We start from the raw sequence: 144,179 nt of genomic DNA on the forward strand, positions 1-144,179 counted from the left end.
TGCCCGGGCCGTTTTTGGTTGCGTTTCCACTTGGCGTAGTTCCGGCTAGCGGGTACTTTTTCACAGTTTTCTGGCTCTCCAAAATCGAGGTTCTTTCCGGGCCAACAACCGGGCTGAGTATGCTAAACTAGTGAGAGAATCGCTGGCAACTACAACAAAATGAACATATTTTACCGTGATTTAATTGTAATACACGTTTCAAAATGATGCCGAAGTAACAACATACTGATACCGGTTAGTAAAAACCATGAATTAATGCTTTGACAAGTCTGCAGACAAGACGGTAGGCGAAAAACCTTTTAAAATGCGTGTTTTCTGAATGGAGATCGGCTAAGCTAACGCAGTATATGACCGTCCACACTCACAACAACAGCCTATACAGACATAAATAAACCAGCGACTGTATTCGCCATGACACAGGCAGTCTGTGGTTTATACTTGTTTAACTTTTGTCTAGTTTCTGAACAGATATGAGGAGCTGTGAGCTCTGAGGGCTAACAGCTAACGGCTGATGTTGGTTTTGTGTTTCGCATTGAAGATGACGTCACGGCTCCGCCTACACTGCGTTACTATAGATACTACCCCAGTTCCTAAACTGTAATGGAAACGCAGCATAAAGTGAGCCTGGCCTAACAAGGCCTAACAAGGCCTAGCCATACCCAGGCATGCAAACTCATCAGGTATGAAAAAGGTGACAAGGATCCGAGCCCCCCGACCCCACGGAATATCGGCTTTAAAATGAGGAATAACAGAGGATTTTAGCAGTCAGAACAACTAAAGCAGCAGTGTTAATAATAACAGAAACGCCAAAGAGTCACATCTAATAGAAATATATAAAAGCATTTATTTTAATTGTGTAGCAGTCAGTTTATAATTTTGGCAGCACTGTTGAGCATTTTGAAATGTATTTTCATGCCTCTGTGCAAGGCTTAGTCTTTCTATCTTTATAGCCACTGGTGTAAAGTAACTAAGTTCATAAACTCAAGTCCTATACTTGGGTACAATTTTGAGATACTTGTACTTTATTTAAGTATTTCAATGTTTTGCTACTTTGTTCTTCTTCTCCTCTACAGTTCAGAGGTAAATGGTGTACTTTGACTCCACCACATGTATATAATACCTTTAGTTATTTACAGATGTGGATGAATGATGTGAAATATAATCAAGTGTTAAATCAGACTTTAGTTCCACCTGGAGTAAATTCACAAGCTACCCTGCAGTATACAAAGTCGTTCAAACTAGCTGCACCTTTACCAGCTTTGAGAACACTTTAATGATCAATCGTTATAAAACATATCATATATATTATTCTGAAATGGACCAATCTGCACAATCACTACTTTTACTGTCGCTACTTTCACTATATTTTGATGCTAATACTTTTATACTTTTACTTGAGGAACATTTTGAATGCAGGACTTTTACTGTAACAGTATTCCAATTCCAGGATTGTTCCTACACTCTGGTACTTCTACTTTTACTCAAACCTGAGTACTTCTACTTTTACTCAAGTACAAGACCTGAGTACTTCTACTTTTACTCAAGTACAAGATCTGAGTACTTCTACTTTTACTGTCGCTACTTTCACTATATTTTGATGATAATACTTTTGTACTTTTATTTGAGGAACATTTTGATTGCAGGATTGTTCCTACACTCTGGTACTTCTACTTTTACTCAAGTACAAGATCTGAGTACTTCTACTTTTACTCAAGTACAAGACCTGAGTACTTCTACTTTTACTCAAGTACAAGATCTGAGTACTTCTACTTTTACTCTAGTACAAGATCTGAGTACTTCTACTTTTAATCAAGTACAAGATCTGAGTACTTCTACTTTTACTCTAGTACAATATCTGAGTACTTCTACTTTTAATCAAGTACAAGATCTGAGTGCTTCTACTTTTACTCAAGTACAAGATCTGAGTACTTCTACTATTACTCAAGTACAAGATCTATACTTATACCACCGTTTATAGCCTATGAAAAAAACTATTAGAAAACGAAGGCTAAAGCTAACGTTAGCAGATAGTGACAATGTATGCTAGTTAGCTAGCTCAACGATAATATTGCGACAGAAAAACCTTTCAGTGCACATCACACTCCGCTCCGACAGGGAGCTCTGCTCTGAACACCTGAACGGCCCGTTCTAACAGCTGTTCACCAGCGGTCCAGTCTGTGCCACAGTGACTCCGGACCACACAGTTAATATTAACGAACGCACCCGTAGGTAATGTAGCTAATGAAGCTAGACCATCATCGCGGAGCAGCAGAGCCTTATTATACATCCATGAGCAGAGCCGACAGGCAGGAAGACTCGAGCACACAGCTTGCGCTTCATTATAATATATAAAAAAAGAACACCATGCGTGTCATGATGGCAGATAACAGCTCGCGGCCGCAGATTACTCCGGGTCCCAGACCCCCCCATACCCCAAAAATATTTTTATTGCAGATCTACATGAATCACACAAATGACCTATTTTGGATTCAAAACTGCGAATTTCGCCGAAAGGTGACAAGTTTGCATCCCTGCATACCATACTAAGCCGGGCGAGGCCCTGCAGTGGAAAAGCACCATTAATGTACTTCAGTCAGACAACTCACGTGTTTCTTTAATATGTTTATTATAGCAGCATATAGTTTGAGTTTAGCGTCTAGGCTCGGGCCTCATCACTCCACAGATTTACAAAGAACATTGAGTGATGATTAGATAACTATCCCCCAAACCTACAGGTGGAAGCTGGGGTGGAGCTGGGGTGGTGGTGGGTCAGGCAAGCAGCAGCAACATGAAACACAGCAGCAGGAACATGAACATGAACGCAGCAATAGCAAGTGAACACAGCAGTGGCAGCAGCAGCATAGCGAGGCAGAGGCAGGAAGACCTGGCAGCTTAAATAGAGCGGCATGTTTAGGAGAATGTGTTTGGTTGGTTGTAAGAGGGACGAGGTGCGTCACGTGTTAATGTATCATTGGTGCTCAAGTTGACTGCCTGAACTAGCTCGCAGGCTTCGCCCCATTTGTCATTTAGGATATTTACTACAATTCAATGAGAAATATTTAATTGTTTGCGTTTCTGAATTTGTTCAACAGCTTTAGTTACTAACTGCTTTAAAACGTATGTAATGATTTGCGGGTTGTTTTACATCCCAATAATTATTGAATTGTTTTACATGTATTACTTTAAGTACAATTGTGTTATCATACCTAGTTTTAGTAAGTAAGTAGCATTTTCAATGCAGGACTTGGATTTGTATCAAAGACATTTTACGGTGTTGTATTATTACTTGAATTTAAGTATTTAAGTAAAAGACCTGAACACTTATTCAACCTCTACTAATTTGTTGTTATCTTTCATATTATTATTACTATTTATTTGTATTATTGTGCTACCTAATAAATAGGACAAATTGCATAACAATGTACACCTAGAAGATTGGCTTCGAGGTGAACAGACGGAGACCTATTATTTTCCTGTTTCTGTATTTTACAATACATACTGTATATATTTTGTCACTTCTTTTCAGGGGAACTTTGCATTGAACTTCTGTTTTGGCTGCTACTGTAGTTGCATCATGTACATTATTACATATATCCCTTTGCTGGAAACTGTCGTAAAGAACAGTGGGACCTTTCCCAGCGCGTTGTTTCCTTTAACCACAAATATGCGTCATGGTGTGATGTGTGTAGGCTCTGTTCTCTCAGTCTGACTGCGTTGTATTTTCTGCAGCCACATCATGATTATTCTCACACCTCATAAAAAACATTTTAGTCCTGAGGGTGTAGGTGTTAGGGTGTAGGTGTGTGTAGGGTGTAGGTGTGTGTCAACAATTCTGAGTTACTATTACGAGAAGGGGAAGCACATGTTTTTTTCTTACATGTTTAATGCCACATACTTCAGGAACTTTAAAGGCCTCTCTGACCCTGGAGTACATATGTTGAGCCCGACTGGTTTATAAGAGTATCTGCTACTTGTTAATGTTTATTGCATGTTGTTTTAAGGAAGAGTTTGACATTTCTGATCAAACAAACAAGATATAATGTTATAATTAGCGAGCGGTGTTGGTGGGCATATTTTCTTCCTGTTTCCACTCTTATAAGCTAAGCTAACCAGAGGCATGACATCAGTCTCTAACTGTATTTTCCATGTCAAACTATTCCTTTACAAAACCACATCAGCAATGTTGCATGTTACAGGCTGATAACTCTAAATATTATACATTACTGCTGATGATTTTCCATACATGCTGTAGACTATTTTTGAATGCATTTTTCCAACTTGTAAGGCACGCATGTACTTTTCCATTCAGCATTCAACATTACTGTAGTTTCAGTGCAGTTTGCTTTGAGAAGTCCTTACAATAATTACAAAAAATTACACAGACAGATATGCTGATAGAAATCATGGAAGTCTTAAAAGTATTTTATGAGTAAGAAAAGACACACTCAATTTGTTTGAAATCTACAGCATGCAATGAATGGGCCGTAGGAATATAAAGTATACATTGTTTATAGTTACGGAGAAATACAGTCCTTTATGTGTGCGAGGATGTCCTGTATAAACTGCTTTTATGAAATATGTAGAGGCAGCTGTCGAGAAAGTCCCCACCCTGCATCGTTCCTGTGCTAGCTTATTTCTTCTCAGATATTTGGGGGATAAAAATGAACATGTGTGTTGTAATTTTCTACTGCTTGCCAATCCAATTCAATCTTATTCAAAATGTGTAATATATGTGTTCCCTTCTACAAGCACTTATCGGGCAGTTCCTCAAGAACAACGATGTGCCGGCAGTCCAGCGAGCATGCAGGTAAATGCAGGACTTCTATAAAGGGATATATTGTGTGTGTGTGTGTGTGTGTGTGTGTGTGTGTGTGTGTGTGTGTGTGTGTGTGTGTGTGTGTGTGTGTGTGTGTGTGTGTGTGTGTGTGTGTGTGTGTGTGTGTGTGTGTGTGTGTGTGTGTGTCTGTCTCTGGGCGTCTAGTCGTCACTCTCGAAGGTGTGCATGTATGTTTTGAGGCTCAGGGTGCTGGTGAGGGTGAGGTTTGTGGAGCGGTACAGGTCCAGGCCCGTCAGGATCTCCACGTCTCGGACCCGGGCCGTGTGGAGCTGCAGGAGCTCCTCCACCCACTGAGACTCTTCTTCTGCACTCTGCAGAAACACACAGGAAGTGGTTAATCACTGGGCACACAATAATTTCTGGTTGGCAGTTATAATGTAGCAATGAACGCTGACATAAAGGATGGAGTAAAGGGTTGAAGATATCGAGTAGTAGATGGACATTTTATCAATAGAATGTTAAAGAGGACATATTTGCTCATTTTCAATTTCATATTTACATTCCGTGTCTCCACTGTGACATGTCTCCATGCTTTAAAGGAGAGGTGTCATGGCCATTTCCACTGATCATAATTCCATTGTTGAGGTATACTAAAATAGCATTTTTCCAAACTCACATTGGTTTCTCATACAGCATCTCTGTAAACTACGTGTATTCACTGAATTTCACTCTCTGCCTTTAACGGCTCGTTGTAGCTCCCAAAGCTCCAGCCCCCACCCTCCCTGTGAGCACAGTGTGCTCTGATTGGTCGGGACGTTGTGAATCGCGCTGAGCTCTGTGGAGGTGTTGTTTCCTTGTTTAGGATACATAGCGAAACACAGCCAAACTCATCCTGACCACACACAAGCTCACAGCCGAAGTAAAAACAATAAGTGTGGCTTGATATTGAGTAAGAAAAAGGTTGATAAACGCTGTGAGAATGGGTCTGCAGAGAGAATTTCGCCGCGATCCCAACTGTCTGTTATCAGCCTGCAGCCAGGGAGGAGAAATCAGCTGAGCTGCCTGCTCCCTGCACACAGATGTGTGTGTGAGGAAGTCCGTGGATTGGTCAATTTGGACCGATCAGCGGGGGCTTAACATAACGGCTCCACGGATTGGTCCATTTCGTTCCGGGTACGGCTTGACATCATGCCGTCCCGGAAGAATCAAATGGACAATGACGTATCTCCAACGAGGCGTTTTGGGGAGGTTCTGTGTTAGAGTTTTACTCGCTACAGGGTGTACTTTGAGGGTTTTGACTCTGCACACCGTTTACATGCATAAAAACCTTCATAACACACAAGGGGACGGGTAATAACCGGAAAAGCATGACACCTCTCCTTTAATGTTCAAAAAGCTCTTTATTTTCAATAATAAGCAGCACCTCTTTTCACCCTCTGTCTGAAACCAGAGCCCAGTCTGCTCTGATTGGTTAGCTGGCCCACTCTGTTGTGATTGGTCAACCTCTTGGAGATTTCCCACCCTTTAGTCTATCACATACAATGTATTAGCCAATAGAATTGCGGATGTTAAATAGTGTTGTCCCTTTATTGCATCAGTAAACAAAGGAGACAATGCTTTTCAAGCGGGGGGCGTAGTTTTAAACCTATATAAAACTACTTCAGGAAAGAGATAACCCCAAAAAGCATGATAGGGCCTCTTTAAGTATAAAAGAAAATATGCACACACGTTTACAGATTCCAGAGGACCATTCTGAAATGACTGGTACTAAATGGAGAAGGAGGAGAATGAGATGGAGAAACATTTTTCCTAGGCGCAGCCCTGTTATGACTGCTTGGCTTTTTTTCAGCGGTGTGTCTTCGTCAACAAATGATCCAGCTTAGTGGTGGGTGTGTCTCCTTAGTTTCGGAAATTGCTCTTTAGATCTCCCCTCCAGAGGTTTCTCCCATAAATACCTGCTACTGCCTAAATAGATTCCCATAATGGGTAGGGTTTCCCGGTTTGCCCAACGTAAATATTAAGTACACCCCGCAGGTTTTGCAGTGATGAGTATGTTATGTGATACTAACCTTAAGAGAACAGGTTCTGCTAAGTGAAGACAGCAGCTCTGCAGACTCACTTAATATAATTAAATGTTATGTTACCAGCATCACCCTGTATTCAGAACTTTGGGATTTTAACCTTTGCAGACCATTTATGCACAAAAAAACCTAATGAACAGACTACAGGAGAGGGAAACCTCAAAAATTCAAATGAACACCATTTAATTTATTCTCTTAAAATATACCAAACTATAAATAGGAAACAAAACATTTAAAGTTGTGCACCTTCGCTTCATGAATCAAGTTTAATGTGTTTATTTATGAGCTGAGGAGGACTTATTCTGATCCTAGCTGAATATTAAGTCTAGACAATGAATGTAAAAATCACAAATGTACATTTCAATTGGTTCTCATTAAGACTGAGGAGGATGAGAAGGAGACATTTTTTACTAGATGCAGTCCTGTTACGAGTACGACTAAAGTAGATGACCAAAATATGACTTCAAATAATGCAGGGGGGTTTGTTTGTTACTGGCAATGATGCTTCAGATAACAACAACAAATGATTAGCTAAGTAGCGGGTTTGTCTCTGTAGTTTCCGATTGCTCTTTAGGTCTCCTCTCCTTCTCTCTCTTATACCTGCGTCCAGGTCAGGGTTTCCCGGTTTGCCAAAGTAAATACTAAATACAGTTCCCTTAATTGCAATACCCTGCGGCCATGGCAGGAAGAAGTGTGTTATGGGGAGAGACAGAACAGGTTGTGCTAACTGACAGCAGCTCTGCAGCTCTGCATGTCTACACACGACTCACACACTGTTATCAAATCTTATGTAACCCGCATAAGCCTGTATTCAAAACTAGAGGTGAACATCTTGAAAAGCTGCTGCAAACAACATACAGTATGTAATATAAATATGCCCAGAACCCAACATTTTTTTTTTATTTATCTACACATTTGATTAAATGTGTAAGACATTTAGTGATATATTATTCAACCAAATTATCTTAAAGTATACCTACTTTGCAATTCTTAACATTTCAGACCGTTTCGGGCCTTAATCAGCAACAGAAAGCTTCTGATTTTGTTATTTTGTCCAATATCCATGTCAAACTACTGATTTCAACATCAAGACTTTTCTTTCACATCCAAAATAATTTGGTGGCCATTTTCACATACAGAAAAAACAAAGATTAGTCAAAGCCAGTGACGCCATGACATTGAACTAAGGTGTCATTCTCTAACTGTAGTGGCAAGGGAAATTGTTTAATGCATGTTGTATATTATGATGAAACGAAATATGTGTATTAACCTGGGATTACAGTTGATCATTTCCACTCTTATGCACGGTTTGAGGGTGTGGGTCTGTCATCGCCTCATCTGCTTACTCACCTGTGACGGCCAACCCAGAGGCTTTTAAGTGGGTGTGTCACCGGGAGGCGGGGGGTGGTTTTCACGGGAGTAGGAAGTGTGTGTGGCGTGTGCTGGTATTTAACAGTTTATTCAATATTCCTCAGCGTGTATAAATATGTGGAAAATACAAAAGGGGAATTAAGTGAAACATAAGAGTGGATATTGCATCGGCCCACCTGTACTCTACAACACGGGGTGAGATCGTTTCCTTTGTGCAACGCCGACGATCCTGTTTTTCTCAATTAACTATAGTGGCCTGGATTAGGCTCTATAGACAATTTCGGTTTATCGCCGAGCAGACATTTTCTTGAGTTTTGTTTATGTTGTTGCTTGGCTGAGAAACTAATAATATAATGAATAACGCATAAAACCCGTCTTTGTTGATTTGTGAATGTGTGGGTTGAAATAGACAGTAGAAAAATACATTCTCGTTGGGAATCCTTGTGGAAGGAGTAGCTTTTCCATTTATTATTTCTATTTTTCCTTTGTAATAATATTTCATGTCAAGAACCCCTTGTGCGTTTAATTAACACAGCTATTTTTAATAGTTGATCGTTACAAGCCTATGCCTTGAAACATTTTTCATAGGCATAGGATGATGTTTATGATGAATGTTTGTTAGCATGCTGACATTTGGCAATTAGCGCTAAAACAAGTACAGCTGAGGCCAATGACAATGTCCCTAGTTTTGCCAGTATTGATGATCCTTTGGAAATAAACCACAGTGTTGGATAAACTGACACTTTCACCATATTGTGGTTCTAGAAAACGTAGGGTTAGGGTTTGGATGTGAATTGCAATACCCTGCGGCCAAGGCCTACGTCGCAAACCAATTTGATGTGGTGGCAATAACTTTTATCACTGCTTTGAAAAAGGAGGCGTGTCCCGTTATGCCATATGTTCCTGCTGTGTTTTCCCCTTTAGTCTACTCCTAATAACACAAGTGCACAAAACAGTTATTTACAGTATGCACCTTACCCTCAGGCAATCTAGAATTGAGAGCTGTTTCTGTTCAGAGTGAGTAATACGTCCAGCTGTTGATCCACTCATCATTGAAATTCCCAGGTAAAACATTCAAAATTAGCATTTGATACTTTGGACAACACCATGCTAACTTTTTTCTTTAATTCAGGCTTAATGCTTAGCCAAGCTATCTGACTACTGGCTGTACCTTCGTATTAAATGGATAGACAACATTTTCTCCTCTAACTCTCTACCAGAAAGCCAATAGGCATATTTCCTAAAAGTGAACATGTATTTGCAATTATAAAATGAATAGTGTTAAATTGCAATTGAGTCATGCTTTGTATGACACATTATTGTGACAGCAGTGAAAAAAAAAAAGAAGAAAGACCTCAACCAACTTGATCATGACAACCAGTAAATAATGACAAACTGTTTTTTTAGGGGTATTGGACGTTTTCTTTTTCCGTGCTATTTCAGCAAGGACATGGCATTGTACAGAAATAATATTAAATACATTATCTATATATATTGCATCTGTATCTGTAAAGGGAAAAGTAATTTATATTTTTAATCTCACAAGGACAGATACAGGAAAACATTCCTTCCAACAGCAATAACACTTTCACCTCTTCTTGCAGAGAACTCACAGCTGCATAGTTTCTCTTATGTGAACTGGACTTATAACTTCACAATGTACATTTTGCATTTATATTTCATTTAATATGCAATTCTTGCACACTAAATGTAGATAATACTCTACTTGTATATTGTGTTAGCTGTAATTTAGCCCTTCAATAGAGTTTTATTTCATATTTTCACTCTTTTAGTTCAGTTTTATCTTCTACTTTGAGATGTTTATAGTGTATAATGGTTTATTTTCTACTCTTTTTTTTATTACTAATTGTGTGCCATACTATGTTTAACATGCTGAAACATTTCCCAATCTGGGATCAATAAAGTATATCTTATCTCCTAAATGTTATGAGCGATTGCACATATGATTATTGGAACTGGTCCGGAGTGACACTACTCAAGAGCTAAATGATTGTTTAACTAATCAGCATAAAATGACTCGACGTATTCCTGATAGTTTGTTCAGTTCACACAGTAGTTAGAGCAATAGGTCATGGTCTTAGTGAGCAATAACCAGTCACAGGGTCAATAACATGGAATGACAGCAAGATTAGCTTTGGGTAGGTTAAAGGTCAGTGTGTTATAATACTATCGTTAGAACATTTCAGCATTTCCTCATAGTTTACAGTTCTCTGGTACTCTACACCTCTTCTTGGTTGTGGTTGTGAGTGCAGGCAACAATGTAACTGTAAACCAGCAGCAAATGTGTTGCATTTGGCTGCACACGTAGACATTTTTAGCTTATCGGCTTTCCTGTGAAAGGAAACAAAGGCTTGATTATATTAAACTACACCAACGTTTTACTTCCCATCATCTGCAGCTGCAGTTGTGGTGATTAAGGAGGAATCTCCACAGTTCCAAGCAGGTCTTCTCACACAATTGTTTATGTGAAACATTACTATTCCATTGAAGGTTCCCAGGAACCTTAAACAAAGGATCCTATAAGCAAAACACTTAGGAACTGCAACATGTTGTAGGTAGAAGTCAACTTTATGGAAGGCAGTATTTCTCATGGTTATGCATGTGCTTTTTCACGTAGTTGTCACTTAATGTTTGTGTATTCATTAATTTAAGAATGCATTTAATGTTGTAAGAATATATAAGGTTCAATAATGACTCTTCTATTCTATATTTCTCTTATTGACAAAAAGACCCAAACTAACATCAAAAATATAAACTAAAACATTTTGTTAGTGAGCCTGATATATATTTTCACTCTGTGCCATTGTTGTCCAAAAACTGCTCAAATCTCATCAATGAGCCACACTGTACTTCATCACAATGAACGCATGCTGTCTTTTATTTGGACTTGTCCCATTTACACCGTTGATAAAAGTCCCCAACAAATGCACAATTTTCTCCTGTTTAAATTACATTTTTACAAAATATAGAGAATATCTGCTTTCGGGAAACTACTGATTTCTATTTTATAAAAGATGTTGCATGCTTTCATGTTTTATATGAACAGCAGAAAGCTGTCTTTTTGTGGGGTTTGTGACAATTAAAAGTAAAGAATAATCAAACATCATCGTTTAACGTGCTATGTGCAGGATACTTTTTTTATTTTTTATAATTTCACTTGTTTAACAATTTTTTTTACCTAATAATATGAGAGTTAATATATTTGACAAAAACACTATGGTCAAACATTCACAGATAAATGTAAAGGAGATGGTTCTGTCCCTGACACATTATGTCAAGCAGGAACAACAGCAGGAACAATTCAATAAACCTCCTAATAAACAGCTTCTGAGACATCGTAAAGGGCCAATTAGACCAGATGAATAATGTCTGAAGCACCTGATGCACATATTCCTACTCTCCCTTCAATTAAAAAGGGTTTCCTGTTCAGCATTTTTGGAAACAAAAGATATTTCAATTATTAATATTCCTTCCAGTATCTCCAGTGTAATGTTGTAGTGCTGAGTTTGTGGTCAAGGCAAAGTGCAGTAAATTATTTCTTATATATAATACAAGAAGTAAACATGCACGGAACATTTCACAGCAGCAAATTACTTCTTTGGAAACAATTGAAAGCCCATGTCCCCCCCGTGGAAACTTGACCTGATTTCCCAGGATGACAAGCTGAGACTGAGTGCAGTGAAAGCACCAAGCCTTCTGCTGACCACTGGGCCGTAACCACATAACTCATACTACATCAAACCCTCTCAAGGAGTTGTGCAAAGAAAAGGAAAGGAGTGTTTAAAAACATTAACAGCAGCAAGCACCTGCTGTGTGTCTCCATGGTCATGGCATGGTTTGTTTCAGGCATGGTTGTGTTGTTGGTTGAAAGAAACCAACGTTGGTCTTTATAGATAAGACCTCCTACTTCAAAGGTTGTATTTTGCTATAACAATGTTGTGCTGATTGTATAGCTCTGTTCTGGAAAGTTGGTAAATGGCTGTTAGGATCATGAATGTAGGAAGAATGATTAACATCATTGGAGGCGGGGCCCCTTTTATTCCTATGAATGTTGCTGTGGCTACTTCTACAGTTTTCACATTTAAACCTTGGTTTCAAAGCCTGGCACGGTTTCTGGTGAATAAACCACCTACACAAATAGTCTGGTAGACCAAGCTGCACACGTATCTTGAACAGTAATTTGCTTCACGTTCTCTCTAGAGCAGGGGTGTCAAACTCAATTTCATCGCGGGCCACATTCGCATAAAGGTTGCACTCAAAGGGCCGGTTGTAACTATATAAATATATAATATATATATATAAAATAATGTATTATAAGATAAGATAAGATAAGACAGTACTTTATTGATCCCAAATTGGGAAATGATATTACATTATTGCCTCTGAATTGGATTATTATCGGATAGGATAATAACTTAGTAATTAACTACGTCTGAAAGCAGAAGTCCAGGGCAAATAATTGCAAGTCTCTTCAGTCCGCATGTCACAAAACGAGATGCATTGTGGGACATGTAGTTTATGGGCAACCTGCTTCTGTAAAGTGGCATGTAACCGTATAATAAACGTATTATATTCTTTGCAAGCTCTTGCGGGGCCACATAAAATGAAGTCGCGGGCCGGATTTGGCCCCCGGGCCTTGAGTTTGAGACCCCTGCTCTAGAGTAAATGCACGTTGGTTCAGATAGTTAGCTTTTTAATGAATACTTAACACAAAGTAGAGCTAAGGCTGATGGGAGTGCCATTAGTTGCAGGAATGTGGTCATAAACCAAAGTATAAGAAACCTTTATTTAGATCTGATGGTGCTCTACATTAAAAGGTCAGTTTAACACCAAAGTTAGGACAATACATCCAGAGGTTAAAGGTGGGGTAGGTCATTTCGGAGAAACCAGCTCGAGTGCGCTAGAATTGGAAAATACACCTACACCGGAGAAAATCTGCCACTACCTTACAGAGCCCCTCCTCCAACACACACGAACGCGCACATGACCAATGAGGGCACGAGATAAGTTTGTGCACAGATGGAAGGCCATCCAGTTATTTTAGCCGGGCCGGCTAAAATGATTGGTCGTACTTTTTACAGTATTACGGCTTCCACAGATGACATTTTTTTATGGATCTTTTGTCAAAGCACTTAAGATATTCATTGCTATCGGGATATTAAGAGCATTCCATGGAATATAACAAAAAGTGTATCTCGAGCCGGTTTCTCAAACTTACCTACCCCACCTTTAACATTAAAATATGTACCAAATGCCATAGTACCGTTTTAGATAATCGCGCTATTTTAAGAAATAACAAAAATGACACTCTGCTAGTAGCAGATTAAAAGTCATCATCTGGGAACCATGAATGGGTGTGCAAATGTTAAAGGTGATCCACAGTGGTGGGTTGTAATTTAGTCAAGTACTGTTCTTCTATACTTCTACTGCACTACATCTCAGAGGCAAATGTTGTACTTTTTACTGCACTGCATTGCATTTATCGGTTACTTTTTTAGATTACAAGTCCTACCCCCGTTCCTGTTTGGTTCAAACCTTGTATTCTTTAGATGATTTTTTGTGTTACATTTAAGTGTTCCTTTATGTGTTCTTGAGCTAAATCAGGGGTGTCCAAACTACGGCCCGGGGGCCAAATGCGGCCTGCGGACCATTTTGGCCATTCGGCCCTTAGCAGATTCAAAATGTATAATGACTTTAGTATAATAAACTTCTACTTTTCTTATATTGTACTTCTTAAATATATATGATCCAATATATTACACAGTATTCATGTGTTAATAGGCCCAATTTTCAAATAAATTCAGTCAATTAAAGTTGAAAACATGTCCTAACAAATCTAAGTTGATAAGAAAAAAGCCCAATAACATAACAAGCTTGAAATAGACCCCTCCTATTTCCTCTTGTGATAAGCAATCTGAGGCTTCTGTTTTAAGGAATGAGCTGCTAACACAATAAATAAACCCTATGGAGAGCTGGGATGTAGGCTCTTTTTTTCCTTAAAGCATTTTAAAGTATCAAGAATAATTTACCTACATTTGATTGATTTCGCTGACTTGTAACTCAACTTCTGAGGCAAAATACCTCTAGGGAGCGGCCCAGACCTTCGTATATTTTTCTGCATGTGGCCCTCAGTGAAAAACGTTTGGACACCCCTGAGCTAAATAAAGTGTCTAAAATATTCTTGAATCAGATAAAAAATGCCTCTTCACAAAACTGAAAAACTCACAAATTACTTCTTAGAGACACATGGTTCTCACTGTATAGCTACAAAGCTACAAACATACCTATTTACTGCAATATTTGTCAGGAATATTCCGTCAAGACCAATGTGCTGACAAAACAAACTGACCTAAAGCTAAAATCTGTACTATTTTGTGCTATTACAATTCCTGGATTCGATTATAGCTAAACGTTTCCAAAATGACATATACTGGAAAACCACACAGTCGCACTCTCTGTCTTTTACATACGTAATGAGCCTGTGACTGCAGCTGCTGGAATCTCATGTTTCACTGTAATGACGTTAGTTCCATTGAGAAAAAGATCATCTGTTATTGTAGAATAAAAAACAGGAAATGTAAAAACATAGACTTTAGGCCTGAAGGAAGTCTGCAGTCGGGAATCGGAATTAATTTGCATACTAAAATGATCCGAATGAAACTGGTCCTTATGACAGCAACTATTCAGTGATTCAATACTCTGGAAATGTTAGTTAAAATGTCACATGAACAATTTGACCAAGGTCAAAAAGACAAAGGGGAAAAATACGTTTTTCATTATAATTGTAACTTGCCAGCACGAAATTGCAACAAGAAATGAATTACTTTTTATTTCTCTCAGTTCTTTTAAATGTATTTACATTTCCAGAACTGCATTATTTTTCCATGGATGGTGAAAGGAAGTAATACATTTAGGGTTATAATCTCGGAAATATTATTACTGTAATTGAGTATTTCAACTACTACTATGTAACAGAAAACTTCCATGTCACGTTTTTTGTTTTGGTAATTCCCTTCAATGGGATTATCTGCTCGGTCACTGTGACCTATGACTGCATGATACCACACAGTGTTACCGGCAAAGAGCAGCAAACAAAAGATCAGAGAAAACAGTGACTTCTTCACAAAAGTGTTTTTCCAAAAAGATCAACAGCCACCCACACACAGGGACTGTCACAACACATTGGCACGCTAACCTGGATGGAAAAAAACATTGGGCGTTAAAAGCTGGAAGGAAAAGCACTGCTTTTTACAAGCAGTGCCCTGTCATGCTATTCATCCGGGTGAGACACACTATTTGTCAGGAGTGTTTGCGACTGTGACGGATATGTCCAGCTGTTACATAAGTACCGTCAACAAGTGTTATAATATTGCTTCCGTTGCTTGAGTGGACAACTGTGACATCCAGCAATTAAAGTTAAGATGATAGTCTGACTGTTTAACTACAAAGCATTCGAAGGAGAATTAAAAACAAAAATATTCCTCACGTTTTATGTTCAGTTTACATGTGGATAAATAAAACAAGTTTAAAAGTAATAGTAGTAACATATATATAATAATAAATGTATTATTTTATATTTTTAATACTTCATTTCCATCCCTTTTAATATGATTATTATGCATTTTAATTAATACATTTATTTTTCTTTGATGAAGTAAATTCATAAAAAAGCAAAAAAAAAGATAATTATTTTTTATATTTCTCATGTCGTTACGTATGCTTTTTTTTAATAATAAATATTATTACTTAAATGTTGTATTTCTTCCACTTAAAAACGTTCAGATTTAAGGCAACATATTCATGTATGGTTCTTTGTTTTGTTTTGTTTTATTTATACTGCCTGTTAAGAAATTAGTTTGTACAGTATAAAAAGTCTCTAGTCAGATTCAGATTTAACTTCCTACTTGAACTTATAAATCAACAACTTTTCTGTGACTTGTGTACGCCTGATAATGTTTTTAATCTTTGTTCCCAATGACGCATGATTACTGTGTAAAGGGTATGAACCACAACACACAAGATGACATTAAGTTAACATTTTAAACCCGTACAACAAGTATTCAAGCGCTGGGAAAAATAACATGACTTTATGCCATTGCCAAATATCCCTGAGAAGCAGAGGTGGGAAGTTATAATGTACTTAGTAGATTTTTCAGGTATCTTCACTTTACTTAAGTATTTATTTTTCTGAAGACTTTATACTTTTACTCCCTACATTTTAATACTAATATCTGTACTTTATACTTCTTACATTTTCAAAATAGGCTCGTGACTTTAGTTTTAATGCATGTGAGGTGAATTATCAATTATTTTTATTTTTGCATCATTGCGGGCCATCCCCAACATCAAGACTGATTTAAAACTAAATGGATGTGACAATAACACGTAGAGAAGACGAGCCATGGTGTGCAGTTCATGCACGACAGACGAAAACAACGTAAAAGACGTATGACGAAACAGCTAGGCAGAGACGTTAAGGGAGAAGGGTCTAACGACATAATGTCCATGAGTAACGCAGGTACAGTTAGCGACAGGACTGAAAATGAAGATAACATCAACGGAGGCGATTCATCAGACCATCAGCAAGACATCCCGCATCCATGGCCTTACTTAAGGGAGATGTTTGAAGTTGTGGGCGCAAAAAATGATTCGTGGCGAATGCACTACAGTATAATCATTTTAGTTTGATTTGTTTATTAAGGCAACAGGACGGTGGCGCTACGGCTATTGGGCCAACTCCACCAATCAGGAGGAGACAGCCACGGCCATTGCCGTTCGAAAGCGCTGGAGACGCTGTAGTATATATGCCAGGCCTGTAAGTGGCGCTGTAGTCTGCCACAAAAGCAGCGAAGAAGACTTGGTTACCATGGTTACCCTTCTGTTTATTCTCCGCTGTGGCTTTCTTTCTCCCTCCCCGAGGCAAGCGTTTGCTCCTGCTGCTTTAATTCAATGCAATCCCTCCCCGTCGAGGCAAGCACTGTAATTCTCTCCGGTTAGTCCACCAGCAGATGACAAACACCCACCTCTCCGCCTCTTCCAAGGAACGAGGGGACCGTGCGGCAGAGTTCAGTTTCAGTTTCTTTCGCCGGTCAAGATGTCCGTTAAAGTTTAAATCTTCCGGACAAAATTAGAAAAGTGCCGGTCAAAGGTCTTCTTTGTTATTTATTGAGCTTTAAAACAAATGAATAACGACTCTATATAATAAAACACGGAGGACGGAGATCTCTTTTTCTCCCCCTCTTCTGACAGCCCAGCAGCTGATCAGAGCACGTCTCCCCTCTCCTGCAGGGGGGCGTGGTCAGCAGAATCAGACCCGTAGACAGCAAACAGCACATAGAGCGAAATGAGGCATGGCTAAAATGCATGATCTGTTTGGTATTTTGAAAACAGAAACGTATAAATATTAGGGCTGTCAAGTTAACGCGTTAATAAATAAATAAATAAACGCCACTAATTATTTTAACGCGATTAACGCATGTGTATTTTTTGTCCTCGGCCGCCCCGTAGTTTCAGAGCGCATCGAGTTTAAAATACCATCTACAAGCTGATGCTGACAGCCCCGCTCCTGCCGCCCGCTTGTGGCAGACCACACTTCCACGCTCACCGGCAGGCCCGGACTGGCCATCGGGAGGACCGGGAGGGTGTGTGTATGTGTGGCGCGACTCGCGAGTGAGGCACACCTTACGTGTTGTTGTTGTTAGCATCTGGTGCTAGCTAGCTGCGCTAACGGATATAAGGAGCTGTTTCAATGAAAACAGAGGAGCGACATTTCGCCGACAACTGCGCCGAGCACTTGACTTTATGCAGGTAGCCAGACAGTGGGACATTGTACGAAAAGTCAGCACACTCAGCACGGATAGTGCGCGCAACATGATTGCAGCGTCCAGACAGCTCCCGTTCAAGCATATATGCCTTGAGCTGCACATAGCTCCAACGATCCATCACAGTACACACACACACACACACACACACACACACACACACACACACACACACACACACACACACACACACACACACACACACACACACACACACACACACACACACACACACACACACACACACACACACACACACAGTATTGTATGAGAGAGGTTCTAGGTTGAATTGAGGCGAATATTTGTAATATTCAGAGGTTGTTGTGTTTAATATTCATGAGAATATTTGTCATTGTTCAAATGATAATAAACAAACATATAAAGCATATTTGTCCACTCATATGTTGATAAGAGTATTAAAAACTTGAAAAATATCCCTCTAAGGTACATTTAGAACAGAAAAAAATATATTTTAATCGACTGACAGCCCTAATAAATATACCTTATATCGGTATGGCCCTACAATATATCATTTAAATATAGCATGATAGGTTTCCTTTAAGTAAAGAGAGTTTGTACTTTTGCCACCTTTGCTGAGAAGACAGGTGGGGACAAAATAAAAATGTTTAGGGTTTAAATCAACTCACACTATGACTTCAATTAATCAGCAGTTGCACAATATTACAAGTTTTCAATACCATTTACTTTTCATTACATGTGTACAGTGGCGACTGGTCATTAGGGGCAGGTGGGGCACAGCCCCACCTAGTGTCAGCAGAAAGTATTACAAATAATGATTACAAAAATGCAAAAAAAAAAATATATAAAATATATTTTAAGATCATGTTTAATCATCTGATTCGTCTGTACATTGCTGTTTTAGTCTGTGTTCTTCTAATTAGTGTGTCTACAGTCACAGTGTGTGCCTATTGAGCTGTTTAGAGCCATGTGGGACAAAACCTGATTATGCCCCTTCCTCTCGCTGTGAAGTGAACGTGACTGTAAAAACTACACTGCGCATGCTCAGAGTATTTTGTAATGTAATGTGTGTGGCAAAAAAATAATGACCAGAGGGGCACGGAGCTACCATCCCCACCATACGTCATCTCAAATCATTCAGAGCTGATTGGCTGTAAGTACGTGTGCCGCGAAAAGTGTGGTGTGTGAAGAGGAGACAAGAGAGCTGCAGTGGCGCGTCCTAAAACCAGGAAGTAAGCACAAAAAAGCAATGAGATTTCTCCAGAGGATTTTAGAAAATAGCTCGAAATAAGATCTGTGGGAAACGTACCTGTTAGATAAATGCACGTTTTGAATAGCCGGATAACATCCACATGTCTACCCTACTTTTATAATTTTTTTATCACAAATCTATGGATTAGATTTATGATAGACTTTTGAAACTACAAGAAGATAAGGAGGACTTTTACAAAAAAGTAATAGAAATGTTTGTCCAGAAGGATAGGCAAATGGACTTCATCTTCAAGTCAAGGTAAGACCGCCATTTTATTGAAAATGGGATCTTACTAAGAGAGAACAATTCAATATTTAAATGATAAAATTACATTTTTTGGGTATCCTTTTGTTGAACTGTCTGTTTAAAATTAATCGAAGCATCAGACAAAAAAAGCTTTTGAAAATAATATTATATTTTGGTTTAGGTCAAAATATAATATTTGTAAACCTGAAGAGTCAGTGCCAGTGCCTCACCAGCCATGAACCTCACTGCACGTCACTGCAGAAGCTTATATATAGACATCTAAGTTTTTTGTGCCCCACCACTTTTGTACATATAAAAACGCCACTGCATGTGTATCTTAATCTGGTTATATTGAAGCTCAGACCTATATAGTAAATACAGTCTATAGTGGAGGCGTCTTTCATGCGTTTGTTAATTGTGTTTGACATTTTTTTGTGTGTGCACAGTAGTCTTAAGATGATGAATATGTTGTGGTTTAAGATGCAAATAAAGGGGCTAACAAACGTTCTAAAGTTTAAATCATTTCTACGAGTATCACACTGTATCAGCATGTGTTTTTGCTAAGAAGATTTCATGTTTTTTTTTCTGCTGGAAGGGAACTCCTTGACTGATGTAACACCCCACTCTTGTGAAAACAGTTAATCCATTAATGTTTTTTCACTTCTTGGAAAGTCATTGATTGTCTTTCCTAAACACAGCGTTCCCTACAGAGCACATACAACAAAATTATTCTTGCAATGAATAGTAGGAAGTTTACTCTGTATGTCCCTCAGAGGGATCTGACTTCAGAGCATCCATCAGAGCTGGCCAGCCTCTTGGATCCACATGCACGTCTCAGACACATTTCAAAGATTACAAAGCTTCCAGCTCAGAGGAACACCACAGGAAGTTGTCAAGAAGGTCATGGTTATCTGGACTTTTCAGGAAGATTAATGGACAAATATGTATTTTCCCCTGAAGAGGACAAAGCCTTCAAACAACCCGGAGTAAAATGTTTCACTGACTTCCTATGACACAGCACAAAACTTGACCTTCCTGATACTGCATACTTTTGGTAGAATTCCCTGTTATATCTCTCACAGGCTCCGCCCTCTACTGGACTCTATGGGTACTACCTTAGCATGCAAGCATTCACCTACTGAGACTTCTATAGACGTAGCCGGCCCCGGGGCAGGTCTACCTCAATGCGAGTATCACAGCTTCATAGCTGGGGCCCCGCAGCTGAGGGCTTGTCCCCTAACACAGTGTTATGGGGAATGGAAACTCAGCTGTGTGTTAACAAAGTGGATGGACAGGATGCTGAAACAGGGTTATTCACTCCAGTTTTGCAGCATCCCACCTCCATTCAAAGGCATGCAAGAGGTAAATTAGATTCAGATTAGATTCAGGCCCTGGTGCAAAAACAGGCGGTGTCTGTTGTGCACCCTCAGTACAGAGAAAAGGGTCTTTATTCCATGTACTTCCTGGTTCTCAGGAAGACAGGGGAATTCAGACCTATTCTAGATTTGCGCAGCCTGAATCGGCATATTGCCTGCAGAAAATTCTGCATGTTAACTATAAAACAGTTACTGGGGCTAGTGCAACCGGGCTATTGGTTCACCACCATCGACCTGAAAGACGCGTACTTTCATGTGGAAATTGCTCCAGAGCACAGAAAGTATCTGCGTTTTGCCTTCCAGGGGATAGCCTACGAGTACAACAGATTTAGGGATAGGGAGTAGACCGTTCGGCTACTCCCTATCCCCACGCACGTTCAGCAAATGTGTGGCCACTGCGCTCCAGCCGCTGCGCGTCCATGGCATGAGAGTTTTCTTTTACCTGGACGACCTCATAGTCATGGCCAGGTCCAGGGAACAGGCAATGTTTTGCACAGCCCAATTTATCCTACACCTAACCAAGTTGGGCTTTGCGATCAATTGGAAACGCATCTAGAACAGGATGGGGAGGGACCTGCCTGAAGAGGGCTATAGGTGGGTGCTGGTCTCTAACAGAAACACGGCACAGTAACCTCCTAGAGCTACGGGCAGTAGTGTTGGTCTTCCAGCATTTCAAGCCCCTAATTCAGGGGAGACATGTACTGGTCAGGAGCGACAACAGCACCACAGTGGCTTATATCAACAGGCAGGGCAGAGTCCGCTCCGCCGCCTTGTTGGCCACAGCGGAGAGGCTGTGGTTATGGGCTTCAGAGGTGGTGTTATCTCTGAGAGACCTCCACATCCCGGGAATGGAGAAGAGGGGGGCCGACCTCATGTCGAGGGGCGGCCCCCTGCCAGGCGAGTGGGTGCTTCACCCGGAGGTGATGAAGCAGGTCTGGGCCCAGTTCGGGAGAGCAGAGGTGGATCTGTTCGCCAACCGGCGCAACAGCCACTGTGCCCTGTGGTTCTCCATGGCCCTGAGCGACGACCCGCCCTTGGGGGTGGACGCGTTCGCACATGAGCCATGGCCAAGAAAGCTTTCCACCGCTGCGTCTCATTCTCCCTCTCCTGGGGAGAGTGAGGCGAGAACGTCTGTCAGTCATCCTAGTAGCTCCGGATCGCGTCGGGGAGCCGTGGTACTCAGAGATGACACAGATGAAGGTGGGCCAGCCCTGGGCGATCCCCCAGTTCTAGGGGGCGATGTCTCGAGAGGCAGGTGCAATCGGGGCGTTACCCACTCTGGGCCGTCCTCTTCAGGCTTGGCTCCTGAGAGGGACAGGCTGAGACAGGGTGGATTGTCTGACAGCGTTATTCAGTCTATCCAGGCAGCTAGAGCAGGATCCACCACAGCCTGTGACAGGCCAAAGTGGCTGGGATTCCAGCAATGGTGTGAGGAGCGGAGAATAGAGCCCCTATCTTGTGAGTTAGGCTCTATTGTATCCTACTCTCTGGTGGACAGAGGGCTTGCTCATTCCACAGTGAAAGTGTATGCAGCAGCCATCTCGTCCTGCCATGAGGGATTTGACGGCAGGTCAGCCTTTTGTCAGCCACTGATGTCGCGGTTTTTCCAGGGGGTCAGGAAGCTGCGCCCAGTAGTGCACGCCTCCGCCCCGCAGTGGGACCTGCCGCTGGTGCTCGAGGCTCTGGTCTCAGAACCATTTGAGCCTCTGGAGCTCTCCTCCCTGTAAGCACTGTCGTGGAAGACAGCGTTGCTACTTGCCTTAACGTCAGCCAAGAAAGTGTCCGAGTTAACCGCTCTGTCGGTGCACCCGAGTTGCTTGTTGATCCGGGGTGACCAGAGTGGGCCGAACCCCTCCTTTGTGCCCAAGAGCCTAAGGAGTGCGTTCAGGTCGAGGGCTATTCAGTTAGGGGGCTTTATGGCGCGTTTCCACTTCACGGCCTCGCTCGGCCCCGCTCGGTATGGCTGGGCCTCGTTAGGACTGGCTCACTTTATGGCACATTTCCATTACAGTTTAGGAACTGGGGCAGTATCTATAGTAACGCAGTGTAGGCGGAGCCGTGACGTGATCTTCAGAGGACCCCAGAAAAACAACACAGCCGTTAGCTGTTAGCACTCAGAGCTCACAGCTCCTCATATATGTTCAGAAACTAGACAAAAGTTAAACAAGTACAAACCACAGACTGCCTGTGTCATGGTGAATACAGTCGCTGCTTTATTTATGTCTGTATAGGCCGTTGTTGTGAGTGTGGACGGTCGGAGCATATACTGCGTTAGCTTAGCCAATCTCCATTTAGAAAACAAGCATTTTAAAAGGTTTTTCGCCTGCCGTCTGTCTGCAGACTTGTCAAAGCATTAATTCATGGTTTTCACTAACCGGTATCAGTATGTTGTTACTTCGGCATCATTTTGAAACGTGTATTACAATTAAATCACGGTCAAATATGTCCATCTTGTTTTAGTTGTAGCCTCCTTGCCAGCGACGCTCTCTCTAGTTTAGCATACTCAGCCCGACTCAGCCTCGTTGTCTCTGGCCCTGGACCCACGATTTTATGAGGCCAGAAAAACTGTGAATTAGGACCCGCCGGCCGGTACTAGGCCAAGTGGAAACGCAACCAAAGATGGGCCGCTGACGTCACAGCCCTCTTAAACCGGGCTGCGGGCTGTAGTGGAAACGCGCCATTAGTCTTCCGCCCTATAGTGGGGCCAGGGAAGCTAAACTGCACATCCTCTGCCCGGTGCGTGCGCTGTCCAAGAATCGCCTGGCAGGCTGGCTCTGCGAGTGCATTGCACATGCCTACGGAGAGGCGGGGAGAGCCTGTCCCGCGGGTGTCTGTGCACACTCTACACGGGCTGTAGCTGTGTCAACAGCCTTATTCAACGGTGTGAGTGTGGAGGACATATGCACGGCGGCGTCTTGGTCAACGCCAGGCCCCTTCATAAAGTTTTATCTCTTGAACATGTCTGGCTCTTTCTCCTCGTCTATGCTTGCTGGGGCAACACAGGACTGGTGAGGAGGGGGGGGGGGCTGTGGGTCAGTGGGCATCTGACCCCCTCCCCGGGCATAATGGGCTTACGTTTTTTCCTGGAGGGTCCCGGGGGACGTGGTGCGCACTGGGCCCTTACGGGGCTGGAGGGCTCTCCTCGCCTGCCTGGAGGCAGAAGGGGAGAGCCCTCCACACTATAGTCCATGCAGACTCTGCACTGGGTCAGTGTCTGGGTGTGGGGGACAAGGGGCACTTGCGCTCTCCCCGTGCTCCTTAGGGACTCGGGAGAGGTGGTGCACAGTGAGCCCATACGGGGCAGGGGACTCTCTCCGTCTGCCTATGGGCGGACGGGGGGAGCACTCAGCACTGTTTTCCGAGCACACTTTTCGCGAGGTAAGCACGTCAGAGTGTGCTCTGTCAGCCGCAGCCCAAACTTCTCCACGGTTACACCCGAGGTAGAGGAGAGTGAGGTGCAGCGGCTGCTAACCAGAAAGCCAGTCAGGGGCAGTGAGGTGGAACGGTGTTGTTGGACGACAGCGCGTGTATACCTGTGAGAGATATAACGAGGGGTTACGTATGGTAACCCTTGTTATATAAGCACAGGCGGAGCCCTCTACTCGGGGCACTGTCTGTCCTATACCGCTCGCTGAAGAGAGGTGTAGGATGACAGTCAGGAGGCAAGGCCTCCTTTTATACGGTGAGATGCGCGCGCATTCAGCTAGGCCCGCCCCGGGGCCGGCTAAGTCTATAGACGTCTCAGTAGGTGAATGCTTGCATGATAAGGTAGTACCCATAGAGTCCAGTAGAGGGCTCCGCCTGTGCTTATATAACAAGAGTTACCATACGTAACCCCTCGTTATGATCTGAGATTACAGTATAAAGGCATGCTTTTTCAGAAGTGCCCGTCACATGGTGAATAAACCTTCCCCCCCCCCACAGGCTAATACATTTTTAAGGCTCTTGATACAAACATGTTTGTGAGTTTTATGCCTAATCTTTAATTATTCATATTTATTTGTATTCTTTTCTTAATCCTATCAGATTTGAGCCGACTGGTTAATCAAAGTACTGAATATAGTATTGAATGATCAGTTTGTGGTTAGCTCAGACTGTAGGGACATGCAACATTCGTTAGGTACCCTGTGATATAATTAGAGGGAAATGTCAACATACATCCAGTTAGGCTGGTTTGAGGAAACCTCGTTAACGAAACCGAATCTGGCTAATCAAGGTTTCTATTTGGCTGAGTGGGTGGTCCACGTACTCCTGATAGAAAGTATATCCCAATGAGTCATGTTTTGAATCCTGTGTTTACGTGCTACATGTCACAGCCTGTTGAAGCACGGATGTTTTGGCAGCAGTGAGGATATTCCTCGTTCTCATGACAACAGAATAAAGGGAAGCTCATGTAAATAATGAGAGCTGAATGTGTTCAGGCCCGCTTGTGACACAGAAACCATACTATGACATTCTGTACAAGAAAATGTTTAGTTTGAACAAAAAACGGGTTGCAAATGTTGTTTCCAATGTTTAAAAGTCTAGTACGTCCTTTGAAAAAATAACCAAATTAGTATATTATATGTCATCTTCCAAAAAGAAACATGAATTGTTGTTTTTGTATTCTGAAAGTATGTAACACACAAACAGGAGGCATCATTCTTTCTGTCTCTGTCTCAGAAAGAAAGTGAGTATGAATATTGTCACAATTTCCAAAAGCAAGTTGAGAGTGAAATTGAAAAGAAAGTGATAACAAAAGAAAAACAAAAGATACAGGATTCTTTCAACAGCAAGTATTAAACAAAACTGAAATTGAAAGTGAGTAGGTCAGAATTATTCAGGGGAATGTTAACTATTTAATATTGGACATAAACCCTTTTACTTTCTTCTACCAAACCAGTTTTAAGACGTCTAGACATATTTTCACCTGCAAATTACCTCAACCATGCTGTCTGGGAAATAAACCTCAAGCCATAATTGACTTGTAATATTAGAGGATGTTCTATCCACAGATTGCAGATTAAAGACCTGTCTGGGTTATTTAAGGTTCCAGGAGGACATCTGAAATGTATACTCTTGATGTAGTCTACTTTACTGTGTAATCTGAGAACACACACCCATTATACTGTAAGCACCACTTTGGAATCTCTGATGCCCCTTTCACACCGGCGCTTTTCCAGCTCCTGCTGGGAGCTAGAGCCTGAAAAGCGCCGGTTTTTCCTGTTCACACCGCAGCGGCGGCGCGTCATAGCTCCGGAATGCGGTTCACTTCCAGCTCCAAAAAGTTGTCGGTCCAGAGGCAAGAGCTTTGGAGCTATGACGCGGCGTCGCTTACGTCTCTTACGTCGAGGCGTGCAGGAAACCTTACTTTGACCATCCGTTCGCTGTTATTGATCATTGTGGAGAGCAGGCAGACGTTTGGTTTGTTATTATAGCAGCTATCGGATGGAATTAATACATGGGCTGTACAGGTTGTCATGTCCGACTATCACAAGTAGAATCATAATGAAAAATACGCCGGTAAAAAGTGCCTGGAGAAAACGGCTTAGCAAGTAGTCCGTTTAGCTTCGGTTGCTATGCTAACATCACCCATGTTATACCAGAGAAACTTTCATAACAGCGTTGTGATGCCAAACAGCGTCAATTCAGACTGACACCAAACAGCGTCAATTCAGACTGACACACATTCACTTAAGGGGAACTGGGGATATGTATCAGCTGCTTGTGTGACAGTCAGACAGTGAATACTTTAGAGCCGTGTGAGCTAACCCGGAGCTAACGGGAGAATACACTCCCGTTGAAGAGCAGCCAGCACTGCAGCGGTCGGTAAATGCTGAAACACATTAATAAACAATGAACCACGGCACTCTGGAGAAAAGTATAAGGTTGGAGAAGTCGTTATTTAATTTAATCTGGCTTCGTATGATTAAAAGCAACACGATCGTCGACCCGACGCAGTCCCCCCCCCCGTTGTTGTGGGAGAAAATCTCTCGGCAGCTCTGGGCAGTGTGAACAGAGCGGGAGCTGAAAAGGGAAACGGGAGCTGAACCAGAAAAGCTCTCGCTAGGAGCTAGAAAGGGAAAAGCGCTGGTGTGAAAGCCGCATCAGTGAGCTTTTACTGCTGTACTCAGCATTTTAGAGATGGTCTAAACACATCACTATAAACATTATGTATCTCTCAGAGCAAGGTTGGGTAGCTTAAATATAAACGTTTTCCATTGCAACTTCCTGTAAGGCCAGGAGAACCTTTCATTTCCTGCACCGTTTCCTTTCTCTTTCAGTCAAAGGAAATTGAGGCTGACAAGCATGGCCCAAAACATTTCCATTAGGAGAAACAATGCAAATGTAAGGTTAATAAAGTTGTCCAAACATAACCATAACTGTGGCAGGACAGAACATGTTCACTCTGATTAACACTCTGAATAACACCATTTGTGCAGTGGTTTTATCAAAAGTGATTTACTAGTCACTGACAAACAATGTTGTCCTATAAAGGAGCCATCAGAAAACACTTATATTTGTTGATTTGCAAGACAATAACAAACCAATTCTGTTGTTTGGGTTGGAAGTACAAAAGTTGACCTCCATATTGATAGGTCACAGAAACGTGGATATTTGCAAGTAGCTGAACAAATCAGAAAGTGGCATGACTCATTCACAGCAGGCTCTTACTTTTCTATAAACAGGTTTATGGCAGGACAGAAGGCACAAGACAAATTCAGAGAAGAGCCTGGACTTCTCCAGAACTGCACAGTTTATACATTTAAAAAAGGATTTTGTTTTTATAAAGATGTACTGCAAGTTATGCAAAACAGCTTGATGGTTTGCTGCAGCCATGGGTTTAAAAACACTTCTATGGACCGTTTCCCAGAATGGTTCATGAGTAATACGAGGACAGAGTCACATTCCACTTTCTCTTTTTGGCAAAGTAAAAGATCATTCAGAGATTTATTGACTTCGTAGAAAAGACTTCTCCCCTAAAAAGGAAACTAAAATATCTGTGTTGAAGTTAAGCTGGGCTAGACCAAAGGAAGTTCCACTTAGTTTTACCGTCAGAAACGTGACATGATGAACAACAACATGTTCATGTTATGCAGGATGTAATCATTAAATGTCAGTTTTGACTTTAAAAAACAAAAGACAACATTTTATTAATAATAAGGTATCAAGGAAAATAAATGTAATCAAATTAATGAAATAAAGCTGCATTTCTTAATTTGTTGGCTACTTAGGGGCAGCACAGCACACTGCAAATACAACAGGGACATTTTCTGTTCATGCAGTTGACATGGCTAACATGTTAACAAACACTTCAAACCAAACGTTACCAATTTGTATTGTTATTTTAATGATTATTATTCAATTTGTTTTATATTGTTTCAATCATTTATTTAATTTATTACAAATATAGTTTTAAATGTTGTCTTTATTTTATTAATTTTTCCCTATGTCTTCATTTGTTTTCCTGAAATGGTAATTTGTTGTGAACTTTTGGATCATTATTATTGTATACCTTTTTCCTTGTGTTCCTTGAATTGTTATTTTGTGTTTATATGCTTCATGTCTGCAAAAAAAGGTTTTAAACGTTCGTCCTGCAAAGGTTGTCAGAAAAAAAATGTTGTGTGTAAAATTAAACATTTGTGCTGAAATATTATTTCAGGTGAACTGATATTGTGCAGGGCAAAGATTTTTACGAGCTGTAAAAAGGAAAAAAAAAAAAAAAAATTCACAAAGACTATAAGTGACTCAACAGTGTTCCAGTATGTTGGCCATTAAGGTTCAGATTATTTATCCTCAAACATTTACAATGTGAAAGCTTTTCTGTTTTCTACCTCTATATAGAGTGGTGCAGTGACGACTCCTAAAACCCGGAAGTGAGTTAGCATTTTTCCACTACCGGTTCCCTCGTCTCAGAGTCAATGAGATTTCTCCATAGGATTTAGGAAAATAGCTGGAAATAAGGTCTGTGGTTGACACAAATTTAAGAGACGGATCACGTTTTGTTCTACGACATTAAATACATCAGCAGTGACCCCACTGGTGATTTTTGAAGAGTTTACGTTGGTTGTTAACAAGTGGCTGAATAGGACTACAGAAGTTGTGGAGGGCGTTGTACGTCATTACACCGAACACGTAAACACTCCCGCTAAGTTTGTTTTCCCTGTTCTGCTTGAAAGCAAGTACCTGCGCTCTTGCAAACTGTTCAAACAAACGCTTCAACTTGTACAATTTTGAATCTGTATTTTTTAATATCGATCTTAAGTTGGCGTGACGTTGAACCCTGCTGTAGTTCGTTTATAGCATAACATTAGCATTTTGCTTCTGGCGATTAGATTTATGATTCGAAAATTATAAAAGTAGGGTAGACATGTGGATATTATCCGGCTGAACAAAACGTGCATTTATCAAACAGGTTCGTTTTCCACAGATCTTATTTCGAGCTATTTTCCAAAATCCTATGGAGAAATCCCATTGCTTTTTTTGTCGTGGGAACCCATGCGCAGCTTATTTCCGGGTACATACGTCATCCCTGCATTTTAGTCTTTCTTAAAATGTAGCAACAGCTGACTGTCCACTGTGTACATATATGCTGCCTACAGTATAAACATGCATGGTACATGTATGACACAAACACTCCAACAGAGGCTACTGCAAATTTAAACTGGGAGTCAGCAAGTTTTGTTTACTGTGAAAAGCCAAGAGGATCTCTGCTCCCCTGTAAGAAAAGAAAAAAACATCTTCATTGTTGAGTTGTAGTTTGATCAGATATGAGTCAGTGTTGGTAAGAATTACCACATATGTTCAAATATGAAAAGACACGTTTCCATTCCTTGTTTTGTTTTGGCTACGTGAGAGATCTCCAACTTATGACACCTATGACTCAGTAGCTGACAATGCTCTCTGTCAATAACAGTCATGTTTCAGTCACAACTGCGTCTGCAGTTTAAACCGATGTTCAAATGTTTATGCAGACCATGTACACATACTCCTTATCAGTCATAATAACAGGAAATGTGGGAATGGGAAAATTCATGCAAATCCTAAGATACAAATAATTCCGGCTAGTCCTTAAAAAGTCAATTTAGAATGTTTCAAATAGTTTCAAACTCCAGCTTTTATTTGGTTAGTGCTCAACAAAAATGTCAAGTAAAATGTCAAAGAATAATGTTCCATTGCCCACACCACCGGCTCCAGTTGGGCACTACCCCCTTTCCCTGCATCCTCCAACCTGTCCTGGGATGGTACCTCCTCCTGTTAGAAATGTAAACCACAAAATGTCCCAAGTGCTCCGAGTTCTCAGATCGGTAGCACTGCTAACTGAGCTAACAGCTAACTAGGTAACTAGCTGTTAGCTTTATTTTAGCAACAAGAAAAGTTTTCTGACCATCAAAAGACTGTGTAAATCAGTTGGGGCAGAGGTGCTGGAGGACAAAGAGGAAAAAACCTGAGAACTTTTAAAATATAATATGATCATCAAAACAAACTAAGAGCTGCAAAGCCTTACGCACAGTTCCAGGTATACGAGCTGCTCATCAAAGTTACACAGTGCAGGAAAGGCTCAGAGTGGGACTGGCAGAAACACCACCGTCCCTATTAGTCAGCCTCAGAACTGTTTTATGGCTGTTAATGAAAGGTCAAATGGTGCGAAATGGCCTTCCTGCGTGTATGCCTTACACACATTTTCCAAAATCTGAAGCTGTATTTAATCTGCAGGAATTCCCATATCTCCCTCTGCCCTTGACCTTCTGCTGCTTATCTGCCCCCCTTCCACCTAAGCACCCATCTGTAGGCTGTGGTGATAGTTATCTTATCATCACTCCACTAATCTTTAGCAGTGAATTAACTGCGTAATTACTGCTTGCGTCACATTGAATTTTCACAGTGTCACTGGGAATATTTATCTGAGAAAGACCCCCATTTCACCATAAGTCAGAGCTTCAGAGCAACAGAGATCAGTGATGTTGAAAACATTTGCAGGGGAGTGACTAGGCCAAACTCAAACTATGCTGCTGTTAATAAATATTCAAACAGGATTTGTCTGACTGAAATAACCCTAATTCAGCTACCAGATAACTGACTGTAAACTGCATAGTGGTCTTGAATTGATTTCTTAAAGCTTTAAATGTAACTCATACAAGAACAGTGGTAAGGTTTCCTCTAATCTTTAGTTTTCAGTAGTGACAATGAATTGGAAATATTCCTCTGAGAAAGACCCGCATTTCACCAGAGGTTCACTGTAATACTTGTTTCATATATGAAACAATTGAATTATTATTACACTTGCATTACTGTCAGAGCAGGATTGTACTGCAGTTGGTTGCCCTGGAGACCTTAAAGTAAACCTTAAAATATCTGCTTTGACTGGCTGAAGGACAATACCCAAAAAGTATTACGTTTACTGTACTTAAAGAGGTTCACCGTTGTCAAGTCCCTCTTACTAGTGAGAGGAGCATGTTGATATCCATTACTGTGTGCAACAACATACGATGCCTTCCTGATGAACTTCAGGACCATAAATCAGTTATCAAGAGATTCTTGATTATGTTTGTGATCATTTACTAATAGATGAAAGGGTCAATTTGTACTTAGACACAGTAATTGAGTAAGTTTATCAGTTACTTTCCTAAAATGACAGAGATCAAACTCACTATGTTTTTGATCTCTGACTGATGTGAACTGACTTGATGCAGCTGCAGTGGGACAGCGCTGCCCCCTGTTGGGTTTTACTCACATTGCAGGCCTCAGTGTTGTCCTGTCGGTGGGGCAGCAGGAAGGACAAGGCCCTCAGATCTCTGTCACACTCCTCCACCGTCTGGTTCAGCTCCTGGCAGCTGGTCACCACCATGTAGAAGTGGGTGGGGACGGGCAGGGCCTCGGCCGAGACCCTGGACAGAAGAGAGAGTTACACTAATGTACAGCGGCCTGGTGTTTTGTATCTGTTTGTTTGCTTCTTTGTTGATTGGGGAAAGAGAAAAGTGATTTGATTTGATTCACTTTTATTTTGTATTTTGTATCATCCATGCATGTGAAAGTGCATTTTCAACAAAATCAATAATAAACCTTTCAGCCTAATTGTAACTTTATGATGTCTTTCTCATACAGTTGAAGTAGAACATTAAAGGGCCTGTCAGTGTGATACTGGTCAGTTCTTACTCTCTGATCTTCTCCGTGGTGTCTCGCAGGCCGTCGTAATCATTATCAAATATGGGTCCAGCTAGAACGTTGATGCCGTTGTTTTCCTCTGCGTAGCGCCTCAGCAGCGTGCCCTGCAGGTAGCTCCACATTCCTGCAGATAGAAGAAAAAAGGATTAGGTGCTAAAACACAAAGCATATATTATCTTATGATAAGTCTCCTTCCTAAACTCATCAACCCGTTTCACTTCTGATGTAAAGATATCAGGATCAGGAGTGCTGCATGTTAACTGGAGTTTGAACGTAAATGCATGCAGGATGCACTGCAGAGGAGGGGCTTTCAGATCACATCTGGATGTCCTCTGGCTCACATTGTGATCAAATCTCAGCTGCTGTGGGTATATATGGGAATAAAGATACAGAAACATCACATTTGACATTCTCTGAACATTCATTGTTGTTGTTCAGCTCAACATGATGATATATTTTCAGTTTAAAGGTGCTAATGTTTATTTTATTTTATTTAACATTAAATCAATCGGTTAATTTTCACTGTTATTACAGTATATCAAATCCTAATGTTGTGTCAACGGTTTTTAACCTTTAAAACTTGCGGGAAAAAATATCATCTGCATCATCTGTAAAATATAATCAAGTGTTAAATCAGACTTTAGTTCCACCTGGAGTAAATTCACAAGCTACCCTGCAGTATACAAAGTCATTCAAACTAGCTGCACCTTTACCAGCTTTGAGAACACTTTCATGATCAATCATTATAAAACATATCATATATATTATTCTGAAATGGGACGAACTTTACGACCTTTTATGAGCTAGAAATAGAAATGTGTTAATAAACTTTAAAAGACATAAGTGAGACATATCTTTGGTCCTTTAAGGGGATTTTAACTTTCATAATCTAATTTAGGAAACAAAACATATTCTGTATCCTGCAAGACTATGTTCCTTGTTCAACTCAGCACTGTCCGCACACTGATCCTGATGTCATCAATCTACATACAATATGTTCCAGCATTAATAAAGCAAAACTATAAATCCCCCAGACACGCACTGTGTTCCCAGCACTGACGACAATGAGGATTATGTGTATCTGCATGAGACAGCGATTCAGAGAGGGTGTGTTTGTCCTGATAAGTCCTGTCTCTCTGCAGAAACAATGGGTGTCAGGCGGTGCTCGCTCAGACCTGACATCACCACACTCATGTCTCTTTGTCTCATCACACTGGGCGTCGCTGATTTACAGGAAAAGAGAATGCACTCATTAAACTGGTCATCACACACAGCTGAACGATGAGGCACTAACTCTTAATATTGGACAGAAGCACTGCAGATCATACTTTTTTAAAGACTGTTAAAGGTTGTAGCTTGTAGTAACAGACAAACTCACTGATTATAGTATAGCACATGTTGAATTCAACAAGAAACTCACTGATTATAGTATAGCACATGTTGAATTCAACAAGAAACTCACTGATATTTGTGGATGTATGGCTCTTAACTCACAGTTACTCATTTAAGTAAGGGGTTAGTTTTATTGTTTGATGTTCCTGATATTTGACCACTACCAGGTCGTATCTGCAGCGATAAATATCATGTTAATCAGTCTCACATTATGTCAATCCAAATCTGAATATTTGATTTGGCTCGTTGAGGTTTTGTGAACTTTTGCTGGGTCAAAAAGAGTTTTCTTCGATGTATGAAACAGTTACAGTGCTTTTTATGTATGCCCTAATAACGCCCCAGTGCTCCAAGTTTAACCTTGTTGATATATATACTTTTTAAGGGTGTGACTCACTCTTGAATGCAGGGTACATGGGGACCATGTTGGTGATGAGCGAAGCGTCATATCTGGACTCTGGAGAAGATGCCAGCTCTGTGAACAAAATCCCAAAACACTCTTAATACGTGGAAAACAAATACTTTCATAATGCAAACATTAACTCATTGGTTACTCAACGTAACAACACCAGACTGACCACTAGAAGCTCCACACGTGGCGACCTATCAGTCCCATTCAGGAAGAGTACTTTTGGTCAGTCATCATTCTCGGTCACAGCAATACAAAACTGGAACTCTCTACCCACTCAAATCAAAGACATACATACACATAGCACCTTCACAGCTCACTTAAAAACATGGTTCACTGAGAAGTACACCTGCACACACTAGTCTGTGTTGAGTATGGCGTGAGTGTTACATGTTGTGTTACATGTTGTGTTACATGTTGTGATCATGGATGTTGCCCCTCGTTTCTTTTATGTGATTGTGATGTGCTATATGTGACATGTACTGTATGTACCGGTAGTAACGTGTTTTGTTTATTGTTCTCTTTTATCCTCTCTTATCCTTTCGCCTGTATCTACTTGTCTTTCATCCTTTTTATTTTATTTTATATTTTTTTATAACTAATGCTGTTGATATATTGTGATTTTAAGGGTGTCTATTACAGCTGGAAATTAGCCATGTCGGCTAAAGCTGCTCCATTTACTGTTTTTGTGACAGTTCATCGATGGGGACTGTCCACGACACTATAAACAAATAAACTAAACTAAACTAAATTACAGAGAGGCTGTGAACATTAAAGCATCAGAGCTGAATCACTCTGGTACATTTTATTTTTGCTCTGCTATAGTCTCATGACAACATTTTCAAAATGTAATTTACAATTGTCAGTATAAACATTGCATCACATTATAAAAGAATAACAGTAGCTGTTAGTATTTCATAATCAACATATATAATTGAATGCCATAAATAATCTAAAGAAAGGTGTAGCATTGATTGAGTGAGTGCGCAAGGCTTAAGGGGACAGTATAGATTTGTTGTGTGTGTAGGTCTTATCTTCTATTCTTGCATACTACTGGACTCATCAGCCTATGTGTGTGCTCCTCTCCTGCAGGTTTACCTGGAGGGTAGAGGGATCCGTAGGTGAGCTGGTTGTTCTGGCTGTAGGCGGTGCAGCTCTGACTGTGATCAGCTGACACTCTGGGGTCCACTCGGATACACTGAGCCCCAGCAGAGACCACCGGGATGGGAGTCATGTCCTCCTGACAGACAAAAAATGGGAAAGTAAGAGAAAGGAATGTGACAAATATATCTTACCTATTTGGTTTTCATACATTTTGGTGTAGCTCTGCTGTTGCTCTTGTTTAAATCTGCCAGTGTAACCAGAGTAGATCAACACATATCATATCATAATGCAATCTGTAACACTGAATTGTAAAAAAGCAAACATACTAGTGAAGAGCAAACATACTGACATAAAGTTCCTGTTCCTTGTGTGTTTTCTTGTGTACAATGTAGGAGCAATTTCCTTAGTTTATTTTGTATTTGGATCATGAGACTGTGTGGTTTGTGTTTGTAAATGTACTGTATTTATTTATGCCTTCAGGTGGGTTTTTTGCGATTTAAGGAGAAGTGCTGCAGTCTAGCTGCGTGGGTCTGTGAGATGCAAATGTATAAATAAAACGTTATTTTATTTTTTCATCGATTTTGACGGAATTAGCACATCCTTTTATTTTTCAAATCGCATCGGGACCTTCCTTTTGTCTTTAAACAAGCGTCTATTCATCTCAATCAATCCAAGGGTGATACATAAAAAGGGAATAAAGAAACAATTTCATATTATGGTCTACAGCTAACACTTTCAATACAAACGTTTTAATCCACAAGCGGAAATTCAGTTTGTTGTCATACAGTTACTGTTGAAATACACACATATGAGGCCCAAAATAAACACACATGCATTGATGAGGCATTTCGTGTTATAGTCACGAAATGAATTTAATCTATTGATTCGTGTTCACCAACACGATGTTCCCCTTTTTTACGATTTTAAAAGCAATGTATTTCTATTGGTAGTATGTTTCGTGCCTGCACCACGTCTTTTTGTCCGGTCGGGTCTTGGAATACCAGAAGCTGTGTGGTTCATAAAAATATTTTCTTACTCAATATCTTACCCTAAGCCTAACCCTTTTATTTTAAATTGTATAATGTCTGAGTTTTTTTGCCGCCCGCGAGGAAAAGAAATGGCTCAGAGCCTCAGAATACTGACATCTGTATTTTGTCATCTTTTTTTCCTTCTAATTTGTTTTGAAACATACTACCAAATACATTGCTTCTAAAATCGTTCTGTGTCAGAATACTTTAATCTGTATCTGTTTTTCCTTCTAATTTGTTATTATTTACATTGCTTTTAAAATCGTTCTGTGTGACACGAAAAAAATGGCGAAACTGTGTTGGTGAACACGAATCAATAGATTAATTTCGTGACTATAACACGAAATGCAGTGAGACTGTGTTGGATGAGACCCAAATTGAATTCCCAAACTGATACCTCGGCAGTCCCCTGGAGGAGAATTAGTAAGTCTCTAGCTACTAGAACACATTTGTGGGTAATTCTAGCTACTTTTATTTTGTTCCTTGAAGGGACTTGAACCATGACCATCAGGGTTCCTAAGCCAGGCCCCTGCAGACTGAGCTACTGCCTGTGTGTCTCACATGTGAGCAGCTGCAGCTTGTTAACCTGCAGCATGTTCCTGTAAACATGTGACAAACATGTGTGTTCAGGGTCACGGACAGAGTCCGTGTGTTTCTGATGTTTTTGCACACCTTTTTGTTTATGTTTGCATGTTCTTGCACCTCCGTCGTGTTCTGCCCCTACACACACGCTGCCTCTCACTATAAACAACAACAACATGTAACCTGTCATTAACATGGCGTGCGTCACATTTTTACAGCCTGACACCTGGTTTAAGTACAGGAGTCAGGAGCACAAAGAGGTAAAGAAAACACATCTGCAATAACAGAGCTTTCTGGGATTTTTGAACTAAATGCCGTTGCTCCAAGATGCATTTTAGTATTTATTTGACTTCTGATGCACCAGCTTCTTAAGACTTGAAACACACAGATTGATAACCTATCCAAGCCTTTTAGGGCTATAATCATGACATCAAGCTACTGCAAACACTAGTGTATGGCAGCCTGACCAACTTCGTTTTTGAAGAAAACTAAACCCAGAAAATAAACTGTATGTAAGCCCAGGGGATCCCGTTTGTGTTTTTGAAGCCTAATAACACAAAAAAAGTGTGAAAGATATTTAGTTTAATAGAGCTTTTAATGGTTGTGCTTACAGTAGGATAAAACTCCAGGGAATGGTTAGTCAATGTGACGTCAACCTCAGTAAAAACACAAGTGTGTGTGTGTGTGTGTGTGTGTGTGTGTGTGTGTGTGTGTGTGTGTGTGTGTGTGTGTGTGTGTGTGTGTGTGTGTGTGTGTGTGGTGTGTGTGCGTGTGTGTGTGTGTGTGTGTGTGTGTGTGTGTGTGTGTGTGTGTGTGTGTGTGTGTGTGTGTGTGTGTGTGTGTACCTGTCGTGGCAGTGTGTATGCTGTCCACAGAGGCATGGCCAGCTCCTTGCTGTAGCCGCTGATGAACTCCACATGATGGAGCAGACTGTACTGAGTTTCAAACATGATGGCCGGACGACCAAACGGGAGGTGAGTACTGTCTGTAAACAGAGGAGGAACAGTCAGAGAGGACCAAAAGACTCAAAGGAAATAAATTATAATCCAGTGTTTTAGATGATCATATCCCTAATATATGCACTAATCCCCAGGCCTTTACATAAAATGCTGACTGTGATATAAGGAAATGATGCTTCAGTTTTGCAGTGAATACTCAGTGCCTCAGAACTGAAATACAACGTATATAAATAATAATAATAATAATAATAATAACTTGGATTTATTTAGCAAGAAACCCAAGGACGCTTTACAATAGGACGAGGGGCCGTGGGGGGGGGGACAAAAAGGAAAAATATTACAGTAGGTTATAGTGTGGAGAAGGTTACTTTTTCAATGTAACAGGTTACATATTTGGAGTTATCCCTTTCAATACAATGAGTAAAGTATCTCTTAACCACTATCAAGTCATTTTGACAAAACTGATTACCATCAAACTCTTTGTTGGAAGGTTTTGCAGTACAACCTGATTTATTATTGGGTTGTTAGAGCAACAATATGAATGTCAAATTCTCAGTTTAAGCAGAAAATTATATCGTGAGATGCAGTTTGATTAATGACTAGTTTAAATACTTTGTTTTTCTCATAATAGTACCTAGTTACTCCCCAAAACCGATTACATTTCGTACAATTATAATTAAAATTTAAAAAATCGTAAATGTCTGTGGGACTAATAAAGGTATTCTGATTCCTAGAATGTAATACATACTTGACAAAGGGGGGTACTTGCATATTTAGTGGCCTTGCTACTACCAAACTTGGAATAACATTTTCCTGATACTGCTGATCAGTGGTCTGTTCTCCAATAAATGTTATTAATTTAGCCTAATATATAAAATTACAAATTAGCCTTAAAATCTGTGAAGAAATCTCACTCCCCAAACAAAACCTTAAGGATGAGAAGATGGAGTGCTTATTGCAACACTACTGTATGAACACCTATTGATATCTGCAAAGAGAGTGAAGTGTGAGGAAACCTACTGTAACTGTACATCCCATCAGGGGCAGGACTGAAGGCTTCAATCGTCTCCTCCACCTTATTCTGGGACAGAAAAACATAGACAAAAATATGTCAGCTTGTTTTGATGCTTTTGTGCCCTTTAACAGAATAAATATTGATTCATACAGTACAGTTTGAATTGTTTTGTTGGTGTTGTTTCACAGTTTAACATAGAGCTGAAAGTCAGGAATTATTTTAGTGACCTCATCATCACAGCTGCAGCCCAGGTCGTGGGTCGCGACGGTGTCAGGGTCAGCTGGAGACGGGAGGGTCACTTCCTCCGGCATGCTGGGCTCGAACGGAGGATCTTTCAGCATGTCGTTCAGGCTGCCGTACGTCCCGTTGTTAGGGGCCGGCTTCAAGCCTAACAAATCTGAGACAGAGACAGACAGAGAGATGAACAGACGGACAAACAGAAATGTATTTGCGTATCCCATTCTGGGATCAAAGTTTACAGTTTGTTGTAAAACTATTTAGGAGCTCTCTCAGCACATCACACAAGAAATCATGGCCAGTTTAATAGTTTTATTATGGCCTCAAGAGCATCGATGCCGATATTGCATAAAAGGCAAAAACAATATTCTCACCACACATGACGTTGTATAATTCTATATTGTCAAACTCTGGCACTTTTTTCTGGAACTTGAAGCTTGGTCCATGACCCATGAATATGGTCTGTGTGAAGGAGAAAAATACATGTACGTATTAAATACTGAAGAAGAATCAGTCGTAAATATTCATTAAATGAATACATGACAATAGTTCTGAGACTTCAATAAAGAAATATCAGAGCGTAGATCTCAAAAAGACTATCAGTAACCTCAGAGGTATATTATTATATACAATTACAATACATATTATAGTGCAGTATGTAATACAGGAGAGAATAAGAGGTGTACTCAGTACCCTCATGCTGGTTATCTTGTTGTCAAAGCCGTGGTCACCAAAGAAACCGCATCGTGTCCTCAATTTTTCTGGCATTTTCCTGAACCAGAAACATAAATATCATGATTTTTCAACAAAGAAAGCTATTCTTTCTTCAGATGTTGACCTGAGAACAACTGCAAAACATTCAATTCTGCCAATGTTTAACTTAATTTATCCAAAGATCTCAGGAAGTTTCCATTTACCCCAGAAAAATATCCCACTACCCTCAATTTTAAATATGGAAAAGATGTTGGGGTCTTGTGTCTTCACTGATTGAAGTGACACTTGATTTCTTACAAAATAAAAACAAAAAAAACAAAGGAATAGGGTTTAACCATGTAAACTACAATACTTAATGTATGGTAAATAACTACAAAATGTTTTCCCCTTCCTGATACTGTATGCTTATGGTGTTTATACAGTGTGAGATATAAATCCTGATTCCTGGTATAGTCCTGACTCAGAATCAATAGAGTAATGATTTGTTGGTAATTAATCATGACATTTAGCAGAAGTCAGTTAGTGAGTCAGGTTACTTGGCTATGTGCCACTTCCTCTCCATCAGCAGGTGGACGTCCTCGATCCTGCGGTTGTTAGCGTAGTGAAGCCTCTTGGGTAAATGTTGCTTTAGGTACGGCTTGAAGTGCTGCGTCGGCATTTTACACTGAAACAACAAATATAGAAAGGTGAGCGACCTCTCTGTGTGGACAGTTTGAGAAACCACATGAAACATGGTTTGGTTGATGTTAGTGTTGTTGTGGTACTTACAGTGAGGTTTGCAACCACTACCTTTGGGTCATCTGGAGAAGAAAATAGTGTCAACATGAAGACTCTTTACATTTGATGTTTAATGTTGTGTAGAAACTAGTCACTCTTCTTACATGTGGAGGATTTGGGGTCTCGGGGTCGTATTCTGCCCAGAGAGCCGGGGATCAGCTGGATCTCGTCTATGTTGAGTGGGTAGCTGCTGAGGAACTCTGTGCGGTCGCAGTGAGCCTCCTCCATACCTGACAGGCAGGGAAATAGCAATAATCTGTTATTATCAAAGGGTTGTGTTCACCTAAACTTAAATAAAATGTAAAACTGTTTTTTTAGCTCCTTTTCTCTGCTAACATTAATTCATTCGATTTAATGTACCAATATTTTTGGTTTATCTGCCTATGAAAGGTGTGCTGCCTGTTGAAAATACACCCGAGCTGGGACTTGCATGAATTGAAAACGGCAATGAGGCTTTCCAGAAATGTTGTGTCATACTCTGATCTGCAGGCCTCACAGTCAACAGTTGTCAAAGGGACTATTTCTTTGGTAGAACGAGGAAAAGTAGAGAGTTCCAGTAAAAATCATTCTTTGAACTCTTTTGTATTAGATAAACAACGTTCAGAACCATCTTTTTTCTATGATTATTATAACGGTATTAAAAATAGGGAAGGACCCTGAAAGCAATCTCTCTTTTAGAAGGACACCCTGATTACAATAGATATAAAACCAATAGAAGCGCACAGAAAAGTAACATACAACAACAAATGATAAACAGACCAAGGACGTCCAAATAAGAGACATTCATTTATTGAATCGAATCACAGTCACACTGCTCTATGTCAAGAGGGATTATAAAATAATAGTTTATCCAATTGTAAAAGCTTCTGCAGACAGCTGCACAATCTCAGTATAAACATGGAGATATTTTGAAGACCAACTTATCTTGGGACCTAGAGCAGTATGAATTTTATCTCTGGATAAAAGACAAGCAATATATTAGTGAAATGCTGTGTAAATAATTGGAATGCAGTCTTCTTGTAGACTGCCACCTAACTTTCTCATGTAAATAAATCTCACATTCACACATGTTTTTAAAACTGGTCTTACCGTGGTCTCCTACGACGATGACGTTGACACAGCGATGCAGGTTCATCTGCTTCAGGCCGTTCATCAGCTGACCGATGATGCTATCGATCTCCCTGAGAGGGTTATCCAGCTGTAGATAGGATTGAAAAAAGAAAAAGCTGAGATATATTCACACTTGGATCAGCCTCACTGTCAGGTGTCACACTCACCTCACTGCTGAGTGGCCCCAGGCGGTGTCCGAAGGTATCGGGCTGCTCTGAGTGCACGGCAAACACGTACGGCCTGAAGAAACACAGCAGAGACAATATGTTTTTACATTTTTAAAGGGGAGATAGAGGGAATGAAGCATGAAGGGTCCCCAGGCCGGATTCGAACCTGCATCCTCCGCAGCAGGGACACAGTAAGGGGCTGCCAGCTCTACTAGTTGGCTATAAAGGGGCTTTATACGGTCCATTTTGTCCTGATTTTACCTTAAAAATGTGAGGGTGTGAGGGTGTTCTGAGGTCAACATGAAGAGTAAACATGATAAAGCCTCTGCTGAGTTTGCTGTTCCTGGCAGTTGAGCATCTCTCCTGAACTCACACTGAACTGAGACCACTCTCACCACACTATAAAAACCCAGCAGTGTTCACTGACCCAGCAGCTTCTCAGCACTAAAAACAACCTTTATCTCCAAGATACTCTTACCAACTCACCAAGACATTTTAACAGTCAAATAAAACTAAAACTAAACTACAACCAGCAGTCAAAATTATATTCTGAAATTCTGTACTGCTGCATTCAATTGTTTGTTAGCTTGGCTAATTTGGACATTTCAACATTAATCCTAATATTTCCATCTGATTTTGTCATTTACTGAAAGTCACAGCAAGGGTTACTATACACATTTGAAAAATAGATGACAACTTTCTATCTATAAGTACATTCATGTGTGGTTCAATATCATGATTGAAGTCCTTAAGAGTAAAGATCCGGACTGTACCTCTCATCATCAGGCAAATGCAGCCAGCTCAGGATGGTCAAAATCCTTCTCTCCAGAGGAATCACCCTGGAAACACAACATGATGAATGATGGTGGGGAGTCAAAGAAAGAAGAAATAATAAACACTGACCGTTTATTTACAGTTAATACATCTTGAATTAATGTATTTATATATACACATTTGTAAAAAGACCCTCCTCTCTTCATAAACAAAAATGGAAAAAGTGGAGCTGATCTGTGTTAAAAAATGACACTTGAATGAAACTTGTTGTGAGCAGTAAATAAGCCTAATTAATATCCTTAACATTCAAGTATAAAATACATTTTGGTCTTTCGGTTTTCTGTCACGTTGCATTCAAAATAAAATGTCATTTTTGCTCAGTGCGTCAACAAGCTGCTGTTTGAGTCGTCAATGGCTTCTGTTGTGACTGAGAGTGGGGGGGTATTGTCATGTGTCCGTGTGTGTTTGGTTCCTTTGTCCGTCATTCTCAGGATGTTGCCCCTCATGATCATTATGTCACTAATATGTAAATGTTTTTTTATACAAATCTGTCTGTGCACTCATTTAGGTAACAATAGAACAGGGAGACATACTATGTACTGTATACTTAAAATGATACTTTGTAAATTCAACTTTTAGAATATTTAGTTGACCAAACACTGGTCTTAAAAAATATTCCAGTACTAACTTAAGTACCAAGGCCAGAAGAATGTAGCTGCTTTCACTCCTTGTTTCTCTGCTGTGATCCAGATCTGTAAAACAGAACATACGGAGGTTATCAGAAATGAAATGTCCCTTAAGTTAAAAATACCACACTACAATGCTTCACTTTTGAAATCATATTGTTGTGTCTCAATTCCATAGTTAGCTTATTGTGTACAGTAGATGCTATACTGTATAATTACTGTTGTAGTATACTTTCTTGTCCAATTACTTTACAATAAAGCCAATGTCTTTGTTGCTTTCCACTTAAAGGAAATTATGCATTACAGCATTAATTATACCTCAGTGGTGAAATGTAAGAAAGTACATTTATCTAAGTACTGTAAAAGAAAAAAGTGTACTTTTTATGCTGCACCTTTAATTACCTTACAGATTACTTTTACTCCATGTCCAATGAAAACCTATACTGTATATCTTCAAATGTGGTAGTTTTAATGTTTCTGATAAACCGAAGAATGGTGATTTTTCTGAGCTAAAATTAGCACAATTTAAAACATATTTTAAGTATGGTATTTGTACTTTTACTTAAGCAAAGTTTGAATATATTTATTAAGTAGAACTTAAACATTTGGACAAATACAGGCATGGTTTCAAGTTGTGTTTAGCATAGGTAGCTTAGCACAACAACTTGGGGGAACCTGTTAGCTTATCAGTGGTTGTCAACTGGTGTGACAACCGTTTCGAGTGGGTCGCAGATGTGTGAGTGAAGAAAAAGGGGAAAAAAGTCAAACTTTTATTTTGAAGGCCGGATTTTCTAACACTGTGCATGCAGTAGGCGTTGGACTGGAAGTACCGGAGACCATAAACGTCTCTCTTTACTCAGTGCACGTAACACCAAAGCCAAGTCCCACTGAGGCGCCAGTGTGCGTGACACAGGTCTGAGTCTCCGTACTCCTCACAGAAAACGGTTTGTTAGAGGGTGACTAAACACCGTTCTGACACCGAAACCTACGTGGCAAGACGAGATAGCAGCAGCATATGTTTTGATCGTGCTGAAAAGCCAATTCCTGTCCGACAACAGCTGGAGGAACGACAGCACATGAGGCAGGGGACACGTAATGGGGTCCAGGCTTTTCTCTACACACCAACGCTGGAACGCTGTCCACTTGGCTGCAAGACGCTCTGGTAGACGCAGCCCTGGCTCCCTGGATGGTACGTAACATCTTGAGAGAGGCCAAGCCTCTCTAATGGCGCATTTCCATTGCAGGGCCTCGCTCGGCTTAGTACGGTATAGCAGGGTTGCCAACTCTCACGCATCTGGCGTGTGACACACACTTTCACTCTCAATCTTTCCACCTGTCCTGGTTCTGCTGTTGCGGAGGCCTGCTCCCACCTGTCGTGTGCTGCGGTGTCGTGTGCTGCTTGCTGAGGAGACCTTTCACCCCGGGGATACCACGGAGGGACCGGAGCGCTTCCACACTGCTGCTTTCGCCTGTCCTTTGCTGCTGTGCTGATTTGCCCCAGGAACATCGCGGATACTGTGTGCTGGTCTGGGAAAATGGCCCATATCGTGATTCTGCTGTGCCTGTTAACTGTTTTGGACTATGAGAAGATCTCTAGTCATTCTGAGAAGTCTACTGGATTCAGGTCTGTTCTGCCACCCGCAGTGGGCATCCCCTGCAAAGGGTCGGATGTGTTACACAAACAATTACCGGTTGCCTTGTCACAGACAATATGCTCGACAAAATATGTTTGTCTTTTTTGTTTGCCTGCGATGATGGTTCTTCAGGACTGCATCTTAAGCTCAAATCACACTCTCGCAGACTTTTCCGGTGATTCTAAAGTAGATGACAATGTGTGTGTGTCGATTAAGAGGAAAAGATGCCTGGTTTTGTTGTTGTTATTACTGTCAGGAAATGTTCAACCTAACCCTGGTCCGCCCAGTAGTAGTAGTCAGATCGCTACTCCTGCTGATTTTAAAGCTAGGTCTGGGTTGGGTTTCATCCACTTGAATGTGCGCAGTCTGTTAGGTAAACTAGATTTTGTCCGCATTTGGGCAAGCTCGACTGACGCTGACGTCATTGTGTTATCAGAAACATGGCTAAATAAATCTATTTTGGCCTCTGACATATCCTTAAATGGTTATAATGTGTCTCGTACCGACCGGCCTAATAAAGGTGGTGGCGTTGCCATTTATGTTAAGAATAAGTTCAGTGTAACCACATTAGTTTCCAAATCTATCCGTAAGCAATTCAAAGTTTTAGCCTTAAATATAGAAGTGGCAAAGGGTCAACAGGTCATGGTGGTGGGCTGTTACAGACCCCCCTCAGCTGGCAAGGACTCCTTGTCTTCACTAGCAAATCTTTTAATGCAACTAGACTACAAGGAAGTAGTGCTACTGGGTGATTTGAACTGGGACTGGTTAACTGTAGTATCAGAGGATTTTAAAAACCTTTGTATCTCTTTAAATGTTACTCAGATTGTTGACAGTCCTACTCGCCCTAACATTAAGTCCCCTAATAAATCCTCCCTAATTGATCTCATTCTAACTAATGTTCTCTATAAATACTCATCTGTGGCAGTATTTGCGAATGATGTGAGTGACCACTGTGTTGTAGACACAATTAGGGACACTAAGGTCCAAAAGGTTAAACCTCGTATTATTATTAAGAGAGACATAAAACATTTTGTGGAGCAGGGTTTTGTACATGATCTGTTTGATTTTGATTGGGGAAAAATTGATCTGTGTGCTGATGTAGAAACTGCATGGTCTTATTTTTATCTTGGTTTTATGGAGATCATTGATAGACATGCACCCCTACGTAAATTTAGAGTAAAGGGACGAGACAATCCTTGGTTTTCTGCTGAACTGTCCAGTCTCCTGCATGAGAGAAACAAGGCCTGGGCAAAGGCTAGGAAATCAGGCTCAGAGGTAGAATGGCTACGTTTTAGGCAGCTAAGGAATAGCTTCACTTCACATGTCAAAAGTGCTAAGTCGAAGTACTATTTGTCAGTTACTACAGAAAACCTAAATAATCCTAGGACATTTTGGAAAGCCATAAAATCGATATCCACCGGTGGTATCCGAAATGAGCTACCTCCGTGCCTTACCACAGCATCTGGCACTATATCGGACAGGGCTACTATGTTAAATTGTTTTAATGAGCATTTTGTGTCCTGTGGCTCTCTGTTTGATTCTGTCACTAACTCTGCTTCTGTGAACACCACAGTCTGTGACTCTGAACAATGTGGTCTGGAAAACCCTTTCAGTTTTAATCCTTTTACTGTTAATGTTGTTCATGAAGCATTATCTAAGTTAGATCCTAAGAAACCGGCCGGCCCGGACAACGTAGAACCTTTCTTTTTAAAGATAGCTGCAGATTTTATTGCTCCACCTCTCACTTCTCTTTTTAACCTCTCCCTCAGCACAAATGCAATTCCAAAACTGTGGAAGTCAGCGTATGTCTTGCCTTTGCTAAAAGGAGGGGAGGCAACTATTTTAAATAACTATAGGCCAATCTCTAAATTGTCAGTTCTGGCTAAGGTTCTTGAACGCCGAGTGAGTGAACAGGTAAAGGAGTTTTTATGTAAAAATAATATCCTGTCTAAACATCAGTCAGGCTTCAGAAAGAAACATAGCACCATCACTGCCACAATGAAAGTGGTGAATGACATTACGAGTATTTTAGATAATAAGCAGAGTTGTGCAGCTCTATTTATTGACCTTTCCAAAGCGTTTGACACCGTCGATCATCGCATCTTAAAGCAGAGGCTACTCAGTATTGGCATATCCAGTCATGCAGTGGGGTGGTTTCTGAACTACCTCTCTGAAAGGTCCCAATGTGTTCATTTTGATGGGCTGTCTTCTGAGTGGTTAAACATTACTAATGGTGTTCCTCAAGGTTCTGTTTTAGGTCCACTTTTATTCTCCATATATATCAACAGTTTAGGTGAAAATGTGCATGAAGCTACTTTACATTTTTATGCGGATGATACCGTGATGTACTGTGCACGTCCCTCCATTAAGGAGGCGGTTGTTAAATTACAGGCTGTTTTTAACATTATTCAGACTCAGCTCTCTGAACTAAAGCTTCTTTTAAATGTTGATAAAACCAAGGTAATGCTTTTTTCAAAAGCTAAAAAGACACCAGAGCCTGTTTTAGATATTGTTACTATGCAAGGACAAGTACTAGAAGTGGTTGCCTGTTATAAATACCTTGGTATCTGGCTTGATGATTGTCTTACCTTTAAACTTCATGTCAATAACCTGCTTAAAAAGCTGAGGGTTAGACTAGGTTTCTTTTTCAGAAACAAGTCCTGTTTCTCACTTGAGGCCAGGAAAAGGCTAGTCACTGTGACCTTTTGACCTGTGCTGGACTATGGTGATTTGTTGTATATGAATGCACCTGCCCATTGCCTGAACAAGTTAGATGCCGCCTATCACAGCGCACTGAGATTTGTCACAAATTGTAAAGCACTCACACATCACTGTACCCTGTATGCCAAGGCAGGTTTGCCATCACTTACTGTACGGAGGCTCACTCATTGGTACACATTTATTTATAAAGGTTTGTTGGGTAAACTCCCGTATTATATCTGCTCTCTGATAACACAGAGAGTTGCAAGCAGCTATTGTCTGAGATCGCATGATGTAGTATTGTTAGATGTGCCAAGAGCAAGGACTGTCTTAGGTAAGACAGCTTTTATGTGCGCAGCTCCACTTGCTTGGAACAATCTTCAGCAAGAATTGAAACTGAGCAATCTCATTCCTCTGCATGTTTTTAAAGCTAGGCTAAATGAAATGCTCGTTGATACTATGGGTACTTGTAAATGTCTATAACTATGTAAATGTATCCTGTAAATATAATGTATGATGTCCTTTATTGTTTTATGTTTCATGTGGAACCTATATGCTGCAGGTCTCCCTTGAAAAAGAGATCTATGATCTCAATGGGACCATCTGGTTAAATAAAGGTTTGAAATTAAATTAAATTAAATTAAATCTCACGCTCTCACGCTGCCCAAACTATTCTCACGCCAAAAACAAGATGAACCGGCGATCGTTTTTGGTTGGTTATTTACAATGTTGAGTTGACAGCTGCTCAAGCTGTCGATCTGCTCCCTCCCCGCCCCCACCACTCTTAACAACGTTAACAGACAGCAGAGCAGTGGGAGCCGGTTGGTCAATCCCCGACCCGTATTGCGCATGCGCAGATCTAAGATCCAGTAGAAATGATAAAAAGTAAAAGTCTGCTGCTTATTGTTCTACTAGGCCAAAATAGAGTCAAAGAGTATATGAGAGTGAGAGTGCGTTCATTAATATATTTGGCAGTTTGGAGTAAGTCTGTAGATTTGTTTGTGTCTGTGTGTTTCATGTATAGGCCTCTCACGATAATTCATTTTGTTGGATACATTTTCCCGGAAATTATTGCGATAAACGATAATATTGTCGGCACCGTTGTATGACCATTTTAGACCACTGACATAATGATAATATAAAATAATAATTCAAGTACATCCTTTCAAACTGCTAGTCACATCCTCATGTAAATGGCAATTTATCGAGGTCAGAAAAGTTATCGAGTTCATTTTTATTTATCGTACGATAAGTCAATTAATTGCTTATCGCGACAGGCACACAATAAAACAGTGGAAACAAACATGTGTTTGACTTTCATTAGTGAATGAAACTTTGTGCCCTTTATAGTCTGTGTCCAATATTGTGTATTTGTATATATTGTATATATATCATACATATATGCTAAGGTCCCGCTACTGACACGATAACAGTCATTTAGTGCGCATATGTGTAATTAAACCCATGATATCAAAATCTCACTCCAGCCAGGTACCCAAAGTTGGCAACCCTGCGGTATAGCCTTGTTAGGCCTTGTTAGGACTGGCTCACTTTATGCTGCGTTTCCATTACAGTTTAGTAGCTGGGGCAGTAACTATAGTAACGCAGTGTAGGCGGAGCCGTGACGTCATCTTCAATGAGAACCACAGAAAAACAACATCAGCCATTAGCTTTTAGCACTCAGAGCTCACAGCTCCTCATATCTGTTCAGAAACTAGACAAAAGTTAAACAAGTACAAACCACAGACTGCCTGTGTCATGGCGAATACAGTCGCTGGTTTATTTATGTCTGTATAGGCCGTTGTTGTGAGTGTGGACGGTCGGAGCATAAACTGCGTTAGCTTAGCCGATCTCCATTTAGAAAACACGCATTTTAAAAGGTTTTTCGCCTGCCGTCTGTCTGCAGACTTGTCAAAGCATTAATTCATGGTTTTTACTAACCGGTATCAGTATGTTGTTACTTCGGCATCATTTTGAAACGTGTATTACAATTAAATCACGGTCAAATATGTTCATCTTGTTGTAGTTGTAGCCCCCTTGCCAGCGATTCTCTCTCTAGTTTAGCATACTCAGCCCGACTCAGCATGGTTGTTGGCCCGCTAAGAACCTCGATTTTATGGGGCCAGAAAAACTGTGAAATAGTACCCGCTAGCCGGTACTACGCCAAGTGGAAACGCAACCAAAAACGAACCCACAGCTCCGCGCTGTAGTGGAAATGCACCATAATTGTTCCCGTTCCGGGGCCGTGCCCACAGTGCTGGCCTATCACTGGGTGGCTGCTGATCGCTCCCTCCGCCTGGGAGAGAACGTCCCCACGCCACGGAATTTCCCACGGCTATCAGGACCGCAGGAACTGGTGGAAAAAACGTATAACAGCACCCTGGGCCACGGCCGATGTGTGAACGCGTCTACCCCCAGAGGGGGGTGATCCTGCGCTCTGCAAGCCCATCTGTTCACTTCGCCAGGGGATATACATTGCTCTGATGGAGAGCAACGTGTGTGCGCGCCCAGAACAGCAGCCATCTGGCTGCGTTCAGAAGCTGCGCAGATCGTACTCCTCCCTGGCGATTGAGGTAGGCTGCCGTGGCCCTGTTGTCTGTGCGAATCAACACATGTTGATTGTACAGCAACGGGGCGAAGTGCTGGAATACTTTCCAAAACGGAGAGCAGCTCCAGCACATTTACTTCTGACGCACAGGGTCGATGCACAGGCAAATGAACCACCTCTGGAGTCTCCTACTGTGGAGGAGACCCAGGGGCATCACCACGTGACCAGCTGACGTCATGCTGAGCAGCTGCATCACGGAGAGGGCTGTCACCACGCTGCGGGGTGTGACACACCGGAGGAGAGCTGTCAGTTTCTCCACTCCACAGGACCTTCCTTGCAGATTCCGGTATAGCCCCCTGCTGCAGCCAGAGGTACCGCTGAATCTGCGTCGCCCACGCCGCAATCCTTGCACCCTGCTGTGCACACAGGGTGAGTGCCGTGCTGGCAGCCTTGCCTATCTCCTCCGAAGCCTCGGAGGGCATGGAGGGCTGCTCTGATAGTCTCACTATGGAGTGAGACAGCAGAGCGATGTTGTTCGCCACTGCAGACACCTGGAAGGCACACTGGTGCATCCGGTCAGTCTGGCGGACGACAAACTGGTCCCCGGGGGAGGACAGCAAGGGACGCCGTCCGGCGACCGTGCTGGCCTGCTTCACCCCGAAAAAAGCCGTCAGGTTCGGCTCCAGGGGAGGCGCGGTCGGAAAACCAACATCCATCAAGCCCTCCACTTTAGTGAGGGGGACGAATGAGGACACCGGGTCACTCCTGACGGTCTGTACCAGGGAGAAACAGAGCTCTCCTGAGCCGGGGGAACGAGGAGACCTCTCCAGGCGGCTGACTTTTCGATGATCTCCGGCAGTTCCTGCAGGATCCCGCCTATCGACGGCAGAGCCGTGATGGCAGAAAGAGGGACCGCGGGTCACGCAGCTGGGCCAGGCCGGCACCGGGCTCCATCTCTGTCTCCTCCGTCCGGGGGAGAAACGGGATGGGGGAACCACACGGTGATCCGTGGATGGAGGCGGGGTAGGAGTCGTCCGACTCCTGCCCAGCACTCGGATCCAGGAACTCAAGGGATTGGTCCATGGAGTAGGACTCCTGGACTCCCAATCCTCCTCCTCGGCCGCAGTAGCGAGAGCGTCCGCTCTTCGCTGTCTGTCGGCCAGAGGGAGACGGGCAAAATGAGCACATGACCATCGTGAGTGCCGGTCATAACTCATTATGAACCCCGTCTGGCATGAGGAGCAAACTCTAACACAACCCTGTGTACTCATGTTTAAGGATATTTTTCGAGGTGGCTCTTAAAAGAGCCTTTACTCTTTAGTGTCTCTACAGTGCTTCAGTACCGGGGTGCTGAAGAAAAGAGGGAGCAGATTGTCGGGCCTCCTTCCTATTTATACTGGAAGTGAGTCCGAAGTGAGTCCCTCAGCCATCAGCAGAGCTTTGACTCGCTGTTCCGGCCCAACACCGTCACCATGACGCTGTGATGTTAGACACTAAAGAAGGAGAACTAAACATTGCAGACTGTCAGACCCACTGCAGTAGAATAAGAAGTTTTCTTTTGGAACTCTGGTGCTGGAAATATTATTGATTTTGACCAGAAGGATTGCCAAAATCAACACAAAAACATACTAATTTTAACCAAAACTATGATAATATATTTCCTAGACCAAATAGTGCTTAATCCTAATTTTCAGTGCTGCGCTGGTACGCAGGGGACTACCCAATAGCGATAGCCTTAGAGGGCGCTTATAGAGGAAGCCTACACAAAATTGAACTGAGCCTCCGTCTGTGCGAACCATGCTGCCGCGGACGTCTCCCAAAACTCCGGCAGTTTGAGAAAAACTGCGTTATTTGCAGGGGTGCACATAACTGGTACGCAGGTACGCATGCGCTGCAACAATCTGAAATGTGTACCGTTACTTGTGTCACAAAGCGCATTTGCGTACCGACGTACCTGCGCTAAAACAGCTGATCACAATGTTCACACGTTCTGCGGTCACGAAGCTCTGTACTCCACTACCACCCCCCCCCCCCCCCCGTTGACAATCGCGAAGCACTGTACTCCACTACCACCGCCCCCCCCCTTCCCCCCCCCCCCCCCCCCCCGTTGACAATCGCGAAGTGCTGTACTCCACTACCCCCCCCCATTGACAATTGCGAAGCGCTGGACTCCACTACCACCACCCCCCCCCGTTGACAATCGCCAGAAGTTGGAGTACCAAACACTGACTCCAGGTCCTGAGTACCTCACTGAGAAAGTTGTGTGCACCCCTGGTTATTTGCCATGTTCGGTTCAGTCTCGGATACTTCCACAAGACTTATGTCGGGGTCACCAATGTAGTGCCGAGAGACGTGAGTCAGAGGTGGTGTGTCAAAGGACAAAGCTAGTCTTTTATTCCACATGAAAACAGCATGTAAACAAACTCAAGCCCGGGAAAACTGACCGGCCAAAACAGGAAGTCCTGTTAACTAAAATGTCCGTGCGGAACAATACCCCCACCCATAGTTCCGTCGGTGAATTATGTAAACCCACCACACAGGCCTATTATTAGCATAGCAGTTTTGAGATGCTATTTGTACCCAGCTTCTCAGTCAAAAAATATCTCCAATTCATAGTTAACTGATTCTGAATCAATATGTACATTTTAAGTGATTTAGCGCTTTAGGGTTTGTTAATTTAACATAATTTTTAAGCTGTTTGAATTAGTGAACTTTTACAAAGCTATGCTGGCAGCTTTCCGATTATTACGGGCACTATGCTAAACTGGTCTAAACTGTGTACTTAAAGCAGATATCAATGTGATATTAGTCTTTCTATGAGTCAATAAAGGTTGTGAGAAACAAAGTCTTAGTGTACATTCTTCCTTAACAATTTTTTTGTTAGCCGCCCTGATTATAACCCATGATAAGCGGTTAACTAGAGTGTACTCACAGGCTGTCCGCCCCACCAGCGGTGGTTCAGTTTCTCCCTGGAGCGCAGGCTGAAGGTGGCATTAAACACTGGATCATGCATGGTGTTTCCCACAATGCCATGAGACTCCGGGTACAGACCCTACAAACAGATAACACATAGTACTTATTTTAATGTTAAATATCAGTCTTGCATCAGCATCATATGCTTTGCTGTTGGACCTTTTGAACAGGGCTACTATTGTTGAACGACATAACCAGTGGTTACTTACTGTGGCTAGGGTGTATAAATTTGGGAAGGTCTTTGTTGGGTAGACCGGTCGCATGTAGGGTGCTGACGTACCACACGCACCTAAAAGGACAAATGTCATTTTTTCAAATATAAACTTTCTAAAACATATACAAGCAAATCAAAATGGTCCATTAAATAATAAGTACAGTAGGATAAAGCTATATACTGTCATGCAGGGTCCAGATTTGTCTTCGAAACATCTGAGGTCGATTGTCCTTGTGGCCTAGACCTTGCAGACATCAGTATCAGAGTTTACTGTATTTTGTACACAATCAGTTGTGGTTTTATCAGGCTGGGGAGACAGAGGATTATTCTGATGCTGGGTGACTCAAAGCCAATGGTAGAGGCAGACACCAAGGGGGAGTTTAGGTAGATAAACTAGGGCGTTTTCTTCATCTGTTCATGGAATCCTCACGTGGTAGTGGGCATATGGGGAGGAGGCTCTAATGTCCCTCGTGTTTCAAACTTTCTTCAAGAAGGGGCTAATGTGGTTTTCTTTCAAGATTTCTGATATGTTGTGGTCTAGTTGTTCCTCTGATTCCTCTTGTCTCCTGTTCTTGACAAAAGGAACAGATCGGTGACGTAGGACGCAAAATAGATTGGAGGTAAGTTGTTGAGGGACATAGTTGACCTGCTTTGAATGATATCAGCCCCTTACATGACCTTTATCATTGGTTATCAGCTTTCCAGATAGGTGATAGAAGGGACCCAAATTAGCCATTTCTGCCACCTTTGACCTTAAGTTGGTGATACAGCAAGAGGTGAAGAGCTCTGAGACCTTGAGCAACAACACTTCCCTCAGCCATCAGCAGAGCTTTGACTCGCTGTTCTGGCCCAACACCGTCACCATGACGCTGTGACGTTAGACACTAAAGAAGGAGAACTAAACGTTGCAGACTGTCAGACCCACTGCAGTAGAATAAGAAGTTTTCTTTTGGAACTCTGGTGCTGGAAATATTATTGATTTTGACCAGAAGGAATGCCAAAATCAACACAAAAACATACTAATTTTAACCAAAACTATGATAATATATTTCCTAGACCAAATAGTGCTTAATCCTAATTTGTTTCTGAAATGCGTTGTTATGAGGTCAAAGTGATTTCTCATATTTTATTCTTTGAGATTGGCTAAGCAAAAGGGTTATTGGGGAAAATACTATAGCAGTGCAAACCTCATCCTACTTGTTCCAGGGTAAAGGATTTAGGCTTTGTGTCAAGAGAGTTCCAGACAAGAAGAATAAGCCTACTTGAGATTGATTTCCAGAAAGAGAGCCCTCCTGTTTCTTATAAATTGGTACTTTAAAAAAACATTATTTTTCCATTATGCTGAGAGGCGTGTGGCGCAGTGGATAGAGCCTTGGTGCCTTGGTGTTGGGACCAGGGGGTCACAGGTTCAAACCCCACTGCAGTCAGCATGTCGTTGTGTCCCTGAGACACTTCACCCCAAATTGCTCCTGTGGGGATTGCCCACAGTATTGAGTATGTAAGTCGCTTTGGATAAAAGCGTCTAACAAGTGACATGTAATGTCATGTATTGTTTTGAGCGGTAAAGTGGTATTATTCCAACACAACTGTATAACATAGACAAGAGTTTTTTAGTCACACAGCTCATGTGTTGGATTCAGAAAACGATATTATGAGACAAAGTCAAGAGTACGTACTGAGTTTATGTATGTTGGGGGTGACAGAGTTGCCCTTCTTCAGGTAGGATGCTCTGAACCCGTCGACAGACAGCATGATGAGGGGAGGTCGGATGAAGCTATACACAAGAAGGATGCAAAGATAAAATTCACCATTGGCAATATCTGTATTTTGGATGTAATTAAGGTTATTATTCTTTACTTTTCATTAAAGAACTCCTATCATGCTATTTCTAGTCATATATTATGGGTTTCAGATATATAAAAATATATATAAATAACATGTCTGTGATGTATTTTGCTCAGAATATCAAACAGATCACCCTCTCTAGCCATGCCTCATATCCCTCTAGTCAGGGGCGGACTGGGACTAAAAATCATCCCGGGCATCTCGACCGGCCCTCATCGGTACCAGTAGTAAGTTGTCAACAGTATGGGGCTCAAATGCTTTTTTTACAAAACAGCTTGGGTAAGAGTCAAGCCAATGGCCAAGAAACAAGTGATTACGTTCTTTTTGACTTACTTGTATCTTTAAGGATAAGGATGGTGGTACTCTATATTCTTCGTAATATCAACAAGTCCATGAAAAGATCAAAAGCAACAATTTCTTACACTTTCTGTGCCACTTAGTCCATTTGTATTTATAAAATTGAAACAGCTAAAAACAGTTTCTTTAAAAAAGAAAAAGGATCAGTCATTTCCTCAAGTAGTTTATTTTCCTGCTTTTTTACTCATACTCTCTCCAGTACAGCTTAGCTCTGAGTGTTAGCGATGCTTGCTAATGTAAACAAAGACCATATTACGTCCAAAACACGTTGCGCATGGTTTCTGATACAGCAATGTTTCTGATAGGGCTGTGGGTGTAAAGCCAGTCCACACTTCCGATATTACATGGCTAATCTGGATTAGCTCTGATGTACTCCCCGTAATGTGGGTACGGAGGAAAAGAGAGAGGGTTTTGTTCTCTGACACTTTGTGAGTTCCCTGACACTCCGAGGACACATGTTTATGTATAAAAGAGATCAAAAAGTACATTTTGCATGATAGGAGACCTATAAATCAAATTGGATAAATGATACTAAAGGTCTGATGTGTCTAATATGGACTTGTTAAAAATAACAGTTTTCTTAAGACTTCAATTAAACACACATTCTTGAGTTTAATTGTTGAGTTTGACGTCAGTTCAGACTCACCCCGCAGGACATTCTGCCGTGTTGATCTCCTCACAGTCTCCGTGCACCCATGTTGCCTCACCTCACATGGAAACAACAGCTCAGAGTAATTACCTAATTTAAATCCCATTCATTCTCAATTAGTTGTACAATGTTTTATAGACACAAATCATGATAAGTACCTGTGCAGAGTGACTTATAGTTGGAGCAGCAGTCTCCTCTCTCCAGGCAGTCCTGTGAGCAGTGGCAGGCGTGCTCGTCATTCCTCTCCTCCCCGCAGCGATCCTGCATGCACTCGAAACCTCCCGCTGAGACACATATGACAAACATCAACAATGAATACACTGTGAATTACATCTCAGGCAGCATGTCTGTAGCAGTTTTACAATTACAAGAGAAGCAGACGTAATTTGAAACAAGAAGGGACTGTAGAATTCATTTGGAGAGATGTTAAGTATTTTTGTCTTGGATAATGTCCCACTGTTGTTTGCTTAATGTTTTCAAGATGAAGCCACAGTTACACTCTCTTCCCCAGCCAAGGTCTAAATTAGCATCAGATGCAAATTGACATTTTGGCAACTTCAGGACAGTTGCCCTTTGTTCATGTTTAATCAGCTACAGCAGAAAGCACGTATCATGTTATGTGCATAGAGTTTTCTTAGGACTGGAGGTACTGTAGTACTGCTGTGTAGTATTCCAAACAAATGTAGTAATTGTATCACTTTACTTCCACTACTGTTTACTGTCACAGATAATATGAGGAATAACAGCATCGATAAATGTGTACTCTAAATGGGACCATAATTTAAAAAGACTAAGAACTCATGTTTGAGACTATAAAGTCAGGATGAAGTTAACTTTCCTAGGATAATTCAAACGAGAAATACATTTTTACATTTTCTCATAGACTTCTATAAAACCAGATTTTTATTTTACAACCAGCGGAGTGGCTCCCTGCTGGATATTTGGAAGAACGCAGGTTTTGGGACAAATATTTAGTCTTTGACTGGACTCGAGTCGACCCATTGCCGTTCAATGGAAGACTTACGGAATCCTATGATCAGCAACCTAACAGATCTGCCCTTTATCAAATGTTAAGCTTGGTTTATGTTGTCGTTTTGCCACCTGCCATTATTTTCAAATAGTATGGTAATTGACGAAGGTTTTCAAAGAATCTCTGTTATGTGACAATCCGTTTTTTAATGTCACCTTTAAGTATCAGCTCATCTCACTTGATACTAATGCTGAGGAGTTAAAAGAATACCAGGTGCTATCCACAACTTTTTTCTGGTAAACCAAAAAAATAGTATATCCAGTTGCAACGCAGTGAAAACATAACTTAATAATCCTAAAAAACCATGCAAGCGACCTACTGCACCAAATGGATTGATTTGCTTGAGAAAAAAGTCCCTTAACTAATAAACTACTTTTACCTGATTGAATAACTTCTGCCAAAAACTACTTGAGGAAATGACTGATCCTTTTTTGTTTTAAAGAAACTGTGTTTTTAGCTGTTTCAATTTTATAAATACAAATGGACTAAGTGGCACAGAAAGTGTAAGAAATTGTTGCATTTGATATTTTCATGGACTTGTTGATATTACGAAAAATATATAGTACCACCATCCTTATCCTTAAAGATACAAGTAAGTCAAACAAAACGTAATCACTTGTTTCTTGGCCATTGGCTTGACTCTTACCCAAGCTGTTTTGTGATATCATGCTAGTGATATCAAGCATCCATGTCGGAGGATAACATGTTAACAGATGTGAAACCAGAAGAAGCGATTGTGACATCAGGCTGACCTGTTTTGAGGCACTGCTCGTCGAAGTCGGAGCAGCAGCTGATGTAGGTTTTACACAGATTGTCACATCTGCATCCTGGAGGTTCGGCTTCGTCCAGCTCAAAGCACCTCCCCTTGCAGGAGCCCGCTGAGCTGACCCACTCTGAGATGACTGGAGAGAAGAGAGGGGCATGGTTACACACAACTGCTGCAAACAAACTCTATTTGTCTGCGTAACATAAATCTGTTTTACTCAAGATTGTACATAAACCTTACTTGACAAAAATACGTTGGCATCTTACATTCATGTATGTACAGTACACAGAGTATTCATGCAGGGTAAAGGCCATTAAATCTAAACAGCTCATAAAGCAAATAACTACCAGCTGTTTTTCGAAACACTCTGCAGGCAGCCTTTGGTTCCAGTTCACTTCAATGCACAATGGACCAACAGAGAGCTCAATAATATTGTTTTTGTTCTCTCAAAATGTCAGTATAGTGGCTGATTCACATCAGATCATTTTTATTTCACACTCGTGTTTGCTTAGTTGTAGTGTCCTGGATTATGTATTGTTTTTCATCAATTTAGCTATGGTATTCTGTAGCACACTTTATATGCTAAGATTAAAATAAAATGCTCGGTCCCTGTTTGCAAGTATCACATGAATGGAATGGAATATTTGGAATATACAGTATATTTCAAAGTGTACTTATACTGAATGTTAGGTACACTAACTTTTCAAGACTACAACACGTAAACAACCATGACCATGTTGGGGATCTCCAACATATATGACCAGTTTTATTTCACTAAGTAGACATTTGTTTGAAATGTATCATAACAGCACATTGGGTGCTGTTCTCACCTTTAGTGTGGGTGGGTGGGTTGTCTCCCTCTGAAGGTCTACTGGCTTGAAAAACATAAGCTCTGCTGACATCAGTACTCCACAGACAGAACACAACCACTACCTGCAGAAAAAAACACAGACCACACATTAGAAAAACGAACAATAATTGATGATTTATTCACTCCAATGAGCACAAATGTTAGCATCTGAATACAATACATTTAGAAGGGCGCTATGCTTTTAGGGTCTTCCCTTTCCTGTAGTGTGTAATATAGGTTTTTGTGCATGTAAATGGTCTGTAAAGGCTAAAATCCCTGTGTTCCCTCAAGGGGGAGTTTCTCTCGCACACACCCCCCTTGTGAGTGAAATGCCTCCATTAGACTTCTTTGTTTACTTCTGTAACATAATGACATAACTATGCAACACTCACGCTTCTATTCACTAGCGCTCCAATACATGTTACGTGACAGACTGAGGGTCGTGACATCTCTTAGCAATTGATCGATCACAACAGAGCCAGCCAGCTAACCAATCAGAGCAGACTGGGCATGTCACAGTTGAGGCACTAAACATAAATGTGAACCTACAGTCACATACGGTGGTTATCACAGGTAATGAAAATTGCATCCCCACCCGCTCAAACATACACACATAAATTGAGTCCCAAATTATTTCTTCTAATTAGCTTTTTGTCAGAAAAGAACATTGGGCTCACAAATAACCCTTTTCCACCAAAAAATGTTTCAGTGTAGTTCCATGACGGGTCTAGTTTGGTTAGCAATTGGTTCAACTTGTTGCAACAGCGTGAATATCCCTCACAACAACACCAACGGCATAAAAGTTTGAAGCTGCTCATGTTGCCAATGAACTTACGAAGCTAGACTGAATTGCAAGCAACATTTCTCCAACTTTATACGTTTCTCCAGAGTGAATGGCTAATGCTATGCCACAATAGTTCAGCAAAATTTGCAGACTGCCGAAGTTGTACGTCGCTCAGGAAAACAACTTCGCAATCAGGTACTGGCTCCAGACCGACCCTTGAACCGCAGCAGTGGAAAAGCTGGTTTTTGGTTGACAACTAAATAACAAGTATAGTGGGCGAAAGTAAATTATTACTTAATTGTTGTGGGTTTCATAAGAACATTTTATAAATAATGTTTGAAGGTTTTCTCATAAATAAATATAAAATAGATATTATAGAGGAAATTATGACTTGTTTACTAGCTCTAAGCAACTTTGTATACATAACTCATGCCAAGATGGTATTTTTATAAAAGCAAAAGTTGAAACCTAAACATTTTCTTTTGTAATCATTTAAATCGGTTGTATACATGAAAATATCCTATAGATGATATTTATAAAGAAAATAATTATAAAAAAATGGTAAAAGTACATTTCAAACTGAGTATGCAAAGGTTGAAATTAATTATCTTGGATGAGGGGCCTGTTTTAGGAAGTGTTGTCGTCCTGTCCTGATAATGTCTTTGAAGTACATTTTTTTTGGGAGTTCAAACCCAGAGTTGGTTCAATTCGCAACAATAATAATGGAAAGTAGGAAATATTCACATTTAGGTAACCTGTGGGTGTGATGATAAAATGTTTCTTTGAAAGATTGTTTCATTATGAATCTCTTATTCATCAAAGCTCTAACATTGAGTATGACTGTTACGTGCCGCAGTTGGTGCTTGTGTGTGTGTGCTTTTGTGTGTGTCTCTCTCTCTCCCTGATTGTCTCCAGGTGCAGCCTCTCCCCCAGGTGCTCCCAATCCCCAATCAGGGCCTCCTTAAAGGACCTGAGGAAGGCTGCAGTGGCCTCTCTCCTTCTCCTCTGGCTGCATGGGTGCAGCACGGCGTCTTCGTCTCTGTGTGGGACCTGTGTTTTATCATTTACTACGATATGTGTTCCAGCATATATTGGTACCATAGTTTACTTTGCAAGTTGGCTGGTGAGCCCGTTTTCTGTTTGTCTATCATTGGTTGATTAAACCTCATTTTGTGGCTTCAGAGATCAGTTTCCTCTCTTTTCTCGTGCCTGGTTGTTTCTGTGTTTTGTTACTCCCCTTCGTACCCCTAGATTTGGAGGGAACGTAACAAATGGGGGCTCGTCCGATCTTTGAGACAGAGTGAGTATTTGATTGTTTGTTGTTTAGTGTTGATATTGTGTTTGGTGGTGAGCAGTAGTGTGTGTGTGTATATAAGTGTAGCATTGGCTGTGAACAGCTTCCTCAGTTTAGACAGGGGAGTGTCTAGCTGGGCTGAATCAGTCCTTCCTTCAGGCACTCATTTATTATTTTGCCTTTTTTATTTTCGGGGTAATCCTGGGTGGGGATTTAGTCCCTGTTGGGGGCAGGCGTTTCAGGGTTTCGGCCGCTGATGTTTGCCTTTAAAGTCGCCTCGAGCCCGGCATGCTCCAGACGATAGGTAGGTAAGTTGTGGTAGGCAGGATCTGGGGAAGCTTGTTATTTGGAAGAGTCGATGTTTGTGTAGCCTCAGATATTTTGCCTGTTGAGTGAGGTGATTTAAGTGGGAGTGTTGAAAATTAGTTTGTGTGTTTTAGTATGGCCTCCCTTGTGTTGGGTGAGTCCTCTCATACTGGTTCTAAATTAGATGCCAGGTTGAAAGTGAGGTTAGCTCGTCTCCAGTGGGAGAAGGAGGAGCGTGAGCGAGATTTTCAGAGGGAGCTGGAGATCAGAAAGTTAGATGCAGACACAGCTTTCAGGATGCGTCAGCTAGAGCTGCAGACAGGTTCAGTTGGTACCTCTTTGGGTACACAACCATTGTCAGGTTCTACTACTGCTTTTGATGTTGGTAGCAACATTCAGCTGGTCCCTGTCTTTCGTGAGTCAGAAGTGGAGACCTTCTTTGGTGCATTTGAGCGCATTGCTGCTGCTCTGCGCTGGCCAGAAGATGTGTGGGCCATACTTGTACAGTGCAAGGCTCAGGAGGCTTGCTCTTTTCTTTCTGTCGAGGATTGTATGGTGTATGACAATGTGAAAGGTGCTGTTCTCAGGGCATATGAGCTTGTGCCTGAGGCCTACAGGCAGCGTTTCCGCAGCCTGAAGAAAACTTCTGGCCAGACTTATGTGGACTTCGCGAGGGAGAAGAAAATCCTCTTTGACAGGTGGTGTAGAGCTTGTAAAGCGGATGACATTACCTTAATGTGTGAACTAATGATGCTGGAGGAATTTAAAAACTGTGTACCAGAGCGTACTGTAGTTCATTTAAATGAGCAAAAAGTATCTACCCTTCAGCAGGCTGCCACTCTAGCAGATGAGTTTGCATTTACACATAAAAGCGTATTTTCTCAGCGTGATCCCCCTCATCAAGAGCGTGATCCCCTCAGCGAGATTCTTACCATAGAGCTCGTGACACATACGTCCCCCGTGCCAGTTTTCCAGTATCAGGTCCCAAGCTAGAACGTAACAATGACACACTTATGTTCTTTTCTCTGGGAGGTATCTTTCTTTAGAAGATAAAGAAGATGACGCCGTTTGAGAGAAGGCAAGAGCCCACAGAAATATGTTTTTGGTTACAGCACAGATTTAAACTGAAATGATACAGATGTTTGCTGGTTGTTCACTTAAGAAACTGTGAAGGAGCCTGAGTTCATTGAACCTCATGGTCTGCAACAAGCCTCTTCTGCCTCATGACAATTAATTGGATGTGTAAAGGCAATAGCCGTTTAGCCGTATGGATTAGTGAAAGCCACAGCTGAACTGCTGTCATAAAGGAGTGTTTTAAAGATGTTGAGCGAATTAAGATGCTTTAACACAGAGTGGCAGAACTTCAGTGTTAGTATTATTAGATCTCAGTGCTGCATTTGACACTGTTGACCACAACATATTACTAGACCGACTAGAAAACTGGGTGGGACTTTCGGCAACAGTTCTAAATTGGTTTGAATCCTACTTAAAGGACAGAAAAAACGTTGTTTCTATTGGTAAATACACATCTGAGTTGACAAATATGACGTGGGGTTCCTCAAGGCTCCATCTTGGGGCCTCTTCTCTTTAACATCTACATGCTACAACTGGGTCAGATAATGAAAAACAACAAAAGAAGTTATCATAAATATACAGATGGCACACATATTTACATAATCCTTTCACCAGGAGACTATGCTCCAATTCAAACACTGAGTAAGTGCATTGAACGCATCTAGGTGTAGTCATGGACTCTGACCTGAATTTCAACAGTCACATTAAAACAATTACTAAGTCTGCATACTATCACCTTAAGAATATATAGAGGACTAATGTCACAGCAGGATTTGGAAAAACTTGTCCATACTTTTATCTTCAGTAAACTCGACTACTGTAATGGTGTCGTCACAGGTCTCACTAAAAAATCTATTAGAAAGCTGCAGCTAATTCAGAACGCCGCTGCTCGAGTCCTCACTGACACTAAGAAAGTGGATCACATCACTCCTGTTCTGAAGTCTTTACACTGGCTTCCTGCCTGTCAAATAATGTATTTCAAAATACTGCTGCTGGTTTATAAAGCATTGAATGGTTTAGGCCCAAAATACTGTGAGGAAGCGCACACACTTCCTCACTAACATTTTGACTTAACAATTTGTTTGTTAAGAAAGGTAGTACATGTTTCTTCAGAGTTGTCTTTATTTCAGTTAATGTTATAAAAACAGTTTACATAGAAAAACTAGTAAAGTGCATCTAAATTAATTTGTCAGTCTATAAAACACACAATCACAAAGTAATCACCATTTCCTTTGTTCAGACCTGGAAGCCATTTTGTGTCACTGCTCAAAGGGGGAGCATGCCTCCAAAGTACTCCTTATATGTGCTGTATGAGTAGGCGGAGTCTTGGACGTGATTGGTCAGGAAATGTGTGATTTTATGAGTGTCAATTAGGTTAAAAACTATCCGTTTTAAGCAGAACTTGTTGTTTTTGAAGGTACAATGTTTATGTTGATGCAATTATGAATTTACTTAAGCCTTTAGGATTGTATTAAATATAGACCACAGTGTTTAATTTTGTATTTAACCCTTCACTCCGCTTTCAGAACAATGACCTGATTGGCCAGGTTGGATTGGGAAGGCGGGCAGTCTCCTATAAATGTGGTTGGGAAGAGAGGGGAAAGGGGATTTGGTGTTTGTTCCTTGCTGGTGAACGCAGCACCAGGCATGCAGTTTTTGTTTCTGTGGAATAATGTGGAAGGCTAAGAATAAAAAGCCTGTCTATTTTTTTGCAAGAAAACCCTCTCTCCACGTATCGTTCTTTCACCTGCACCTCACTTTGTAACAATTGGTGGCAGTGGTGGGATACTCTGAGCTCTTGCAGGGACGCTTCATACTGCTGCCGTTTTGCATGGCTGCTCTCCACTTCCTGCTTCATGGACTCTTCATACTGCTGCCGTTTTGCATGGCTGCTCTCCACTTCCTGCTTCATGGACTCTTCATACTGCTGCTGTTTTGCATGGCTGCTCTCGACTTCCTGCTTCATGGACTCTTCATACTGCAGCTGTTTTGCATGGCTGCTCTCCACTTCCTGCTTCATGGACTCTTCATACTGCTGCCGTTTTGCATGGCTGCTCTCCACTTCCTGCTTCATGGACGCTTCATACTGCAGCTTTAATGGCTTCATAAGACTCGGACTCTTCCTCATCCATTCCAGCATAGGCCTCAAGAGCTCTTCCTGTCAACAAGGTTACTACTCTGGGTGCCCACTCAAATGGCTGCCACCCCATGTTCTGGCAGTCCGTTCAAACCGAACAAAAAAACGTTCTGGGTCTTCACCTTCTTTGAACTCAGGTATTCTTGGCTCACTTGCATAGGGCCTTGCTGTCCGGATTGGTGGATCATTATCCTGCAGAGGCTGGATAGGCCAATCTGATAAGGAGACAGGCCTGCTAGTTTGAAGTGGATTGAATTTTCCATGTGGCCCAGCTTTTAGCAGGTGTGTTGAGGTTTCAGCTTGTAGCCTTGGATTATCAGGACGTATTGAATAGGGATACTGTTGAACAGGGTGCTCATAGTGTACTTCTGAGTCCCGCATTGACTTTGAAACCATGTCACCTCTTAATTGTTTAATCTGTTCAAAAAGTATTGTCTCAGTCTGCTTAGACCTGTGCACAAACTCTAATTTCTTCCATGAAGCTTACTGTAGAGAGTTCCCCACCTCCAGTATGGGCTGTAAACACTTTGGGGCGAACCACCGGCTCTTCCTCATCTTCTTCACTTTCAGTTGCCCCGGCTCCCTCAAGTGGTGCCTCTTCTTCGATTGTCCCTTGTCTTTTTTCTACCTCCATGTCTGGCAAGGCTGTGGCCCTTGTCTGATGACCTTTTCCACGTACACCTTTCATTTAGTCAGTCTGTCCTCAAAGACTCCTCACAGGCGTTTAAAAATCCCACCACTCCTGAGAGACTGGAGCCTCAATCCTATAGTGCTTGTTCCTAAGAAAAACACCACTGAACCTCGGTTCTGCTCGGACATGAGGAAGCTGAACAGCATTTCCTGTTTTGATTCATACCCTATGCCACGGATTGACGAGCTACTGGAGAAGATGGGGAAAGCTAAGTAAATCACAGCTTTAGACTTCTGTAAAGGTTACTGGCAAGTGCCTCTTGAACCAGCCTGCAAAGAGTATACAGCTTTTCAGATTCCAGGAATGGGTTTGTTTCACTACACTGTACTACCCTTTGGTCTTCATGGAGCGCCTGCAACCTTTCAAAGGTTAATGGACCTTGTTCTTAATGATTGCACCAGGTTTGCAGCAGCCTACCTAGATGATGTGGTAATCTACAGTGAATCCTGGGAAGAACATCTGCAGTATCTTAAAGCTGTGTTGGGCAAGATACAGGAAGCCGGGCTAACCCTGAATGCCAACAAGTGTTCCTGGGCTCAAGAGGAGGTAAAATACCTTGGATACCTGGTTGGACGTGGGCAAATACGACCACAAGTTGAGAAGATAAAGGCCATACAGGTAATACCCAGACCCCAGACAAAGAAGCAAGTGAGGTCCTTTTTAGGCCTGGTGGGGTGGTACAGAAGGTTTGTTCCCCACTTTGCTACATTAGCTGCCCCACTTACTGATCTAACAAAAAAATCTCCCACAAAAGTTGTGTGGAATGATGAGTGTGAAAATGCCTTCCAGGCATTAAAGAGGCAGATCTGTCAAGCTCCTGTGTTGCAGAGCCCGGACTTCACAAAACAATTTATTGTGCAAGTTGATGCCTCTGGTGTTGGACTAGGAGCAGTGCTAGCCCAAGGAGAGCCTGGCGAAGAGAAGCCTATACTGTTCCTGAGTAAGAAGTTGTTTGACCGGGAAAAAAAATACTCTACCGTGGAGAAAGAGGGACTGGCTATAAAGTGGGCTATAGATTAATTGAAGTATTACCTTCTTGGAAGAGAGTTTGTGTTGCAGACAGACCACAGACCGTTGAAGTGGATGCAATCTAAGCAGCATCGATTCTACGTTGGTGCCTAGCCCTCCAGCCATACCAGTTCACCATACAGTATTGTCCCGGTAAGAATAACCTAATAGCTGACGATCTTTCTCGTTTGCCTGACCTGTGCAAGCCAGAGGGGGAGGAGGTGTGAAATGTGAGGATGCGCACACACTCCCTCACTAACATTTTGGCTTAACAATTTGTAGAGAACCGCCAATCGGGTCAATTTGACCCAGAGCTGTTTTTTATTGTGTGTAACTTTTTTTCAATAAAATATTAAAGTCTTCCAGTCCGTGACTTTTCCTGAAAGTGTGTTATATAGCACCCTATGTTGTTAAAAATTGTCAATATGAAGTCAGATTGAAGAAATCGCCAAAAAAATTGCCATTTATACCTATTTCCGCTCAGCGGGTCATATTGACCCCACCCCTTTTCATATAAACATGACGTGTTGCTATAGCAACGCCTTTTGTCTACTGCGGTTCCTTATAGATTGAGAGATAGATGGATAGATATATTGATAGATAGTTATAGAGAGAGAGACCTAGAGACAGTCTGTAGTGAAGGAGTGCGCTCCCGCTCACGGGAGACTGCTCGCGCTGCGCTCCGCAGCAAACAGCTGTGGGGCGAGTTGAAAGTACGTTATGCTGGCCGCGGTGTCTAAATAATGCTTCCGGGCCAGCGGGCCATTTATAATGTCGAGCCCTAAGAGTCCACAGATTATATTGGTATACGTTTCATCCCTGTGCGATCAAAACTCACTATTCAATAAAATAACATTTTACCTTAAATCAATGCATTCTAATAGCGGGTCAATTTGACCCAGGTGGCGGTTTTAGGTATAAAAAATCTCTGGCGGTTCTAGTGTTAAGAAAGGTAGTACATGTTTCTTCAGAGTTGTCTATATTTCAGTTAAAGTTATAAAAACAGTTTACATAGAAAAACTAGTAAAGTGCATCTAAATTAATTTGTCAGTCTGTAAAACACACAATCACAAAGTAATCACCATTTCCTTTGTTCAGACCTGGAAGCCATTTTGTGTCATTGCTCAAAGGGGGAGCACGCCTCCAAAGTACTCCTTATATGTGTCGTATGAGTAGGCGGAGTCTTGGACGTGATTGGTCAGGAAATGTGTGATTTTATGAGTGTCAATTAGGTTAAAAACTATCCGTTTTAAGCAGAACTTGTTGTTTTTGAAGGTACAATGTTTATGTTGATGCAATTATGAATTTACTTAAGCCTTTAGGATTGTATTAAATGTAGACCACAGTGTTTAATTTTGTATTTAACCCTTCACTCCGCTTTCAGAACCATGACCTGATTGGCCAGGTTGGATTGGGAAGGCGGGCAGTCTCCTATAAATGTGGTTGGGAAGAGAGGGGAAAGGGGATTTGGTGTTTGTTCCTTGCTGGTGAACGCAGCACCAGGCATGCAGTTTTTGTTTCTGTGGAATAATGTGGAAGGCTAAGAATAAAAAGCCTGTCTATTTTTTGCAAGAAAACCCTCTCTCCACGTATCGTTCTTTCACCTGCACCTCACTTTTTAACAAATATATTTCTGACCTACTGCTAAATTATGAACCATCCAGATCTCTCAGGTCTTCAGGGACTGGTCAGCTTTCTGTCCCCTGAGTCAGAACTAAACATGGAGAAGTTCAGTTATATGCTCCAAATATCTGGAACAAACTACCAGAAACCTGCAGGTCCGTTGCAATTCTTAGAACTTGTATTATTATTCATGTACCATGTGTTATTCATGTTTTATTATCTTTGCTTTTTAATGACAGTTTTTAAATGCAATTTTATATTGTGTTTCCGCTGCACTATTTCTTAATGCTCTTAATTTTTTTCATTATCTTAAAGCACTTTGAATTGCCTTTAGTTGAAAGGTGCTATTGTAGTGATCACTGATTCATACACTGGGGTTACATAATTCAATCCAGGAACTACAGGTTGGGGGTATTGTTTCCGCACGTACAGATATGTTGACGGTACCTCCGGGGTACCTACTGTGTGTTGTCCCTTACACTTTCTCTTGTCATCTCAGCCTGCGACCCGACATGTCGATTTCTGCTCCTCAATAAACTGAGATTTGCACCTTCGATGCACCGCCTCCGTCTCCCTTCTCTTCTGGACCCCGTCTCGCCTCTTCCCTCGCCTCGGCGGTTTCGAACGTCACCCGTGCCTTCATCGGCCTGCGGGTGGCGCGCTTCGGGACCCTGCCTGGCCTCTCCTCTAACCGCGGCTCACGGTTCGCCTCAACGGCGCCCCGTCTGGCCTCTCCCCTGTCCACGTCTCCCTCCTCCCGGGGACACGGCTCCTTCCTCCCGAGGACTTCGTGCCCGCCGCCGCTGTGCCTTCGCCTGCGGCCGGGCAGCGCTCCTCCCTGCTGGGGACCTCCGGGTGTTTCACGCCTGTCCCCACGACGCGACCCTGCTTTCTGCGGCCCGCCCCCCACCCTCCGGTGGGGATGCCCTCGCCCTCGTTGGGGCCCCTACCCTCTCCTGCGGCCCCCTGACGACGGCCCGTTCCGGCCCGCCCTCCACCCTCCGGTGGGGATGCCCTCGCCCTCGTTGGGGCCCCTACCCTCTTCTGCGGCCCCCTGACGACGGCTCGCCCCCGCCCTCCGGTGGGGATGCCCTCGCCCTCGTTGGGGCCCCTACCCTCTCCTGCGGCCCCCTTCCGACAGCCCGTTCCATGGCCCGGCCCTCGCCGGCGGCCCCGCCCTCCTCGGCCCCTGTAGTGCTTCCTCCCGGACGCGAGGATTGTGTCCATGGTTGAATTCTGGGGGGGCTTGTGTAGTGATCACTGATTCATACACTGGGGTTACATAATTCAATCCAGGAACTACAGGTTGGGGGTATTGTTTCCGCACGGACAGATATGTTGACGGTACCTCCGGGGTACCTACTGTGTGTTGTCCCTTACACTTTCTCTTGTCATCTCAGCCTGCGACCCGACATCATGTCGATTTCTGCTCCTCAATAAACTGAGATTTGCACCTTCGATGCACCGCCTCCGTCTCCCTTCTCTCGGCACTACACTATATAAATAAAATGGCATGCCTTGCCTTGCCTTGCTTGTTAATAACGTTTTCCAATATTAAACAATGATAGCAACATGTACTTTGGGAAGCGTTTGAATCTGTAATGCCTTTTTCCTAACGGCCTAACCCTAATTAACATGGTTCGATTGTATTGGAGAGATAAGACGTTTCTGGAATACGGACCAAGAACCACTGATTTCAGCAGCCAGTGCATCCATATCCAAAAGCATTGATTCCCAACTTAGGGGTGCAGTTTTTTCTACACAAAACCATGTCACACATTTTCTCTGAAAATATCCAACCTTTGTTGCAAAATACTTCACCTTTAAGTCCTCTAAATAATTCAAATTGGATCATATTGTCTCATAAAAATATGGCTTAAGACTATTTGGCCCTCCAAAGTCCTCATGTTACTACTGAGATTGGCTCATGCTAAGCTCCACTCAAGCAGAACCATCTACAGCAAAGTGCATGTTCTTTCATTGAACAAATGTTGTCCCTTACGTATACGTCCTTGGCCTAGTTGTATCATTTGTTGATGTATGTAACTCTTGTGTGCTTCTTTTGTTTCATATGTACTTTGATCAAGTTCTTGTGAAAGGTCCTTGCTCTCAAAGTCTTCCTGTAATAATAATGATAGTACTAAACCTGTGACAAGGGGCCTTACAAAGACCAAAAATACTTTGTTTTAAAAGGACACAAGCTGATGTGGTATTGTGTATTCAACTTGGGACACAGAATCTAAAGTGAGCACATGCACAGAGAGGTCTGAAACAGTGCTTCAGTTTCACCCTGGCCTCAGTATAACTGCGATCCTATGATCCCTTCCCATTGTAAAGTTAAGAATACAACAAAAGCGGCAATAATCTTAGTTTTTACAAAAGAGTGTTAATTGGCACTAAAATACCTAAGATTGTTATTATTAATAGAGATGTGTCATTAACATATTTAACAGACTAACCTAGTGAATTGACTGACTTTCCCGCAGGTCTAAATTATAGAAGATGATGGTAATGATGACATTCATATCAGTGCAGTAACATTAATCTACAGCTCTGCCACCCCCAGGTAAATAAGGGTTAAGGCCCTAAGTGCAATGTAAAGGTACTTATACTTTCCTTGAGTATTTTTCTCTTCATGAGTTTGTTAGAACACTTAAACAATTTTCTAATATGTTTGCTGATATATAATTTAGATTTTTTTTATTATAAATACTTATTTCTACTTAATTAACATTTCCAATGCAGGACTTTTAACACAGTACTTTAACAGTGTGATATTTGTTCTTTACTTAAGTAAAGGATCTGGATAGGTCTTCCATCACTGCTAGAAAATGAGCAGTTCCTGTCAAAACATCATAACGATCATCATCCTCATCATCATCCCACATCTTCAGCAGCTCCATAACTTAAGCATACGTTTTGTACTTTCCAGTCTCTTCAGGTAAAGCCTGAATCCAAAGCTTGCATTGATGTGAGGCAAAGTTCAGCTCAGTCACTCACAGGTCGATACATCAGTTCTGCATGGAGCATGAGCTTTCTGTAGCTTTGTTCACGGGGGGATCTGTAAACTCTTCAGCAGTCTAAATGAAAGCTAAAACACAGCGACATGAAATAAAACGACAGAACCGCCACAGTCTTACCGTACCAAATTTTCCAATAGCATGTTCCAAACAGTAATTCCACTTTTGGCATCCCCCTGAAAGAAAAAAAGCTCCGAAATAGTGTCCAACGACCGGTAGAAGCTCCTCTGCACGCCTCTGCAGATCGATGGAGCAGAGCGCAGGGGTCCAACTCTCCTCTCTATCGAGGAGCGAGGCGGTCGCGCTCGAGAGCGAGCGCGAGAGGAGGAGAGCGAGTCTCGCTTCTCTCTCTCTCTCTCTCTCTGAGCGCTACTATCTCATCTCTCTCTCTCTCTCTCTCTCTCTCTCTCTCTCACACACACACACACAAACACACACACTGTTTGCCTTCGCTTTGCCTCTCTCGGTCCTGGGCCAATAAGCATGAAGTAATGGTGACAGCTGCGCTCTGGTACAAGAGTGCGTCGGGTCGGGGTGACGCTCCGGAGTCCAACACAGTCAGCAGCAGAGACCGATCCCCCAGGGAGAGGGAGGGTCTCCATGGAGGAGAGGGGCTGCAGGGTCCAGTCCGGGCTCAAAGGAATATGGAAGAAACTTTGACGAAACTCCAGATATTTCTATATATCTGATCCATTAATCCCTAGTGTGGTGGTTCATGCTGCAACTGTATAGGCTATGCAGAGTAATACTTTACCACTATAAACAGTAAAGACTGACCTGTGAGAAAGTTTGGAGACAGGCAGGAGTAAAATGCAATAAAGATCTACCAGAAACTACAATCTGAACACAACATGTCACCAATTCAAGGACAAAGAACTATATGCTTACTGAAGAGATGTTCTGCGTTTCCTACTGTCTTCACAGAAACACACAGTGATACATTGCATAAAGGAAAACCCATTTTACACAAAGTGTTGGACACTAGCTATGTTTCCGTTTAATTTAAGTTTGGTGATGAGTTAGTTTGTAGCAATTTGTTTTAAGTTAGCTGTATAAGCAGAGGGGGGAGAAGTACTCAGATCTTGTACTTAAGTACTGTAAACGTAAGTACCTGCAATCAAAATGCTACTCGGTATTGGCATCTAAACGTACTTAAAGTACCAAAGATGCAGATTTGTCCATTTCAGAACAATATATATGTGTTATAATGATTGATCATGAAAGTGTTATCAAAGCTGGTAAAGGTGCAGCTAGTTTGAATGACTTTATACTGCAGGGTAGCTTGTGAATTTACTCCAGGTGGAACTAAAGGATGATTTAAGAGTTGATAATATTTCACATCATTGATCCAAATCTGTAAAGTAACTAAAGGTATTACATTAATTCATGTCGAGAAAAAGTACACCATTTACCTTTACATTACCTGAATTGTATAAGAGACGAAGATAAAAGTAGCAAAAATTGTACTAAAGTATAGAACTTGAGCAAATCTACTTAGTGACTTTACTCCACTGTTTAAAGGCTACTCTTTAAGAATGTCTGCCAGTGAACAGAACAGGACATTTAAAGCCAAAAAAAAGAAACAGTTAAGCCATCCAACCAATTCACGAGAGATAATGGATAATTCATGAATTGGTTCATCAGCTATAGTATTCTCTTTGATCCATGCTGTCCAGAAACACACAACTTAATTTAATAAGAGTATTCCAATGCAAAGGAATATGCAAGAAGACAGCAAATGTCGAAGCAGATGTTTTGACCTGTGATTTCAATGTTTGCTCTGCTGTTTTCAGCGAAGATGCTTCCATCTTTACATCATGTATATCAACTATTTTCCAACAAGAGAGAAATTAGGGAAAGCCAAACTGACAAGACACTTAATGTAATAGATGTAAATGTTGGTCATAAGGCTTGCGCATTAGCTTGCCATTGTCAGTAGTCTGTGTATTGTGTATGTGCAAACTGATTATAGTTTAAGTCATGTCTTAATGTATTTTATTCTTTATGATGTATGTATGATGGACGAAATCCAAAACAAATGTTTTGGACAATAAAGTATATCGTATCAGATTGCGTCGTATTGTGATGTATCGTATTGTATGTTTTAATAATCTTTGTTACTCTCAATGATTTAAACAATTAACGATTGAGCAGAGGGGTCAGAGGTCAGGGGCAGCAGGTCAATGTTAAGTCTCATCGCGAGGATACATCGAGCCTCAGTTCTTTTGTTTAATGAAAGCAACTGCTACACATGCTACAAGTAAGCTGGACCATGAGCACTGTGCGTTCTGCTTGTCATTTGACATGCTTATAAATGCAAATGGGTCTTCCCAACAATGAGAAATCTGTTGTACTGTAGACCAAGGTGAAGTACTAAGGACACAGACTGATGACTTGTGTTATGAGCCGCATTGTGTCAGCCAGGCCTCAGATCTCTAAATACCCTTAGTTCTTCCTAGGAAGTGATATAAAACCTGAGATACCTGAGGCCTGCAGTGAGCTAACAGTGAGCGGAGCTGTGAGACAGAGAAGTGAACACCTCAGTGTTTTCCTCTCTTTCAAAAGGACAAAGCTGCCTGGCTGTGCAGAGAGCTCTCCTGCTGAAATCTGTCACTGCACTCCCGCTCTGCAGGAGATAAATACCTGCGAGATCTCTGTGCGAGGCAGCTATCAGCCTCCGTAAGATGTTTGTCTGCTCTGTGAGTTCGGATGAATACTGCAGAAAGACAGCTTATTTTCACAGGGCCGCTATCAAAACACATGAGGGCTTTTGGAAGGCTGCACTCTGCCGGGAACATGTTGTTCGTGGGGGGTGAACAAATCTGCCTGCTTTGAAAGTGATCTGTACATCCATCACCTCAGGGTAAACGTCCTACAAAGACCACACATAAACAGTCACAAACGCACACACACAACCACACACGCACAGGAAAGGGCTTACAAAGATATTCAAAGATATGAGCACAAACGATAAAGACTCACTCAGAGTTGTTTCTGAGTGGTTGTGAACCGTGTGTGTGGGGATGAAATAGTAGACACACACCTGCCCCTGGCACAGATTACCCAAAGCCTGTGATTGGCCGATGTGGCCCCCTTCACCCGAGGCCATGCTTAGCTGATCCTGCAGTGTTCAGCTCTAGTTTCAGTGCACCTGGACTCGGCCTCCATGCGGGTCAGACATCAGCAGGATGTAGACAGGTACGGTCCGGCGGGCATTCAAAAACACACACACTCTTTTGAACATCTGTCACATATGTTTTTTTGTTCTGTCGATTTTACTCAAATCTACATTTCCAGTTTAATTTTGTATTGGTATTTAAAGGTTCTTCATCTGCATTAAGATCCTTTCATTTTATTTGAAGAAACTTTGAAGAATGGCCTTTTAATGTGTCACTTAAAATAAATCCTACATAAATTAGGATAAATTATATTATAGGTAATTGAGCTGATGTTTTTATCCACATTTTAATAATATAGACATATCTTTGGGAATAATTTGGGGTTTTCTAATCTTGCCCAAGGACACATGTTGACTGCAGGGCATGGGGATCAAACCACTGAACCTCCGATTGGTAGAGGGCCATTTTTGTATGATAATTTCCTTTTTTTATTGTTTGCATCTTTAAAAGGAATCATTGTATTCCTTGTCCAGCTCCTTACAGGTGCAGGATGTCACATGTGTGGCTTTGTTTACACCCATCATGGTGTCTATCATGGTGATGTAATGTGATCCTGCATCAAAGCACTGAGGAGATCCAGGCTTCAGTGCCCGAGGATGAGCTTACCCAGACATTAAGCTGATGATGGCCTCAGTCACCTCCAGACCACACTGACATTACAGACGCTCTGTTTAGGTAAAAAAGTTAAAGTTGCGAAAAGGAGACTTCTTTTTTTGTGTGCATACAAACAATTAATTGTATTGGTTTCAAGTATAATCTTTCCCCAGTGTGTTTGCACTCTTTTCAAAACTAATTTTGCAATTAAACTCTCCAGGGTATGTCCCAATGCGATGTATGGCAAAATGCACTCTATGAGTAGCGGATAGTGCACACAAAATGTGTGGAACACTGGACGCTTCTCACCAAGCCCCCAGGAAGTGCGCCGGACAATGAAACAACAAGGTTTCCCTACGACTTTCACAAAATAGCGGGGGTTTTTCTTCTTTTAGCTGAATGAAATAGCCACTATGAACACTTCAATAGCCCTACATATTATTAGGTCCCAAAAGTCATAAAATGCACTAAAGGATGAATCAAGAGTCCTTTTTTCCTTCCCATTTATGACTGAGGCGAGAGCTGTTGTTACATGGTGGATTGGCTTAGCAAAAATGCAAGTTCACATGCTCTATGGACCCAATCAAGGATGATCCAGGCTTTTTCTGTTTTCTAGACTCTAGAGCCAAGCCATTTTGGCTTCATGAGCCACTGAGCATTGGTCAGAGCCTCCAACATTGAATATCTTTATCAATCCATGCTTCTCAACTGCAACGTGACGGAAGTTATGCGACCAGCATAAGTTTCTCCACTCAACACAACACTATACAAATTAAAGTTATACTTTTACACTATTTAAGTAACGTTCCACTAAATGCTGTCGAAAAGAAGTAAAACAAAAATTAAAAAACACAGATAGCGAGCTATTTTAAGAACACTATAATAACATAAAAAAAAAATAAGAAAATTCCTGTTTTATTTTGTATTCACCTTGTCTCGTTCCAGGTCCCTTTACTTCCTGCCTTGGTTGTTTTCCCGCCATCGGCAGTGTCTGCCCCGCCCCTGATTGTTTCCACCTGTGCCCACTTACTTCTTGTATATTGTCCTGTCTCCCCTTGTCTTTTGCCAGATTGTCTTTTGTCTTATGCCGAGCTCTCCAGCATTTAGAGATCGTATTCAAGTCACCGTTATAGTCTTTGTCCACATATTTAGTTATAGTAAGGTAAGATCAGGTAGTTGTATTTTTCTAGTTTATTGATTAGATTATTTATTGTATGTATTTTTTCTGGATCTGCTGATCCTGTGATTCTGGTATTCACCATATGTTTGTACTGGATCTATATTTCAAGTAAATACTCTTTTGTACTTGAATCCTGTGTCTGCCTCCGTGCTTTTGGGTCCACACCTAGTACCTCCGTGACACATGGCAGTGAACTTGGGGAAGTATCCGAATTGACAACATTTGTGTCTTTTCTGGTTTCACTTCCTGTCTTTGTAATTTCCCAAATTGAGACCATAGACTGGTTGAGACACAATGGGGGCAGTGTCATTGACAAAATTAAAACATTTCCACATTGATGAGTCCCTTATTAACAGTCACTGAAAGCTACGCTGTCACTTCACAGTACTGCATACAGTATGTTATTCCTTTGGAGCTACCAACAATGCATTGTGATTTGTAGTTCCCACATCTAGGTCCAACCTGGTCTCACCAGAATGCGTGACTCCACCATGACTCCTTAACACCGCAGTGCGTGGTGGAGTCACGAACTTTGCTACATTTACGTGTCTGCACCACGCAAACAACCCCAATGTAAAGTGAATGAGGCTCCTTTGTCGTGGTGCACACACGCGTTTCTACAACGTCCAGCAGTAAGCTTTTATTCTATAAAACGTTTTTAAAATCTACTTTATAGCTTGTAGTAACTCACGGGAGGCTTCTTTTATTTTATTTGTATTCATAATAATTTTTATTTTTCGTCAGAATGTATTATGGTGCATTAGTTTACGAATTTTTGTTCTCAAAAAACAGTGCATTGTGTGTAATACAACTGTGATTTGTATTAAATGAGTTAGTTTTTAAGGAAGGCCAGAGCTTCAGCTGTGTCAAATAGATCAGGGGTTCCCAACCTTTACGGGCCGTCTCCACGGCAGCGTTAAAAAATCTTGAAACGCTTCTGCCCATTCACTTTGAATGGGGTGACGTCACTTTTTTTTCGCTTTCGCCGAAATGCATTGTGGGCAGGCGAGCGGAGATTCTCAGGATTTTCAAGATCCAAAGTTGAACAATGTTCAACTTTTGAAGCTGAGGAGGAAGCGTCAGCCAATCAAATCCCGTGTACGCAAATCTGACAGTTCAAGCTCTAGCCAATCAAACGGCGTGTATGCTGGGAGAGACAGACCGCAGGTCATTTCCTCATATTCCAAAACATGGAGGAGAAATTAGCGGTAGCGAATCAATCACCCGGTGCTTTATGACCAGACCTACCGGGATATAAACCGGAGGAGCCAGGCATGGAGGGAGGTGGCAGAGACAGTGGTATGTTTTCGCCTGTTTTGGGGAGTTTATATCCAGTTTACTTCGGGCTTTTTGGCTTCATATGTCGCGGGCGGGAGATTCATGTGATTGGTTGATCGCAAAAAAATCCCCAAGCCTCAGATACGCCCACCTCCAAGATTTTTTTAACGCTGCCGTGGAGACGGCCCGTTATTGTGCCAAGGACCGGTAGATACATTAAAGAAAAATCGCGGACCGGTTGTCAATTTGAACTGATTTTAATATTTACTCACCACCAGCAGGTAGCAACAGAGGCTAATTGTATGTAACAGCCTGAACAAATACTAGAACAATATGCATCCAAAACATATTAACAAAGTTTAAAAAAGAACCGGTGTTGTTTTTTGGTTTTTCGGAAAACCAAAAAACCGACGTTATTCAGTTTTTAAACCAAATCGGGAAAACAGATAAATCAACGTTTTGGTTTTGTTTGTATGATTTACGGATAATCCAGTGAATGGTTTACTCTCCTGTTTTGCCAATCCGGTGCTTAAACAAATAGCTCTACACCCCTGGCCGACATGTCCTTAAAATGAAGTCCGAGTTTGAAATATATCTCAAATAATGTATGCACCACCATTTCCCTACATAAACATAACAGTCTGCAATCAAACGGTTGTCTCCTGTGCGCTCCTCTTCCTACTTGGCGCACCGGTAACATGCTCGTGCGCACAAGAGGCTGAGCCGCCGAATCCCTCGGAACATCATAAAAGCCATTTTCAACGGTTTTAGGTGCGAAAATTAAACACTTTTTGAAAAAAATATTATGATAAAATATTTTTATATATTTATAATTCTGCAAATATTACGATAAACTCACAGCTATTTCGCGGCCCGGCAGTAACACCTCCGCGGCCCGGTACCCTGAAATAGATTGTTCCCTTTAGTTAACGTTATTTAAAAGATAATTATATTCCTATTTGATCATGTCCCCTTTATTGTATTACGGACGCAGAGAGCAATGTGAGCGTCCATTCCCATTGGATAACGGAGGATTTTACACCCGGAAGTAAGTATTCTCCTTACTGTCGATTGATTTTACAGTGATATCTGCACTACTCATCAACTCAAAAACACCAGATTATCCTTGTTAATTACACAACATTGATTGGTTTAAATTGTGTACAATGCTTTTGTAATGTTCCCCTTCGATTCGGAGAAACAAATATTTGTTCAGAGTTTAGGATGGCCCAAAGACACTACACTACCCAGAATCCTCAGCTATTGTTCCGCTTTGCCTCAAGCTCTGTGATTGGTTGACCTCCAACTCACATGAATGCATTGTAATGAATGGTTTGGCTGCATTAAACATTACACATCTGTCGTAGTTCTTTATTTATCTACAGAGATCGGGCCTCAGAATAGACCGGAAACTATTCTTTTACCGTTCTGTTTTAATTTCACAATAAAGTTAGTAGTAATAATTTGTTTTGATATTATTGTTTTTTATTAACTACTAGACCGCTGGGTCATGTTAAGACCATCTTTTCTGTGTTGCTGTGGGTTTTTTACATCGCTTTTGTGTTACAAATATCAAAACAATAACAGAATATATCCGTCGTAAACTAAACCAGAAACAGCAGTATATTTTATTTTGTTAACACTGTAAACTTGACAGCTTTTTAACCCACACCTCCTACTGGTTAAAGCACGTTATTACACGTTTAGAGTAATTGCAATGCAGGTAGATTGTGTTGCTTTTTAATGACTGTTTTAAAATGCCTTTTTCTTAATGTCTTTCATTTTTGTAAAGCACTTTTGAATGTGTTATATTTGATGAAAACATTTAAATATTAAAAGTACATACTCTTAATATAGTGGGAAAGTGGAAGGTCAATGATATAAATAATATAGAATAGAAAATATCAAGAAGATACTGTAAGTGATCTCTACAATAAAACAGTTTAGTGCCTGATAGGAGGATGTGCAAAACAGACAAACTAATAAGGCTTTATTTAAAGATTAAATAATACTTTAGGTTAAGGTCTTCTTTTAAATAAGGAAAAAGCTTTGGGGGTATCTACAGATATTAAGCCTGACAAAGTACTAAACGTCTAATATATTGCATGGTTTGTTTTGGAACTTGACAATCAACTTTCCTGCAATGTTAACTATGTTGAAGCACTTATTTTAACTGATATTATACATATTAATTATACTCTTATAAGATGTATGTAGATAGTATAAGAAATGTGCAGAATATGTTTAATGGTGGAGGTACACAGATATCGATAGATGTCTTGTAATGCACTGTTGAGGAACCTGTGACCCAAGTTTTTCATTCATTGCATAACTACACCGTAGTTGTGTATATGATATGTCAATAAACCTTAGAAAATCTTGAAATCTTGAAAGGGATGTGCAAAATAGCCATTATATACAGTTTTTAATTAACTATTAGTAGAGAATAACGAGTAACCAATATGCTTTATAGGGATCTGCAGATAAATATTTCGTCTTCTCAAGCACCCACTACCAAATATCTCGGCTGATTGTTGGCACTTGACAATCACCTTCACTGAATTTTACTCTGGTGTAACTAAAGTCTGATTTAAGGGTTGTTTATATTTCACATCATTAATCCAAATCTGTAAAGTAACTCAAATAAATGTAGTGGAGTAAAAATACCAGGTTAACCTTAAAGAAAGCCCTCAGGATTATAAAAGACCCCCATCACCCCAGCCACAAACTGTTCTGTCTGCTGCCGTCTGGCAGGCGGTACCGCAGCATCCGGACTAAAACCACCAGACTCGGGGACAGCTTCATCCCACAGGCCATAAGACTATTAAACACCTGAAACTCCCTCCGGGAGGAAGCACCACAGGGGCCGAGGAGGGCGGGGCCGCCGGCGAGGGCCGGGCCATGGAACGGGCCGTCGGAAGGGGGCCGCAGGAGAGGGTAGGGGCCCTAACGAGGGCATCCCCACCGGGGGGTGGGGGGCGGGCCGGAACGGGGTGGGGGGCGGGCCGGAACGGGCCGTCGTCAGGGGGCCGCAGAAAGCAGGGTCGCTGTGTTGCGACGTGGGGACAGGCGTGAATATCCCGGTGGTCCCCAGCAGGGAGGAGCGCTGCCCGGCTGCAGGCGAAGGCACAGCGGTGGCGGGTACGAAGTCCTCGGGAGGAAGGAGCCGTGTCCCCGGGAGGAGGGAGACGTGGACAGGGGGGAGGCCAGACGGGGCGCCGTCCGAAGCCGCCGTCAAGGCGAACCGTGAGCTGCGGTTAGAGGTGAGGCCAGGCAGGGTCCAGCAGCGCGCCACCCACGGGCCGATGAAGGCATGGGCGACGTCCGAAACCGCCGAGGCGAGGGAAGAGGCCAGACAGGGTCCCGAAGCGCGCCACCCACGGGCCGATGAAGGCATGGGCGACGTCCGAAACCGTAGAGTCGAGGCGAGACGGGGTCCAGAAGCGCGCCACCCACGGGCCGAAGAAGGCATGGGCGACGTCCGAAGCCGCCGTCGAGGTGGTGAAAAAGCGAGAGGGTCCACACGAGGCCGACCAGACATGGTCGAACCTCCTCTCAGGCACCAGAAAAAACTCAAAAGGGTTGTCCTGTCCACGATCAAAAACAGGTGGGCGAAGTTGCGAGAGGATCCACACGAGGCTGACCAGACTTGATCGAACCTCCTCTCCGGCACCACAAAAAAAAACAGCCGGATGTCGATAGCCGCTAGCTGCTAGTCGTTAGCTGTCGTCGTCAGCCGTTGCTAGCTGTCGTCGTTAGCCGTTGGTAGCTGCTAGCCGTTAGCAGTCGTGGCTAGCCGTTCTCGACGGCCGTTAGTCGCTGTCGTCGGCGGCGGCGGCCCCGGAGCCTCTGCTAGGCGGCGTGCCCCCACCAGGGAAGGTGCCGCAGCGTATAGTGGCCAGCACCTCAGGGGTAAATCGCCGGGCGGCCAGGAAGAACCGGCCAGCTTCTTCGGCCAAAGCGCGGGGCTCAACACTAGCCGTGTTAGCTAGCGCAGCCTGGACATGCAGCCGCATGTCCCGAAGAAACAGCTCCAAGAGGTAGAAGTCGGGTTCCTCCATACCTAGCAGGTCGCAGGAATGGCGAGCGACGTCCTCACCCATTCCGTGGGGCGCACCGAGCATCAGTCCGTGTGCACGTGGCAGCCACGAACGGCTCCAAAAATCTCCGGCATTTCGAGAAAAACAGCGTTTGTTTTTTGCCGTGTTCGGTTCAGTCTCGGATACTTCGCGAGACTTATGTCGGGGTCACCAATGTAGTGCCGAGAGATAGGAGTCGGAGGCGGTGCATCGAAGGTGCAAATGGGTACTTTAATGAGCGATAGAAATGGACATGCTGTCGGGTCGCAGCCCGGGAAGAGAAGACAAGAAGTGAAAGGAGGGCACACAGTAGGTACACAGTAGGTACCGTCAACATATGTGTCCGTGCGGAAACAATACCCCCAACCTGTAGTTCCATGAGTGAATGATGTAACCTAGTTAATTAGTGATCACTACAGTACACAATTTAAACCAATCAATGTTGTGTAATTAACAAGGATAATCTGGTGTGTTTGAGTTGATGAGTAGTGCAGATATCACTGTAAATAAAATCAATCGACAGTAAGGAGAATACTTACTTCCGGGTGTAAAATCCTCCGTTATCCAATGGGAATGGACGCTCACATTGCTCTCTGTGTCCGTAATACAATAAAGGGGACATGATCAAATAGGAATATAATTATCTTTTAAATAACGTTAACTAAAGGGAACAATCTATTTGACACAGCTGAAGCTCTGGCCTTCCTTAAAAACTAACTCATTTAATAAAAATCACAGTTGTATTACACACAATGCACTGTTTCTTGAGAACAAAAATTGGTGAATAATGCACCATAATACATTCTGACGAAAAATAAAAATTATTATGAATACAAATAAAATAAAAGAAGCCTCCCGTGAGTTACTATAAGCTATAAAGTAGATTTTAAAAACGTTTTATAGAATAAAAGCTCAATGCTGGACGTTGTAGAAATGCGTGTGTGCACCACGACAAAGGAGCCTCATTCACTTTACATTGGGGTCATGGTGCAGACACGTAAATGTAGCAAAGTTCGTGACTCCACCACGCACTGCGGTGTTAAGGAGTCGTGGTGGAGTCACGCATTCTGGTGAGACCAGGTTGTCTAGGTCAGGCTCAATTTTAGGGAAAAGGGTCAAAAGTGAGAGAGGTACAAGTTAAAAAGTCAAAAATAGTGTTTATTTCAGGCAGGCTGTGAATTGAGTTCACATTGCTTGGAACTGTTTTTGACTCATCAGGATGAGTCATAGGTAGAACATAATGTTGATCTCTGAATAATAAGTAAAGGGTCCCAAATAGATGTTAGAAATATGACCAGAATCAGAATCAGAATCAGAAACGGGTTTATTGCCAGGTAGGTTCACACATACGAGGAATTTGACTTGATGTCATGGTGCATACATACAATATAAAACAAAAAATCTCCATATAAAACAAAAAATCTAATATAAAACAAAAAATCTTTCAGGACACTGTAATAAAACATAGTTAGATAGCAATAAAATAAAGCAGTAATTTACAGCTAAATAGAATGCAGTGAATTATAAAATATAAAATATGAAATAAGAAATATGTGCAGTAAACAGTATTTGAACATTGTGTGCATTAATGTAATGCAGATAGAGTCTACGTTGTGGCTGAGGTAAAGTGTCAGTGGGGGGGCCGGGCCTTGTTTAAGAGGCCGGTAGCGGAGGGGAAGAAACTGTTCAGGTGGCGAGAGGTTTTGGTCCTGATGGAGCGCAGCCTCCTGCCAGAGGGGAGGGGGGTGAACAGTTTGTGTCCAGGGTGGGAGGGGTCGGCCACTATCTTCCCTGCCCTCCTCAGGGTTCTGGAGGCGTGCAGGTCGTGGAGGGATGGCAGATTGCAGCCGATCACCTTCTCTGCAGAGCGGATGACACGCTGCAGCCTACCCTTATCCTTGGCTGTGGCTGCGGCGTACCAGATGGTGATGGAGGAGGTGAGGATGGACTCCATGATGGAGGTGTAGAAGTTCACCATCATCGTCTTTGGCAGGTTGAATGTCTTCAGCTGCCTCAGGAAGAACATCCTCTGCTGGGCTTTTTTGATGAGGGAGCAGATGTTCTGCTCCCATTTGAGGTCCTGGGCGATGATGGTGCCCAGGAAGCGGAAAGACTCCACAGCAGTTACTGGGGAGTCACACAGAGTGATTGGGGCGGGTGGGGCTGCGGTCTTCCTGAAGTCCACAACCATCTCCACTGTCTTGAGAGCTACAGGTGGTTGTCCCCACACCAGGTCTCCAGATGGTCCATCTCCCACCTGTAGGCAGACTCGTCCCCACCAGAGATGAGTCCGATGAGGGTGGTGTCGTCTGCGAACTTCAGGAGCTTGACAGACTGGTGACTGGAGGTGCAGCTGTTGGTGTACAGGGAGAAGAGCAGAGGGGAAAGAACGCAGCCTTGAGGGGAACCGGTGCTGATGGTCCGGGGGTCAGAGACGTGTTTCCCCAGCCTCACGTGCTGCTTCCTGTCAGACAGGAAGTCTGTGATCCACCTGCAGGTGGAGTCGGGAACGTGCAGCTGGGAGAGCTTGTCTTGCAGCAGAGCCGGGATGATGGTGTTGAAGGCAGAGCTGAAATCCACAAACAGGATCCTGGCATAGGTTCCTGCTGTGTCCAGGTGCTGGAGGAGGAAGTGAAGGGCCATGTTGACAGCGTCGTACACAGACCTGTTGGCTCTGTAGGCGAACTGCAGGGGGTCTGTGATGGATTTCAGGTGGGACAGGACAAGGCGCTCAAAGGACTTCATAACCGGGATGATGGTGGAGGTTTTGAAGCATGCTGGGACATGGCATGTCTCCAGTGAGGTGTTGGATGTCTGTAAACACCGGAGACAGCTGATCAGCACAGAGCTTCAGGGTGGAGGGGGAGACATTGTCAGGGCCAGCCGCTTTTCTGCTATTGAGTTTTCTAAAAAGTCAGTTTACATCCCTTTCATTGATTGAGAGAGAATTTGATGTGTCGGGGTAGGTCAGTGGTGTGGGAGAGTGGGACCAATGACCAAGTTAATGAAATCAGTAGCTGTTTCAATTAACAGAAGCCTTGTTAGACACCCATGGAAATTGGAAGTTGTCTTCTGTTTAGTCTTCATGTTTCTGATTGATGAAAGTTCATCATTCACTTTTCTTTAACTTTCTTTTGAACTCTAGCTGCTCAGTTTGAAGTTGTCGATACCAGAACACTGTTTTTATCAGTCTCCAAAACACACATCCTGATACATGCATATTCTGCGTAATGTGCCTTCAATGATGCTGATTGCTGGAGCGGAGGGGTGAGTCATGCTGCTGTAGAGCAGGATTTCACAAAAATACATTAACTCTGGTGACATTTGTGCATCGTAATTCAAGAAGAGTAATGTACTTTGAACAAAGTTAATATTTGCCTCACTATACTCAAACATACACCCCCACACAAACTCACACATACACACACAAACACACACGAAAGCTTGTTCCAATGTCCAACAATGAACATAAAGTTCCTATACCTCCCACACAGAGCATCAGTTTTGAATTAATTTTCAAATTATTTGTCGTAATCTTTTCCTAAAGAAAGGACTTTTTTTTTTGTTGCCATCTTAAGCACTTTTTGATTTTAGACACACTTTAGATCCATGAATTTAGAAGACTTATCAGAGAATCCCTGGTTGTAAAACTCAAAGAATAGCTTAATCAGCCTGATTATAGTTACAGACTGTATTGCCAAAGCATATAGTAATAAATAATAAAACTCAGACTGTACCGGATCGCTACATATCTCATCATTACCAAAGTACTTCATTTTGGATATTTACAATAAAACCTGTCCTGAACTTTGCTATCGTTTGCATAACAGCTGTCACAAAAAGCATATATATTTATAGACACTGAAATATCCAAACTCCAACTATTTATTTCACTCTGCCTTAAGAGCTTTTTTTTACTAGACATTTTAAAACGTTATAAATAAATGCACTGAATCTTCAAATCTTGGATCTCCAGTGTCTCAGTCATTTTTCTCTGCACCTGCTATTTAAATACTGATAACAGAATCTGCACGTATCACAGATTCCCATTCCCTGAAAACACCTCTCACATGCAGACGTTCAGCCTTCATTTTTGAGAATCCAGAGAGAAAGTAAAAGAAACTGGATTTCCCTATAAAATGTTTAACTTTCTAAACACTGGTGCTGCCTGTTGGTATCCGCCGGTACTCAAACTTTATGAAGGGCAAAATATACTGATCATCATATACAATGGACTGACTAGTTATTTATATAGGACCAGTATTTATTAAAATATTTTATATTTGAATTATTACATTTTTTTAAACATTTAATTTCTTTATTTTCTTTTTTGTTACCCTCCAAACTGATATGCTCTCAGTAATCACACTATTCTCTGGTGTTGTTATAATTACTTTCACTAGGAGGAATAGGTTCAAACATCCCTCTCTCTGAACATGATGATAGATTGCTTTGTATTTCTTGCCTTATTTAGATTTATAATGGAAGCTTTTGCAATCAGAAACCATGAGAATCACAGGACATTGAACATCAAGACAAGCTGAACACACTGAGTGAAGAGCAAAAAGACAAAATAGGACAGAAAACATCAATGTGAGATCATACAAATCATAACTTTTAACCTTGAATGTATCAGAAGCTTTTCTCCAGCAGAGGGCAGTGTTACCTTTGTTACAGTAAAGAGATAAAAGGGAAAGTGGTCAGACACAAAACGACTGTGAGTGAGGAGTTCTTGACAGCTACAATACATCCTATACTTCTCAAAATTCAACAACAATAAATTGTACATACTTTCAAATATGTCTTATGTTACCCCTAATTAAGGATCCTACTACTGCAGCCTCTGCAACTGTTTGTACATTGAGTGGTGCGATTTAAATATAAATGTGTTTTATGTGTGATTCCTCAATAGGTGAGATATCTACACCCCCAGGTGTACTATACAGTACTTACATAAACTGTGGTGTTCTCATTCCTTCAGCCTGTGAGATTATTGATACATTCAATCAATGAGACAAAAGAGCATTAGAGCTGGTGAGGTTATGAGAGCATTGTTACATCATCAGTGATAACAGGGTTATACACACTGACTTAAATGTAGCACCCCAACCTGAAATTCAAGTAAGATCAGTTATCAACTGACCAATAAATGTACTTTAAATGAATGAACATGTCTTCATGAAGGAACAAGTTTAACATGCTTTGCCCAAGGGCACTTTCACTGGATGCACTGAAGGACCTGGACGTTAATTGACTGACTCTTTATTTCTATTCTGAACCTTCCAATTCATATCTGTAATTTAAGAACAGCAATTAAACACCATATTTTATTCCATTATTGTGTACTGTCATTGATAAGCCTCATTGACACTTCCCTAAATGTCTCATGTGAAAAGGCAACACTGGTTTGTTGTAAGTGAAGAGAAATGTTGAATTCAGAATTTGTGATTTGCCAAAGAGGTGTCTGAGAAAAATTCATTTATATAGTTTTTCTGTTGGATAACGCATTCACGTACTTTATGTTACCAGGATAAAAACCACTTATAGGAAAAGAAGAAGGGAACTCGGAGAGAACCGACTGTCTCATATCCATAAGTGAAATAATTGGTGTATGAGTCCTGTGGTTCTCATTTGCTCCAACAGGGTTTCCTTGGGTCCCTTTCACAAAGCTTTATGAAAATCGTGCCAGCAGTTTTCTAAGACTAATCACATCTGACAGTGGGGTTATGTTTTGTTTTTGTTTTTTGTTGCTTCAGGGGCTTGGTTAGAGGCATTAACTGCCAGGTGGCTCCACCCACACCCAATTATTCGGAGCAGGTGTGGAGAGCTACACACCTGGACCTGCTCAGATGGACGTTGTTGTACCAGAGGCCTGTACTACGAATCCAGTTCAACATACCCTGGATATGTTTGAGTTATCTGGCTTAAAGGTGGGGTAGGTAATTCACTTCAGAAACACTTTTTGTTAAAGGGTGAGATAATTGGATGGCCTACCTGCCTGTCAGCCTTCCATCTCGTGCACAATATTATATTGTGTAGAAAGGAGATTTCATATCTGCCTCTTGTCGCTACGGCAGTTGTGTATGTGAGACGCACCGTCACGCACGGCACGTCAGGCCTTCCCTTCCGACGATTTGATTGGTCGGAAAGGAAGGGCCGGCGGGCTTTCAGACCAATCAAATCGTTGGAAGGGAAGGCCGGCGGGCTTTCCTCGGACACAGCGCACTGCGGGTGTAGTATATAGAGTGAGTGTAGCGTGCAATAATGTGTTTCACCACACATTAATTAAGATGGGCGCTGTTTCAGTCTTTGTAAAATACTCACTGACAACAGCGGAGAGATGTTTTTTAATACAAATAAAAAATATAAAGAAATACCCAGCCTCCAGGAGAAAACGCCACTGGAGGCTGAGCAGAATCTCCCCTGTGCTTCTCTAGAAGTTGTCTTTATGGGTGAAGTTAATTAACTTAAAATTAGCATACTGCTTATAACTTATATAATGTGTGTATTAATGGGTTTAACTAGAAGATGATAGATGATGGCATTTAATTTAATCTGGCATAATATGATTAGTCAACATCAGGATGAATTTGTCTTTTTCTTATAATTACAGGAAGCGGGAATGAGCAGCAGGAATCTGTTAAAGTCCTAGCAATTTCTTTTAAGAATGGAAAGGAAATTAAAAGAAAAATCTACTGTGTACAAAGCACAAACCATCTCCTGGAAGTAACAGGTGAATTTGGATTTGTCCTTGATAGGATTTTAAAATACAACACAGACTTCCAAGAGTTTATAGATGTTGATAGAAGTGAGAACATAAGTAACTTTGACAGATTCCAAGTGCACTTTTCTGAAGCACCGGATCTTCAGCCTGTCCTAAGAGAAGTCTGTCAAACTCAGGTATACATTTTCCATGCTTGTTAAATTGTGTTTCAAAAAATCACACAGGCCAGAACTTTACTTTGTGCTGTGCTTGCTCTTATTGTTTTGTTCAGCCTACACAAGAACCAGTTCTTCTGAATGGCCTAACTGATCTACTTAAGAAGAAAATTCCAAAAGTATTTGATGAACTGCAAACTAATGGCATTCTTACCGAGAAGACCAGGCTCAAACTTGTCAAAGTTTGCATCTCTGACTTGGTGGAGAGGCATGGGTTGTAAGTATAATGGTCTAATCTAATCTTCCGTTCCTCTCAAAAATTCTTGAGAAAGCAGTCGCAAAACAGTTGTGTGATTACTTAAAAAACAATGATTTATTTGAAGATTTTCAGTCTGGCTTTAGAACACATCATAGCACAGAGACAGCTCTGGTTAAAGTCACAAATGACCTTCTAATAGCTTCAGACAAAGGACTTGTCTCTATTCTTGTTTTGCTCGATCTCAGTGCTGCATTTGATACTATCGACCATGACATCCTATTGCAAAGACTTAGTTGGCATACAGGGAACTGCTTTAGGCTGGTTTAGGTCCTATCTATCTGAACGCTCTCAGTTTGTGTGTGTCAACGATGAATCTTCCATGCAGACCAAAGTTAGCCATGGAGTGCCACAGGGCTCAGTGCTTGAACCTATTGTTCACATTATATATGCTTCCGTTAGGCAATATTATAAGGAATCACTCTGTAAATGTTCATTGTTATGCGGATGATACTCAACTATATTTATCAATCAAGCCTGATGAAATTAATCATCTAAATAAAATTCAAGACTGCCTCAAGGACTTAAAAATGTGGATGACCTTAAACCTTTTGATGTTAAACACGGCCAAAACTGAAGTTATTGTACTCGGCCCAAAGAATCTACGAAACAAATTATCTAAAGATATACTAACTATGGATGGCATTCATTTGGCCTCCAGTGAGACTGTAAGGAATCTTGGTGTTATATTTGATCAGGATTTATCTTTTAACGCCCACATAAAATCAATTTCAAGGACCGCCTACTTCCATCTACGTAACATTGCAAAAATCAGGCATATCTTGCCTCAAAACGATGCAGAGAAACTAGTCCATGCATTTGTTACTTCAAGGCTGGATTATTGTAACTCTTTATTATCAGGGTGTACCAAGAAGTCAGTTAAGTCGCTTCAGCGGATTCAAAATGCTGCAGCACGTGTACTAACTAGAGTTAGGAAAAGGGACCACATTACTCCTGTTCTGGCTGCCTTACACTGGCTCCCTATAGAACACAGGATAGAATTAAAAATTCTTCTTCTCGCCTACAAAGCCTTTAATGGGCAGGCGCCATCTTACCTTAAATAACTCATTATACCCTACTGTCCTACTAGGGCATTGCGTTCCAAGAATGCAGGGTTGTTGGTTGTTCCTAGAGTCTCTAAAAGTACAATGGGAGCCAGAGCCTTTTCTTATTAAGCTCCACATTTGTGGAATCAGCTTCCAGTTTGTGTTCGGGCGGCAGACACCCTATCCGTTTTTAAGAGTGCGCTTAAGACCTTCCTTTTTGATAAAGCTTATAGTTAGGGCTGATTAGATTCAGCCCCTAGTTTTGCTGCTATAGGCTTAGTTTGTCGGGGGACACCTTACTTCTTCCTTCTCTCTGTCTGTACCTGTGTACTCTCATGTTCCCAATAACCCAGCTTCCCCAAATTTCTTTTTTGGTGTCTATACGCCGGGATCCTGAGTCATGGCTGATCGTGTTGCTGTGGTCCTGAGTCCTGGATCGCGAGCCCTGGATCTTGAGTCGTGGCTGTGCCTGCTGCTGTGGTCCTGGATCATAAGTCCTGGATGGATATCCTCGTGGATTCATCTTCTTATTATAGACACATGCATTTCCAAACATTTGGACTATCTATGTTGCAAATGTATTATCTTTTCAATTTACACACGGCATCTATTGCACATCTGTCCGTCCTGGGAGAGGGATCCCTCCTCTGTTGCTCTCCCTGAGGTTTCTCCCATTTTCCCCTTTAAACTGTGGGTTTTTCTCTGGAAGTGTTTCCTTGTACGATGTGAGGGTCTAAGGACAGAGGGTGTCGTATTGTCATACTGATATTCTGTACAAACTGTGAAGTCCACTGAGACAAATGTAACATTTGTGATATTGGGCTATATAAATAAACATTGATTGATTGATTGATTGATTGATTGATTGATTGATTGATTGATTGATTGATTGATTGATTGATTGATATGAATGTGAAATGTGTTTATATATAATCTTTGCATTTAAGTGATATATTGGTTATAAAAATATGGCACATTTGTTTTTTTATTTGCTTGATACAAAGGACATTCTTTATAACCAATTGCTTTATCATCACGCATTTGTAATATTTGTATGCTAGAACTTTTTGTATTCTTTTTGAAAATGAAAAAATAAATAGCTCACTTGTCATTCATTTCTATCCTTAGTTATCCATCCAACACTGAAAAGGTGGTCCTTGAGAAGAATCTCATCACTATATTCCCTCAGCTGAAAGTCCAAGTCGGTGGCTATGGAGACGGCTTTGTAAGAATAACGTTTTTTTCTAAAATATAGAAAAATATAGAAAATTCTGATTTAATGGTTTTTAATGTGAAAACAGCAGTTTTGTCTCAATGACTTTCTACAGGCTGGGCCAACATCTACTTTGTCTAATAAGAATGATGAGTGTTCATTCAAATAACTTGATGAGTACCCTGCTGAAAAAACCAGCATGGACCAGCATGGACTTCATGCTGGTCAATGCTGGTCTTTGCTGGTTTATGCTGTTTCATGCTGGTCTATGCTGGTGAAGCTGGTTGTTATGCTGGTCTGCCGGCGCAAAAGGCTGCTATTTTCTCAGCCTTTTCCCTTTCTCTCCTTCTCCTCTCTATCTCTCTCTCATGTCCTTCCCTTCTATTCCTTGCTTCGGCTAACCACATCATAGCCCCTAATAAATCCTCTTCTTCCTCCCTTTTTCCATTCCCGTTACATTTGTTCTCGATGCAATCAATTGTTGGCATTCCTCTACCACTAACCTCCCTTGGAAGTCGTATTTATTTTGCCACTTCTTTAATCTTTTCACACTCGTTCTATGCTTCACCTGCATCCATTTAGCATCTCCTTATAAGATTACTATTTCTGTTTCTGTCTTCTTCTCACGGGTCTTGCTGCAGCATAAACCCATGATACGACTTCTATAGTTTTACCAAAACTAAGAAAAAGTTGCCCTATAGTCCACCCACGAACTATAAAACTCCCATAGTTTTCCCCAAAACTAAGTAAAAATGCCCTATAGTCTATATACCCACAAACTATAAAACTCCCAAAAGTTTGACCAAAACTAAGAAAAAATTGCCCTATAGTCCACCCACGAACTATAAAACTCCCAATAGTTTTACCAAAACTAAGAAAAAATGGCCCTATAGTCTACCCTCAAACTATAAAACTCCAATAGTTTTACCAAAACTAAGAAAAAATGGCCCTATAGTCTACCCACAAACTATAAAACTCCAATAGTTTTACCAAAACTAAGAAAAAATTGCCCTATACTATACCCACAAACTATTTATTTTTAAAAGTACTTTAGCTAAGTTTACCTGTCTTTCTAGGACTTTTTTGGTATCCTTCCGCGAACCAGGGGTTTGAAACCAAAAACGATTCCTGTATTGACGTTCTCTCCCGTGTCGGTAGTTCAAGGATCCGTCACTCCTCTCCTCTCCAGCGAAAACTGGCCCCCCTATTTACCAAATTGTTTCTTTGTAAATTAAACAAGGTAGGTGTCTTTTTTTAAGAGTCCTTGACTCCCTGTGCACAGTGTTAGGCTCGTTTGTCCGGAGAAGAAAGGAGGTCTTGGATCCGGCTCGAAGGACCAATTATGTTAGGAAAATATCACTCGACACCGGGTTGAGAATCAATAATCAGGTACTAATTTATTCTTGCAAGAAGGAGCAGAGTTAAGTCACATACAAAGGATATGGTTTAACTCACACACATGGGGTATGTTGCTCAACGGAGAAGGAAAAAACATTAGCTTATATAGTCCAAAATACGGAGATAACAACAAAGTCGTAAATCGAGGTGGCGCAAATATCATCAGCAGGTGTCGGAAAGGTGACGGGGACATCTGCGACGTCTTCTGGAAAGAGTCACGTACTTCTTCACGCCACTGTTGCTCTTTGCCCCATGAGGTATTTAGGAGACAACAAGTATGTGTCCTCTCATAAATATCAAACAACCTGAAATGCCCTGCCTCCTCCTATCATTAGAAGAGGCAGCTGCAAGGTCATACACAGTGCAGAGTCACACATAGTATCAGTGCATTAAAACAACCCATAAAAAGGAGACAACTTGTATTTTCTCCAACAACCAGCTGGTGAAGCTGGCATACCAGCATGGCGTTGCTGGTGAAGCTGGTATACCAGCATGGTGTTGCTGGTGAAGCTGGCATACCAGCATGATGTTGCTGGTGAAGCTGATATACCAGCATGATGTTGCATGGTGTTGCTGGTGAAGCTGGCATACCAGCATGGCGTTGCTGGTGAAGCTGGTATACCAGCATGATGTTGCTGGTGAAGCTGGTATAGGCTACCAGCAATGTTTAATTAATGAAGCTGGTCTAGCTACCAGCATTTTTTGCTGGTGAAGCTGGTACACAAGCAAGCAAGGACTCAATGATGGTTCAACAGAATGCTATTGCTGATGATGCTGGATTACAATTTTAGCTGAACACTGTTCACATATTAATAATGCAGCCAGTACAAGATATTTGTAGCTGTAATTTCTTTATTTTTAGGTATAAAATAAGTGATGTCCCTGCTGAAAAAAACAGCATAGACCAGCATGGAATTCATGCTGTCTATGCTGGTTTTTGCTGGTAGTTATGCTGGTCTATGCTGGTGAAGCTGGTATTTATGCTGGTCTACCAGCAGTCTTGCTGCTGAAGCTGTATCACCAGCAAGACCACGCTGGTGTACCAGCTTCACCAGAAGTTGGATTACCATTTTAGCTAAAGAGAGATAGACATAGAGAGACAGACAAACAGACAGACAGACAGACATACTGTGACAGACAGAGATGGTGGGACACGGAGGAACTGCGAGACAGCAGTCAGGGATGCAAACTCATCAGGTATGAAAAAGGTGACAAGGATCCGAGCACCCCGACCCCACGGAATATCGGCTTTAAAATGAGGAATAACAGAGGATTTTAGCAGTCAGAACAACTAAAGCAGTTAATAATAACAGAAACGCCAAAGAGTCACATCTAATAGAAATGTATAAAAGCATTTATTTTAATTGTGTAGCAGTCAGTTTATAATTTTGGCAGCACTGTTGAGCATTTTGAAAATGTATTTTCATGCCTCTGGGCAAGGCTTAGTCTTTCTATCTTCATAGCCAGTGGTGTAAAGTAACTAAGTTCATAAACTCAAGTACTATACTTGGGTACAATTTTGAGATACTTGTACTTTATTTAAGTATTTCAATGTTTTGCTACTTTGTTCTTCTTTTCCACTACAGTTCAGAGGTACATGGTGTACTTTTCCTCCACAACATGTATTTAATACCTTTAGTTGCGTTACAGATTTGGATGAATGATGTGAAATATAATCAAGTGTTAAATCAGACTTTAGTTCCACCTGGAGTAAATCCACAAGCAGTATACAAAGTCATTCAAACTAGCTGCACCTTTACCAGCTTTGAGAACACTTTCATGATCAATCATTATAAAACATATCATATATATTATTCTGAAATGGACCAATCTGCACAATGACTACTTTTACTGTCGCTACTTTAACTATATTTTGATGATAATACTTTTCTACTTTTACTTGAGGAACATTTTGAATGCAGGACTTTCACTGTAACAGAGTATTCCTACACTCTGGTACTTCTACTTTTACTCAAGTACAAGATCAGAGTACTTCTACTTTTACTCAAGTACAAGATCTGAGTACTTCTACTTTTACTCGAGTACAAGATACTTATACCACCTCTGTTTATAGCCTATGAAAAAAACTATTAGAAAACGAAGGCTAAAGCTAACGTTAGCAGATAGTGACAATGTATGCTAGTTAGCTAGCTCAACGATTCCTTAAATAATATTGCGACAGAAAAACTTTTCAGTGCACATCACGCTCTGCCGCTCCGACAGGGAGCTCTGATCTGAACACCTGAACGGCCCGTTCTAACAGCTGTTCACCAGCGGTCCAGTCTGTGCCACAGTGACTCCGGACCGCACAGTTAATATTAACGAACGCACCCGTAGGTAATGTAGCTGCTGAAGCTAGACCCTCATCGCGGAGCGGCAGAGCCTTATTATACATCCATGAGCAGAGCCGACAGGCAGGAAGACTCAAGCACACAGCTCGCGCTGCATTATAATATATAAAAAAATAACACCATGCGCATCATGATGGCACATAACAGCTCGCGGCCGCAGATTACTCCGGGTCCCAGACCCCCCCCATACCCCAAACATATTTTTATTGCAGATCTACATGAATCACACAAACGACCTATTTTGGATTCAAAACGGCGAATTTCGACGAAAGGTGACAAGTTTGCATCCCTGAGCAGTGGTTGAAACAAAGTGGTTTAAAACATGGTTTTTAACTGCCGCTAACGGTCGGGGAGTGAAGATCGTTCTTATTATGCATCCTTCATGGTGAAGATCAGTTGAGAGCGGTTGAGAGCGGTTGAGAGCCGTTTCGGTGACTCCGCCCAATGCTGCTCTTCTGAGAGCAACCGCTCTGACAGCTCTCTCTAGTCTCTACTGGGAAACAGCTAAAAGTCCTTCTGGAGGTAAGCAACGCTACACAACACCCAGTCTGAGAGTAAAAGCTTTCTCGAAGGTTCGTTTTGCTTTCTTACAACGACACGTTAATGTTAACGTAACCTTAAGTTTGCTAGGAGGCTATTGTTACGAGCTAGCTGTCTTAGCTAACAACAGTTAGCAGCTAACGTTTTCTGCAGTTTGTGTTGCCCCTGAAAAAGGTGATGTAGTTATTTAAGGGTAAATTAAATTAACGTTATTTTACAAGTTGAGAGAGTTAAGTTTTGTTTAAAATCGTCAATGTAATGCACGTTAGAGGTTTTGTGTTGGACATGAAGTTAGCTAACGTTAGCTAACTCTACCAGGTTAGCATGTTAAATTAAGCTGTACTTTATGTGGCAGCTAGCTTAAAGGTAGGGTAGGTAAGTTTGAGAAACCGGCTCGAGATCGCTAGAATTTGAAAATACACAACCAGAGAAAATCTGCCACTTCCTTATAGAGCCCCTCCTCCAACACACACGAACGCGCACATGACCAATGAGGGCACGAGATAAGTTTGTGCACAGATGGAAGGCTGACAGGCAGGTAGGCCATCCAGTTATTTTAGCCGGGCCGGCTACAATGATTGGTCGTACTTTTTACAGTATTACTGCTTCCACAGATGACATTTTCTTATGGATTTTTTGTCAAAGCACTTAAGATATTCATTGCTATCGGGATGTTAAGAGCATTCCATGGAATGTAACAAAAAGTGTATCTCGAGCCGGTTTCTCAAACTTACCTACCCCACCTTTAATACAAAGAGGGGTTTTGTGCTTCATTGCAAACTTTTCTTACAAATGTGTGTTAATCTACCTGCAACTGTAGAGACACTTTGTTTCTACTCAACTATACAGACCATTGTTGAGGAGATGCAAAACATACTGTACATGAGTTGGGCCCGACATATACTTTGAGTAATGTTACTTTGCTGCTAAAAATGAAACATCATTATCAGATGAGGACAACACAAAAGTGTGTGAGTCTGTCAGGGGATTTGATCTGTTCTCTGCATGTCGTAAACACTGCTCTGGTATTACTTATCTTGTAAAATGTAAGTCTCTCGCTCTTGTCATCGTTCAGGCTTTGCATTTGAACTCCTATGACTGGTTGTGGACTTGAAGGGACGACTTCCTGGCCTTCCTGACATCCAGGAAAATGGTGAGATTCTAATCCATTTCAATGCCAAAAGCAAGTTATTGTTTTCAACTTTTTTTATAGGATTTCTTGGGGCATTTCTGTTTTATTGGACAGAGGCAGTAGATATCTACTGGAAACTGGAGAGGGAGGAGATGATATGCAGCAAAAGGCCCAGCCGGATGGTTGCTGCTCCGTGTGGAACGTGTTCTATCAGGTAAAGCACTTTGGTACCCAGTTATTTATGGTATTGAGTTTGAATTTAGCCTTTGGAATGTAATTTCCAACAGCGCATTGTAAAGACTGAAAGATGTAAAGCTTGACATGATTTGGTCTTTTACGAAACCTGAAAAACAGGCTCGGGGCTTAACAGGTTAAGAAGATGTTTGTCCTCCTGTCTTCTCTTATTTCCTTATCTTTCTTTCAGGTGTAACATCTACCAATGGTTGTACATGACATAGACCTCCTGCGCCTCTTTGCTGTCCTACTAGTCAACCCTCCTGATCAGAGCCTTTCCTAAATAGTGGTAAGTTGTTTTACAGTTCAGTGTACGTTAATTTAGCAAGTTAATGCTTTACCGCTGTTGAATATATCCTATATTGCTAGTGATTTTATTAAAACTACGATTTGTAAACTTAGCTCTCGCTAAGTGGTCCTACGACGCGGGTTATCAAGTGGATCGCTCAAGCCAGCCGTGTCCTATCTAGTTAGGTGCGCGTTCACATGAAAGGGGTGGTATTTGGAGCATTCGACCAATCTCAAACACGGACAAGCGTACTGACAGCGCAGCGTCATACTTTAATATTAGTCAAATATGAAGAAGTTAAACTTTAAACATCCATGACTTAAACACTTTATCCAGGATAAAAGCCACATAGTTGCACCTGCAAGGTGAATACAGCTGGTAAAAGAAAAAGCGTTTGAATGCGTACATTAACAGGTTTATGAAATCACTGCCCCGTCCAAGACACGAGTGGATCTGACTTTAATTACATCGAGTGTTTCGCCAACTTAATGTGTTGCTTAAAATAATACTTCTGCATACAGTATGTGACACTGTGAGTGTTGCACGGCCAGATACGGCTCAAGAAGCTGACTCAGATAAGGAAATATATGATACATTATGATGTGATATGATATGAATGATAATGGGACACATCGACGTCTGCACTCACAGTGCCGCGGACTGTACGTAATGTTACTCTGATCCGGTTACTTATGTTGTGGCAGATATTTAAGTAAGCTTTCTTAACGCTAATGTTATAATAGTCAGATTGATCTGAAGATGGGAGGGGATATTCTATTAATTTTCACGTTCACACAGTCAGTTGATTTTTGCCGGCCGTCTTTCCTGCAACGGCAGTTTTTCTGTATTTCCTCTATCCTGTAATATGACTTGATAGCTTTAAACTCCGCACACGGAGCTCTGATTGGTCAGCAGGCGGTGCTTTCACTGAGTTGATCTCTTAGCCTGCAACCTAACCTGCTCCGGAGCAGGTTAGCCGCTCAGAATAAGTTACCATTGACACGATGGGCTCTTAAGAACTCAGATGCTCGATTCCGTTGCTTTGTAATATGCTTTATTATAAAGAACACAAAGCTTTTCAATAATGTCTTCTAGGATCTACTAGGACATTCCATAGAATCACTAGGTTCGACTAGGTAATGCAACCAGGTCTCTGGTAACAGGCATGGATACAATGATGAGACAAGACGAACCAACACAAGACAAAGGGAGAGAAGGACTATATATACACATACACACACATTAGGTAATGGGGCACAGGTGGACACAATCAGGGGCGGGAACAACAATCAGTCTGACCGGTGACACACAATGACAGGAAGTGCAGACACCTGGAAAGATAGAGTAGAGTCATTATCAAAATAAGACAGAGACAAACACTAAAAACAGAACAACTAACAGGATACTAGTGCTAAAACCTTACAGTACCCCCCCTTTTACGGACGACTCCAGACGTCCCTGAAACCTGAGACCGTAGTCTGTCAAAATCCGTGATCAGAGATTTGTCGACAATGAAGCTGCCCGGGATCCAGCATCTTTCCTCTAGTCCATACCCTACCCAGTCGACCAGGAACTGTCTCCCTCTACCCCGCTTTCTTTCTGACAGTATCTTTTCCACTGTATAGACGATACCTCCGTCGATGACCCGAGGAGGTGGAGGTGGTGTGGAGGAGGGAACCAGTCTACTCTCTAAAACTGGTTTCAGCTTGCTGACATGAAACGTGGGGTGGACCTTGAGGGACTTTGGGAGACATAGGCGAACAGCAACAGGATTAATAACCTTTGAAATGGGAAATGGACCAACGAACCGGGGAGCCAGTTTCCTGGAGGCGACATGAAGAGGAAGATCCTTGGTGGACAACCACACTCGTTGTCCGACCTTGTATTTTGGAGATGGACGTCGTTTTCGGTCGGCCAAACTCTTCATGCGGGTCGCACTTCTCTGCAGCATCTGGCGAACTCCCTTCCATACCCGGCGACAGCGGCGAACCAGAGCATGTGCTGATGGTACGGTAACTTCCTGCTCGAGCTCCGGGAACAATGGAGGCTGGTATCCATGGACACATTGGAAAGGAGAGATTCCGGTGGCTGATGTGGGTAAGGTATTGTGAGCATACTCAACCCAAATCAGATGTTTGCTCCAGGTGGTAGGTTTCTGGGACACCAGGCATCTCAGACATGTCTCCATTTCCTGATTCATCCTCTCCGCTTGGCCGTTTGACTGGGGATGGTATCCGGATGTCAGGCTCACAGTGGCTTGGATCAGGCGACAAAACTCCCTCCAGAAACGTGAAACGAATTGTGGGCCTCGGTCTGAAACGACATCACTTGGGAAACCATGTATACGAAAAACATGGTACAACATGGCCTGTGACTTGTGAATCTTCAGGCAGAAAATATGAAAACACCTGTTCAAAGTTCCAGTTTCCCGTACATCGAACCATGCCTGTATGGGACTCTGTTCCACATGTCTTCAGTCAGTTCTGGACCCTATGACTCGGACACTAGTTCTACCAAGGCTTATTAGAGGTATGCAGTGGTAGGAGAGTGGAGTTATCTTTGTATTTAGGCTGCAAGTCGACAAAGGTGATCAAATGCTGATGCTAATAAAGATTCAAGTCATTTGATATTGATTGTCTGCCAATACCGAATCCTGATCCGATTCTTCTATTTCCCAGATAATACAGCTGCATCGTGTACACTACACTAGCTTTATTGGTTTTGGCCATTGTAATTTACCATAAGCAATTGTTGACTGTAACGTCTATGTATTTTTGTATTTTACTATACTTTTAACGATCAAGTTCCGGCAACCACAGCTGCCCGAATTTTAACGTAAATTTGAAGTTGTTTTTTTTGACAGTGTTCTTATATCTGTACATTTATTTTCAGTTTGCTTCAAGAAGTGGCTTCAACAGACAGCAATGCAGGCCAGATTGGGAAAGGCTGGACGCTACACAATGGAAAAATGATGGACATAAACAAGAAAAAACACTTGTAATTTCTTTATTGCCTTTTCTTATCATACATATTGTTACTGCAGTAACAATTGTTATTATTTTCAGAATAAAGCAGCTTTAAATTAGAACAGTGTATTCATTTTAAGTTACGCCATATAAATATTGATTTTATTCCTTACACATTACAATTAGCGCTGTTAGATAGCTAGCTAGCAACAGTCTTTTGCAGTCATTACAGACTGTTAATTAATCATACAAATTAAACGCTGGCTTCTTTACCACACCATTATAATGTTACGTTATTAAATAGTGATACAAAATCATAAACCTTCTATTTGTATAATGTTCTGTTCATCTGAGTTATTTAGCCAAGATGGCAATTGTTGAGTGTGAGAACTGTCCAATGTTCCACACTCAACCTTTTGACTGTTGTGAATACACCATCTGAGTACTCGTAGTGCTGACAGCCAAACATTTAGTTTATAAACCACAGTTATTGTATCTGATGACAATTGCCCTGAACAAAGTCTGCACATTTTGATACAATTGAATTGCTTCTGAGGAAAGTAAATAACCATGCTGCTGTGTTATCACGGGATCTTCAGAGCTCATGGGGTCACTGTGTCAAAGGTAAAGAGACTGCTGAGTTTATTTCTGATAGTGCATCCTATTGGTGGTATAGGTAGGACCAAAACTTAGACTTAGGTTTGTTTTCAATAAACCTCTGAAAGACCCCTGTTCCTTGGGCACCAATGAAAATGGGTATTCTTCTTTTCACAACACTATCTACACAATGGATAAATGATTAGATATAAAAGAAGAGTGCTTCAATGATAGGGGCTGATCGTTGACCTTTCAGAGCTTCGAGGAATTTATAAATTGATGGAGCAAAAACAATTCATAGGAACTTATTGATCCAGACAAAATAATTATGCAAGGTTAGGAAAAACACCTTGACATTGATAATAATTTATTAGAATGAGAACAAAACCTGAAAATCTCTTCAGCTTGTGTTAACCACACATATTTTTTCTGGAATCTCCAAACGATGAAACTAAGTGCTGACTCATTCCCGCACCACTTTATAAAAGGGTTCCACAAAGAAGTGCATTTACCGAAAACAAACTTGTGTTTTCATGTGTGGTCGTTATCACCTGTCCTTTATCTGCTGTGTAAGAAGCCATGATGGCTACTCCACACGTGATCAGGAACTGAAACAGCAGCAGGGATTGATCCTGGATCGGCTCTGAGCTAAAGACTCAGGAATGTTCCTGCTGTAGACAGAAGGGAATGCAGATTTATCAGAAGTGTGTTTACTCTGTCTGCAACGTCATGGAGTTGTTGTTGTTTTTGTTGTCATCCTCGGCCACGTTGTCCAAGTGACTCAGCTGATTCTGTGATTAGTTTGGAAGCAGGAGAAGCCGTTATACAAATCATTTTTCTACATGAAATCACTGTATATCTATTTCAATATATTTAGGACCATGTAAAAGTGAAAGTGCACAACATGGACCAATAGTCGCATTTATAGCCATTTTTTCTTATTAAATTCTTATACCTTTCTGTAAGAGCAAAATATATGAGGCGTTTAAAGATGAGATACTATTTAAATCTCTTTAGCTCTCTTCTATTTTTCAATGTAATTTTATAACGTGTTACCGCTGGACTATCTCTTAATGCTCTTAACGTTTTTTATTTTTGAAAAGCACTTTGAGTTGCCTTGTGTTGAAAGGTGCTATATAAATAAACTTGCCTTTCCTTGCCTTCATCTGAGCAGAATGATCTCCGTATTTCCTGTAATCCTCCTACAGTCTGCATGGCAACCAGGCTGAAGCTCAGGTATGTTTATCAGCTGTCCATATCACAGTACATGTTCTTCAGATCTGCTCAACTCTCCTTGTATAAGCATATTTTTTCCAGAGCTTCTCAATGCAAAATATGATTATGAGAATTCCACCCTCTTATAAGAACCACAAACGGCAGCCTGCAGCAACTGGTGGAGTAAAAGGTTAAATAGATATTATTGATATTATTCAGACTTCTCCAGAAAATTCATTTGTAGATCAGATCTTAAAAATAGAAAACAAACATCCTCAAACAAAGGATCATTGCTCATTACAGCTGAAGGGGGATCTTTCCACTGCCTTTCAGGCTTGGAGGGGAATAGACTGGAAGATATTAAAACATGTTATCTCTATATTTTTGAATGTTTGTTTGAATTTTTTTTTCTTTTAACAATAAAATATTGTGTTAATCCCAATTTATCGGAATATGAGTTAAACATTTATCAGTATTTTGTAGGCAAGGATGCAGGAGAAATTCACACACAGCGCAAATCTCATTAAACATTCAAAAATAAAATATATATTTAATCAAATGTGTCCATTCTGTTTTGCATGTTTTTTTGTGAATATTGCTTTAACAGAGAGGAACGATTTCACTTGAAGTGTGTCTCCTCCTCCCTCCTGCCTGGGGTCAGTTTGTTTGTTCAAGGGTTTAATATTTAGCTCACCGACACACAGACACACACACACACTTTTTTTTCTAACTAGATGACTACCTTTGCTTTCAGACCTTTTAACACACACGGACTGATTTAACAGACCAGCTGATTTAAAAAACTGTTAGCTATTATCAGGTATTTGAAGAGACTACCTTAATGTTAGAGAGAACTGCAACACACCATATCTGTCTGTCTTTTAATTTGTTTATTTGAACAGTTAGAGGTTGTACTCAAACTGATTCATCCTCAGCAGCCTTCTTCTCTGAGCGCTTGGATAATAGAGATGGGACCACGTACAGCAGGTAAGAACTGCTTGAGGTTGACTCTTTAACCTCAGATATCAACAAATAATGTATTATAGGTCAAGGGTCGAAGCTTGTGTCGTCAAATGTCATTAAATTAAATGTAAGTCAACATTTCACTTCTTTCAGTGTATAATGCAATTGCTCATTAAAATAACTGACATCTTTCATTTTGCTTTCATAATTTATCATGTCTGTTGGTTCCAACTCAAAAATATATAAATGACAAGTTCATGGTTAGAGACGTGCTAAGTTGATTCTTAGTTTAGGTAATACAATAAAATAGCCAAACGAAAGGATAGGATTTAGGTTTGCATTAATTATCATTTAACATACTAAACTATTTTAGGAAATGATTTTGGTCATGTAAACTCAGATACAGTAACCATGGTTACAAGAGGAAGTAGTGGATCCATTATTATCATGAACAGGAAGTGTCACTGTTTCATCTAACAGTAAAGAATAACTGTATCATGTTGTTGTCAATTTATCATCAGGGTGTGAGGCGGTCTTCCCTGAGTCACTGTGTCATTATATCAGAAAACAATATGTGTGTGTGTGTGTGTGTGTGTGTGTGTGTGTGTGTGTGTGTGTGTGTGTGTGTGTGTGTGTGTGTGTGTGTGTGTGTGTGTGTGTGTGTGTGTGTGTGTGTGTGTGTGTGTGTGTGTGTGTGTGTGCGTGTGTGAGTGTGATAGTTACACAGAACATATTGGCTATCCCTCGGGAGACACATCCCTTCTCAGTTGCTCTCTGTGATTATTTTTGTCCTTATCTAAATTGAGGTTTTAAAGACAGGCGGGGATCAAATACAAATGTAAGAGTAAATAAACAAATCAAAAAAAACACATACAATTAAATAAGGATGAGAAGACCCACAGCCTGAGTAGACTGATGCAGATCATAGCAGTTTGGGTGCATTTTAGCCACACATCTTTCCATCATCGAGCAAAAAGGGTCAATGTTCCCCCTCTGTTTATCTTTCATATCAATGCTTTAAGGAAGCGTTGGTGGTTATCAAAGCATGTTTGAACAGAAACACAATTGATGTAAAAAAATTGAGGAAGTTAAACTCAAAACTGGGGCAGGTTGGAATCTGATTATTAACTAATCACTGAGCTTTCACCACTATAATGAACCTTTCCTCTCCATCAGAATCAGCTTCTAAGGAGGTGAAGACGGCTTCAGGAGGAAGATATGGAGGTCAGGGAGTGGCCCGGCAGAGGAGCTGCAGTGACGGAAGCAACTACAGCAGGAGAGGCCTCCCCAACAACTCGTCCTCCTCCCCGGTGCTCTACAACCCCAAATCAGGTAAAACATTTAACAATGGATCGATTTAGCAGCTTGGGGGGCAGTCTATAGCGTTGTATCTGGACCCAATGGGTTTGTGCGTAGTTAACTCTACACTATGTGACTCTGTGACATTGTATGACATGACATAGCGTTGCTGTTACCTGATAAGGTTTATAAAAAGATCACGGTTGGTGTTTAAATTGGGTGGTGCAGTGATGATGTGTTTTTGTAGGACGACCAGGAAGTAAGCATCAAATGGGCTCCCTCAAAAAAAGCAAGGGGATTTTCCCATGGATTTTGCAATATTGAAGAAAATAAGATCTGGACCAAACACATTTATGATACTTACTTGTTTTGTTAAGCAGGATTATCTCCACATATTAACACCACTTGTGGTGGCGTTTTCATCCTTGTCTACAATTTAATAGCCACCTCTATCGGGGTTGTGGGTTCTGACGCGACTCTCTTTGTTTCCAAACAAATTAACGGAGAAAGTGGTTGAATCAGATGAGCTTTATTCGTTAGTCCAGACGGCCTGTAAACAACAGGACACATTTCTTCGCTTCATACTAAATAAAGGTTAACAGTCTCCAAAAGAACAAAAAGAACACGGTCAAAATACTTTTCCGCTTCCCCGTCTCATCACCCTCAGCTGTGTCCTATCAACCTACCATATATAGGCATATAGCCATGCACGTGATACTGACGCGCATATTATAAGAAATAAGTGAGCCTTAAATTAATACATTTTAAACCATAGTGTGACTCACAAAAATACCTGATAATTAAGAGTTTAATCTAATTCATATTATTATTAATCCTAACATTCAGACAATAATAACAAAAGGAAAATGGCTCTAACACCACTTGTATTATGTTTAAAGGGTAAATACTAGAAGTAGAAAGCTAAGGTTAGGCTATAAACAAACCACAACACGAGGACCACCGCTAAGCTAATGGTGGCTATTGTTTGGCGGGAACCGGAAGTACTAAAATGCTAACTCATTTCTAAAATGTAGTTACTATTCCTGTACAACTCTATAAGCTATGGACGTAACGTCTCATGACTCAGTGACGTAGCATACATGATGTCAGCCACATGACATAACCTGGTCAGTCAAATTAGGTCAGAAGTAGGTTTCACACAGGACACATCCCTTAGTTAAAAGTCCTGTGTTCGATAACCCATACACCATGAGTTTTGAAAAGGTTATAAAATCAAAAATAATGGGGAAAAAAATGTCTGCCTAGTTTTTGAAAAGTTGAAAAGATATATATCCATTTTCCCGTTTTTACTTTTGTTTCATGTGTAGTCCTGAAGAGACCAGTAAGCACAGAAGAGCTGCAGACACCAGGAGGACCCTACATCAAGAAAACGTTTACAGTATGTTCTCAATTGACCTTCTTTTAAAAGTTTAAGGGGGGAACATCTTTAAAATCAGAAGGGATGAAAGATTGTAACAAAAAGGAAAAGTAAAGTCCCCAGGATGCACATTAATGTTAACATCATATTTTAGTTGTACAAGCTCAAATCTTGGCATCTGTTATTTAGCAACAGCCTTTCTTTGGGGCTATCTTAGTCCTTGCCTTCTGATTATTTATGTCTGATTGACCTCTGTGTGTCTTCAGATCGTGGGCGATGCAGTGGGTTGGGGGTTTGTGGTGAGAGGAAACAGGCCGTGTCACATCCAGGCTGTGGAGCCCAGCGGCCCAGCTGCTGCTGCTGGGATGAAGGTAGGCTATTCCCGTGTTTTATACCAAGGCCCCAGGTTTTGTTAAAAGACATTAGCTGAATTTTCAACATAAAGTTAGGGGTTTCCTATTTATTACAGTAATTTGTTTGGAAGTGACATCTAGTGGCCAGTAAAGAAACTGCAGATTCTTTCTTTTACATTTATCAAAGTACGCTATGTTTTTTATGAGCATCTCATTTAATCCTTCAAATAGCATGCCTTTTTCAAAATATGGCCTTCTCGAATGACACTTAGTGGGGAGATTGTTAAGATGATGTTCCGCAAATATAACATTAACAACTTCCGCCTCTGTTTTTTAATGATGAACCGAGACAACCGCCACCTGGGTCATTCCAGAATTGTCTTGAGACAAGATACATATAAAGTTGTAGAAAAAGTGGTTTCAAAATATTATTTAAAATATCAAATAGCTCTCGAACACCCCCTAAAATTGCCCTTTTCTCTTGTCCCAGCTTCTTGGTGACCAACTTGCATGTCAAATATAACATTTAAAATAGGGTTTTTATTTACTTTTTTTTTTATTATTCTATTGATATATGTGTCTTGTAATGGTAAAATCAATTTGTTAAATCATAAACACATTTTAAATAACATTAATTTTGCACAGAAGGTGTGTCCCTCAACATGCGCACAACCCTGTTAGGAAACCTTTTTAGCTTGGCAGAGGAAGTGAAAAAACTGTTTGTCGCATGACACAGTGGAAAGGACATCAGCAAGCCATGTGCTACTACCATGGGTAGACCAAAACTAAGTCCTCTCTTTTATTTGTAATATATTTCCAATCTTGTCACTCTTGAAGGAGTGTGGCACTCATACAAACGCAACCCTGTTACTCACATTATGAGACTAAAACAAATTAATTTCAAATGTATCTTTCTTTAGTTAAATATCTAAGTGTGTCCATTCCTTGACAATAGCATTACATTGTGCAGCTAGCATTAATTCCTGAGGTAAAAGCTCAAATTAGCATTGATTTTCAACCCTGTTACTATAATTAGAGTAACAGGGTTAATTCTTCATTGGAAAATATACATTTGATGCCTTAGCTGGGCAAATCACTTTTTTTGATGGTTTATTATCTGTTTTTCCTAAATACATAACAAAAAATAATCAAATGAAAGGTTCATTTTTCAAAAATGTTGGTGTCTAAATTGTCCTCCAATTCTGGAATGACCCACCTGCTGTTATGGAGTAATCTCCTCTCATGGAAGTGCAGAGCATACATGCTAGTTTGCCATTGGTTGATGTCTTTGCAGTGTGCTCAAGTGCAAACAGAAAGGCTAATTTGTGCAACACAATGGACAGCATCCACTGTTGCTAGCTCTGATATTGGTTCAGGTTTGTCTGGGCCTTAACAGCGAATTTGTCATTGACTCCCTTATTAATTCCCTTCTCACTTCTATATCTGCTTCCCTTTTCTTCTTCCCCTGCAGGTTTGTCAGTTTGTGGTTGCGGTCAACGGACTCAATGTTCTCGATCTGGACTACCGGACTGTCAGCAACCTGATTCTAACGGGACCCAAAACTGTGGTGATGGAGGTGATGGAAGAGATGGACCACTGAGCAATGGAAGAAACACTGATCTGTTGACAGTACACTGGAAGATGAGCTGGCTTTTATGAAAAAAGTTACGAATACATGTGTCCTAACTGAGGTTTCTTCAAAGGACTGCAAGAACACAGTGATGAAACAGGAGATAACCTTGTCAGGTATTGTTGTGTATTAGTAGGATACAACAGGTATTACATGGGAAACATTATGTCTTTAGATAAGTGTTGAACTGATAGAGAGCATGTTGTTTACAGAATGATTGGCTGAAGATATAACTGAAAGAGCAACACAATGTTGAATCGCAGCTACATCATCTGAAAAGAATGCTTGGTACGTTTTGAAAGCGTTGTAAAGTCGCCAAAAATAATTAATCAGTTTTTAAAAGTCTCTCAGAAAAGAATCTGGCAAGATAAACTGTCAATACTGTCTTGTAATACTGTGCAGCAGATTGTTGATTTGTTTTCTCAACAACGTGTGGAGTTTGGGGTCACAAACATGTTGGGAGAGGTGCAATGAGTAATGGTGCACGGGTAAATCTGAGACAAGCAGCCTGCTGAATGTTGGAGCCAATGCTGATTGGAAATATCCAAACATTATAACTAATCAGTTTGAAGAAATTTGTTTCCACTTTCTTGCCCATTTAGACATACTGTACAAAAGCAACCATTGAAAGACATGTATAAATAAGAGGGGCATCATGTGACTGTTCTTGTGGGCTCGATGCAGAAGTCATGGCTAATAGACGCTGTCAGGAAGTAAAATAAAATATGTTGAAGTGAATGGGAACTCCCCCAATTTGAATTTGAAATATATTCTCTCGTCTGTGTTTACTAAAGGGAGATTGTGCAGGATTTGGCGACATCTAGCGAGTTGCAGTTGGAGATTGCAGCCAACTGAATGCCCATCAATTCACCCTTACCTTTACAAGACTACAGTAGCCATGAGCCAAAGAGGGAAACATGTTATCCGTGCTCTGAGGCCTTCCTTACCATAACAAACTTAAGAACCAACATAATCCATGCAACAGGCTGGCATTACCACAGTTTACATTACATGATATTACCTTAGATGTCATTTCGCTGACTCTTTTATCCAAAGACACTTACATACAATACCATAGAGCAATTTGGGCTAAAGTATCTTGTTCACAGACACCTCGACATAGTGACTACAATGGCTGGGGATTGAACCACTGACCGATACCACTCTGATTGGTACATGTAGATTCCCTCCCTATAAAGCACAGTTGCCTTTAATTAACAAAAAAACACGAAAGCCCCTCTCCAAAACCAAATATTAGTTTGTCACTTTTTGGCTACTGTAGAAACAGGATGTGCAGCATATTAAACTTGTGGAGGACAGATGTAGATATGAAGGACTCATTCTCAACTAACACACAACCATTCTTATATTCAGCTGGTTAAACACTAATACTTCTAATAGTTTACTAATAATGTAGTTATGAATATATAAGTTCCTCTCTGCTAATAAATCTCTGTACATATTACCCACATGCCCTTTACATTGACATCCATTTCTGCTTTCAAGGCTTGAAGGACTTGTGTTCTGACAGAGACAAAACATGTGCATGACCATGATAGGAGAAAAAAGTAATATATTTGTAGGAAAGTGCTTAATTTAAGGTGTGTTGAGACACACCTGCATGTTGTTGTCTTAGAAAGTGACCCTGGAAGTGATCATGCTATTGACATCTCTCCATCAGTTAGTGTTTCCTTCATCTGGGGGGTTTGGACTTTTAACCCCGTGTGCCACCTCACTGCCTCCTCCACACACAAACACATCACCTGCATGTATCACAGCAGCATTTATACACTCCCCCAGTCCCTCCCTAAACTGTGTTGACTTTTCCATCCACCTCCTGCGACGTCTGATTCCCAGAAAGGAAGTGAGGAGTGTGAAGAGTGTGTGAGGTGGATCAACAACTTGGTGAGGAAGCAGGCTTAAACTGAAGTGCTTTGTTTTAAAGATTCCTTCATTTATTCTGTTTTTTTAGACCTGTGTGTGTGTGTGTGTGTGTGTGTGTGTGTGTGTGTGTGTGTTTGTGTGTGTGTGTGTGTGTGTGTGTGTGTGTGTGTGTGTGTGTGTGTGTGTGTGTGTGTGTGTGTGTGTGTGTGTGTGTGTGTGTGTGGTGTGTGTGTGTGTGTGTGTGTGTGTTGGCAGCGTTTATCTCTCTGCAGGGTGTAGAGTCTCTTGCATCTTTAATAATGATTGTCATGGAGGCAATCAGTAGAATCATTGTTGGATATTGTTTTAAAATACCCAGTACTGAGGATTTTATAAAGAAACTAATTAACTACAAGCACACAATAGGTGCTTTCACCGGAGTTTCCTGGGAGAAAAGGGTTCCCATTTCTGATTGGCTGGGCGAATTGCAAACCACGCCCTGTAAAACTCCGAAAAGTTTGTGAAGCCGCCATTGTATTTGCTGGCATTATTAGCATTAGCCCAGCCCACCAACGGAGAGAGACTAACTTATGGCAACACAAAAGAAAACATGGGAGCGGTGGAGATGAGGAGGTGTCGGCGTTCTGGCGATTTACTCGGAAGGCTTCAGTAGAAGCTGCTGGGAGTCCCAGCAGCTTCTACTGAAGCCAGTCCCTAACTCCGGGGACTTCCGGCCGGGGACTCCGGGTGGCAGTATACACCGTGAAGTTGTTTGCGGCCTGCCAGTAAACCCAAAGCAGAAGAAGACGAAGTGACGTCAGCGGCTTCATTTGCCTAATCCTCCCTCAGGGACTTATTCCGGTGTGAAGTTCCGGGAACTAAAGAGTTCCGATGAACTAAGCACTGGGAACTAAGTACGGCAAAGTACTTGGTGTGAAAGCGCCAATTAATAATCTTGTAAGTATTAACCTTTTGTGACATGCTTTCTTTTGATATATTTAGGTTTATTTAGTTTTTTCACCTGTGAATTCATTTGATTTTGATTTGGAACTTTACACTGTAGTTCTCCAAAAATCCTAAATAAAGAGACTTTTTACAGCATTTATCGTCATTTCCGTCGGGTTTGATATGATTTAGCTGAAACATTTTGCTAAAATACAACTTACATGTACAGTTAATAAAATACCTCATAAATATTGTCTGGATTATCAAACAAAGAATTCTCAATCAGAATATCAATTAAAAAACAATCAAATAATGAGTAAATAATATAAAGGCCTTCTGCCATTGGAAATGGCTGCTTTGCCTTTAAGCAGGACTAAGTGTTTCAATACAGAATGCAGGTTGTTATCTATATCAGATTGTATTGTAGGGATTACGAGTCAGAAAGAGACAATAGGGGAAGGGAATAGGAAGTAGTGATACATGAAGTGTACAGAAAAGAGAACTAGCTAATAAAACTAATACAACTAATTTAAATCAATATTACTTATTTATTTACCAAAACAACATTTTGTTAAACTAATGAAAAAACAGCAAAGTATTCAAAGCAAATGTTAAAACATTCCCTAACAATCCCTGCCTATTCCATGAACCTTGAAACACCGGATTTCCACAAAGAACATCAATGCTCTTATAATTAGCCAGTAGATCTGTGGATGCAGATGATGTAGTAAAGAGAGCTACACTATTGCATTTTCTAAGAAATCAGAGGATTCTTACAGGGACAAAGAAACATTTGAAGAAAATAACAGCCCTTGAAACATTTCTCACACAGACAGGGTACCTGGGGAATATGGGGATGCTTCTGTTTATGCTTCAATATGGTTGGCTTAACCCTCCTGTTATCCTCAGATTTACTTTACACCCTTTATCCTCGGGCGTCAATTTGACCCCAGTAGTTTAAAACTCAAGACAATGATCATATTCCAAATTTTAACCAAAATGTATGTCTCTGGTGCTTTAGGTATCTTAGTCGACTACCTAAATAACCATTTAAATCAAACATTACCCCAACCTTCCCCCCCACAGACCCCTTTATACATCCAGAATTCCTATTATGTGACTATCAACAAATATATAAATCACCATAAAATCTCACTGACTGAAATAAAATGTTAAAGTAAGATCTTTTTGATGTTGTTAAAGGACCAATAACTAAAGCAGAGGGTAGTTTTGTTTTACAATGATACATTTGCAATAGTCACCTCAATATCATCCTACACAATCAACACAAATATGTGTAAAATATTGACATTTGTATATGTTTTATACTACTAAAACAGCAAATTGACCCCAAGGATAACAGGAGGGTTAATCATATGAACTTTGCATACTTAAAGAAAATATGCAAGATCAAAAATGGGAAAGTCTCTAAAATAACTTTCAGTGTTACTATACTTTAAGATGTTTTAGAAAACAGTGGTAACAGGACTAGAGACAGGCATGTAACTTTGCCAGGAATCCAAGCAAATAACTGGTAGTAGGAGCACAGAAGAAGACTATATACTATATACTATATACCATTTGATATAGAGCTGGTATAGCTACTAAAGTAGATGAATGTGGAGGCAAAAGAGCCATTTGCCTGTACATTACGCAACAATTAATATATATGCAGGACAGACAGTATAGAGCCACAAGTGCATTGGAGGACCCTTTCGAGTCAGATGAGTTTATCCATGTAATAAGAAACCATGGATGCACCCATGTGTCGCTTTAAGCTTACCATTTTCACTGTTCCTGGATCAGATTCCACATGCCGGGCTGCTTTTAACCTGCATTGACTGATTTATGGCCACTTGGGCGCAGCAGAGACAAGCTGAAACACAACATGCACATTTAACCCTTTTAGTTGTTGAGAGGGAGTAAACCTTAAATTACAGAAAAAAGGCAAACAAGACCAGAGTGGATATGAATGAATGATTGTGCAATAAAGAGATGTTTCCTTTTACTATGCCAAACATAATATCAACTTGTGAAACAAGTGTAAATCTTCGGCTCAGTGGTTTGAACTTGGCCCTCCCCGGAAACGTTCAGTCTTCCAAAAAAAGACAGAAAGGGAGAAGATCACTATCATTACAGGGGCAGGTCAATCGGACGAGAGCACCTGAATGTGCAGTTGCATTCACTTTCAGGTTACAATACTTCCCCTCAGTTTATCTTTCCATCTCTGAACATTGCTGATCACTTCACATCAATCCTGGCGTCTCTCTCTCCTCTCCAAATGTCATAGGGAGAACTAGGACAGGAGGAATTCCTGAAAATTCCAAGGGATTTAATAGAATTCCAGGTGATTGGCTTTTGACTTGCAGCTTGTAGAGACACATTCAACAAAAACAGACACCCACTGTGGAAAGCTTTAACATGACCGTGTGCAGCGATACACTATGGATTTGTTTGCTTCATGTGTGATGCAGGTATTATACAGTATACTGTAAAAGATGGATTTGAACATGAGCTTTATGGAATGATTTCTATCATTAACTTTATTGAAACCAAACAAAATTTAAAAAGAAAACATCCAATTAGGATTCTTGAAGTAAATATCACAAGGAGGCCATGAACCAACTGGAGACCTACTGAAACAACTTTAGAAACTAGAATGGAACTCGCAGAATGAAGACCTCGGCCAAGGCCAATGCTGCCATCACATGCTTTTGCATTGGACGGTCCCATTTCACTAGTTGGGATGTGATTTTCCTGACTTCATTGTGGTTATTATGTTAAAGTCATTATATGTAAACATCTTTTGTGCTATAAAAGAAGATGTGTTGTAGTTGGTCAGTTTAAACAACTTTTTTACAGCTGTGTCAGAGTAGTTGTTCTGATTCCTGGAATTATCCCCTTCGGAAACCTTTTTTGCAATAATTCCATCCTCCGCCAGTTGTTTATCATAATCCTGCTCACAAAGTAAGAGACCAACAAAATACATAACCTCCCTGGTGGAAGTAACCATCACACAATGAAATCAATAAAATACCATCAGTAAACTTTATAGAAGGCATAGAAAAGATATTACATAACTTCAACAACCAGGAAACCAATGTGCTGATGCAAAATAAACCAGCATAGGCCATTACATGTAAAGGAAAATCAAGACAAACCATTTAAAAAATATTAAAAAGACACAACATCTAACAATTGAAGCCACAATACACCATCACACTTGCCGCTTTCACACCAAGTACTTTGCCGGTACTTGTTCCCCCCGAACTCTTTAGTCCCTCGAACTGTCCTAGTAGATCGCGTTCTCACCGGAATAAATCCCTGAGGGAGGATTAGGCAAATGAAGCCGCTGACGTCACTTCTTCTTCTTCTGCTTTGGGTTTACTAGCAGGCTTACCCCTAGATTCCACCGGGTCCGTCTGCGGCGCGTTACGGGCGCGTTACGGCTGCGCCGCAGTGCTCATGGCGATTGCGGCGATCGCGGCCACTCTAGTCAATGGGTGCTATTCCACCACACGCGGCGCGTTACGGCTCAGAAGCGTCCCAGAAGCGGCTCGGCGCAGGGCTCCTCTAAAATTAGGATCGAATCCTATTTTTGTCGCGGCGCAGCCGTAACGTAAGGTCGGTCAGGCAGGAAGTGGAACGTTCAGAGCATATATAGCATATATAGATATATACACACACACAAACTAATTTTGCAGACCCTATCCCTCCGTAGTCTTTCAAGTAGGAGGAGAAATGTCAGCATTCTCCTCCGGTTTACAGGCACTGTGTAAATTATATATATAGAACAATTATGATGATGAATGCATTTTTTTACCACTAAAATACAGCAACACATCTTTGATTCATGTCGTTTATAACTGGAATATTACAGTTATTATTAACTTTGTCTGTACAAACGACAGACGGACCCGGTGGAAACTAGGGGTGTCTGCTGCTGAGCCTATTTACTATGCATACGACACACCTGGGACAGCGTGATGCCATTATTGTTATTATTGCACTATTGTAATTGTGCCTGTCTTGACTGTGCTAAATAAAAGAGAGAACCAAAAGCACTGTACAAAATATCAGCTTTATAGTTAATTTACACGCTGTTCAGATACATCATAAGAGCTGTGCGCCAGGGTTTCCGCTAGGATTTTTTCTCGCCGGTCAAATGTCCGGACAGAATTCATTTTACCGGACAAATTTGAAACTTACCGGTCATGTTTCAATAATAAGAATAAGAATTGTGTAGCAGAGTTTCCGTTAGCAGGTAATTACCGGACTATGACCGGATATGCTGATGTTTAAAACTCAGTTAATGGGAGTCATTTTTATATTGCTTCAGTTTATAATCATAAGATCGAAAAATTCAGATTCATTTTTCAATAAATGATTCCACAAACAACAAACAACATCATTATTACATTCAAACAAACTACTTGTAGTAGATGAAGTACATTATTCAAAAGTTTACATTAACTTTGAATAATAACACGGGAGAAACGGATCCTCTCTTTTCCTCTCTCCCTCCCTCTCTCTCCTGACAGCCCGTCAGTTTCTCATGCAGCACGCTAAACAGTGGGCAGGTGATTATGCAGCAGCTGATCTGATCTCTCTCTCTCGTCCGGTTACGGCCCGTCCACACAGCGGCATGCGTTGAAAGCTTCACCATTCACTTGAATGGGGTGACGTCACTTTTCGCCGAACTGCATTGTGGGAAGCGAAGCGGAGCTTTGCTGGTGTGGCTCGCTGCAAAAGTTGAGAAATGTTCAACTTTTGAAGCTTCTGAAGCTTCGGTGGAAGCGTCAGCCAATCAAATCCCGTTTATGCAAATCTGCCAGTACAAGTGCTAGCCAATCAAACCGCGTGTATGCTGGGAGAGACACACCGCAGGTCATTTCCTCATATTCCAAAAATGGAGCAAGCTTCAACGCACGCGTGAACGGGCCGTTATACTTAACTCGCGTTTATGTCCATATCGATCAGATCCAGCTCTCCTGATCGGCCTTTATAGAGAGCACAGATCAAACTATTAAGAGTGAATATCGGCCGATAATGATCTGCGGCCAATCGATCGGAGCATCCCTAATTATTACCGGACATTTTGACCGGCAGGTTTTGAATTTACCGGTTTTTATTCAATTTTACCAGCTAAAAACCGGTAATTACCGGCTAACGGAAACCCTGCTGTGCACGTGTCTTTACCGAACAACGCTCGTAAACTTTGGAGTTGGGGACTGGCTTCAGTAGAAGCTGCTGGGTCGCGTCTTCCGAGTAAATCGCCAGAAGCGCCGACACCTCCTCATCACTCCACCACTCCCATATTTTCTTTTGTGTTGCCGTAAGTTAGTATCTCTCCATTGGTGCGCTGGGCTAATGCGAGCAAATAAAATGGCGGCTTCACAAAACTTTGCGTGGTTTGCAATTCGCCCAGCCAATCAGAAATTGTTAGCGTGGCCGACACCCACGAACCATATCCTCCTCAGGAAAGTACTACCTCTCTAGCAGGGACTATCTGGGGGTGAAAAGGTTTGCGTGAACTAGGGACTAGTTCCAGATCCTTTTTGGTGTGAAACCAAATCCCCCCCCCCTATCGACCTAGTTCGGGGGGAAAATTACTCTGGTGTGAAAGCGCCTCATGACACACCGTTTTAGATTGCAGTGTACCCTTTACAGGCTATACTAGTATGTTTTACGTTATTAAGAATACCATAAGGCGCTTTCACACCGGAGTACTTTTCCCAGGAATAGTTCCGATAGTTCCTGGGATTTTGCAAACCTTTTCACCCCTTTTTAGTCCCTGCTAGTGAGCAGGGACTTTCCTGGGGAGAAAAAGATTCCAAGTTTTTGTAAAGCCGCCATTTTATTCGCTCGCATTAGCATTATTAGCATTAGCATTAGCCCAGCACACCAACGGAGAGAGACTAACTTATGGCAACACAAAAGAAAACATGGCAGCGGTGGAGATGAGCAGGTGCCGGCGCTTCTGGCGATTTACTCGTAAGGCTTCAGTAGAAGCTGCTGGGAATCCCAGCAACTTCTACTGAAGCCAGTCCCCAACTCCGGGGACTTCCAGGACTTCGGGTGGCAGTATACGCCGTGAAGTTGTTTGCGGCCTGCCAGTAAACCCAAAGCAGAAGACGAAGAAGTGACGTCAGCGGCTCCCTCAGGGACTTATTCCGGTGTGAACGCGATTTACTAAATAGTTCCAGGAAATAAAAGTTCCGGGAACTATTCCTGGGAAAAGTACTTGGTGTGAAAGCGCCTATATAAACCATAAACCAGTGCTTCACAGACTGCGATGAAAACCATTAACTAACAGCAAAAATCTTGACACACTGTTGTGAAAAATAATAAAGGCAACCACATATCCCTAATTGGGATTTATTAGTCATCAATGTAACAAGAGATGGAAACCATTAGAACCAATGAGGAACGCACCAAATTTAGAAACCAGTGTACCCTAAAATGGAAACCAATTGAAAACCAATGAAACACTGCTTGTTCATGCAGACCATGAAACAAATACAGCTCGTAATGAAGGTTAAACACTCACTGTGAACCATTATACGATACACTGAAGAGATTATGATAATTTCTAAAGTATTTTTGTCTAATTGAAACCATCAGGATTCTTTTGATGTTTTCTGGGAAGGTCAACGCTTTGATCTGTCATTGATTTCACGTGTCATATAATGAAGAGAAAATGCTAATGAAAGTACAGGGGAAGGTTAGAGGAGGGGTTTTAAACCTTAGCTCACCTGAGAGATGGAACATCATGCAAATCAGGTCAAACTAAAGGCTGTCATTACTCCTTAACAAAAATAGCTCTGGCTTTTTTCTTCAAGGTCAGAGTGGGTGATGCCAGTCAGAGAAGAAATTAGATTTCAAGGATATGTGCTGTTTCTTTATCCAAGAAAAATGAGCACATTTTAGACATTTCTAATAGGACATTCTACTCACGAGCACGCCTCAGGAATTTTGACCGAGGTGTCGACAGTTCATGAGATGAAATTATGCGATGCACTGCGGTTGCGTCTCAAAAACGATGTTTCAAGAATAATTTGGGCCGCGCTAACATCAACGTCAACATCAACTTGCTGAGCTGTGATTGTGGTGGACGCCACGATAAATGGAATGTAAACGAGTGGCTGCTGCAGTGAGTGTGTTGAATCCTAAAACCAGGAGGGAGCATGTGATGTGGAAGAACAAGAGCCCACAGAAACACCACTGAGAAGCCCTGCAGCAACACTGGCTGCACTGGGACTTCATCAAATATGACTGGATGTGAAGCAGGTACACTTTTTAAAGATGGCAGTTACCATTACATTTTTTATGATCGTCTCCAAATGAATAAAAAGTGCAAAACCAAAAGACACTGTGTTAAAATAGCAGCACCACATTCGGAACACATTTCATGCACCAAAGTAAGTTTAGGATCAAATATAATGTCAGATTTAAAGGAACTGTTTAAAAGATAACAACTTAATACATTTGGAATGAAAGAATCTGGTTAATTAAATGTATATATTGGAAAAAGTAACTACGAGAATAAGAAATCAAGGTGATTTCTTTGATGGAATATGCGAACAATTTTATAGAGCACAAAACATGGCTAATGTGGTACGATGTGACAATGAATGTACTAATGATGTATCCAATATCTGTTAGCTATACACTTTTTCCCAATCTTTTTTGATTGTTATTTAGTTATTTAATGTATTGAATATTGATAATTTCTTTAAAAAAGAAAAGAAAAACTTGAGTCAGATATAAACAAGGAAAACTGTAGTTATGAAAACCCACACACTTTGAAATCATCTGCAGTATCTCAGTGTTTATCCAGTCCATATATATCCAGACGTGAATGCATTTTTCATAGGTAAACCACATGTGATTGTGCTAGCATCTTCTTATTGCATTTGTATTATGCCTGTTAATGCTTATGTTTGAACTAATGTTTGTATAGCCAAAAAATGCATGATCCTCCCTCTTTACTGGATACACAGAGATAAACCTGAAAGTATGTCATCCAATATGAATATGAGTAAGGCAGAGAAGAGGAGAGAACATTTTATATAATGACTTCTTCTGATGATTGATATCACTATGAATTATGTTTGCATATTAGAGGATCAAAATCGTTCTCTTGTTTAGTTTTTTTTTCATTTTAAGAAAAGCATGTTTTAAATAAGACACACACTGTCCTGACAGATTACAGACAGAGTTCTCACACTTGCAACACTTCATGAAACTGAGCAGTCTGCAGAGACCACTCCACTTTTATCTGCCTCCTACTGGTAAAACAAATAACAACTACCTGTGTGTAAATATACACTTATATAAGATTTGTAAAGGCTGTATGGGCTCTGTTTTGACACTGAAAATGCCCAGAGGCAACTCAACATGTCACAGCAGTGTAAGTGTTTTATGAGGAGCACTTGAAGGCAACATAACACCTTGTTCTGATGTTTTAAATGAAGTGTTACAGGGTTAGCATAGACCTGCAACAAAGATAACTAATAGAATATCACCCAATGCTAACCATTCAAATCCAACTTTACAAAAGTTTGAAGGGCCTCTTCGACTTATATTACTGCAACCAGTGGAGCAGAGTCTCATTTAGATTAAGACAAATATTTCTAAATCTGAATATTTTATTGATCCTCAGGAAATTAGGTTTTATGACAGTTGCTCAATTTTAAAATGATATAAATAAAGTTAAAAAATATATATATATGTATATTATAACTTAAGAAGGTGCAATACAATTATAATATATATATATTATTATAAACATGAAAAGTTCAAGCAAAATGTAAAAAAAAAGAAAAAATTATATAAATTGAAAAGATTGCACATTGTGCTGCAATACAAAACTTGTGTATTATTATTACATGTCACTTGTTAGACGCTTTTATCCAAATCGACTTACATACTCAATACAGTGGACAATCCCCACAGGAGCAATTTGTGGTGAAGTGTCTCAGGGACACAACGACATGCTGACTGCAGTGGGGTTTGAACCTGTGACCCCCTGATCCCAACACCAAGGCTCTATCCACTGCGCCACACACCTCCCCGTATTACAGTGTATTGGTATTAACGAGATATTAATGATTCAATATAAATCGCCTTTTTATGCAATAGATGGAAGGATTCATGTAGGGAATGATATTTCAATGTGTTATAGTATTTAACAAAATACATTCTGTTTTCATAGAGGGATGGACGCCATGCCCTCGTTTCAGGTTTTTAATTCTGTTCCATGCAACCGCCTCTCTTCTGGGGACACACGTACACCATCATTATTTTCCATTCAGTCCCAATCAAGGCATGTTGTGTGAGTGTATCTGGGATCTCTGCAGGTGCAGGGTCATGTATTCAGTTTCAGCTGGAAATAAAATGTGAGTTCATTTGAAGCCTCCAGTGTAGGCAATTCATTTGTGTCTGCCCGCAGCCTTCCATCTTCTGTCAGAGAAGCACCTGTCACATCATTAAGGTTTTATTCTCACAAAGGCATGCTTTGAATGCAGAAACACAAGGTGCACCATCTGAAAAGTTTTCAAAAACACAGATAATTAACTGTTTCAAAATTGCAAACAGAGAATTTGAGATGAGTCACAGTCTGTAATATTTGTCTTGCTTTCATGCAAGCAACTGAAACGTGTTAATTTATTTTTTATTTGTTTTTATATTTTGTGCCCAGGCTTACATTTTATTTATTTATTACTGTTGTTTTAGAAATGCTCCTATTTTAACACATTTTCATCATGAGTCACTTTGCAAATTGTATTAAATAAGTATGCTTATCATCATCATCCTCATCATCCTCATCATCCTCATCATCATGAAATATCTATATTTGCCCTGTATATTTTTTAATATGCATATTTATTGTCATATATTGTTATAATGTTCTATTTAATTTTATTGGAAATTTCACTTGAACTTCTTATGTTTGTAAAATAATACATTTATTTATTATTTATTATTTAGTTTATTTATTTTATCTTTTTAATGCACATTCTGACATTTCTGTTTATATAAAATATGTATTATCTTTTTTATTTATTTACCTTTTATATATTTCATTCCAAATCTGCATTCCCCCGTCATAAATAAAGTATTTCAGTTCTGATGATTAAGGTGCATTAATCTGTACAAAAACTGCCACTCACCTACATGAAGTGTTAAAGAGAAGTCAGGAAGACAAATAGTTTACTCAAGCTGTTGCTTTGTAGCCACGAGGAATCTAGTGCTAAATATTCATGATTATGATAATCCTAGAGACTTCAGACACCTCCAATTCTACTCCTGGTTACACGGTCAGCAAACAAACCTGTAATAACTGAGGTAGAGAGAAACTGAGCGCCTCACCTTCAGCAGACAGAAGACCATTATTCATCCAAGGCTCCGTGCTATCTCTGAGATAAGGTCACCGGCACATCCACAGCTCTGCGTGGATATCACTATGTGAAGGCCTATTATAATATTCTGGTGAAAAAAAAAAACACATTGTAATAAAAGGTACATTAATCTGGAGTGATTTGGGATGACAAAGGAACTTTCAAAGTGTCTTTTCTCTTGGCCTTGGCCTTGTGTAACCCATGAGGGAACATTTCACAACAATTAAGGAAATATTGTTTCCATTCTTCTTCCATGATTCCATAGTTTTTTAGCACCAACCACCTGCCCTCAACTGAGAGAGTGATATTAAAAGAAACCCTGGGGAGATACAGTAGCCTCTATAGCCAGGGGTCACAGAAATACTCATTTTGTCCCCACAGCCGCTCAGCACTCAAACACATTTTTCTGCAGCCTCGCCTCACATTAAACTAGGTAAAAGGAATGAATAGCTGCAGGCTGGATGTGAATGAAGCGGGAAACACCCGTCAGTCCCCGGCAAGTCTCAACTGAGAGATCAGCAGCGTCAAGGCATACAGCTAGACATGAACAGAGACACAGGAAGTAGGCAACTCTGCCTTCAAAATAAAAGAGGAAAAGGGCATCTCTAATCTGTATACTGTTGCCTAAATGTAATATATTGTGCAAGGAGGTTACAAATTAGTTGATTGCTTATATTGAAGAGTATCTACTTGAAGCTTACATTTCTGAATTAAATAATTTGTAAACGGTGAAAAAATATATCATGCGTACTGTACATGTAGGTGAATTGCTATTTGAAAGGCTCAGACTTTAGATCTGACACAGTTCTAGTGAATTATCAAGACCTCTTACTTACTAACATTACTAATATCAAACGCAGTGGCGTTTTTATATGTACAAAAGTGGTGGGGCACAAAAAACTTAGATGTCTATATATAAGCTTCTGCAGTGACGTGCAGTGAGGTTCATGGCTGGTGAGGCACTGGCACTGACTCTTCAGGTTTACAAATATTATATTTTGACCTAAACCAAAATATAATATTATTTTCAAAAGCTTTTTTTGTCTGATGCTTCGATTAATTTTAAACAGTTCAACAAAAGGATACCCAAAAAATGTAATTTTATTATTTAAATATTGAATTGTTCTCTCTTAGTAAGATCCCATTTTCAATCAAATTGCGGTCTTACCTTGACTTGAAGATGAAGTCCATTTGCCTATCCTTCTGGACAAACATTTCTATTACTTTTTTGTAAAAGTCCTCCTTATGTTCTTGTAGTTTCAAAAGTCTATCATAAATCTAATCCATAGATTTATGATAAAAAAATTATAAAAGTAGGGTAGACATGTGGATGTTATCCGGCTGATCAAAACGTGCATTTATCTAACAGGTACGTTTCCCACAGATCTTATTTCCAGCTATTTTCTAAAATCCTCTGGAGAAATCTCATTGCTTTTTTGTCGAGGGAAGCCATGCGCAGCTTACTTCCTGGTTTTAGGACGCGTCACTGCAGCTCTCTCGTCTCCTCTTCACACACCACACTTTTCGCGGCACACGTACTTACAGCCAATCAGCTCTGAATGATTTGAGATGACGTATGGTGGGGATGGTAGCTCCATGCCCCTCTGGTCATTATTTTTTTGCCACACACATTTCATTACAAAATACTCTGAGCATGCGCAGTGTAGTTTTTACAGTCACCGTTGACTTCACAGCGAGAGGGAGGGGCATAATCAGGTTTTGTCCCACATGGCTCTAAACAGCTCAATAGGCACACACTGTGACTGTAGACACACTAATTAGAAGAACACAGACTAAAACAGCAATGTACAGACGAATCAGATGATTAAACATGATCTTAAAATATATTTTATATTTTTTTTTATTTTTTTTTTTGCATTTTTGTAATCATTATTTGTAATACTTTCTGCTGACACTAGGTGGGGCTGTGCCCCACCTGCCCCTAATGACCAGTCGCCACTGATCAAACGGTATAAATACTCTAAGAAAAAGTTGAGAATTCCAATTGTTGCTTAAAGGTCCCATGGCATTCTTTTCCGGTTATTACCCGTCCCCTTGTGTGTTATGTAGCTTTTTATGCATGTAAACGGTATGCAGAGTCACAAACCCTCAAAGTACACCCTGTAGTGAATAAAACTCTAACAAAGAAAATACCTGTCTATGCTGCCCCAGAACGCCTCGTTTTTTCTTTTTCAATTTTTTTCTTCCTGGTCATAGTGACGTAACGGTCATAGTGACGTAACGGTCATAGTGACGTAACGGTCATAGTGACGTAACACACACACTCACTCACTCAGAGATCCTGCGTGTGTGCTCAGGCTGAGTTCCGCTGTGTCTCGCTGTCTCGCAGACCCCACGCAGCAACTAGGAAACAACACCAGTAATCCAGCTCACACTGTTGGCTCCTCGAGTCTCAAAGGGCGGAGCAGCGAGCCCCGCAACGTCCCGCCAACACGGCACCCAGACCCCACGCAGCATTCTCATCTGTTTGTCATTACTGGTGTCATTTTCTGGTTGCTAACAAACACCATTGTAAAACATAAACACTGATGTTCCGCTGTAACGGTGGTGGACTCATCAGAACAGAGTGGGCGAGCTGACCAATCAGAGCACAGAGGGCTCATAGGGAGGGGGGGGGCAGGAGCTCCAACAAGCCGTGTAGGACAGAGAGTGAATACACATACTATACAGAGATGCTGTATGAGAAACCAATGTGATTTTGGAACATTGAACAATGTAAATCTATTTTAGTAGACCTCAACAATGGAATTATGATCAGTAGAAATGGCCATGTCATGGGACCTTTAAGTAAAAGTAGGCTGTCTAGCCTACATTTAAAATGTCTTACAGAAAACAAAGGGCAGTGACTGACTACAATCTTCTCTTAAAAAGTACAATCAATAAACACAAATGTTGGTGGCAGTCAGCAGACCCGGCGACAGAACAAATCTACAGAGAGGGCATATGATTTTCACGGGAGGGCACACAAAACCGCCATGTGCCGCGGCCCGAGATTTTCTTTTGGGGATGCTGTGGGGTAGCTTGACGTTTCATAGAGGGTGTCAAACATTTAGGGTTTCCCATTAATGTACCGGCGCTACAGTTGAATGTTCTACTGCAACACTCCCAGGGGCGGACTGGGACTAAAAATCAGCCCGGGAATCTCACCCAGCCCAGCAAACTTGAATTGTCAACGGGGGGGTGGGGTGTGCCAGTGAACTGTCAACGGGAGCGTCGCTGCGGAGAAACGGTGGACCTCTGTCGCCTGTCAGCGCAACTTCAATGATGCCGTTTAAAAACAGTGAACCGACCCGGCCGTTCTGGGATTATACAGATGGCCAGTCCGCCACCTGCCGGTACCGAAGTGGGCCGAGTGGGCCGAGTGGCCCGACCGGCCCACTTCGGTACCGGCCCATCGGGATTCGTCCCGAACGTCCCGATGGCCTGTCCGCCACTGAACACTCCCCACATGCACAAACACAGTACACCCGCGACTGTTACAATGAAGGCTCGATAATCAGCTCAAGGCAACCTAGAACCTAGAAGCCAGCTAGCTAATTGTAGTTGTTGCTGTTTCAAGCTGGTTGCAGACATTAGCTTGACTTACAATACATTTCCAAAGCTGTCACGTTTTGTTTTCTCTCAACCAAGAAAAACGTTTTGAAGTACATGTACGTTAAAAATGTATTATTAAGTGTCACCTTTGTTAAGTAAGGAATGTTAGAAGTACATATAAATACAGTACAAAGCCTACACAGCACTGCATATGTGGCATTAGCCAGCTGCATTCAATAACCAATCAATTAAACTAAGACGGAACAGTAGTATCCACTCGACAGGGACTTACATGTTTGTTTGTATTATTATCCTAATCAACAATCATTGAAAGGCTGAATATAACCTTCATTTTACTCAAATGTGGTATTCAGCAGGGACTTTATTTTGAAACTTCGGACCGGTAAATTGTGTCTCACTCTGTCTAACTTGTCTCGTGGTGGACAGTGAGCTGAGTTGGTGAACAGTGTGGATCAGAGTCGCTTTGGGGACTAGTGAGCTTTTCATTCAGCTGTCCGGAGGAGAGCCGTGGAGCCAGGGAACATATGATCTGAGAAGGTATAACTACTATTTATTCACACTATGTTCACATCTGCAAAAGTAGCTTTTAGACCTTTTCTCTCCAGGTAATGCCGCTCCGTTCTCCTGACCGCGCAACGTGCATAGCTCACCTGTGCTCATTTCAATTAACCACAACTTCCACTTTTATCCACAAAACATAAAGTGGGTTTGGTATTGATATGTTGTCTTCTATGATTTTTCTCAACATCGGATGGGTGCGTTTGAGCCTGAAACAACCTCTGCTACTGTATAGTAGCACACCTTAAAGTGAGAATAGATCTGGTAGTAATCATTAGTATTGTCAAAAGGCTAATTTTGAGGCCATAGTGTAAAAACATGGTTCTTAATTCGATAAAATCTTATGATCTACTAGTTTATCATAGCAATTAGAGTTATATATATATATATAGCCAGGTGTTTTAATATCGTCATAAACTTACCACCGTGAATTGTAGGTGCCTAAGGGAATATTTAATGCATATTTTAGATATTTTTATTCAGGTACACTGAGGCAGGGCTGGTCTCACTCTCAACACACCTTATAATCCTAACTCAGTTTTATTACAACAACCAGAACCTGTCTTAACACTGGCATGCTGAAAATGCCAAGTGGTAATTGTCAGTCGTATCAATAAATTATTGAAAATTGCCTGAAATAAAAATGTGAATGCAGAACTTGTTGGAACCAGGGGTATATTGGTAAATCCGTCGACATTTATTGTGTTTTTACTGGCATTGATCAGATCCAGGTATTAGATCGCTTGTATGGTCACAGTTGTGTTGCTTGTTGCACCTTCAATCTTCTGCAGGGATGTTTGTGCTTTATGTGTGATGCAGCCATGGAGACGCTGTGACAGTGAGATGTTTTTATGCACTTAGTATACTAATGTGTTAGAGTCACTACTTTATGTGCTTTATCTTGATGAGCAAGTAGTTTGTTAACGTCCAAAAATGGCAAATAATTGTTTTTCATAATAGATCTTGACTTGTGCATCTAAAAGGGAACACTTACAGAAGTAGCAAAACAGATGTTATTTGGAAAACCAGAGATTTTTGCAGTTACAAAAACTGTAGAAAATTGGTCATCAGTTTGCAAGAGATTTGATGGGAGGGACAGGGTCATAACATCTGTGATGTAAGTGAACATGTCTGTATATCATCAAAGGATGGCTTTACCTACAGATAGGTGTCTATTCATATTTTCTTTCTCTACTTTTACAAATCCATACCTGCTAAAACCACATGCTATTTTTGTGCGACAGAGATTTGAATCCTTTCTCACGGTGTTTAAATCCCTTTAGCTTTCTCTGTGCTCCTCTCTCACACCCCCTTCTCCCACAATACCCCTCACACATTCTCTTTTTCTTCAATTTCTACTCCTCAAATCCTTGCTTCCTTATTTGACTCACTCTTTCCTTCGAATTATTTTACCTGTGTCTCATCCTCCTGTCCTTTCCCCTGCTTTCTCCTCACTCTTTCTCATACTTGTTTTTACTTCTCCAGGTGTGTCGTGCCCTCCTGTCTGCTGCTTCCAGGATGCATTTCTCAGTCGGACTGAGTCTCTGCCTGCTAGGCTTCGCTCTTGTCTCTCTGTTTCCTCAGCCAGCGCGGGGTCAAGGTAAGTACATCCACTAGCCTGCTTTCCACTCTAGGGGCTAGCAGGGTCAACAAGGCTAACAGGGGGGTTTAGCACACAGCTAATCAGGACCATACATTGCCAAACAGGGCTAACCCTGGGGTTTCGTATTGGTTTCCCACAGGACAGTGGCACCATATATAGCTAGAAACTGGGCTAGCTGACACATAAGCTACCTTAAACGAGGATAACTGGAGTTTTTCATTAAAGGGCTATGCAAGGCTTTATACATTTGTTGCAAGTGCCATATGGGAATAACAGAAATGGCAAACATTGTCAACAGTTTTTTCCCATTAAGACGTTTTATCGGTTGTCTCAATGATGTCTTTATCTTAAACAGTTTTATTCAACAACAGCAACCAAGGGCTTTAACTTTGAGGCAAAGCAAAGCTTTCTACCATCGAGGTTAACAGGACTTCCTATGGTTTCCCATTATGGTTTCTTAGGGTTTCACCTTTTTGCTGTCAGGGACAACAAGGGCTTTTACATATCAGGACCAGCCTGGTTTCCTCACACACTTAAAGATTTGCCGTTTGTTTCCAGAATGGTGCCACTTGAAATGATCCGAAATGTATCCATTTTTAGCTTGACAATAAAGATTGATCTAATTGCTCACGTGATAAACCTCAGTTTGGCCCTGTGGTGTAAATGCAAGTATCACCCTTTGCACTCACTGTTTCATTCAGCAGGAAACATTCTTAACTACACTCTGTGGCGATTTTGATGTGCAACTTTGCTCAAAAGACATCATTTTAAATGATTGTTTTTTATTTTAATTAACCTTTCAATGTGCATTTGCCCTCATGTGTCTGTCTCAAAGGGAAAAGCCTCAAGCCAAAATCATAATGATGGTTAGACAAGCTGCTTTTCTGTGCACAGTCTTTCATATCTGTAATTATTCTGCACATGTGTATTCTAATTGTCTTGGGAAGTGTTGAAAGGGCATTCTAATGGAAGATGTCTTTGGTACTCAGGTTACAGATTTGGAATCTCTACTCAAAAATCAATTGTTTAATTTTATTTGATGCAGTTTTTTTCAAATTCACAGCATTTGTGTTTTATATATATATCTACTTCATTATCTATAACATGAGGATGAAGACAACACGTTCTTCATCTATTTATGTTTTTCTCCTTTTTCTTCTGTTGGCAATCCATGTGCTGACATTCTCTCACCCAATTAACACGTAACCTCCCTCATTTCCACAGAGATACAGGTCTCATCAACAGTATTATCATAATTACCATCTCATATGATCCTCTTTCTTAATAAGACTTTTTCTCTAGGACCGCTTATGATTGATATTCTTGTCCCTATATTAGCTGTGCTAAGTGATATTTCCCCTTCTCTTTACAAGACCTGATTGTGGAATTGAGATAAGGTTTTGTATCTGTTTCAATCTTAATGTCTTGGTTGTGGAAGATAATGTGGAAGAAAATAGAACAGACTAAAAGATTTATGTTTTGCTTCAAGAACAATTAAACACTTATGTTACACCCAAACACATTCAGCATCTGCCAACTTTTCAAAGGTTGTTGGCAGTGATGAAGTTAAAACAAGGCTAAATCTGCTCTGTACTGCAGTGAGAGCCACAGCCTGCTGACACAGTGCCATAACCATAACGTCTGTGGATAGGCTGACACTGGGCCATACCATAATACCAGATTGGGGCTTTCAAAAGTCAGCATGCAAGCTTTCAGACAGTGAGGGTTTTACCATGTGTCTGATGCACGGTGACATTGTTTTGTTCTACAAAGTAAACAACTTCAGTATATATGCTACTCAGCGTTTCCGCCAGGGGGCGTCTTGCCGTCATTTGACGCCCTTATTCTCTCAATTCAAAATTCAAGTCGCGTGACACAACGTGACGTCACACTCCCCCCGCTCTCGGGGTGGACTCCCTCTCAGCCCTGGTCTGGCGGAAACACTGATCCTACTGGTGAATGTCTTAAGCTTGATTAAAAACTGCGGTTGCTAACAAGTGGCTAAATGAGATTCCTAAACGTTATCACGCCAACTTCAGTCTTTAACTTAGCGGTGCATGCACAGCGATGAGACTGACGTAGCCTAATGTAAGCATTTTAAGTCTGGTAATTGGATTGAAACTTAAAAAGAGATAACAATCGTGTTATTGTGCAATTTTTGCAATTATCTGAAATCAAATGGAAAAATCCCATTGCTTTTTGTCGACGGTGCCCTTGCGTTGCAAACTTGTTGGTCGGCCTACAAAATATGTCATCACTGCACCACTGTAATATGTATGTTTTGTATCGTTTAAGTTTTTCTGACATGGAATACTTGACATAATTCAATCATCCTCTTTTCATAACTAATGCTGTTGATATATTGTGATTGTAAGGGTGTCTATTATCATCTGGCCGTGGACAACAGCTGGAAATTAGCCATGTTGGCTAAAGCTGCCCCATTTACTGTTTTTTGTGACAGTTGATCAATGGGGACTGTCCACGACACTATAAACAAATAAACTAAAGTAAACAATAGTTTCAACTGTCAATATTAGATTGACAGTTGTGTCACAGTGCAACATTAGGGTTCTTGGATACTATGAAAGTAAGGCCTTTTTTTGCTCAGTGTGGTTTTTGTGGTCGGCACCCCTTGCTCTCTGAATTTTTTTAATAATTTCATGTAGCCCCAGGTGACATTTCTTTTTGTTTTCGTCAAACCAACACTCCAAAACTTAAAGATAATTTTGTATCACCTAAGACCAATATAAGCATTAAATACCCCCAATTGAGACACCGCTGAAACCAGCAAGTATTTGGTTTTATTCTTTAAAAAATGACCTTAGCAACTGTAAAATATTTTAGTTTTTTTAGGTAGAACGACTATTGACCAATCATTTCAGTTCAAAGTGAAATCCTCAAAGAGATGTTTACCAGTTAGTCTGCAATACTTGGCCCAGTAAAAGCACAGCCTGGCATTTCAGGCTCGATAACAAAAAGGACACTTGCTAGTTGTTGTCCAGAGTTTGAACTGAAAGCCAGCACAGCATTCCTCAGTGGAGAGGCCATAGTGTGCTAGCCTCGGCTACACCAGTGACCCAGGAAGAGCTGAGGAGTTACGCTCAGCTTCAGCTTCCACTGAGAAACTCCTTCGCTCTGTGACTTTCTGCGAGTTAGATCAGGTGAAAAGCAAATAAAATGGAACTTGAAAAGCAGGCAGATAAGTGGACTTCCTGCTGGTCTATTAACAAGAGCCCAGAGATGTGAAAGAGATAAACGTTCTACTTTATTTTGCTGTTTAACCAAGTTTCCATGTGCGATATAGAAAGGTTCTTAAGGCTATCATTAAATAATGACTTAATGTCCTAGATTACCCTCTTACCCAACACCTGTCAAGAAATCCTGATTTACTGTAAAAGGTTCAAGGTCAAAGAATGATTTTGGTGGCTCAGGCTGCGTCGAGGCTTCTCATGTTCTCCTTGCCTGCAGATATAATAGAAAAGTATCTACAGGTCTCTGTAGCCTCAAGGGAAACGGGCAAGAAGAATGTGGGTAAATGTCACTGTAGGTTTTACTTTTATAATACGTTTCATTCAGAAAAAACATTCCAGTGAAGATAATCAGATTTTTCGGCCACTTTAGCGAAATCGACAACAAATGACATAGAAATATATATATTTTGTGGCTAGAATTACTACAAAAGATATACTGTTCTGTGGAATGAAATGTTGTCATGCTCTGTGTAGCATCTTTACTTGGCAATGACAACATGTAATTACATTAAAAGGTATTTCAGTAAATACATTAGGGCTGCTCAATTAATCGTATTTTAATCGCAATTACGATTTTGGCTTGCAACGATTATGAAAACAACATAATCGAATTAAAACGATTATTTTAATTTTTAATTTATTTAAAAAAAAATGTATTATAATTTTTGTATTGGTTTTTCAGTTGAATTATACTCAAAGTTCAGGGTAATCAACTGTTAAAAACATACTGTTCAATTTTCTTTTTTCAATAAATGGATGTTTTCAAAGTAAATGGATAATCGTTTTTAATAATCGTGATATCAATTATTGACCCAAATAATCGAGATTATGATTTTTGCCATAATCGAGCAGCCCTAAAAGACATTACACTTCAAACCTTCCTACTTGCAAACACGAGTTCGACCATTTTACATCCTTCACTCTGTTGCGTCTCCTGTTCTCATAAATAATTGAAAACACACAAAAGTCTGTGCGTCTGACTTTCCGCACAAATCCTGCTGGGTGTTACGGACACCTCTCCAACTCTCGGCAGGAATCGGCTCTGCTGTTTGCACACGATTCTCCATCAAAAATAGATGAGATTTAAGTTCTCATCTCTACAAGCCTGGGCCTTTTGTCTTCTCCCGGCTGTTTGCTCAGAATCTAATACTTGTCTCTGTGTGAGAATACAATCTCCAAGATCCATGGCTTTCTCTGAGTGTGTGTGTGTGTGTGTGTGTGTGTGTGTGTATATGTATGGTGCTGCAGAGGAACCGGCAGGTTTTTTAAAAGGTGTGAGGAAAAAAACAACCACATCGATGGATTTTCATGTGCACACACCAGGAGATAGGTTCCTCCCGTTGCGGACTAACATACATAATTCATAGTACAGACAACACACGGTAACACACAATCAATACATTTCAACTAGACTACAAAGAGAGGTGCAAAATCTGCTTCTCAAACCATTTGGGATTTGAGCAGCTCTCTCCAGAAGAGAGAATGTCCTTTGTTTCCGAGACAGAGAGCTAAAGCCTGAGCCGAAATCCCATGCAGCCCGCATTCTCATTCCCAGGTTGGTGCGACCATCGGTACAGTATTCCTTACATGTGTTTGTATATACAAATATTGCCTGCTGTGGAATGCGCCGGCTTCACGTGCTCTCCATTGAAATCAGGATTATCCTTCCCCCTGCTGAACTCAAGTTTCTTTGCATACCTACATGAGTAGAATTCTGCAGATAATGCCACAAAAAAAGGGCGGTTCACCCAAAACGCTGCAGAGGTGTTTGATGATAGGTCTTATCAGCTTGTCTAAATCCTCTATTGTGGAGAAAGCTGCAGGGAGGTGGATAAATCAGTTCAGAAAAAGCTACAGGAAACAGCCCCTTTATCTTCAGTTTCGTGTCGTTCCAAACAAAGCTGTATTTATACATTGGGAGGAACATTACAGACAACTAATCTGTTCAAACATCCACACACGATGTTACCATGTGTCATTTTGAGAGACATCTTATATGCATTTAGTCACAAACAGCAGTGGAGTAGTGCAGGAATGAGTGCTACAACTCGGAAATGAGCTAGCATTTCACCACTTCCGGTTAACTTGTCTTGAAGTCAACGATTTTGGAACATCTTTTTGGTTAGATGCCTGAAATAAGTTCTGTGGTTTACAAAAGTTTTAGAGATCCTAATGTTAGTTCTACGTCATAGAAGAAGTCAGTAAGATAAGATAAGATATACTTTATTGATCCAAATTTGGGAAATGTTTCCGTCACGGCAGCATAGATAAGACATTGCACATGAGGGAGGAGTAACTAAAATAAATAATGTAAATAAAATACAAATAAAAACAATAAAGATATACATATGAGTGGTATAAGATAAACAAAATACACATAACAGCAAATATATACATATCAATACATATAAATGTTGTTCATCTGTGGAGATTATCTTTCTAAACAAAACGTGTAAGTATAATTTTTGTTATGTAAATGTGTGTTTGCCACAGATCTTATTTTTTGCAAAATATTTCGAAACACAAGGAAAGTCTCATGTGGAGGGACCCATTTTTTCAAAGGAATGAGATTAGCAAAAAAACACATGTGCTTACTGCACCACTCTAAGTCAGTTTTAGTCAATATGTTTTTTTCTTTTCGTTTTGGGTGAACCATCCTTCTCTTATTCTTTGTGCATGAGAGCATCAGAGCTCTACATCAGTCACAGTGTAGGTATTTAAAGAAGTCGGCGGCAGCAGCAGATTGCTCACCTCAAAATGAGGACACAAACAAAGGAACTACTTTATGGGTTTCATATGTTACTTTACATCCCCGGGCTTTTTTTATATAGTTACCAAATTAGATTGGGGAGTGTGTGGCTTCTAGATACATGATTATGATCTGGGATTTGGCTCTGCCGGTGTGAGATGGGGTCTTGCGGTTGTCAACCATGGAAATGTGTTTTGGCATTGCAGTGCTTTACAATGGCTCTTTCCCAGTGTTTGAACCTGTGTCTTAACGTGAAAACGTAACAATACTGCTTAGGAGCTGAGTGAAATGTGATCCCACTCTGAGCACAATGACTACAGTTCCTCTAGTGCTGTTGCCTTTTCTGAGGGTTTATACACAGGTTGAGGCCATTGTAAAGTGTATTTGCATAGTGTGCAGCTCAGTGGATCCAGTCACTGTGTGTTGTACATCTAAACACTCCTGCTGAGGACAGGAGAGGAATAGTAAACAGATGCTATTCCAGTGCCTTTCCCTTTGGTGCCCTTTGTTCTTTTTCTCCTTGCAGTTAAAAGGAAGTCACATTCACTCCTTTTTCTCATCCTCATCTTACCCCTGATGACAATTTCAAAGCACAGAGACGCAGAGAGAAAAGAAAGGGAAGAAAATGAGATCAGGACAGGGAGGGATCAGATAGAGGGAAAGACGGACGAGGAGACGCAGATGAAGAGCGAAAATGAAAATAAGGAAAGGATACAGAGAGAAAAGTGGGGGGTAGGCCTCGAGGCGGCTGACAAGGCCAACAACTAATCAGGATGAGAGGCAGGGGCGTCGCTTTGATGCAGCCGGTAAGTGGAACACAGAAGAAGACCTGTCGTATCCCCACAGAGACGAGCACAGTAAGGGCTCGTCAATAGATGAGGAAGATGAGGAGGAGGAGGATGGGACTATGCTTTTTAATGTGACATCTGTGCAAGCTAAGCCCTCTGATGTGTATCCTCCCGCTTGGATGAGATCCAGTTTATCCTTATTTTTTTCCCCTTTTTCTTTTTCTAACACTTTACAAATCCAGATGGAGCGCTTGCCTCTATGCTGCCATAACTCTGGAGGGAGTTCAATCTAACTTAACTCAGTCACAGTTGTGTTTTTTGCTTAACGGATGAGAGAGAGCGCGTGAGGTAAAACAGAAGGGGTGCGGATTCTGTGAAACCTGCAGATCTGTGAAACCTCATGAGCAGTGATGCTCTAAAGGATGAATGGACATTTACTTTTAAACACAACATCTGTTCAGAGGAGCAGAACATCTGAGTTGTATCTTTTGGAAATTATAAACCAAAGCCGTTTCTTTAAAATGATCTTTCTACTATCAACCCTTGACTGACAAAATTGAACTCCCATCCATTGTTATGGATGTAATCCACTAATACGCACTGATAACAGTAGTTTTTCATGAGAGCAAAGTGTTTGTGGTATGGACTGTGCATGACATGGATCTTTAATGAATTCATACATCATTCAAATATTTGCAGTATTTTTAATGGCACTTAAAGTGTAAAGTTGTTTATTTTGATTTTTTTTTCTCTGTACAGTTTCATCGCCACGGAGATTTCGTGCCAAAATCCAGAGTCCCACCAAGCTGCATGTGTCGTGGAAAGAGCCTAAAGGACAGTTTGACAGCTACAAGGTCATTTACACCACAGAGCCAGGTAAGGTCCATCATTGACCTGGAGAGCAGTCTTAACAAAATATGGGGTCTTTTCATGTGTTTCAAACTGCATACTTGTGTACTTAAATGGGTTTGACAACATGTAGTGCACTATAAGTATGCAGATGGTGCACTCATAAAGGTTAAGAAGTTTTCTGTTGAATGCTGGACACTTCTTGCACTCAATTGACCGCCATCTTGGCTACGTCACCGGCCATGATTGCAGTTCTTTTTGGTAAACACAGAACTATACAAAATACTATATTGGTAACTTACTACTATACGGAGGTCAAAAAGGAGCAACCAGTGATATTATAGGGTTCATTGAGCAGTCTGTATTGATTTGGTACCAAAAGGATTGTTGCTAGCTAGATATCTCACAGAGATGGTCGGTGTACGCTTTGAGACAAAGCTACCCAGGCAAAATAAACGCCATGTGTTGTGTTCACAGTGCACCCAAAGCATTGTACTAAAGGATATAACCAAATTGAGACACAGCATCTCAGAAAGTTTGCGTCACTGGAATTCTAGCATGAATCTCCTCAAAACAGTGGGAGTTTTGTTTTCACATAAAACTGTGTTGTTGTGAAAGTTCTCTAAAGAAGGAAAATATTTAGTTGTCATTTTGGACTCAGATCCACCTCAGCGTGAGGATTTGTTGAGATTTATAACAGGGATTCAGATGTGGCATGTCTGGTTCTTTATTAGTAGGTGTTGGGTTACACTTTTTATCACATATTTGGGGTGCTCCCAAAAAAACCATGTATTTCATTAGATTTCCTCAAATTTCAAAAGTGACTTTCTTCAATAGCCTTTTCCAATTTGGCCACTGTCAATGCCAATATGTTTAGTGACAGTTGACATCAAACCCTGCCAATGTAAACACTTAGTCTTCATCAATGATTAAAGCGCAATAAACAAGCTGCAAAGCTCAGAACACCAGAATATTTAACCAAAATGGCTAAAGTACTCCTTTCCAGCCTTATCTTTCTGCAGAAACCGTCTCGTTTAAACTTCATTTGGTCATGGAAACCTGAGGAGCAGTTCTGTCCAGTTGTGCCTGGTGTTCACACAGTTCCCCACACTCACACCTGGAAGCTGAGCAGCGCAAACTCTGTGATGGATTGGTTTTATAGTGCCTCGCTCAAGGGCTTCTCAGTAGTGATTGCCACAGAATAATGCTTCCTTAAGAAAAGATGCTCCATCACTATTTGGAGTTAAAACTTGCACCCAGATGACACTACTCGGGTTTATTTGTAAAATGACAAACAGAATTAAGGTAAATCTAATTTCTTTCCATTCACAAACCATATTGACCATGTGGCGTTTATCTTTTTCTTATGGGACAAACATTCTAGTTATGCACAAAGGAGCACAGTTGTTGAACCTCTCGCCCCAAGGGACAAGAAATCGACCTTTTTTATGTGTCTTTCACCTGCATGCTGCGTCATAATTCACTCTGTAGAGAAAGAGACACGTAACTACACAGGATTGGATGGAACTGATGCCGAGCTGTTCAGGAGCTCCCTGTAGAAACCTGCAGCACACACCTTGGGATTTATTGATTCAACAAGTTCGAGAAAATACTTCAGTCTAGTGTTGATGGGAATACAAGTTATTTTCTAAGTGATTGGATTAATTTAAATTGTTATTTAGAGCGGGGTTACAAGTGGATGAGTAGAATAATACTTTTCTTCTCAAAAGTATTCTCAAAGTATACCCTTCTGACATTGGATTTTAACACACTCAAATCAACGTTTATTGGGTCACGGTTAAATATGACTGTTTCCCCTTGGCTAGCTTATTTGGGAGGGATATCATACTTTAATAGTAAACCAATCTCTCTAAATACAAACAGTTCCTAGCAAGGGTACTTAGCACTAGTCACTTATCAGACCTTCAGTCTATGGCATTTTACACTGCATGATGCAGCCTAGAGGATAGCTAGCCTTACTCACAGCGATAGTAATTGACAGCAGCACTAAGTAAAAACTCTCACGCTTAACGGAAACAAGCAAACATAAATAATAGATCAAATATTCAGTATCTTATGTCAAAAGGGGGTCCCGTTTGCAATGGTAGGGGAAACCCTGTAAGAATCATCTTTAGTTTAAGCAACTACATTTGATCCCTGCGTTGAACCCTTCCTAGTATAAGGAGCAGTGGGAAGCTATTGTATACACAGTGCAGGGGAACAGTGTGGGGTTCAGGTGCCTCAGGAGATGAGCAGGCACATCTTAAAGTACCAGTGCAATTTGGTCAAATGCGAGAATAGAACCCGCAACATCTTCGTTCCCAAGCCAAATCCTTCTGAAATGACCATAAAGTTTAAATAAATATAAGACCGTATAACCTTCATGAAAGTAGTATTCTTTAAAGGGGTGGCCTGCATCTGTGTTAGCCAGGTATACTGTACATAATATACTGGTAACTGAGTGTGAACTTAAACTACAATTCCTTGTAGGCTTGCACCATCACTGTCAGTCTCGTCAACAGTACATCACCTCACTGAGGCACAATGAGTCTGTTCTCTCTGTCTGCACTCTTCACAACATGGACATTATGTTCATTTTATTGCTGTAACAGATATATATTCTGTGCGATAGAGATTGACTGTAATCATAGTTATAAAGTGATAATCACACAGGGTATTACTCTAATTGAATGGTAGCAAGTGAAAAACAGATGCAGTGCAGATGTTTTTACGGTTTATGGATATGATGTAAAGCCATAAGCCTGCAATTTGTATTGTATTGTAATGATAGTGTGATTGGTTAAGCACATCATGGTACATCAGGGGAGCTGTTACTGGATCCTGTTTTGGAAATAAACAACCTGGTCTCTTTTCTTCATGACTTTTTCACTCATGTTACTTTATAATGTAATATTTAACCTCCAGCATATAGGTTTTTATAATTTATAGAAAGAGAGGTGAACCTTCACAGTCTTAGTCCTTAAACATGATGTCTTGGTCACTAAACAACCAGGTATAAATGTTACTTTATATGACTGAATTGTTATATACTCAAAAAAGAAAGAAATGAAGCCCCAACAGAAGGATGCTGTTGGTACTGTATATGTTTAGTGTTGGCACAGTTTGTTCTTCAAACAACTGTTAAACATGAACATTTTCAGTTGGCCGTGAGACAGACACTGATTCATGTACCTATTGTTTTATTTGTATTTGTAAATCACTGGATTTCAAAGCTTGTACAGTGTAATTTAGAACTCCAATCAGTTTCACTTCACAACACTGACAAGAACATGGTACAGCAACACTTCATCATGATCCAGGTTCATTTGAGTTATTGCTCATTTGCATACAGAAGTAAAAAATGGATGCGAAAAGAAGTTACCAAGGAGATACAACACAAATGATACAGACAGCGTGTGTTTGTGCAAGCTCAATTTAGAGAAAGGGTTTGCTGTTGTTATAGGTATAGTATGCCCATGTTTTTATTTCAGTCAGTGGAGATGCACAGATATGAAATGCTGTAGAAAAATTGAATTGTCAGTGTTCTTTGCTATAATGCAGTATCAGCTTGATATGTATAGATCTGAATGGGTGTATTCAGATCTATACCATCACAAGTTTCTTTTTTTAATCATGATGTGTTCCTACCTTTATTACTTTCCTTTCTTTCCTGCAAAGACCATTTTGGGAATAGTGCAGCTGCATGAACTGCTGCAAAACATGTCCTCTCGTCTTGTAACTGAAATGACTGACAGCTTTAAGCATTCATTTTGTTAAGGACTTCCCAAAGTAAGGTGTGAGGCCCAGGAGGGGCCCTCTATGGGTTTGTGGAGGCACAGTTTATTCATCGTCCATTCGCGATGTCTCGCTGTCTCGCAGACCCCACGCAGCAAGCAGGAAATGAACCCTAACCCACTGTCCGCTCCTCGCAGCAGCGCGGCACACGGCACCCAGACCCCACGCAGCATTCTCATCTGTTTGTCATTACTGGTGTCCTTTTCTGGTTGCTAACGCCATTGTAACACATAATCACTGATGTTCCGCTGTAACGGTGGTGGACTCATCAGAACAGAGTGGGCGAGCTGACCAATCAGAGCACAGAGGGCTCATAGGGAGGGGGGGGGGCAAAAGCTCCTACAAGCCGTTTAGGACAGAGAGTGAATACACATACTATACAGAGATGCTGTATGAGAAACCAATGTGAGTTTGGAACATTGCACAATATAAATCTATTTTAGTAGACCTCAACAATGGAATTATGATCAGAAGAAATGGCCATGTCATGGGACCTTTAACAGTAAATTAAATATGAAATAACATATGTCCCGTATGTTATTTCATATTTCATTAAAAAACTTAAATAAATGTGGGATCATTTCATTGCATCCCACTGGGGTAATATGTAGTTAAACAACCAGATCATCATAGTGTTCCAAAATTCTCCGCAATTAACTACAACACATCTTCTTGGTGGCTTCCATGTTGATATCACATTACAACTTTAAGCGCCTAAACACACGGGCATACATATCAATTTCAAATCACTCAATGTAGTGCATTTCAATACTAAACCACCTGAAAGAAAGATCATCTGATTTATAGTGAAGTAGCTAATACATTTAATTAATATAATAGGCTACATCCTACAAAGACAATTGGGCTGTGGTTCATAATGTACATGGTGGTTCTCTAACTGGAAGGTTGGTAGTTTCATCTCCAGCCTTTGCATTCATAATGGTGATGTGTCCGAATGTATTTGTTGTATATGTCAAAGCACTCTGAAGGGTAAAAGAGTGGACAAGTGCTGTATAAATGCAGTCTATATTCCCTTTTTCACAAAACAATTTTGTGATCCACATCTAGTTTAAATCATGGGGTTGTCTATGTTTAGTATTTCCCGATGAAGAAATATTATATATATTTAAAAACAATGTTATTGTGTATCTTTGTAAAAGAACCAGTACCACCTTTTTTTTTTTTATCCTGAGACTGTTTCCAGAGATGCAGGCTTTTATTATTAAAACAACTAAACTGTTTGATGTACCTATCCATTGTGGCCTGAAGTTTGAACGTGAAGTCAACCTCTGCCACAGAAGCTGCTTTCAGCCAACGGCCAGGTAAACCTGTAGCTGGCGTTATGCCTGGGCCCTCTGATCACAGTAATGGAGAACATGTCAGATAAGATGCAGTGAGCACAGGCAGCCGTCCCCTGACACTGCAGGGAGAGTGGAATGTATGGAGGGAATGACACAGGAATATAACAAGAGGGGGATACTATAGAGGGTTGGATAAAGGATGAAGCTGGAAACACATGGAGAAGAGGTAATGAAAAGACGATGTTGGGTATAGATAATGAAAGGTAAAGCATGGGGAGACAGACAAAACCATACAAAACCTGGTCATCTTCAGCTTTTATCGAAGAGCAAAATCATCTTTAATGGCCCCTGAGTTAAAGGTGTTTTGCTTTTGATGCATACATTTTGTATCATATAAACCTAGGGAGTTCCCTTCAACCATCGGGGAGCCTTTCTCCATTGCCACATGATGTCAATGCTTTTCCGTTTACAGTAACGAGCACTGAAGTCTCACATCTACTAGAAAGCTTAACTGCCTTTTTCATATTCTTCCATATCCAAATTGGCCTGACATTTTCACCAAAGCATGATGGCCTCTTTTCTGAGACATGCCCACGCAGCTCGCGTTGCAACATGTTGCCTTTGGGTACTGCTTAGTTTTGAAGAATCGAGAAAATGTGAAGGAATAACTGGAAGTGCGGGGATGGCTCTGTGCCTTCTGGGCCGAGTGAGCGAGCTGAATGACGGGGTCCATCATCTGTAGCCTGTAGGCTTCTGGTATCAGCACGAGTGGAATGAATGTGGAAAAGCAGTGTTTTTGTCTAACTCTGCTGCACTGCAAAAAACTGAAATGTTGACTTTAATTAAATGTATTATGTCAACAGATTTCAAATAACTTTCACATTAGTTGTCAGAAATAATATTAGGTTTAAATAAAAATGATTAGGTTCAACTTGCTTCAACTGTTGTTCATTTAATAAAAGTCAACGGTTCAGTTTTTTCAGTGGAGAAGACATGACTCAAACTCTGTCATAGCTTAAGCAAATTCTGAAAGACAAAAACAAATGTAAGTGCCTGATTTTGAAGTGAACAAAACTATTTAATTAAAAAACATTTTTTTTTACCATTCAAGAGTTTAAGGAACCAAAATGTGGTATGGACAGATAAGGATTTATCTGTTTGAATATAAATAGGGTGTTTCTTTGCTGAAAAGTATTTTCTAGGAGCAGATAGTAGAAAGTAGATCTTTGATTTTTTTAAATAAAGAAATTGGCTTCAATCTCTGTAAGATGTATTGATCCAAACCAAGACATGTGTTCTGCAGCAGCAGCAGAAGTCAAATAACTGAGCAGGAGGCAAAATGACCAATTCAATTTCATCACATACAAAAATCCCGAAGACGAAATAAGCACTTCTTTCATCACACACTCTTAAACTAATCTGAGTGTTTTTCTCTGATGATCTTGGACTTTTAATTCAATATCTGTAGACACGATAGACTCTCTGAAATGCCAGGAAATGGAAACCTACGCTTCTGAGTCAATCTGTAAACTGCTGACTGCTGCTATTACAGCAAAGCACATTTGGCAGGATTAGAAAACCATATACTTAATTTGATTGATGTATGTGATTTTTAATTTAAACTTATTGCGGTTTATTCATAGTCTTAGTTTTTGATGTTTTTAATATTTTCCCTCCGTTTTCTGCTGCAGTAATGATCTTTAACCTCAGGCGTTAATAAAGTCAATCTTTCCTCTCCTCAGTTTGTGGTGCCAGAGGGCTTCCAAATGTTTCTTTTCTTTGTGTTACTTTCAAATATAACTGAGGACATTTTCACATATTTTGTAAATAGTTTGAAGTTATTTGAGAACTCAGAGAGGTGTACAGTAGATATGTCTAGTTCAAGTGTAAAATGATCGTTTGGTATGGAGGTTTGAGAGACAGTTCAATAACTAAAGGTTATTAATGGCAGTAATTGTCTTTGCTGAAGGGTTGCACAATACATTGAGTCCCAACTTGCTCACATGTTTTAAATAACCTAACTATCAAGTATTATCCATTATTTAAAGGGATAATTCAAATGTTTTGAATTGAGTTCTGTCTGTTACTTTAATAATAATAATTCATGGTATTTATTTAAGCGCTTTACATTACATATTACATAAATTAGACATATTATACATTTAATAATGTCGACAATGAAGTGTCTTGCCCAAGGACCAACGGCACGTTGACAAGATCTCTATAGGAATGATACCCATCTAAACAAGGTTTTATCTACCTGTCTTTAAGGGTTATATACAAAATAATGTACTCATCCATAGTCGGTGTTTTAACTACAGTAGAATGCAGTTTAGAAAAGACTGACAGGAGCAAAGCCAAGTGGTACTGTGGATGGGGGCAGCCATTTCCTTTTCGTAGAAAGGAGCCAGTTGATGTGATTAGGCCACCTAGTAAGGATGCCACGTGGCCGCCACTTAAGGGAGTTTTTCCATGCATGTTAAGCTGGGAGGAGAGTAAGAGGGGCACCAAGGACCAGCTGGAGGAATTATATCTTCACGCTGGCCAGGGAGCACTTCAGAATCCCCCAGGCAGAGCTGGTTGATGTGCCCAGGGACAAGGGAAGATTGGGGCCCTCTCCTGGAACTGCTGGATCCTGGATCCTGGATGGATGGATGGATGGATGGACAAAAGCCACATTAATTTAAGCTTGCATCTAACCAAAGTGTCACAATAACATAAACTATAATAACCGGTAGAGGCAGTGCTAGTTCAACAACTCCCTTGTAAAATGAACTTCAACATACAATCAGCACAAAGAGTTCAACAGTAATCAGTGACACAGAGCAGGTAGAACAACCTCTCAAAATCAACTGCAACAGCCACAGACTGAGCTGTACAGTCCCCAACATGTGGGGACTGTCTTAACACATTTGTATTGCTAATGTGTATGTGATGAAGGTTCAATTAGAAAAACATTTGCAAGTGTGTGCTGTTGATGGGAGTTAGTGACAATACAGATCCCATGATGAGGTAAAATGACAGCTTTTATCCCTGTCGCATAGGGCTTTCTGACGGCAATGAAAAGTGCTGAAAATGCTTAAGATGTAGTTTACACTTAAACTTGAAATGTATTAAATGTTGCTGCTGCCCTGTCCTTAGCAGTACATTGCTTTGCTTCTGTCCATGTGCTTTTGTTTGATTCTCAAAACTGGGAGCGTGCAGACTGTCATCTAAGCAAGTTCACTTACCTGCTATGGATAAGTGCCTCATACAACCCCACTTCAAAAGATAAAAACGATCCCTTTAAAGTCACTTACCTCAAAATATGCTTTGTAGTGTAGTACATGGTTGTCTTTTGTGTTTAGTACGTAATGAGCAGGCTTGGCGTCTTGATCCACGACCCATTACATGTGAGCGGTTGAATAAGAGGCGAGCTGCTCGTGCTACCTGATATGACCATTTTAAGCCACTGACCCGCTGTGTAAAAGAAATCATTACGTTCTAAATAACATTTCACAGACCAGAGTTATCAAAGCAATTAGCAAGAGCCTTTTGGTTGTTCGTTACAGTTGAATCATGTACAGCAGATGGTCATTCATGCACCTGAAGATGTCATCAGTGTGAGTCAGAAGTCAAACTGTCATGTGCTTCAAGAAATGCATAACTCTGGGGTCTCATGTTTCTCTATATGCAGATACATTTGATTTGGCACAAGCAGATTTAGGCGGCGCTCATCATCTTTAGAGAATAAAGTTATTTATGAATGTGCTGGATAACCAAGAAAATGACTTCCTGAGTTCTGCATAGTTAATGATTATAAACAACAAATGCTGATTCTAAGCTACATTTGGCTGAAAACCTTTTACCTATTTACACCATTTTGTTTAGTGTTAATCCTAAGGTTAATGTCTTGTTATCTGTCTTTACCTCCTGCTCTCATCCTTCGTTCCACTCTGTTGTCCATCACCTTTATAGTCTGTCTGTCTCCATGCGTTGCTGTGTCAGGCCAGCAGAGTTTAAGTGCAGGTCAGGTGTTCAAAATGCTTCATCCCAAAAGTCAACAATTCACTATATGGATTGATATTTCCAAAGGCTTACTCCTCCAATAGAAGGCAAACAAGTGCAGTTTGCAGATTGAATTGCTCCTCTAGGAATACAAAGTGTTGCTGTTGCAAGTGATGTTTTTGTATTCTGTAGAGCTTTATGATGCTAAAACAGGTGTTGCCAGCACTATTTTTAAATGTATGTATAATGTCACGGATATTACTGAAGCTCTTGATCCCTGCAAAGAGTGTTTCGCATTTAAAGGACGCTAGACAATGTCAATTAGCCTGAAACAGCTATTTTAATTTCAAGGAGAAAGTACATAGAACAAAAGACAAGGAGGGGTTGAATACATTTTTTAAATATATTTCATGCTGTTTGTGTGTTTACAAAGACATTAAAGCAGCATCTTTTGTATTATGTACTGCATTTTTTCTAAAGAGAAAAAAGCAAAACATTTTGTCCAGCAATACAAATAAAGCAGAGATAATTCAGCATTCTGACTCATTTCTCCTGTCGGAGCAAAATAGGTGGAACTCATTGGCCAAAATGCAACACACACACACAGCCACAAGATACTACTGCCTTTTCATAAGGAGTTATGGAAAGGCCTTAGTATCTTAAAAATGATGCCTTTTCGTGATCAGAGTTCAAATCAGGAAATGTTTCTTCCCTCTAATCATCAGACTTCCACTGCTGAGTGTGTTTGCTCTCTTTCCCTTAATAGGTGGAGAGCAGAAGGACATTGAGGTATTGAAGCAGGAAGCAAAGCTGGTCATTGAGGACTATGACCCCTCCAAAGAATACAACTTTAAGATAATTGCTCTGAGTGGAGGACAGCAGAGTAAACCTCTTCAGGCCAAACATGAAGGTAAGAGCCTTTTTCTGAATCACATCAGTTTGCTTTCAGACTGGAGGCTCACACAAGTAGCATCATATCATTATCATTTGTTTAAAGAGTGCCCTATAATGCTTTTGGGGGTTTCCCTTTCCTGTAGTGTGTTATATAGGTTTGTGTGCATGTAAATGGTCTGCAGAAGGTCAAATCCCCTGCCTGAAACACCTCCAATGGATTCCTTTGTTTACTTCCATAAAGTACTGACATCACTATGGAACACTTGCCCTTCTATTGGCTATCGCTGCACCACATTGTATGTGATAGGCTAAGGGGCAGCCAGACATCTCTTAGTGGTTGACCAATCACAACAGAGCCGGCCAGCTAACCAATCAGAGCAGACTGGGCTCTGGTTTCAGACAGAGGGTGAAAAGAGGTGCTGCAGCACAAAAATAAAGAGCTTTTTGAACATTAAAGCATGGAGACGTGTCCCAGGAGAACAAATACTAATATGAACCGGAAAATGAGCAGAATAGGGCCGCTTTAATGAAGGAGCCTCATTCAGCTGAGAGTGAGACTACATACAGAGTTTATTATGTCGCAGAGTTTGAAAGTGAAGTGGATGGATTGTGATTGGATCTATGTGACAGCAGGCTGCATGTCTGGCTCCAATCAATGATGTCACAGCAGGTGTCTTCCATCAGCTATGATTGGCAGAATACCTGCTGTGACATCACTGATTGGTATGTGACCAAGAGAGACAAACAAAAGGTACCATGGGATAGAGGTTGCGGTTGAATTATCAAAAAAATCAGGTCCTATCGTATTTTCCTTGACACTATTGCTCAACCTCTGTGACAAATTCCAAGTGCCTATGGAAAGACGATAGGAGAATTCATCAGGCCTTAGGAAAAGAGACTGCACTGACACTGGGGGGCGTATCAATGATGAGCCAGCAGATGTTATTGATGTGCGTCTGCTGTTGGGGGACTACAATTACCCGCA

The 144,179-nt window shown here is 41.0% G+C and overlaps 3 protein-coding genes across 7 annotated transcripts in view; 2 read left to right on the forward strand and 1 right to left on the reverse strand.

Moving 5' to 3' along the window:
• Nucleotides 1–4,406: 4,406 nt before the first annotated feature.
• LOC117478382 (ectonucleotide pyrophosphatase/phosphodiesterase family member 2-like) lies at nt 4,407–70,772 on the reverse strand. Its single transcript, XM_034125396.1, has 25 exons — nt 70,649–70,772; nt 58,567–58,669; nt 57,723–57,872; nt 56,099–56,224; nt 55,938–55,998; nt 54,766–54,863; nt 53,085–53,164; nt 52,835–52,954; nt 43,031–43,086; nt 42,334–42,399; nt 41,561–41,633; nt 41,373–41,481; nt 40,388–40,513; nt 40,275–40,306; nt 40,043–40,170; nt 39,486–39,564; nt 39,167–39,254; nt 38,783–38,952; nt 38,561–38,621; nt 37,427–37,566; nt 34,966–35,107; nt 33,856–33,933; nt 32,061–32,193; nt 31,639–31,792; nt 4,407–5,148 (listed from the first exon to the last, which is right to left on the reverse strand). Exons 1-25 carry the CDS (start codon nt 70,664–70,666, stop codon nt 4,978–4,980), a joined length of 2,562 nt encoding a protein of 853 aa, XP_033981287.1. The 5' UTR covers nt 70,667–70,772; the 3' UTR covers nt 4,407–4,977.
• Nucleotides 70,773–103,108: 32,336 nt separating this feature from the next.
• LOC117478223 (DEP domain-containing mTOR-interacting protein-like) lies at nt 103,109–107,360 on the forward strand. Its single transcript, XM_034125175.1, has 4 exons — nt 103,109–103,304; nt 104,600–104,670; nt 104,916–105,020; nt 106,474–107,360. The coding sequence occupies exons 1-4, from the start codon at nt 103,127–103,129 to the stop codon at nt 106,600–106,602; spliced, it is 483 nt and encodes a 160-aa protein (XP_033981066.1). The 5' UTR covers nt 103,109–103,126; the 3' UTR covers nt 106,603–107,360.
• Nucleotides 107,361–123,865: 16,505 nt separating this feature from the next.
• Nucleotides 123,866–144,179, forward strand: part of LOC117477954 (collagen alpha-1(XIV) chain-like) — a 206,395-nt gene continuing 186,081 nt past the window's right edge. For 3 of the 5 annotated variants that reach the window (XM_034124781.1, XM_034124782.1, XM_034124784.1), the window contains exons 1-4: nt 123,866–123,956; nt 125,463–125,577; nt 133,128–133,244; nt 143,067–143,210. In XM_034124781.1, coding sequence (XP_033980672.1) covers nt 125,496–125,577; nt 133,128–133,244; nt 143,067–143,210 — 343 coding nt within the window. In that variant the 5' untranslated portion in view covers nt 123,866–123,956; nt 125,463–125,495. Of the gene's footprint in view, nt 123,957–125,462; nt 125,578–130,318; nt 130,387–133,127; nt 133,245–143,066; nt 143,211–144,179 lie in introns of those variants that run through there. The other 2 variants (XM_034124783.1, XM_034124785.1) reach the window with 2 other exon arrangements.

The sequence above is a fragment of the Trematomus bernacchii genome, unplaced genomic scaffold (genome assembly GCF_902827165.1).
Source record: "Trematomus bernacchii unplaced genomic scaffold, fTreBer1.1, whole genome shotgun sequence".
Classification (NCBI taxonomy): Eukaryota; Metazoa; Chordata; class Actinopteri; order Perciformes; family Nototheniidae; genus Trematomus; species Trematomus bernacchii.

Coding starts and splice junctions, on each gene's coding strand:
- LOC117478382 (XM_034125396.1), bottom strand. Junction 54,864..55,937: donor ACGGCAGAATGTCCTGCGGG/GTGAGTCTGAAC, acceptor TCTTGTGTATAG/CTTCATCCGACCTCCCCTCA. Junction 42,400..43,030: donor GCTACATTCTTCTGGCCTTG/GTACTTAAGTTA, acceptor TTGTGTTTCCAG/GGTGATTCCTCTGGAGAGAA.
- LOC117478223 (XM_034125175.1), top strand. CDS start 103,127: ATGAACCTTTCCTCTCCATCAGAATCAGCTTCTAAGGAGGTGAAGACG. Junction 104,671..104,915: donor ACATCAAGAAAACGTTTACA/GTATGTTCTCAA, acceptor GTGTGTCTTCAG/ATCGTGGGCGATGCAGTGGG. Junction 105,021..106,473: donor CTGCTGCTGCTGGGATGAAG/GTAGGCTATTCC, acceptor CTTCCCCTGCAG/GTTTGTCAGTTTGTGGTTGC.